This window comes from Amia ocellicauda, chromosome 5 (assembly GCF_036373705.1).
Source record: "Amia ocellicauda isolate fAmiCal2 chromosome 5, fAmiCal2.hap1, whole genome shotgun sequence".
Lineage (NCBI taxonomy): Eukaryota > Metazoa > Chordata > Actinopteri > Amiiformes > Amiidae > Amia > Amia ocellicauda.
Window position 1 is genome coordinate 22,759,656 of NC_089854.1, and position 144,179 is coordinate 22,903,834.

At 42.0% G+C, this 144,179-nt stretch overlaps 5 protein-coding genes and 1 non-coding gene across 11 annotated transcripts in view; 4 read left to right on the forward strand and 2 right to left on the reverse strand.

Moving 5' to 3' along the window:
• Positions 1-6,386, reverse strand: part of LOC136749809 (nuclear distribution protein nudE-like 1-B) — a 16,377-nt gene extending 9,991 nt beyond the window's left edge. Inside the window, exon 1 of one of the 2 annotated variants that reach the window (XM_066704370.1) lies at positions 6,244-6,386. The gene's annotated coding sequence lies outside the window, so the exon portion shown is untranslated. The remainder of the gene's footprint in view (positions 1-6,243) is intronic. The other variant, XM_066704369.1, reaches the window with a different exon arrangement.
• A 2,358-nt stretch (positions 6,387-8,744) lies between these two features.
• LOC136750627 (RING finger protein 222) lies at positions 8,745-9,341 on the forward strand. Its single transcript, XM_066705749.1, has one exon. It carries the CDS (start codon positions 8,745-8,747, stop codon positions 9,339-9,341), a length of 597 nt encoding a protein of 198 aa, XP_066561846.1.
• An 11,275-nt stretch (positions 9,342-20,616) lies between these two features.
• tex47 (testis expressed 47) lies at positions 20,617-26,278 on the forward strand. Of its 3 annotated transcripts, XM_066704373.1 has the most exons (8): positions 21,176-21,578; positions 22,562-22,634; positions 22,951-23,054; positions 23,471-23,535; positions 23,641-23,842; positions 23,946-24,102; positions 24,333-24,384; positions 24,928-26,278. In XM_066704373.1, exons 1-7 carry the CDS (start codon positions 21,462-21,464, stop codon positions 24,368-24,370), a joined length of 756 nt encoding a protein of 251 aa, XP_066560470.1. In that variant the 5' UTR covers positions 21,176-21,461; the 3' UTR covers positions 24,371-24,384; positions 24,928-26,278. The 3 variants fall into 3 exon arrangements, with proteins under 3 accessions (XP_066560469.1, XP_066560470.1, XP_066560468.1); XM_066704372.1 differs by lacking the exons at positions 21,176-21,578; positions 24,333-24,384 and adding an exon at positions 20,617-20,733; XM_066704371.1 differs by lacking the exon at positions 24,333-24,384 and having other exon boundaries at positions 21,188-21,578.
• Positions 26,279-29,554: 3,276 nt separating this feature from the next.
• Positions 29,555-90,239, reverse strand: LOC136749811 (rho GTPase-activating protein 44). Of its 3 annotated transcripts, XM_066704375.1 has the most exons (22): positions 89,953-90,239; positions 50,543-50,582; positions 50,220-50,339; positions 49,844-49,920; positions 49,243-49,354; positions 49,028-49,104; positions 48,044-48,158; positions 47,661-47,729; positions 47,325-47,406; positions 46,968-47,095; positions 46,434-46,545; positions 45,332-45,413; positions 44,653-44,733; positions 43,521-43,634; positions 43,142-43,233; positions 42,552-42,732; positions 38,421-38,636; positions 36,412-36,891; positions 33,703-33,848; positions 33,201-33,596; positions 31,556-31,607; positions 29,746-29,882 (listed from the first exon to the last, which is right to left on the reverse strand). In XM_066704375.1, the coding sequence occupies exons 1-21, from the start codon at positions 90,003-90,005 to the stop codon at positions 31,600-31,602; spliced, it is 2,781 nt and encodes a 926-aa protein (XP_066560472.1). In that variant the 5' UTR covers positions 90,006-90,239; the 3' UTR covers positions 29,746-29,882; positions 31,556-31,599. The 3 variants fall into 3 exon arrangements, with proteins under 3 accessions (XP_066560471.1, XP_066560473.1, XP_066560472.1); XM_066704374.1 differs by lacking the exon at positions 31,556-31,607 and having other exon boundaries at positions 29,555-29,882; XM_066704376.1 differs by lacking the exons at positions 31,556-31,607; positions 36,412-36,891; positions 38,421-38,636 and having other exon boundaries at positions 29,555-29,882.
• Positions 90,240-94,631: 4,392 nt separating this feature from the next.
• trnag-ccc (transfer RNA glycine (anticodon CCC)) lies at positions 94,632-94,702 on the forward strand. The gene has a single exon. It is a non-coding gene; the product is annotated as a tRNA-Gly (tRNA).
• A 734-nt stretch (positions 94,703-95,436) lies between these two features.
• fbxw10 (F-box and WD repeat domain containing 10) lies at positions 95,437-104,621 on the forward strand. The gene is made up of 14 exons (XM_066704377.1): positions 95,437-96,264; positions 97,047-97,244; positions 97,344-97,568; positions 98,719-98,846; positions 98,971-99,093; positions 99,243-99,349; positions 99,506-99,709; positions 100,046-100,167; positions 100,364-100,518; positions 100,838-100,980; positions 101,273-101,431; positions 101,728-102,017; positions 102,225-102,407; positions 103,195-104,621. Exons 1-14 carry the CDS (start codon positions 95,715-95,717, stop codon positions 104,085-104,087), a joined length of 3,480 nt encoding a protein of 1,159 aa, XP_066560474.1. The 5' UTR covers positions 95,437-95,714; the 3' UTR covers positions 104,088-104,621.
• Positions 104,622-144,179: the final 39,558 nt, after the last annotated feature.

Genomic DNA, 144,179 nt, shown 5'->3' on the forward strand with positions numbered 1-144,179 from the left:
ACACACTGTGACAGACACAAAAATATTTAGCACAGCACTAAAACTTCCCTGCACATCACAAACTGCTGAAGGCAGCAAATCTCGTTATTACAACCACCGCGCCACCGTCCTCTGCAGCTACAGTAATGATCAAAACCAGACCTCTTCAACCCTTAGCAAACACAGATGTGTAATTTATTAATGGGCTGTCGTTTCTTTCCTACTCAGATCAATACTGTCACTCGCCGGCTCCAGCCCAGCAGAACACTGTATATACCAGAAAGTAAAATTATATCAGCACAGGGACATACAAACCTGTGTTACTGTAAGCCTGAGCCTCAAGGTGAATTGTGTCTCCCTGCATTGTGACATCTGCTTCAATTTCCGTTTATTAATGTTTTTAATTTGATTTCCTGCGCTGTCCTTTGTTTTATTCAGACAGTGTGCACCATCACGCGACTGACAAATTAATGTCCCCTTTCCTTCCTTTTGAAAGATACAATCAGTTTTTCCTGGCCCTTCCCTTTCTAACAGAACACATCCTTCGAGCAAGCATCCATTTTCAATTCACCTTAGTGCTCTCATTATCTTTTACATTTTTGTGGAAAACCCTAATCATACTTGTCTTTTTACACATTGTGTGCATGTGTGTAATGTTCCTCTTAAATTATACACACATTTTCATTTTATTTCACTGAAAATCTGCGAATGCATTAGTGTTTATTTCAGTATTCAGTATTTACTCAGTCTCTGAGAACCATGATCTTTGTGCACATAGTGACTAGGTTAAGTCAGGCTTCCATTTACATACTGTGATGGAAGGAATCAATACCATTAAAAACTCGGCATGAAAGACTCCCACCTCTTGTTCTATCCACATTACAAAGGTACTATATTCACTGAAAACACGGAGGAGAACGGATAAGCTCAAATCTGTCCGTTTTTGCTGTGCTGCCAGTCGCATACTAATTAGTTGGTTCACTTAGGATTCACAGCAAGTACAGTACATGACAGTGTAAAGCTTAAAAATGTCTGTACCTCGGAAACACCTTAAACAATAAATCACCATTCTTGGAGTGACTTCCAGGAAGTAGCTCTGTAAGTAAGTATACTGATTATCCCATTCTACAAATCACTTTCTGTTTAACTAAATACCTGACAAGCCACATGTATAATAAAGCCAAAAGCATTGTGAATAAGCTCCTGTATATAGGTTAACCAATCCATCACATTTCATTTTAAGAAGGAAAAAAAAGCACACACGCTAACAGTAGGACCCTGCAACCGACAAACTTGACCATGACGATAATAAAAACAATATAGGGTGATAAAAATAAATACTGCAAGAGAGGGATAAAAGCAGTCTGCCTTGCTTAGTGGGTCATCTATCTTTCTGACCACAGTGGCTAATGGGGGAAGAGAATTCCTGTAGATTTTTTCTGGCAGTCAGGCCGGTGCCGAGACGAGAAGTCAAAGACACTTCAGGCAGTATACAAAGGAGAAGGTCAGACAGGGAAACTGAACACTTACATCAGCTTCAGGTGAAATAGATTTTTCCACCAATGATCACAACTTTACCAACTCCCCTTCATGCATTCCTCAGTGACAGAATGGAGACTCCGGGGAGGTAAGCTGCTTTCTGACTAGCAAGTCTGGTTGCTTCTCAGATAACAGAAATATGGTTATGAAAAGCAGGAACCAAGCTGCTGTTCAAACCTGTTATTTTGCTCTCCCCATTGAAAGTAATTAGGGATATCAGTTTCTTTAAAATCTAAAGCAGCTGCCATAGATTCATAAAGATTTACACAACGGAAAAATAAGATCAAATAAAAGCTTATATTTTTTTTTTACCTCTAGTTTTTGTATAAAACAAAATATTTTAACTTCACAACACAGAGAGCCAGCGTATCTCCAATATCCGAGTCTGGTGTAAATAAGTTCTAGTGCATGTCTTGGCACTCTAAGCCTGTAAGCATGATTTTTCTCCTTTTAATACTCAATGATTCAGATAAAGGCTTTCGACATTAAGTACACACATACACAATCAGAGGAATACCGTATTCTCTCTCTCTCTGCAGCTTAGGGGATTTCCAGCCCCTGTATCAGATTGCACTGAAATCGCATGAATCTGATGGTTTATTCTAAGGCCAGTGAGAGAACACCCCCTCTAGGTAAGGGTGTCAAGGGCACACACACAACTAGCACGCACCTTTGCTACTTTTACGTCAGCAAAAGCAAATACATCACTTTTAGATCTGAACGGTTAAGCCAAGACAGCATTCCGCAGTTATTATCTTGTATTGGTTGTCAGAATCGACTTGAAACTGCTAGAAAAACTAAGCCACTACATTTATTATGATCGAAGACAAAGGATTTAGCTACTAGGCTTCACTGTCCCAGGAACTATATGAAGGATCCTGCCAAATCTACACCTAACCCACCTACCCATCGTACAATTCAACTGTTGTTTGACAGAAGATTGTTCATTCTACCTAAAGCGAGTGTCAGGTGGGTGAAAGCTCGACTCTGAAACAGGCCCAAGTCAGCATAAGATAATCTACGCTATATGAGACAGTTAAAAGCCCTACTATACAGTATTACAGGAGCAGTACTAGTCAGTTAACATCAGCTGTACTGTAAAAATAATAAATAATACATGTAGGTCATTTGTTTCCACCCCACACTGCCACAGCATGATTCCTCTCGATACCCAGTTGACCTACTGTAACAGTTCAGCAGTGAGAAACTATTTACAGAGTTTCCATGGTAAACTACTGCCAGTTTGACTGACACATTTCTCTGGTTGATGCCTAATGCCTTGCTGTGACTTGACAGCTCCTGTTTGCCACATGGAGCAAAACAAAGCAGCTGTGAAATTTCAAAAATATTGCAGCTGTTTACTTCCTTCATGGCACCTTCACTATGCCCGGGGGTGTGTTAATCACAGTAAGACTGGCTGCTTCATGTCTCTGAATCACGGAGCCACATTTGCTTTTAATGAGGCAATGAATCTGCAGAACCCAGACAGACAGCACACTGGACCTTGCCCGTTCACTGCAGCATTACACAGACATTATACCTCCATGAATATTACTCAGAGTAATCTGTAACCTGTATGAACACAAGGCATCCTTAAAACACCCGTTATATGCAGCAGTAAAAGAAAACGAACGTATTCGCCACAAGGTGCATTGCAATACAAGGCCTCAAATTGGTATTACATATTAAATTAGGGGTCTGTATGTGTTTTAGACACATTTTGTAAGCTTTACATTCTTAGCGGTCAGCTAGTGTTTCAGGTTCAACACTTTTCAATCTTCAGAGAAACTTTGTGAAATCCCACAGGTTACATCTACACCGCAATAGCAGTGCTGAGCGTGTAGAATCAGGTAAATCCGAATCTTTCTACTTAAAATTCCTCTAAATGGGGTAATTTCTTCAATGAAAGCAGAATTTCTACTATATACTAGTAGACTGCATCTGAAAGCAACTGTATGGTTTCTTAAAACCATGAAATTAATATTTTGTTGGCAGAAGACTATATATGAATAAAACTACTGAGAGACAAAAATATAGACTCGTATTATTGTTGCAATTCTATAGTACTTCAAACTTACTTCAAGAAGATGCATTATATACAAAAATTTAAGGTGACATTGTTTACACCAGTCAATATCTCTGTGGTCTAGTGTTTAACATCCTCAAGCAGAGATAAAAAGTGATTGTCTTAAGGATTTTGTACACTCCTTTTGAATTGAGAAACTAAGCAAAAGTGTCCGTGACAAATGAGTCCTGTTTATAGAACAACACTCCTGCACTGCCAATTTGCCATACATGCATCATCATTTATTAAGATGAGCTTGCATCTCAATGTACAGCATACGTTAGATGTTTTAAATACCAATTAGGAATAAGTTTGCAGCAAACGGGGGAATGAGAATGGGGTTGCTGGCAGAACGATTCAAAATGGTTGGCACCCTGAAGCTCAATTATAATTAGAAATTGGCCAACATATATAAAAACATTATAATTAAACTAAGACATTAAATTGTTTTTAAATATATTGCACTCTAGATTAACTACGTTTCAGAAAATGTCCCTTTAAGGTGATTTGAATAAGAGGGGTCTTCAGACAGTGAGAGCAGCCTGACATTAAACTACTGTGAAGAATGAGTGGATTTGGACCTGTAACCATAGAGTTGTTGTATCCAAACACAGACTGAACTTTACAGTAGCTATTTCTGAATATCCCTTACTATGGCAGTTACACTAATCTCCTCTACAGCAAATTAGGCAATAAATAATTAAGTGTACCATCCATAAGTGAATCTGAATGACAGCTGGACACCTAGCAAAAAATGAATTAATCACAGACCATACATGAATTTCTAGACTAAGAAAATGATTAAGGAAATCTGTTAAATACCTCTTCATTTCAGATGCAAATGTACAGATTTTTCCTCATGATTTCATCATTGCATCACCCCCAGTAAAACCAGAGAAACATCGGCCAGCAGACCCAACCCACCCATTTCAGCCCATCTGGAGGTTATTAAAATGCTATAGTCTCCAAAGCTCAGGCAGTAGAAAACATTTTCCCTTTTTCTTGGAAGGTGGCAGTTTTACACAGACGTTGACTCACTGTGGTTAAACCACCAGGGACATATTTACCAGATGAGATCATTCTGCACAGAACCTCTCAGCCCCTTTGACAATTCTGACTGCACAACAGACACAGGATGTCCCGTGAGCTGCGGTGTGCTTCGGCAGCACATCCTGAGAGGTGAGGGTCATTAAACCCAGGGCAGAGCAACATCACTTTAGTGTCGAAGAACTGTCACAACCTAACACTTTAAAAACAAGAAAGTTTAAGAAAGGAGGAAAATGGGAAATCTGTGGTTATTTGGCATCTCTCTCTTTCTCTTTATCTCAGCCATTAGAGTGAACACCAATGTTGATAACTAGAGAGGAGCATCTTTGATTTCTACAGAGATGTTTTTACAATCAACAATGGCCAGGCTATATATAGCCTACTACCTGAATGCATCAGAATAAGAAACAGTATTTTCTAAAGCTTTAACTACTTAAAGGAGACCAGTAATTCATAAATAGGATTAAGTCCCGAAATAAGTAGTAACACTATTTCCAGTCCATTCACATTTGGCTGCCTCCCTCCCTTCACAAGCACTACAAACATGACCGTGATGGAGGTACACAATAACAAACAGACAATAGTTTCAATACTGAAGATGATGAACTATAACACTCCCCACAGAGTAATATCTTCCCTTGTGCCCAATTAGTTACTTATTCAGTGGGTCCCCACCCCTGGTCCTGGAGATCCCACCACCTGCTGGTTTTCATTCAAACCCAGCTCTCAATTATTTCATTGAACTAATAATTTGCTCACATTTCACTTTTTAAATTCTGCAGCAGGGTATGTGGTCCCCCGGGGGGTCCGGGTTGGGAACTCCTTACTTAAATATTGGGGGTCTTATAAAATCACAGCTACAAATCACAGTTGATGACAGCTGACCAGATCCAGCTGTTGATGCAAACGTGCTCATGCCTAAACATAAAGCATAAACGCGAGAAATGATCAAATATCCAGAGAAATCGCAACAGTTTCATGCAAAGGCTTTTTGAAGAAGGGAGTCAGTCGCACTGGCAACCGGGCGGCCCAATCCCAGCCATGGCCGCCCTTCAGCTCTGAATCTCGGCCTATGAGTGCGGGGAGAAGGCGGGGGAAGCCGGGGTGAACCGACCCTTGGGCTCAATTGTAGTTCAGCCTCGATAACCGACGCAAAATGGGGCAAAGCCGCGCCCGAATCGCCTGCCACCCCATCATGCCCGATCCGGTGCCCCGTGAGAGACACTGAAACACGGCAGACAGACACAGCATCGCCCTGCAACACGTCACACGTCCACACAGCGAGGCTTCCCGGCTCTGCTGTCCGTCAGCCTTATCGTACCGCGACCGGCTACCGGGACGCCAAGCCCTCCGAGATCCGTCCAGTTCCCGGACAGCACTGAGGGGCACTGCGGGGCACTGCGGGGCACTCCCGGCCACCTCCCCAGCATCACAGCAGTCCGAGGGAGCGGGCTTTGCGTCCCTGCCTGCAAACATGACACGTCAGACCGGAATCAGCTGTCAACGAGCCCCCACCAGCGCTTCGCCCTGTAGCAGCCTGTGAACACCGCCACACGGCCCGGACACCACTGCTAAACATCCGAGGCTGCGGGGAATCGGTGCCGGCCCCCTACCTGAGCATTGCCAGCCGCGGTCGCTGTGTATCCGTCCGGGTGTCGGTGCTGCCCCGCCGCTCGCCGCGCTGTTTGAGATCCGAAGCTCCAGCCCGACTCCGCGGTCACAGGCTTCCGCACGCACTCACGCACGCACGCGGGGGCGCGTCGTTACGTCTCTGACGCAGTGACGCAGTGACGCAGTGACTGTGGCGATGACGCAAGCGCAGAGTGGCTGGAATCACACGCTTCCTGGGCGTCGGGGTTGTGCGCCTCATGGTTTCCTATAGGCTAGTACAGGCGGCATTGCCGGGAATGTCTATGGTTACAGCACTAATGCATTCATTGTATTTAAAAATAATACCCCGCCCCCCCGTATACATTTGTCTGTTGACAGAAAATGAATAGGAAAGATGTAGGACCATAGCAATGATGATCTATACAACAATCTGTGTGTGGGTGTATTTATTGTATATAATTGTATTGTGTATGTACCTGGCAATGGGCTGGACACATTGCAAAAACAACAGATCAAAGGTGGACAAAGGAACAAATGAGCTCTATTGAATGCATCCCAAGAGATGAACAAATACCTATAGGAGACGAACACATAAAAGATGGGAAGATGAAATAATATAGTTTGCGCAGACGGGATATGGAATAGAGAAGCTGTAGAACGAAACGAGTGGAAATATCCAGGCAGGCCTTCATCCAGCAGATCGATAGAGACTGAGGATGATGATAACACTATAAAGTATCGTGTTTCTAGTTTGTTGGGTTGTTAGTGTATTGGCTGGTTTGCGCCCTCCTGTGCTTAGTAGGAGAATGTAAATGTGGACTAAGTGCACACAAATAGCGCAATGCAACCCATCTGCATAAACAATAATGATAGTATTTATGTTGTATTAAAGTCATTTAAAGAATGCAAGCTTTTCAAAACCTAAACATGTCAAATTCACATATTTGTCCAACTGCATAAGGGCTGGATAAGGGCGTCTGTGAAGAAATACATAAATAAATGAATAAATAAATACAAATAATAATAATAATAATAATAATAATAATAATAATAACTGGACATCATTTTGAAAGGCCTTCTCTAGAGTCTAGAGAAGACCTTTCAAAATTATATCCAGTTGGACAAACACACACATATGGCTGTTTATAGAGCGATGTAGACTTTACACTTGCTGTTATTAAAATGCTTTCTTAATCAGCTACGTGCTATTATCAATTATCTAAAACATTCAAGATGTAATCCATAGTAGTAGTTTATACAGTGTCCCGCTGTTCCCACTAGAGGGTAGACATGTCCTAATAGTTTGCAATACAGATTCAATCTGCCAAACACAAAGCCTCCATCAAGGTCTGGGGTTTTAATTTCCAGTTGGCTGGTGAATTTAAGTTTTGATTTCAGCTATGGCTTCCTTTAATGACCAACAGATTAGTTCAATGGGGGTAAGTACTGACTTATTTATTTAATCCGAAAGCAAGCAAAGAGGGACATATATGGTAATGTAGGTTTTGGAGAACTTTCTTCCTCATTAATAGAATGTAATGTATCACAGCCTCTTTCCTGCCTGATATTATAAATAATAATAGTAATGTTCTTACATTTCGAAGATCTAGATTGTATTAATTCAATTTGATTCAGATCTTACAAAAATATAAACAAAGCACTTCTTAATTAATGTGATCTTGGTAGGAGTTCATTTCAGTTGACATGTTTTCTTGTGGTTATGATCACTCTTTTTTAAATAGGCGCTATATTGGGCAGCTGGTTAATTCTGGTTTATGTCAATGATTCTATAATTAGGGCCCATGACCAAATCCACATTGATTTAAATTGTGATTTCAACTTCACGTTGAAAATGGACCGACTTGTATTCCCTCCAAATATCCAAATATTTAAATAACCCCAAAGTTTTGATAAATGAAGTGCTGGCACTTTTAATTTGAAATTGTATTGAGTGCTGTAGCCTATTTTTCTGAATAACGTACCAAACAAGCTTCTTCTTCTTCTTCTTCTTCTTCTTCTTCTTCTTCTTCTTCTTCTTCTTCTTCTTCTTCTTCTTCTTATCCTTCATCATATTATAATATTAAGGTAACTGAGTGTGCCCATGTAAATTGCCAGTACTTCCCATTTCTTGATTTACTATTTGAAAACAATGTGGGAAAATAAAGTCAGTCTGGTTTAGCAGGAATTTAAGGCGCACCTCACACGTGACTTTAAGCATGCATTTAAATAAATTCCCCAAACTGGTTGGACACAAATGATAATAAATCACTGCTCGTTACCATACATTTAAAACGCAGGGAAAATATTAGTTAGACGCTGACCCGCTACAAAGAGGTGTCACACCAGGGACATGTGACGAGAATAGTAATATTATTAGTACTTAGTAATAATATTAGTAACAATATTGAATGGATGCCAGTGGGTTTGACCATCTCAAAGTCAAACCACTGTTGCAACAGTCAACTCTGAGAAACACCATATGCTCTTGGACGGAGACGTCAGCATGTCTGCAGGCGAGAGCCAGTCTCCCCGAGAGGGGTTGAACTCTGATGAGTGTCCCGTGTGCTATGAGAGCCTCCAGACCTCCAAGAGGAAACTGAGCTGCGGACACGTCTTCTGCCACGACTGCCTGGCCAAGACACTGTCCAGCGCCAACAAAGATGGGACCATCACCCGAGAGAGCATCAACTGCCCCATGTGCAGGCACCTGACTTTTCTCATCAAACAGCCCTTGCACACCTGCACCCAGGACGAGCAGACTCTGCAGGTCCATGTCTGTCGTCCGTCCACATCAGATCCGTCCTGTGTCGTCCAACCACCAGCCTCGCATCACCTCGCCCAGTTTTTCGGACCGGCCTCTTTGGACAGCTCCGTCTCCAGACCTACCATCACAGCTGATTTTCAGATTTTTACCATTAGTGGCCAAGGTCGACCCATGGGGGCTGAGGACGTGTTCACAGTGGGCGGGCAGGCTGTCGTACTAGGACGCAGAAGAGGAGCGAGGTGCTGCCCGGTTGCCCGCTCTGTGGTTGGCGTGGTTATTTTGGCACTGGTGATGGCAGCAATAATTGTCGCAATACCTTGGATAGAACCGCGGTAGCTCTGCTGTATCGCCCTATATGTATTGTCCAGACTTTTTCCACTTTGTGACTTCCTTCGGATCATACTTTTCAAAAATAATACAATAAATCGGGTGTAATCCAAGATACATATGATTTTATTATTGATTAAGTATTGCAAATGAATCAGTAGCTCTGCAGTCATGTATTGACATTGAAGAGAAGTTGCATTCATGTCATACCAGGTTGTTTTTGTTAACCATGTAATTTATCAAAATGTTTTTTATTTAGTTTTATGAAGGAATTATGTTTTTTTTTTTTTTTTGGGGGGGGGGGGTGGTTGTTAAATTGTATATATACACACAAACAAACAAACAAACGAGAATAATAAATAAAAAATAACGCTCATATTTGTTTATCAAATTGGATTCAAATACTTCTTTAAATAAAAATGACACTACGTCAAAGCCTGATTTTAGTGGGCTTTTAAAAACAGTATTCCTTGTCAGGTAAGGATTTGTAGCATTTATAAAAGAGTAAAATTAGTTTCTGCTCAAATGTATACGGATCAGTGAGCTGATGTTGGTGAGGAATTTGAAATAAACGGAACCTTATCCTTTTTATGCAAAATAATTACATTAAAACAAATGTCATGCCATGTTACTTCCTATGCTCCAGAATAATTATTTCTCTAGTTTGTTTTTTGTCCTTCTGTGTCAATAAGGTTGTAAACTCTATATATCTCTGTAGATGTTCATCTTTCTGCTACTGTAAAACAAGTTACTTCACATTTCAAAACAAGGGACTTTGAGAACCTTCTTGTATGATGCAATTAAAAACAAATGTACCCAGAAGTTTTGTTTGTTACTCATTTTGTGTATATTACTCTGAGAAACTAATCTAATTGTCTGTGGCTGATATCAGGTTGTTATTTTCCTATTGTCACTGTTATAAATACATTTTTGCCAACACTAATAAAATAATACCAATGAAATGCACAATTCCATGGCACTGGACTTGATCAATACTGCTGTGTTTACAAGACATGCTACTTGTGTTAGGAAGAAACATAACATATCTGAGCTTGTGTGTTGCTCATCTCTGAGCTTCCTGTGTGCACCGTACACACAAACATTTGAATGTTCCTCCTGTTCACATTCAAAGCAGGTCTGCATCAAGCAGGTTCCCTTTAATTGGATTCAGGGCCGGCCCTAGCCTTTTGGGGGCCATAGGAGAGATTTGATTGTAGGGCCCCTCTGTCTTGCTGAAAAAAATGTAGTTAAACATTTTTGGGCACCATTAAAAAGAGAGAGATATTTAAAAAGGGCGCATCACAGAACATTTATTGCACTTTAACATACACTGTACATGTTGAAGAAATAGATTTAGTAATAAATACAAATGTAAATAGTGCACTAAAAAAACACTCAGTAATGACAATACTATATTGCACATGCATTATATCGCACAGTTCATATTAAGAAACTAAATTAAAAAATACTATACTATCAAAAATCATTAGCTGACAACTGTCAAACTGTAGTAGTGAACTACTAGCTAATCATTATCATCATTTGGATGGCAACTGGCAGTAGGATAGCTATCAAAATGATGTGACTGGTTTTGTGGTGTAGGGTCACATCACCAAAATGTTCAAGAAGGAGATTATTACTTCATCTGATTGAGCTGAATTATTGCTTTATATATAACTTGTGAAGATATGTTAATTTCTCCTCACAAAGTTATGACATGTTAAAGTCCCACTACCTGGAATATACAAAACAGAGAACATCGCTGTTAAAGATGAAATGCCCCTCTCCCTCTCGGGTTTACATGGGCTTAGTTCATTGCACTCGGGACAAGGATTGTCTTGTGCCTTGAGGCTTGTTGTTTAATACTTTATTTTAATGATCTTACTGAGTGTTTTTCACATCACTGATGAAGCTACAAATCCATGAATAGAAGTGTTTTATAAAGTTAGGATTACAACACGATGTACGGTACTGATCAGTTCACAATAGACCCACAACAATAAAGAGAGCATAATGAAATTAAAAAATAAAATAAAATAAAGAAATAATAATAATAAAAAATGATACAAAAGCATTCCGCATTGCCATTTACCATGAAGCGACTTTATCTTTATAAACGAACCAGTTATCTTGCACTTTTAAAATGTGGTCATATCAGGATATACAAGATTATCTCAGAAAGTAGCATTTGCACGTAAACTGGGTGTTTTCGTCATTTATAACCGTTTAAGTATATGGGATTGAACCTGTCCTTCTCTGTGGCTGCATACCTCGATTAAACGAGTTGGGTTACTCTTCTTGAGCAGCTGTGCTGAAAGGACACTGTGACAAGAGGAAAGCCTGAGCTTTGTTTGGATACTAAAAATCACGGCTTTAAGCTCCGGCTTGATTATGTTGAAATGACTGAACTTTACGTATTTTTATGAGAATGCATATATAATAATTTAAGCACTGTAATGTCTGTCCCTTTTACAGGTCAATCAAATACCCAAGTACAGGCAAGTTACCGGTTTACCGGGTGGAAGCTGCTACCACCTTTGTTAACCCAGAAAGGTCTGGGAGAGGAGAGAGTCTGGAATTATTCTGGGGAGATCCAACACAGATCAATTACCTACACAATAGAAGGGCTTCTACACAATAGGGGTGTAAGGGGGGAAAGAATAGCTTAGACATATAAATAACCTCAAATGAACTCAAACACAGTATCAAATTCCAATACATTCAGCTCAGAAATACACCTCAAAGTAAGAACAAACTAAATATTCAATATGACCCAAAGTGCACACATCTAAATATAGAATAATAAAATACACGTCAGATTTTAGCTTTAGTTTCTCAGTCTGCTTACATGTTATGCTCTCTTGATTTAAAAGCAAACTACTGATTCCCATTGAAAATTAGTTCGATAATACTGATTGAGGTGACACACAAGCATCACTCGACACAGTAGGTGATGTGAAATACATTATTCATAACGTCTGTAACACACCTCTACCCTGCGCCTTCTTGTCCTCATCCTATTTTCTGCAACCTACGGGTCTGCTCTTTAAAAGATGCAATCTCTGCCTCCAGCCCGTAGCCCTGTCACATTGACAGCACCGTTAACTAATTCAAGATTCAATTTCTTTGTATATTTGTAATATTTGATACACCATCAGTTATGAAACGGAAGTATGGTTGGCTTTCATATGTGGGTGAGTTACAGTCATAACTGACCAAGTAACTGTGACCAAAAGCAATGATACAGGTGCAAGAGTATGTGACTACATACCATAACATACTGCTGATAAACGAGAATACAGGCACCAGTCGTGCATCCATTGTGGGTCAGAAGAAGGAATGCAGGAAGTGATTTCTGCCATGATTAATGACGATATTTAAGTAAACAATTAGAACACTGTGCACAACAGATTTTATCTAAATCCAGTCCAGATTTCGTTATTAGTAGAAGTATGCATAACATGAACACATTCCTCAGTGCCGATATGCTGTGCAGAATGTATCTGACTCTTTTTGGTGAGTGTGTGTGACCTGGATTGTGTACGCAGTCCCTTACACCTTCCCCAAATTAGAGTAATAGGAAAATCTACAGATCAGTGTTCTCTTGATACACTTACATCAAAAGAACATAAGAAATTTTACAAACGAGAGGAGGCCGTTTCACCCATCGTGCTCGTTTGGTGTCCACTAATAACCAAGTGATCCAAGGATACTATCCAGTCAATTTTTGAATGTTCCCAAGTTTTCAGCTTCAACCACATCGCTGGGGAGTTTGTTCCAGATTGTGACGAAGAAGTGTCTCCTGTTTTCTGTCTTGAATGCCTTGAAGCCCAATTTCCATTTGTGTCCCTGGGTGCGCATGTCCCTGTTGATCTGGAAAAGCTCCTCTGGTTTGATGTGGTCGATGCCTTTCATGATTTTGAAGACTTGAATCAAGTCCCCACGTCGTCTCCTCTGTTCCAGGGTGAAAAGGTTCAGTTCCTCAGTCTCTCAGTAGGACTTTCCCTTCAGACCTGGAATAAGTCTGGTTGCTCTCCTCTGAACTGCCTCTAGGGCAGCGATATCTTTCTTGAAGTGTGGAGCCCAGAACTGCACACAGTATCCAGATGATCTCTAACCAGTGGTGGAACTAGAGTTTTATACTTGGGGTGGCCAGAGGGTGGCCAAAGCTACTTCAGGGGGTCCATAGACTATGACAGAAAATTAGTGTGTAACCCTAACCTGGCATCTAAGGAGCACGAATGAATCCTATGATTGCTGATTAGAGGTTGAAGTGATAATTCACTTCAATGTGGCCGATAGTGTGGTCCAAAACGGTTACTTCACTAGAATTCTTTAACATACTATGAATAGTCAATGTCTCTACCTTGGAACTGCAGCTCAATTTCTTAATTAATCTTAATTACAAATCCTCATTATCATAACTGTACCTTAAAATCAACTACCAGCCTAAGTTACTAGTTAGATCATGGCTAGCCCAACTCTGCAGTAAGTAACTTAGCTAGCTATAATTTCGTACACCTTTATGCCAACAGACTATCTGCAAATTGTGGTAATCTTTTGAGTAATGTTAACAGATTGATAATATCAATTGTTCGTTTTGAGTTAATGGATTTCAAATTGCTAAATGTTAACTTGCTGAACGCTGACAGCTGTAGCCTACAAGTTACCCCACATTAGCTAAACATTCATATACTGTAACTTACACACTGCACTGTATATGCATGTATTATTAGCACAGATGTAAACATAATGTTAGGCTAAATTGGGAACCGATCTCTCTTATCTGATTAACTGTCTGTTAATGGAGCCAAAGGTCTAACGTTAACTTACACAGGGACTCAACTTTCATAAAAGTTGTTCAGGAAACCTAAACCCGATGCTAAACCTTAAAACTTACTTCAAATATGATAAGGGCATCTGCCAAGAAATAAAAATAATAATAATATTAATAATGATGTTTTCGCCAATCGCCAAAAGAGCTTGTGGAGCAGTGGAAATTTTCTCTCTTCTTCTTCTGTATGCTCTTCTTATTCTTATTCTTCTGTATCTCACAACCAACATTAATATGCTTCTTCCTCATCCTTGAAAAATGCGCCGCTGAACTTCAAAATAAATGCTTCTTTCAACAAGTGGTAAGATGAGATGTCAATCAGCATCAAACTGCCAGTAGCGAACGCAATTTTGGGGTGGCACCCGGGGTGTCCAATCAGATGTCAAGGGTGTCCAGTGCCACCCCGGACACCCCTCTGGCTCCACCAGTGGGTCTAACTAGTGCATTTTACATTACTTCCCTTGTTCTAAATTCGACACTTTTGACAATATACCCTAGTATTTTGTTTGCCTTTTTAATTGCTTCCCCACATTGTTTGGATGGGGAGAGTGAGGAGTCCACATAGACTGTAGGTCTTTCTCATGTGTTACTTCTTACGGTTCTGTTCCTCTCACAGTGTAATTATATTGGACATTTTTGTCACCTGCATGTAACACCTTGCACTTGTCCACATTGAATTTCATCTGCCAGGTGTCGGCCCACAACTGAATATTATCGAAGTCCCTTTGAATAACCTGCATTTATAGTATTGAAAAGAAGCTGTTTGAATTAGTTTTAGCTACAAGAGCTATGTTTCTTTCTATTTCCCTCTTTGCTTTCCTGATCCCTTTCTTATCTCTTTGCTGTTCATTATATTCTTTTTTTTGTATTTTGTTTAGTCTCCATCCCTTTTGTATGCGCTATGCAACATTTTCTTTCTCTTTATATCTTTTTGCATACTTTTTTTGGTCCTTATACATACAAGGTTTGCTTTTGTAAAATTGTAGACCATTGTTTTAGACTTTGCCCTTGTTTTTTGAAAGTATGCCTCAAAGCTAACCATAGTGTGATCACAGTTTGCCATTGGTTCTCTAACTAGGGTCTCTATCTTGGTCATTTGAAAATATCAAGTCAATGCATGTGCTCTCTGTAGTTGGTTCCCTGACAAATTGAGTTAGAAAGTCATTTACCATCTCGACCATTTCTATGTCTGCTTCTGTAGTCCCAAGTGGGCTTTCCCAGTCTATGTTTGGGAAATTGAAATCCCCCATTATAACAGCCACATCCTTGCTACATGCAGTCCTGATTACGTTGTATAATGCAACATCTTTCTGAATATCTGAGTTGGGTAGCCTGTAACCAGTCTTGGGTCATTGAGGCTGGCTTTAGGACAGTTTTCTGGGTCTCATCCTGGCCTTGGCCTCGGGGGGCCTCACTCCGAGGACTTTGAGGACTTGGTTTTTAAAATTGCTCACATGTAATTTCTCATAATGGAAACTGATTGTGAATTTTAGTTTTTTAAATGAATGGGTTTTCCAAAGATGTTACTGTGTGGAGTTAAATTAGATGTAATTTATCAGTTTTGCTGCAAAAGGCACAAGCTTTATTTATTCTAGCTGGTCAGCGCATGAAAAAAACAGTTGTTTAACTTTCTATATTTGTGCTACAGTCAGTTATAACTGTTTGGAAATAACACACTATAGTCATGGACACAAATTATCTTACTTATTTGTATATGTATATATTTTTTTATGATGGCAACTGAACCAAAAATTTTTAAATATGAGTTTTCACATTGCTGCTTTGAAGCAAGCAAATGGAGTCTTAACTGCAAGGAGAAGATTGTGGAGACAAAAGGGACAATGTCTGGATTTAGTAAGCAATTAATTGCTGTTAATTACCCCTCTTTATGAAATGTATATTAAGGACTTCAATAAATACAAATCCAGATATTCCCTACAATCATACTTGAATGGAATAGTGCACTTTGCTAAACGATTCTGATGTGTGGTAATCCTAATATAACAGGGATGTTTTACAGTTTCTGGGCTTTGTAATAAAATTAGTTATTGTGAAAGTTATAATCGTGTTGATAGCCAAAACACATTATTCTTGTAGCGATCCTGGCAGGTGTCTGTGTGTGTATATGCCAGTAGGGCAGCCCAAGGCTGGGTTGGCGGTGTAAAAGTGTGTATCGTGGGTGGGCTGGTCAGTTCGGGGACCCTGTTTGTCTGTGTGTGTGTGCATGAGTGTGTATGTGTGTTACATGTGGGATGTTATTGTGTGGGGTTAGGGAGGGATGTTTGTGGGTTAATGGTATTTGTGTGGCTCCCCCTGTCTCCAGGTGGTATAGCCGGAGAGCGGTGACTAGGCGTGAGGTAGGGGGCTATATAAGGGCGTGGTGACGTGCTGCCCAGGGAGTTGAAGGAGAGCTGTACAATATCTGTGTGAAAACCCGCATTAGAATTGGGGAAAGTTGATGTACCTCTTGAGAAAGGTTACTAAAGCCTCAGTTTTTGTTTTGGAAAGCTCCTGTTTCAGTTGCATTTAATTCAACAGCGACCAGAAAAGTGAGGTCGATACAATATATTCATATACACCGATTAGTCATAACATTATCACCACCTGCTTAATATTGTGTAGGTCCCCCTTTTGCTGCCAAAACAGCCCTGACCCGTCGAGGCATGGACTCCACTAGACCTCTGAAGGTGTGCTGTGGTATCTGGCACCAAGACGTTAGCAGCAGATCCTTTAAGTCCTGTAAGTTGCGAGGTGGGGCCTCCATGCATAGGACTTGTTTGGCCAGCACATCCCACAGATGCTCGATTGGATTGAGATCTGGGGAATTTGGAGGCCAAGTCAACACCTTGAACTCGTGATTCATCAGACCAGGCCACCTTCTTCCATTGCTCCGTGGTCCAGTTCTGATGCTCACGTGCCCATTGTAGGCGCTTTCGGCAGTAGACAGGGCTACGCAGCCCCATACGCAACAAACTGCGATGCACTGTGTGTTCTGACACCTTTCTATCAGAACCAGCATTCACTTTTTCAGCAATTTGAGCTACAGTAGCTCGTCTGTTGGATCGGACCACACGGGCCAGCCTTCGCTCCCCACGTGCATCAGTGAGCCTTGGCTGCCCATGACCCTGTCACCGGTTCACCGCTTTTCCTTCCTTGGACCACTTTTGATAGGTACTGACCACTGTAGACCGGGAACACCCTACAAGAGCTGCAGTTTTGGAGATGGTCTGACCCAGTCGTCTAGCCATCACAATTTGGCCCTTGTCAAAGTCACTCAGATCCTTACGCTTGCCCATTTTTCCTGCTTCTAACACATCAACTTTGAGGACAAAATGTTCACTTGCTGCCTAATATATCCCACCCACTGACAGGTGCCATGATAACGAGATTATCAGTGTTATTCACTTCACCTGTCAGTGGTCATAATGTTATGGCTGATCGGTATATAAATAATTATTTAATTTACCTGTTTGATCATGAATGCCAATTCTTTTGTATTAGTGTAAGGCACTGTAGTGTTGATTTATGCACCAGTTTACACAGTTTATTGCGTGAATTATATTGTATTCGTTTTTTTTTCATGATTATGCACTGTAAAAATTGAAGGTTCTTTAGCGGTTCAATTTAGAGTTTATTTTCATTAAAGGGTTCATTTAAGAACTGCAAGGTCAATTGCAAACACAAGGGGTCATTTAAGAACCATTTTTCATCATGATCACAGTTGATTTAAGATTCATTTAAGGTTCCTTAAGGATCCTTGTTTGCAACTGAAATGTCGGTGGTTATAGAGTTAAAATGAATTAAACAGAATACATAGCCTATACTAAAATGTTTATAAATACATATAGTTGAAGCAAATTGAAAAAATCATAAAACGAGCCGTCTATAGTCTTCTGTTCATAATAATGTAAATCTGATTATTTTGTCTTCCCGATAATGTATATATCTAATCTGATAGTAGCAATATAGCCTAGCTGTTTGTTTCCTTTATAAAAAAATCATTAATCTAATAATGATTATTATTTATTTCTAAACAGATTACCTTGTCCTGGGTGACTTACAGTTAAATACCAAAATATACCTAAAGAATTACAATACAATAAGAGCAAGGTATGAAATACAATCAATTACAATATACAATAACTTTAATGCTAGTAAGAGCAAGTGTCAGAGACAAATACAATAACTACAGTACTACTAGTAATGAGTAATAAGATAAATGTTATATTCAAATGCAAGTACCGTTAATCTAGTAATACAAAGCCGATGTAATATATATATATATATATATATATATATATATATATATATATATATATATATATGTTTTTTTTTTTTTTTCTAAAGTAAAATATTAGAATATTGGACAAATAATGTTGCATTGATTAGCTATTTTAATTTTTTATTTTTCTATATCATATGCAAGTATTCTAACTATTGCTTAAATGTGAGCATCCAGGGCAAGAATGGGAGACAAGCTTTTCTCAGAGTGCAACTCTCAAATATGTAAAAGGCAAGTTTATCTTGTGAGCAGTGTTGTTCTAAATGAATGTCTATTTGTCAACATTTCATTTGCTGTGATTTCTACTCTTAAGGAGTAAAGTGTTTACATTTACTGTACTGTTCATTTTGGAAAATACCTCTTTTACAGTTATACAGATTTGATTAAAACAGTCTACATCTAACCCAATTGATAAAATGCATGACTGTGGCCTTGTCTTTTAAAATGGTAATCATTGACCTCGACTGGCCTTGCCCTAGAAGGTTCCCAGCCTTGGCCTCGTCTTGGCCTCGTTTCTCCTTGGTCTTTTGAGTCCCGGCCTTGACCGTGGCCTTGAATCCAAGACTGCCTATAACACACTCCTACCACTAATCCTCCAGATCTTTAATTCAAAAGTTGATTCAAAATTATTTAGTTTCGATAGCATGTTCAAATTTGAGTTCTTCTGCCTCAATGTACATATATATGTATTTCTGACATATAATACTACCCCATCACCTTTCAATTTGAATTCATCCCCATTATTTTCTGTAAGCCATGTTTCTGTCTCATAGTCACATGCCAGCACTGTGGCTTCTAGGTCTAACATCTTGTTACTCCTGGCATTGAGGTACAAACATTTCAGGACTTTCTTACTAGTAGTTTCTCTTTGTTTTCTTTCCTTAGTGGAACATCTCCCATTGTCAGAGCTCCCTGCCCCCCTGGTCCCTAGTTTAAAAGATTCTCAATTACTCTGCACATATGCTCTCCCAATGCCTTAGCCCCCTTCTGTTTAGATGCAGACCATCCAGTTTGTACAGGTCCCAACTATCCCAGAAGAAAGACCAATGCTCCATAAATCTAAAATCCTGTTCCCTACACTGTGATTTCAACCATGTGTTGAACTTTCTAATGTCTGCCTGTCTCCCTGGCCATGCACGTGGTACTGTTAGTATTTCTGAGAAAACTACAGTGGAGCTTCTACTCTTTAGTTTCTTTCCTAACTCTTAAAATGTGTCTTGCAGAACCTCTGCCCTACCTTTTCCTATGTCATTGGTTCCAATGTGGACCATGACCAGTGGATCCCCGCTGGCTTTGGCCAGTAGCCCATCTACTAGTTTAGGGAGATCTGCAACCTGAGCAAAAGGCAGGCGACTTACCATGTGGGTCTCCTTATCACTAGAACACACTGTGTGATCTACGCCTCTAAGAATTGAGTCGCCTGCTATAACTACTTCCTTGTTCCTTGCTTCCTCAACTGCCCTCCTATCACCCTGTGAGCCGTCACTGTCCAACTCCAGCAGTTCGAACCTGTTGGACATTTCTAGCTCTTGGGTTGTCTCTCATAAGGGGTGTACACGTCCTTGTCTGCGGTTACAACCTACTGTAACCCAGCAGTTCTCTACACTTTCCTGCTCTTATGGCTCAACCTTCCTAGGTTTTAGTGTGCACACCATCTCTCTCATGGGCTGGTTTACCAATTCTTCCATAACACTAATACAGTGCAGATCAGCAGGCTGAGCCTCAAGATCACGGACTTTGATCTCTAGGACTTCAACAGCTGTACTGAATTGACTTCAATTAAGGCAAACTACAGACAAGATTAACTTCAATTAAGGCAACGTTCAAACAAAATGAGGAATGCTAAGACTGGTCTGAAACTAGGAACACAACAAGATGGCTGCCTCTCACCTGTACTGCCCTGTATCTGTCTTTGGCTACTTGTAAATACTTCTGTCAGGATTTATGCAGTAGATAAAGACAAAATTGAACAAAAAGTAAAAATAAAGACATGCACACATTCATCAATATATATTGAATAATCAAAATGTCAACATGTATGACTATAAACAATACAAGGCAAAGCACTATACCTTTAAAAGACAATCCTCCTGCTGATCACACCTCCCTGCAGCCCCCCTCCCCCCGTTGTCGTTGCTAAGAAACAAGTCCAAACACCATTGTCAATCATGGCGTCCAAACCAAACAAGGGTGAGAATGCAATGCCTGAAGTCAGGGATTTTGCCTTTGATGACAGAGTCTCGCTCTATGCGCTGCTGGAAGACTCCCACAGGGCGGTCAGAAAGGTTTGTGTGGAGAACTTTGTTTATTCATGGCACTCTCAACCACTGCACACAGCCCTGTCAGCGACTACTGAGACACACAATGCACTCACTGCAACCTTCAATGCATGAGCATGTTGATACTTTTAAAATCTGTCGACTTGTCTATTGCTATGCAGTCTACATTTCAAACTATCCACAGAGTTCTTCAGTCTATACATAGCAAAGTGATGCAAACAGTCTGCATGCAGTGTGTTGATATATTTTGTATTAAAACAGCTACGGCACAACCACTCTCAAAATGTGATCTATGTAAATCCCTTTGCCCCCTCCCAAAACAAATGCTACCCTGCAGACCTGCAGGCGTTTTTAGGGAAAAGGAGAATGTGGTCTGTAGTCATAGAAACCCTGCCTCCCAGACAATCTACAGGGTAAACAAGATGCCAGAAAACATAAAGATGCAAACTGAGCACAGCAGACCCAACCCACTGGACCTCTGTCCTCCAACACAGATCAGCTGCCTAGACACCGTGGATGTACAGTAAACTGAAAACCTTTTGTTCGGCGCTTTCCTCTGGCAGACAAACTAAAAGTTAGTTGTGCTACCATTCTATCCTGTCTTACTGAGTGTTTTATTGCACCAGGGGACCTTTGAGTCTCTAGGATATGGTACGAATGCTGTAACCAGTGTTACAAAGCAAGCCCCGGCTATACACAAGCTAGTCCTTGCCTAGTAAACCCCAGGGCCACACATGGAGGCTGGTGAGAGAGGCAAGAAAGCCAGCAGCTCCCCCGTCGAAAAAATAGGAACTAGTTTGTTTCATCGCCTTCTGGACAGGAGAATGCTTCTGAATCCCAAGGAAGAGATGGTCAGTCTATTTCAGAATTCACATGAATAATTTTATTTCTTAAAATTGTAAATTTTGCATGACTGAATTATGTAACAATCTAAATGTTACTCTATAAGAAATGCTAACTTTTAAGGATGCTATAGACAATAAATAAAAAATTATCTGCAGCAGGTTTACTAATATTAGAATAACTCTAGTTGTAATGTGTTGTTTTGTTTTAACAGGTATGTATATAATTTCACAAGAGAAACTACTTTGAGAAAAAAAGAAAAAAATTTTTTAACAGAACAAAATATATAAACCTTGCCATACTTAAAGCTATTTTGATAAAGTTACTTGCTACTTTCAAGGCTACTTTTACAGTTATAAATCATATTTTATATAAGAAGATGAAATAGGATACCAATAACTTTGTTTTCCCAGCCGTCAGCTGTACAGGACTCTCAAGATTCAATACCTAGTAACAAAAGCTCTTGTTGAGGCATCATGGTATTTACATTTTCAAGCAGGACACTGATAAAGGATTGAGTTGTTTATAAGGTCCTTGTGCAATCTGGCAACCTGTGTTTAACCTGGTGACCACTCAGTACTGGCAAGGAGTTAACTCACTGCTGCAAGAAGAACAAAGCAGTTTATAAAGCAGCAGTAGTGAATGCTAATCTGGTGTTTGGAGAAATAGCTTTAGCAGTGTAAAAAGGTACACTTAAGTAGTTGTTAAGTAAGAGTGCTTAAAAAAGCAGCTTACGATAGTAGTGTTGCTATTATTAGCGGGCTACTCCACCCCACTGACAGCAGGGCAATGGGTTATTCTCCAGTGAAGAAAAACACAATTCAGGAGAAGGTCACGAACAGCAGTTACAGGGTTAAAATACACCAGAACACCAAGCCTGTAGAAGTTAAGTTAAATCATCTTCTCTGCTGACAGTATTTCACATACAAGACTCAATGCCAGTCGCCTTCCCTACACCCACCGTTAAGATGGTATGTGATTGTTTTTCCAGAAGTTCCTGTTACATCGGTTGATCTATGTGGCGTACATTTCAACTGAGTTGGCAGATAAGAGGGACCTGGGGGGTAAGGAAAGCGTTACTTTGGAAAACTTGCACCCAGAAATGAAGGGAATTGTGATCCAGGGAAAATGAAAAAATAAAAGACCCACTTATATTGACTTATAGTGACTTATATTGCATTTAATCAAACCAGTACAATGAAAGTATCAAGATAAAGCGTGGATAAGGGTGAAATAAATAATATCAAGTGTGCTGTAAATTAGCTTATATTGGCAAAAATCTGAAACTGTCCTTCCAGAAGACACCTTTGAGCTTGTCCATCAGTCCTGTGTGTGTCAATCCCAACTTTAAGAAGTACCGTGTTGCTGTTCTAAACCTAGGTTACTATGAGAGACTTTTTCAGAACCTCCAGCGGCGTTACCAAGGAGACGGAATCTCCGGACTCCTCCTCCTCTACCCCTCCTATGTTGTTCACATGATTGAGGTAAATGGACTCTACTTGCTTGGATGTGACCTGCTTTGCACCTGCAGAACGTGTGTGCCCTGTCTTTGTCTAGAGGTTTGCATGGATTGAAAGTGTGCTATACATTAAGAGAGAAAGAGAGAGAGAGAGAATTCAAAGCCTGCAGGAAAGATTAACCGTACAGTCCAGTGAATAGTTGCCCTTATTCAGGTATGGTATTTAGGACGCACTCAGGGTGCTGTCACACCCACCGTTCTCATGCAGAGAGGATCAGAAACTTGTGTTAATTACAAAATCCTTTTTGTGTAGCCATTAAACAGTTCAGGAATTTGGCAGCAGCTCCCATCTGAATAACTCGACGTGAAAAGACAATGCAGAACCAAATGGGGAAAGAAAGGCGTCCCTCTTTAAACCTAACCTATGTTGTGTGCTCTCAGTCCTCCAGCGACATTCTCTTCTCTGTCCTCCGAGACCTGAGGAGCATGCAGGAGCACGGACACAGGTGAGACACTGGCGAAGACTTGGTCACAAAAGGACAGCAGGCAGAAACAAACACGATGAGTTCTTATCCTTGTTGTGGATCTCTCCTCTTCTTTGTCCTTCACAGGGTCCTGCTGGTGGATCCCAGAATCTTAATTATGTCACATGACATCCCAAATAGGCTTTTCCAGCAGTGGAGCTATGAAGTCCTCAACCTGCCAGCCAACACCCTGACTGACAGATCCCACCGAGAGCCCACGCTCACACTGGTCAGCGAGTCCCTGACCCGGCTCCTCAAACTGGGAACCCACCTCCTCAAGTGTCCCAAGGTGTGGCATTCTGGACATGACCTCCTTCGTAGCAGAATGGGGCAAGAATGCTTTTGAATCCATTTTTTTCTTGGTTTCTTCCCCCACCCCTACACCCTCACAGAGCTCTAAAGCCTCCCAGGACAACCTTGTTGAGAAAGTTCCAGAGTTACTCCTTCCTCAGGACACCATCGGGGACCTCCTGGAGAGAGAGGAGCTTCTAACCCCACACAGATACCTGGAGGCTTACGACTCTCCCCTGAACATTGTCATGGATTCTGGTAAGAGGCGACAGATGCCTGTGTATGTTGCATATTTGGACAACTTAACAACTTCTCTGCTGTAAGGAATGAATGCATTTAGTGCTAGTGCCCCTTTTTTATCTGCTAAGAATGATCGAATGCTGAAAAAATAAAATATATATATATGTATTAATTGTCGAATATGGTCGGAATGGTGTATTAACGATATGTAAATGTTGTTACATGCCATCTGTTCTAATTGGTTGAAGGTCATGTGTTTGGAAGCGCCAACCCCACCACAGTGTAGGCTGTGGGCAGCAGGTACAGTACCACCCCACCTCACGTGGTGCATGAAGACCTCCATGGCATCGTCATCTCTCTGCATGCTCTTAATACAGTTCCTTATAGATCACACCCCCCGACCAGCTCCTCTCACAATTAACCACCTCTTGTCCTTGAGATGCACGACGGCTGCATGAATTCAAACTGCTGCACAAGCCAGGCTGTCGAACCCGTCACCCTGCACTCACTAATCGACAATAATGCCTGCACGTTTCACTTCCTTATAGATCACAATTCTCACAGCTCCTCACCTTTCCTGAAACTTTCGCAAGAGAGAAGTATACATTCGGTATTATAATCACCTTCAAAAATAGACTGATTGTCTTAAATTTCATATATGGACCCTGAACATTATGTGGTTTAAACAACTCAGACCTCTGTTGTCTCATACTGTCAGCATCACGCACTTACAAATGTCCAACGCTGTCATGTTATTATTTAGGGGACTGTAAGAAAATGCTTATGTTTGGGTTATTTCAGCATTATCCAGGATCATTAATAAAAATTTTCCTTCTATTTCAGAACTTGTCTGGCCTCCACCAGGACACTTCCAGCCCATATGAACTTGACACATGATACTCATGTGACAGTGCTTTTGATTGTCTTTCACCATGTACACACTCATAAACAGGCAAAAGCATCTGTAAATCATAAGAACATAAGAAAGTTTAAAAACAAGAGGAGGCCATTCGACCCATCGTGCTCGTTTGGTGTCCATTAATAACCGAGTGATCCAAGGATCCTATCCAGTCTGACTTTAAATGTTCCCAAATTTTCAGCTTCTACCACATCGTTGGGGAGTTTGTTCCAGATTGTGACGACTCTCTGTGTGAAATCCTCTCAATCTCACTCGTTACTGCTGTGTGTGGTCTGCCTGAGGCATCTGACTGTCCTACAGCAGCACCCTGTGGAGAAACGGGGCACCACCAGCTCTGTCAAATAAAAACACACTTTAAAAACAGTTCCACCCAAACAAACAGCCCAGAACACAAAAACGACCATTTGGATGACCCTACTCAAGCATACACCCAAGACTCACATTTTTGAGACTTAAACACCAGCCACTGGCAGCTAAAATCGTTAAAAACGTAGACTTTTAATTGGTTTTGACATTCTGTTGAGCAGGATTGTTGGAGAATCTCACAGTACAGACTGTTGGACCGGTGGGAAGCAGACAAGGAGTAGGGAAGCATGAACCGGGAGTGTGGGGGGTGAAGGGGACATGTCCATAGTGATTGACCAATTCTCATCTCAACGCTTCATAAACCCTCAGGCATCCTACTGCCCATGAAAGATGGTGACATTCTCTCTGTCTTTTTTGCCTCTGCTTGTTGTCAATAACCATATAATTTATTTCTGAAAATAATAATAATCATGATTAAAACATCCTAGACATTCTGAGTATGCTCCACAGGGTCACAGCATTTCTTGGTACACCAGGTGATCCGTGCTTCATTCACGAAGGATGAATTCGGTCAGGTTGGCACTCCTGTTTCCCAGCACAGAGAGATCTGTCCGTCCTGTAGGGCCAAATGACTGAGGAATTGTATTTGTCAGCGAAACAGGGTCCAGTTACCACCTACAGCATCGTGTGGGCTTCTGGACATAGTTTTATATAGTGTGTTTTGCCTGACAGAAATACTCAGTTGATAATCTTCCTGGCAGCAAATGAATAAAAATTGAAAATCAAATCAAATAAATCAACAGGTACCTGGGTGGCACATCAAATCAGGATTTGCCATGAATTGTCTAACTGCTTATGGATGTCAAAGGCTTGGGGCGGCCGTATAACTCCCAGGTGTGTTGAAATGTGTTTTTGTTCCTGATTCTTGGCACATGTTTGACCTTCTTATTAATAAAACATTGAATTACATGAATTACACTGAAATCATTTCCCTTTACTTTGATCACTTTGAACTTTGTTTTTATTTCCCACACTTGTGTTCATATTGTAATTTGTCAATGAAAGTAGGTGTTCACTTCTTTGTAGCCGAACAGAAATGAAGTAATGCATTTAGTTGATTACAGCGATGGCAGCAGCATTACTTCAAATGCCTACAATGATCTTAATTCTTAATTCAATATTGTCATCCAGCTGAAATTTCAAGCATGACAGGACGGTCCCCAAGTCTGATCATAAGCAACAGAGACACTTCCGTGGTACATTATGAATGAAATAATGCATTTGTCCCTGACCACATGGTACACCACAGCTTGGAGACACGTATATCCCACAGTGTGGTCATCAGATGTACATTTATATAATATTCAGCAATACCATGTCTGGCAAACGCAACTGCAGTGAAGATTTGCAAACAGTACAATGCATATGCAAGTTGAAAACTGAGATCTTAGCATCTTAAAGGTTGTGCTAAAAACAAAACAAAAAATAATAATTTAAATTTGAAATGCTCGAATTACAAATTGTTGCTCTCTTCTGGGAATACTCTTTTGTCAGTATATACAATGCCTCTTATAAAGGTCATGTCTTTTCATATAACAGGATAAACGTAACGATAATTACAGACAATGGAGGTACAGACACAACTGATCATTCACCTTGTTCACTTCCACGACCAAAAGAACTAAACAGAGACACGTTTCATCTTCATCATTATTACTTGTACAACATCCCTGTTGATTTTTTCAGATTTCCTTGTTATTGAGTGCCTTCGGTGGCGCCGCAAACCAGTCCTGCTCTTCGCAGTATTTGTACTCGAGTAGGAATGATCTACCACCTCAAACCTCGATTGAAGTTTGAATGCGATTTTCAAGACGGCTTTTATAGCTGCAGACTGGTGCGGTTTGTGGCCTAATTTCATAATTGCACTTTTATTCTGATATGTGACTTTTATTCAAATGAAACGCAAATGCTTTTAGTTCAGCACAGTCTGTTTGCTTGCATTGAACTTTATTGCTTATTTAAATGACAGAAAGTTTACATTGCTGGACGTGAATGACTTATTCCAGTAGTTCAGCTTCTGTGTTCTAATTATATATATATATATATATATATATATATAAAAAGAAAAGCCGATGACCAAAACTAGTGCTTGTAATGTGGACCTTCGCTTTCTCACCAATGGAAAAGTCAGGCTTCTACTGTATGTCTGTTTAGTCTATTTAAAAAATGGATTCATAAGCAACAATAATTTCTCTTAGGCAAACAACTAAAAGGCATCACTTAACATTTGTCATGATGTTAATGCTGAAGAAGGGCTACTGTCACCTTAAAACAATGCCAGATATTACTAATCAAAGCTACACAGACACATAATGCACTATCACTGTATTTCTCAGTCTCGACACTCATGAAATCCGAAGTGTCTGTTCGGCAAGTCCTACTTCGAGCTTTTATCAAGTGTCTTTTTCCTCATTCGTATTTTTGCTGTTGCTAACTGTGCAAAAGCTAGAGTATCATACTGCATCTGTCAATGTGTGAGTCTGGTGATATCTGTGGGGGGACAAAATGAACACCACCTTTTATATATATATCTTTTTTTTTCATGTATATATATACACATATCTATGTACAGCTTCTTGTATTTACAGTTGAATTGTGGTAACAGGTAAGTTGGATATTTAGCACTTGAAATTAAGAGTAAAGGAGCAGCATTATAACATCCAGGCAGTGCATATGGATCCACAACTTTCTTTTATGAAAATATCTCTGATAAATACGCATAAAACCACTATCTATACTACTGTAAGGAAAGCCCTGTCATGAGATGTGAGCGCTGCGGTGTTTTATTCCTGCTCCCCTGCAGCAATCCGGCTTCGTCTCAATGTCCGCCAGGTGAGAAACAGAGGAATTCACACGAGCCACCTCTGAACACAACGTGCATCGCTTCTCTTCAGTACACGGGCCTTTGTTTTGTTTTCTTCAAATTTAAAATCATGTGGTTTGTTTTTAATGGCCTTATACATCTCATGACATTCCCAAGAAATCTGACACCGTCATCTACTCGTACGTTTACTTCAGCTGGCCATCCAAGGAAGCAAGAGGCCGATTCTGATTCTGAACCACAGCAACTTTCACGTAAAAAAAAAAAAAGGACCCATATTTTTCCAGTGATACAAAACCACACAGCGTTAGCAGCTGTCGGGACTGAATAATACCGAAGGGTTAATATCTACAGAGTTCAGCACTGTCATGTACGCAGGATGAGAAAGTGCAGCATCTCTCCTTTCCCATGCAATTAAAACACACGTAGCAAAGATCCGCTGGTGGAGGTCGTCAAAATGTGAGACGGTTTCGTGGACAACGGTTCCCTCTTTTGATCCTAAGGAAAGGGTTGTATTTGTGCACAGAGAGGCAGAGACTAGAAGCCTAAAGTGCTTAAAAGCTCAAAGTACACTTCACCCCAAAGGGAGCGAATCCATCATTACATTCATCATCAGAAACCATTAACGGAAGTGCGGTGCAATTAAGAGGCAGCTTGTAAAGCCTGCTGGTCCAGTTTTTCCTGTCCATTTTTTTCAAATTTCTATTTGGTGTGAGCAAGAAACAAACCAAAACAATCACAAACTAAATTCTCGCTCTTAGGTCTCCGCTTGAACGGTTTTAATGACTCTGAGGGAAGAGGAGCCAATTGCAATCAGAAGAAGGAGACGAGGCCAGTGTCAAATCAGAAACAGGGCACCGTCAATGATCCGAGCACCGTGCCACTGGTATGATTCGCGCACAAGTGTTTAACGCACAACCCCGGAGAAGAGAAGAATGCTGCACTTTCGTATTCTGAGCATCACAGTGTGAGATATGCCCCGAGCTTTTCCCCAAATCATCGACGTCATTGTTGATGCCAGTCACTGATTCGCCCTTTCATTAGGCACCAGCAGTGGACAAGCACAGAAACAACCCCATCGAACAGGTTACGGACAAATATAAAGGCAGAAGTTGCAATTAATCGGATAAGGCAAAGAAAGACAAAAACAAAAAAATAAACAAAAACAACAACAACGTAAAAAATAATAAAATAACATGCCACGATTGAAAAAAGTGTTCATTTCCATATCTGAAGTGTCTTTTTAGATTGGAAATCCTCCAGGTAATTTATAGTACTCATATATATATATATATATATATATATATTCATAATTTATTTTATATATATATATATATATATATATATATATATATATAGAGAGAGAGAGAGATATATATATATATAGAGATATATATAAAATTTATATATGTGTCATGTTCTTTTTGCAGTCAGTAGAAGAAGCTCAAATCGAGGACTCGCTGTCTTGCCCGGGTCCCTGTGGCCCTTCCCGGGGGCTTCAGTAGTAGTGAGAGTATCTCTTATGTACAGCAATGGGGTCCCTATGTCATAGTGCAGTGCTCTCCGTCTCCTCCTCGGAGTCGGTCTTGCCAATGGATTCGCCCACAGAGTTCCTACAGGCTGGGTCCTCGGGGGCACCGTGGCGTGCGTCGAATTCTACGTGTATGGTGGGGATTTCGAGGCTTAGGGGATCTGAGGAGAAGAACAGAGGAGGGGAAAGAAGAGAAAGAGTCACTAGGCTGCAGGAAAATTGCCTTTTATAATTTTGAAGAAGATCTGGCAGCAAGATACATTGGTGTCAGCCGGTGCATTATTTAGGGGTGTCATAATACCGTTGGGTTAGTAAAGTCACTTTTGTTTTGCTGTGATTCAATGTATTTTTTGTGCGTTGTTTGCGGTGTTATTTGGACACACTCGTGCCTTGTTTTTATTTCACTAGGAAATAAAGACTTTCAAGCAGCAGCAGCAGCAGCAGGATAATTGAAAAAACAAAACAGATATTTAAAGAAGCATTGTATTGTCTGCAGTTTCCTATCGGTTAATATCTCAAGTAGTGCAAATCCGATCACATGTTCAGAGTGACTCCCTGCTCTTACTTCTGCCTGGAGAGTGCCGTACCGCCTACACTGTGGCTTTCAATATTCTCATGTGCGTTTAGCAGGGAGTGCCAAGGGCACAGACGAGGACGCAGTGGCACAGAGCTGGCAGTGGCACAGAGCGTTTCTCAGAAGCACCACGCAGTCTGGAACGTGAAACACTGTTTCACAGTTTTTTATCTCTGGCCAGCTTTAATGATCAATTCGGTCACTATTCTCCCCATGTGGCAAACGGTAGCCCGGACAGAAACGTCAGAGACTCAGTCAGAACACAGTATAATATACTATATTAACAAAAGGACTGGGACATCAGGCAAACCCCTGAAGGCATTAGTGGGGAAGCACATTGGCCTTCATGGCTGCTTCAGTGTTTTTGATGGGTGGATATACTGTGCCCTGCCCTCCTGTAAAGTAGTGTCTATACCAGCTGGTCTCTGTGGGCTGGTCCAGTTACTCCCCAGGGTGTTCTGTTCAGAGTGGGAATGAGGTCAGGACTCTGAGACCTGTTTGTCACACCTCGCTCTGTGAAAAGCACGTTTCACTCCTCACTTTATAGCACCTTGGTAGACGTGCAGGACCACGAATGCTACCAATGGTGTTGGCACACAGCTGGGGCCCAGTATTTTTGCTAATGTAATATATATATATATATATATATATATATATATATATATAAATAAGTAGTTCTGTTCTTTTTTGTATATGCAAAGGCAAGCCCAAATCGAACGTGATCTTCACTGACTCATCAGTGTGGCGATTAGGCCCTTATTGAAATACTATGCTAATTATGTCAATTGAAGTTACAAAGGTGACTTCTACACAACCGGTTTGCTTTTCGATTTCTTTTTTTTTCCCAGCTTGGAGTGTGTTACAAAATGCACAACTCCCACTAGCATGTGTATCATGACATCCCTTCAGTAACAATGAAATGGCAGGGGGGTAAGAGGTCTCATTCGGGGGCGTTCTCATAAAGCCATGGGAATGTGAGGAAGGCACGGACAGTCGGTGTGCAGGGGGTGTATTGAGGACGGAGACAGGGAGGGGGCAGCACCTCAGAAGCTAGAAATCGTTATTATTGTGTGGAACTCTTGTGATGCTATCAACAAGCCATGCATCTCTGTGGCAGCCCCCATGCACAGGCCGGGCTTACAGAATGGGTTAGTGGTGATCTGGACACAACAGATATATATATAAATATATATAGCGGCTGGAGGAAGCTCCAGAGTCAGCCAAAGGTGCCAGAGGGTTAGGCTTGTTGCTCCGGCTTACCCTAAAAGTCCCCCTCACATTTAGCCCATACTGAATCACTCGCTTCACACAGCTGTAAGTACACAATAATAGTAATCGACAAAAGAATAAAATAGTGTAACACAAACCAAGAGAACAGTAGGAATCAAAACAAAAGTTACATATACATATGTTCAGAGTCCAGACGTTAAAAACGGGGCCTTTTTTAATCCTTTCCTCCTGTATTTTGGGATCGTATTAGATCTTAAACATTAACAGTCTGTACTGTTGACCACTGTGGCCATCGCGGGTCGTCCACACAGCCGAAGACGGCCTGGAGTCTTTCGGCAGGAAAGAATTAAAAAACGACAGCAGTTGAAACAAGTTAAAAAGTCAGAGATCTCTTCGTTTTAAGGAGAGAGGGATTATAACGTAACAAGTATATATTTCTGAAGTATGGGTTAAACAAATACATGAAAATGAACCTCACAGACATTCATAATTTGGCAGTGTATTTAGTTTCCCCCTCAATATAACAGAAGCAGAACAACAATATCCCTGTTTCCTATTGTTTGGTTGTTAAAGTGAAATGTTTAGTTTTCAATACTATTTTTAAATTATAATAAAATAAACTAGTTTGCTATAAAGATATTTAATTGCTGACTAGATACCCAGGCCTATTCCTGTCTAGACTAGCATTGTATTCAGAACGGAAAACGACTGTTCAGACACAGACATCCTTATCAGGTAACACATGGTGTTTCAGAAAAGTACATTATCGTAATCGGTCCTGCTGAAGCTATTTACAGAGTGTGCCTTCCATCCTAGAGATCTCTTTACCTCAGAGAAACTGAGCTAAGATGCATCTCACTAATTGTGTGGGCTTTGACGCAGGAATACAGTTAAAAGATTACTGTTAAAAGATATGTTCTGGTTCTGTTTTCACTTCACTTAGTACATTATCTGCCCTTGATTATTCCTTCTAATTAAAATACTCTTCATTTTCTTTTGTGCCTTACCTGCTTTGCAGATTTTTACATAAACAAAATTAAACATATACGAACCACAAAAGAAGATAAGAAATCTGTTAAACAGGCTATTGAGTCTTTGTAAGTACATCATAGTACTGTTTAAAAAAAACATGGTACTCCAGTCATACGATGTGATTTTCAAACAGTGCCGGATTATATTTTTTTACATGTGGAACATAAAAGGGTTTATCAATTTTAATAAACAATATGGAAAACAATAAACTGAATCACAAACCATAACCAAACTGTTTTAAATGAGAGTGATATGTCTTCTTTTCCATGCAGACGTAAATCAGATGAAGGGAACAAAAAACAAACTTAAAGCACTACATTTTCCTAAAGTCATAAAGTCTTCGTGGCCTTTCAGTTGTGTTTTAAATTTCCAATAAGTATTCTTTAAATGTAACTCAACATATATCTGGAGAAGTAAAAAAATAATAATAAAAAAATCAAAACTAAAAACAAACCATAAAGTACCTGTATATAAAAAAAAGCCCTTAAAATTACACAGCCTCTATTTCAGAGTGACGAGTAACATTGCTTGTCGCTACATGGACTGAGATGGAACAGAGACACAATAAAAATCACGAACACGAGAAACCATGGCGGTGGAGGCCGGTGCGCGCCCGGCCTGGCTGTGGGAGAGACGTGTTTACCTGTAGACATGCTTTCCCCGGGAGACATGCCGTCGAGCATGGCGTGGTCCAGAGACTGTGGGCTGGAGCCCGACAGGCCGGGGGCGATGGGCGGCTGGGGTGGGGGCAGGCTGGGCCTCTGCCGGGGCTTGGGGGTGGGCCGGGACTTGGTGAGCGTGCCGGTCAGGGAGGGCGGGGAGGAGAGGGACGGGGGCGCCGCCGGAGAGATCTGTCCTGGAGACGACATGGTGGCATACCCCTGGGGGTAGCTGAGTCCGTACGGGGAAGGGGTGCTGGGAGGGGTGGGGGACAGGCTAACGGGAGACGGCTGACCTGTCGACTGATCTGACATCCCCCCCGATTGGCCGTAGGGCACCTTGGGTGGGATCGGGGCCAGCTTCTTGGACACTGCAGAGACTGAAGAGGGGGAAGGAGAATGTCAGCCCAGTCCTTTGTAGATAAAAGGAAATATGTGTTGCTGAAATAAAGCGCACTGAAAGTTCGAGACCCAGGCGGAGAGTACCTTTGCGCAGGGAGTGTGGGCTCTGGTCAGTCGTGAGTTGGCCCTGGCCGATGCTCTGCTGGACGCTGGCTGCGGTTACCATGGAACCCGAACCCTGAACTCCCTTCTGTCCAATCACAGGAGAGAGCTCTTTGCTCTTCAAGGTACTAGAGAGGACAAGACACAGAATTTCACTCACAGCATCGTCCGCCACAGGGGCCGCCCACATCACGACGCCCACATGACCCCAGGCCCTCCAGAACCAATCCTGTGAGCTGGCCTGCCTGTTTGCCCTCCCCTCTAGAGTTAGACTCAATTTCAGCTGCTTCCTTAACTTTCCCACCTGAGTGATGTATCATGCGTTCTGTCATTAACATGCAACTTTTATAAGCTACCAGCTTTACTGGCAAATTACTGAGGGATCTCATTCTGTGTGAATTCCTCAAGGTGTATTATAAGTGTTTGGAGAACTAAATTTCAATGGCAGAGGAAATGTCACAGAGCAATGAAGTCCAAAGCCCACCAATGGCGATGGAAGTGTGATGGGGCTTTTATTTCTGGAAGAAATGCATGCAGAGATCAAAGCTTGGATGAACGGCATCGATCTTTCCCATCGCTTCGGACAGCACTGATCTAATTGAAATATATCGGCACTGCCTTTTCTCCACGAATGCAATTCAGTCTCCAGGTGACCTCATCCGTTAGTCTGCATTAAAGCTTGTGCTTAATCAGCTTATCACAGGTCTGCATTAAAACTTTAAGGGAATCGAGGGGGGTGACTACACTACAATAAGGCAGCGCTGGATTAATCCCACCGTACTGCACACAGCTGGGCCATTTCAAATCAGTTTGCCGAGAGGTGCTATTGACGACGGGCAGCAGGGAGCTGTCTGAGCCAGCGGGCGGCTGACAAACCTCCTGCAGACGGCTCATAATAAGCCATCCTGCGTCAGTCAGAATGCCTCTCATCGATCCGAGGAGATCCATGAAGGTGGCTGGCCTTCAGCAGCCTGCAGGAGATTCATCACGGCCATGACAGCTCGGATCAATGGCACGGGACCTTTAAAGCACCGAGTCTCTAGAAAATGAAGTGAAATTGCACCACTGCACTCAGCACCATGTGGGTTTCGCAGCACTGGACCACAGTGACTCAGGGGATGGGTAATGTGCATCAAAACTGGCCAAGAATGGACTGTACTCACCGCTAGCACACTGGGCAAGACCATGGGTCCATCTTGGGGCCATCACAGATATACTGCAGCTTTATACTCTAGCTTTGTATTGCATTTGTGTGCGTGTGTGGATGTGAGTGTATGACGTTTTATTCTAATACAGAATCTGAGATACATTTCACCACTAATCAGCCTGACACAGTATGTGCTCCTCTTGAAATGTAATAAAGATACTGTATAATATTGCAATACTACACTTGATTGAATTCTTCCTTTTGAATTTACACACGTTAGCAAAACCTGCGTTGTTCGTAGTAATATGTGGACAGATCATTATGAGAGTGACCATTTATTCTGGGACTCATATATTGACCATAGAGCCTTACCAGAAATGAGAAGGTTTGGAAACATGGTTGTAACGCACTACATTGATATTCCTCAGCACAAACTGAGACGCACACCAAGATCTAGTAAAGGAATGGCCAACACAATTCCAGAACGTTGGAACAACATCCAAAAGAACATCAGATACTCACTGGGGATGAACTGGTTGTGCCTGCTCTGTCTTTACGAATGACTGCGTCACTCACAGTGCAACATGAGAACTAACCACTAGTCTGAGTCCTCAAAGTTCAAACCATCAAGGGGGTGGGACCCAGAGAGGTGTGCGTCTCAGGCTACAATAATCCAACTTCTCCCCCATTTCATTATAATTAAGATAAAGAAATGCATGGAGATCAAATGCAATGGAGGGCATGAAGGTCAGGAACATTATGATTTAGAGCAGCAGCTTCATGAACACAGCAAGCTCTTCCCCAAATCCCAGACATGTTCAAAGCAGATGGATGTGAGTGAGGATCAGACTTAATTGGGATTTGGGGCCCAGAGGTGAGCGCTAATGACATCCCTGATGTTTCCTGGTCCTCAGCACGTATCCCCCTCACATTGGGAAATGCAGTACTATCAGCTAAATATGACTGGACTTCACAAAGGCTAGATTCTGTATCTGGAGAGTAACTGAAACTAAAACTAAAATAGGGTGGATCCCAAAATAACTCAAAACAAAATAATAATAATTAAATGAAACTAACAACAATACAGAAACCTACACACACACACACATACAGATATACATCCCTATGAATCTAAAGAACAAGATGCAGGTGTTAAGATCAAGCTTGGCTGTTCCTGAAAGCGAATAACATCCCCAGTTGCCTGGCAACATCGCCAACTGGATTCCCAGCAGCCCGGAATGCTATTGCCTTCGAGACGCGGTTTAATAATATATATAAAAAAAAAAAAGCAAAGAATAATAACAGAAACCAAACATACATTTATATATATGTATATATATAAAACAATGTCAGCCAGAATCTGAGATGCAATTAAAAGAAGCAAACAAACAAACAAACAAACACAAAAAAAGGCAAACGAATAAACGACCAATAAGTTGACACTACTGAGGAAGCATATTTCTCTCAATGCCCACGTTGGTTCCCTGTGTTACTGTCGTACATGGTTTTGGGCTACGGGGCGGGTTTCGGTGGTGTGTATTTACCTAGTCAGCCTGGTTCCTCTCTCTCGGCTACAGGCACAGCTGCCCCACTGGGGAGAGGCTGACGGGGGCAGGTTAGGGGGGGTGCCGAAGGACGGGTCGTGTTTGGTTAGCACAAGGGGGGTTTTGATGTAGAGGGGTGACACGTTAGTTTCGGGGGTGGCATGCGGTGCGTCGGTGAGGGAGCTCTGCTTGGGGAGGTGGAGGAAGCTGGGCTTGGGGTTAGAGTTGATGTCAAGCTGCTGGGGGGAGGGAGAGGAGGAGGAGGAGGGCGGGGGGAGCGGGGGGCTGTAGCCTGTCCACCGGATAGGGGAGGATACAGACTCCGGTCCGGGAGCAACAGGCCGTGCGCAGGGCTGTGCCTTGGGGTAGTAATGGTGGGAGGTGGGGTAGCAGGAGGGGTAAGGTGGGGGGGGCCTGTCATCCTCAGGGGAAGGATAGGCGTAACAGGAGTCCGACCAATTGGACGACACGTCGTCGGCGCTGCAAATGTTGGAAAAACAACAAAACAAAAGAAAAAAACAAAAACAAAAAAAAAGCAACAATGATTGTATCGGGAGGACCAAAGAAGAGACGATCTGGTCAGTAGAAAATCGTTGGGTTGTGAGGCGGCTCAGGGCAACACATTTACACGTAACACAGTTTGCACAAAAACAAAAAATCTAGGAGGAAATGTATTGGTGTACGATGGGAGTTTTTTTTTGTTTTAATTCATTCTCATTTAATTGTATTCACGTCAATAAAGCGCAGATTCTTTCTTTGTCTCAGGAAAAGGTAAAACGTTTACATCTAAGCTTAGCACAGTAGTGTAGAGAAGGAAAGAGCTGTGTTAAAATAATGATAGAAAGAAAGAAAGAAAAATCAGATTCCTTAAAAAAAAAGAAAGAAGAAAACAAAAGACATGCATTCACCATATTCTGATGATATTAGTGATGCATCGGGTATGGAGCTGTGTCTGAATACACTGCATGAGGACACGGAGCCACTCTGATCATAGGAGACAGTGACATGATGGAGATAACCCAATCGACATCAGAGGGGACATCAATTTTCAAAAACATCAAGCCAGTAAAATACATGATTTTCTCTTCTTCACACAGAGAGTTGTCACAATCTGGAACAAACTCCCCAGTGATGTGGTGGAAGCTGAAAATTTGGAAACATTTAAAAACAGACTGGATAGTATCCTTGGATCACTTATAGTTATTATTGGACACCAAGCAAGCACAATGGGTTGAATGGCCTCCTCTCGTTTGTAAACTTTTTTATGTTCTTTTAAAAAGGTTTTGTTTTTATTATTACTACCCAAACAAAATAAAATCAATGTATGTTTAAAAGTGTGTAAGTGAAGTCTTTTCTGAAGCTAGTACTGTAAGTGTGAAAAGGTATTCATGCCATACAGTGTACCAGACACAGAGATCCATACCAGTTCCCCAAACAAGGAACAGAAATATAGCGCTGAGCGAAAAAAGGGGGTTCATTCAACTGCTTATGAGCTTTGATTTTGTCTATTCATCTTTTGCCAACATCTCACCAGCACATCCCTCACACGCTGAATTAGCAAAACCAGTTGTTTGCATTTACAGATTTACTGCGAGTGATATTCAATGCAAGCAGTGAAAACCTCTGAGGATTTAGCAAGTTAGTGGCACATATTTTAATAACATCAAGCTTCTGATGGATTTTCTGTCCCCCACCCTCTATCAGAGTTCACATGTCATGCTAACGTAGTCTCCTTGAACATTTGATGAGCTGAAAGCAGAAGAAAGCCAAATGAGCTAAAGAAATGAGTGTTTGCTCTGCTTCATAATTATAATATAATGTTCTGTTGTGGATCCCTATGTTCCTTTCTCTAAACACAAAACTATGACAAGAAAAAAATGTCAAAAAGACAGCTCAAGCAGTTGGAAATGCACCCTGTAAGCATCGAGATAAAACAAGAGAGAAAAGGGGTAGGGGCAGGGGGGGGTTGTGCAAGCCGCAGGAAGGAGGAAGCCACAATGCCGGCTTACCTGGCCCTGTCGCCACTGCCACCGCTAGCAGGAGGGGTGGGGGAGGGGGAGGCGGAGAGCTCGTTCGGCTGCTCTGGGATGAGCGACTGAGACAGAGACGCCAGCTCGGCTGGGGGCGCCGGGGGCTGCACGCTCGGAGGGGTGGAGGACGTCTTGCGCACTAAAGACGAGCCCCTGCGAGACACCCAAGATGTGTCCATCACCCGGACACCCATGCTGCAGCGAGATAAAGACACACGTCGAATAATAAAAGAAATGCGGGGGGGGTGGCGTGCCCTCCGTGCCCTTGTGTCTGCACCAGTTTTTGATCTTTGATTATTGTTGTTGTTGTTGATATTCAATAAAGAGTATTTAAGATTATTTTATGGAACTTTCTTCTCTAAGGCTCTATTGCACCGTTAATTGTTGTGTTATTATTAGTTCCTTGGAAATGATCCTTGTATGACAAAAATAAAAACTGGTGAGAACTTGACACTGGCCTTTGATTGTGGCCCTGTCTCTGGCAATAAGCTTTACCCTGGCTGTCCTCCTCAGATCTTCACTGCAGGAGACAGGAGGTGAAACCTTTATCAACAGGCTTATAACTTTCTTTTACTAATCTTCATTGAAACTGTAGTTACGGATGAAAGAAAGACACTTCTTTAAGACCAAGCACCAAACGGTGTGCAAGCCCCAGTCAAAGTGTGTGAAGCTAAAATAAATAAAATAATACAAATGATGTGTCTTTGGGTTACAATCTCAATACTGGGCCTCTTTTCCATTTTCTTTCATTTTATTTACTGCACACGCCTTTCTGTTTGTTCTTTATAAACTTTAACTACAGCTTATAGGGGTGAAAAGAACACAGAGCTGATAATCCTGTAGTAAAACACAAGCAGATGCCCTGCATTAGTTAGGTTTAAACATTCATTCTGTATATTCGTGTCTCCATTAAACATCTGAATGACTCATCTAAGGGGTTTGTAACAATTGCACAATTTTGCTGAATTCCTGTGGTGTTCAGTCATCATTGGCGGCCATCTTTAAACACTGCCACAAACGATGGGCTGAATTTAAAGGGAGGTTTCTGACTCATTCAAATATAAAACAGTAATTTCAGCATTTTTACTTCAGAGAAAATAAAGTTCCAGTCTGTACAAGTAAGATGTTTCCTATTCAGGTTTTGTAATAAATTGTCCTGTGGGTTAATTACGAAAGTTGTTCCATTATAAGGTGATATGAAAATGTCCTTTGTGTAACATCTGTCTCAGCGTAATTTGTAATCCTGGAGGCTGAAAGAGCGACCAGAGTAGCCAAAGTATTTTGTTTTTCATTTTTCCCTTTCAATTTCCTGATGAGTCAGGTTTGTGAGACACAGAGACACACATGTACAGAATGGGTCAGCCGTGTGCTTTTTGGACTCAAAGGTCTTCTCCAGTGCTTCACACTAATGGACACATCCGTTCTACAGTCTAACACAGATTGAGAGGCAGGAAAAGGATGAATACGGTACCTTTGGATTTTCCTAAGGCTGCATTGGTAGGATAAAAACATCAGAATCAAGGGTAAAGATCAGCAGACTGATTGCTCTTTCTTTCTATATCAACAGAATCTACATCATCATCACAAATCTGCAGATAGGCCAGTGACATTCAGAGAGAGATGTTAGAGAAGCTCAGGGATGGACAGGGGAGATGGGATGGGAGACATGCGTGCAATAATGGAGAAAGAGACACTGAAAATATGTGTGACCCCCCACAAGGTTATGAGCTGCTAAAAAAAATGCAAAATTGTTAAGAATGGTAAAGTGTAATTTGGATCCGTAGGTCCAGGCCAAATAAATACATAAAATGTGTTGGTCTAGATATGAAGAGAAGATGCCTTCAGATATGTTCCATGTGTCTGTGATCTATCACAATCATCTGTATTAGCACACTAGGCGCTTTTGCACTTTCTGATCTGAAACAAATGCATCCATACACTTGATCCAGATCAGTGGTTTCGCGGCTACAAATCTATGTAATCTGGATGAACTGTCAGCAGCTCGTGTGGTCCTTGCATGCGTACTATCATGTAAGTCCAAACTTAACTATATGTATATATTACATTAGTCCTTTAGAACACAGAGCTATATCAAAAATTGTCATTTTTATTCTAACAAGTAAAACCAACGCACAATATTTTTTGCAACTGGAACACTGAAAATAAAAATAAAAATATTATATATTTTTGCTAACATAAAATAACAAGCTTTGTAGTGTTAATTTTAACTATTTTATGTATAATAAGGGAAGTGTTCTGTTATCTGCTCCACTGAGGTGAAGGGTGTTTGTCTGCCACCTGCCTTTAAAACAAATGCCGCCGCAGTGCATGACGGGACTTGAGCCAGTCGCACGTCCGCACTGCCAGGATCAAATGCTACCGATGCATCGGATCCCGATCTGTACCATCTCCCTGAGAGGAACATTTGATCCAACTGCTGAGTGTTTACACTGCCATTTCTGAGCAGGATCAAATGCTACCGATGCATGTGATCCGGATCAGAAATGGCAGTGTAAACACACCTAATGCCTGGTCCCAATGCATAGAAAATGAAGGGCGGAGAAACTTGCACACACCTCCGCACACTGAAAAGAACAGGCAGTTTACAGACTATTCCCAAATGCCTTAGAAGCAGGAGATGATGCCGTGTATGGATTTAACTGGAGAACGCTGCATGTTGCCGACAGAAGAAAAACATACCGAGTGATTTCTAGGAGTTTTATCTACAAAGAAAAAATATAGGAATTACTGGCATAAACCTCCTGTTTGTCTGATGATTAATATATCCTGGCTAAACGCAAATACAGCAGCAGCCACATTCCCTTTGATACCCTCATTACTTGAATTTATACCAACATGCTGAGAGTTCAGTGAACATATCTCACTATTCTGGGACAGACAACACCGATGGTAATTTGCTGTGAAACGTTAGATGATCAACTGTGAATTAATCCTTGCTGTCTTCAAAACTGCTTAGTTTACTAATGTAAGCGGAATATTTTTTCACTGCACTCAAGCATGGCGAAAAAATAAAAAGTGTATTACTTTTCCTTCTCCATTTCTCCATCATGAGCACCAGACCCTTTATCAATGTCAGGAGTCTGTCCCAATCAAGAACAAGTCATCCTCAAGACATTTAACAGTACGATGACAAGGGGGGTGAGAAAAGTCCTCATGTTTCAAGCTAAAAATAAAATGCGTCCTGTTGTTCCCTCTGACGGGTCAAGCGTTTCAGGAACCTCGCGGCTCTGTGTCTCAGAGACAGGAGAGACAGAGACAGGAATGTCCACTGCCAGGATCCACAGACACAGTTTCATTGAGAAGGTCATGACCTCCTCAAAGGACAACAAGGAGCATTTACCAGCTCAGAGTGAAACCAGTTCTCACACAGCTGTGTTTCCAAAAATAGTGCCGCCAGTGAGTGTTGACATCGACAACAAGAAATGGATTTGAAACTTCAGGTCCTCTTTGAGTCCAAGAGATCTTGACTTTCAAGAGATCACGGTTTAGTTTTAATTTCCCAGAAGGCCTATTCCGATAACTGCAGCACAGAGAGAACAGTTAAGCCATGAAAACATGGCTGGGTGTCACGGGGACACACGCAATCCCTGACGATAAATGTGTGTCACAGAGGGAACTACCCTGCAGGCTGTTACAGCTGAGTGTCACCAGCGCTATTCTCTTCTGATGGACAAAAAGCTGAAATCGTAAATCTTAAAAAAATATATATAAACATAAAATGATAACATAAAGGAGTAAAGAATTTAACCGAAGACTATCAAATAAAACTTAAAACAACTACGTGGACCAATAACTATTTCAAATGACAGAGTTGACTGAATTCTGAGTGCATGTTAAAAATAAAATGGTTATTGTTTCATTGCAAGTCAATATACAGAAAGTGGATGTACTTTAATGCCTTACTGTGGCACCAGAAAGCCTGGGTTTTGTTGTTAGTAAGACTATAAAAATTACGCTGTGACATGGAGGTGGTGGTGGTGGCGAGGGTGTGGTGCTGATGTCAGGAGGAGACGATGAATTGAGCAAAGAAACAATAAAACACAAAGAAACACCCCTGGTTCTGAGGCGGTCAGTAGTGGCAGTTCCTACCCGTCCTTCTTGTAAAACTCCAGCATCATGTTGTCCGTGGCCACGCTGAGCGGCCGCCGGCCCTGGTCGTGCTGCTTGCGGTCAGAGTGGTCCATGTCCGGGGAGGGCATGGAGCTGTAGTTGGCATTGTGGTTGATGTGGACGGGGCTGCCGTAGTTCCCACTCACGTTGAACTCTATGTCTGAGGGAGAGAACCAGCAGCCGTGTTCACGCAACCACAATGACAAGGATGGACACAGAACGCCGACCGCGAGACAAGTCAACATAACAGAGCATCGTTTCAGTTTGGCACGGTTGGCGATTTAGTTTCTTACGTCCGTCTAAGGATACATATCGGACTATTCCAACCTGGCTTTACCATTTGTTTTAAATGTTAAAAGCATGTTCACGGATAATGTGATTGTCTGAATAGTATTCAGTAATCAACAAAAGGTTGATGTGTGAGACAATGTCAAGTTGAAAGGCACAATATATACAATAGTTGCTCGTGAGTTGGATGAACCAATAGCTGCTGTTTGCTTCTGGCCTGTCTGAAGTATAATTATGAGAAATGAAATTAATAAATACACTAGGGAAGTGTGTGTTCTTACCACCGGGGAAGAACCAATCAGCATGCTGGATTATTGGCTCGATAATGCCAACGATCTGGAGGGACACCGTGGTCATCATCTCAGTTATGTTCCTGAAACAGACATTGCACAGCCTTCATTCAAGACCCATCTTCACAAACTGTCAGATCTCCAATCAGCACAGGCTGAACTCTACTCTGTACTTATTAATAGGTATAAATACAGCTTTTTCAAATAATTAGTTAGAGCATTGTTAGAAATCCCAAATATGACATGACAACAGCGTATTCCAGAATGCATAGCTCTATGCAGCACATGTCCGAGGTCTTGGGACTTCATAGATGGCATTTTATTATCATCGGTTACTGGGGCTGCCAAGGAGTCAGGAGGAGCCACTTACCCCTCTGTGTGCGTCCACAGCAAGTTGGGTCCCAGGACTATTGCAATGTTTCCTGGCGTCATTTTATTTGCATCTTGGTACTCTGTTAACTTGGCTAAAAATTTGATTAAGTATCTGTAAAAAGAATACAAAAAAATCATAGATAAATCACTAAACCCAGAGCTCACAGTATTTAATTAAATTAGAACGGTTTTCTATATCTGACTCACAGGTAGGTGGACAGCAAGGACTCAAGGTTTAAACAGCGGATGTTATGTGATCCAAAAAAAGAGGTTGAACTTCTAAACACTCCCAGCAACCACGGTTAATTTCTGTCTCTACAAAATGGGCAGCTAATTTAGATTTAGAGTGTGTGTATGTGTGTGATTTCTCCAGTATTTCTTCTTATGCAAAAAGGAAAACAACAATGTGAAACTTTGACTACTTAGTTTCTCATTTCCCTCTTTTTGTTCGCCTTCAGTGCTGAGTGTCAGGTGACATTGGCTCCTAGGTTTAGGTGTGGTTTCAGTCAACCCCTGCAACAATACCATTGGCTTGCAGAGTCTGTTATCTGTCTCAATACATCAAGTATGATCTGGTTTTAAAAGGAGAAATCTGGTTCAAAATAGGACCAGTCTTATAGTGACTTAATTATAGAAGCAATGAAATTGACTGAAGTTAAACAGTGTAAGGGTGGTACACAGAGCCTGACTTAGCAGGATGTACAACACAGCTGGCAGATGGGGGACAGTGTCGCAGAGCAGGAATCACACCAAAACAAGACTTCCCTCATTAAAATGCCCTCCAAGTCATTCCAGAGGTAATAAGATTATCCACGTCTTGTGTGTATGTGTGTAGGGCTTCAAAAACAATTCAAATAATATACATGAACGATTTGTAATCTGAGACGTACTTCTGTAACACAGGAGGCACGAGAGCCGACAGCTGGCTGGGTCAATGCATTGCCGTTGTATCCCAATTTATTTATTTTTCTTTCTGAGAAGCAATATTTAATTGGGGAGATATTCCATGGTGCTGATTTTTGTTATTTTGTTTTATTTTTAACTGTACTTGAGGAAACGTTTCAAATGTGAATCGACACCAGCGAAGGGTTCGGGGGTGGGTGCTGCTCGCTGGAGTGAACTGGACAAACCTGAAGTTGTTGGCGTTGGCCTTGGGAAGTTTCTCGCAGGCGGTGAGCAGGGCCTGCAGTCTCTTGTCTTGATCCTGAATGCTGGCAGGAAGAGGAAGAGAAGAAAGCTCAGTATGACGACGGCAAATTTAAAAACCGATTGCTCTTCATTTGTGAGGGGAAGGAAAAGAAACACTGTGACATATTAATAAAACATTCACTGCCACACTGAGGGCTGCAGGCCTCATCATATCACATGACAAACACTTCTTGCATAGGGGTCTATGAAACCTTTTATTTTGTACACATTTAATTGCCCTTTTCTGATTTTGGAGTTTCAGAAAGTCCTAAGTTTTCTTTTGAAATGCCAGAACTGTAAATCGATACTGTGAATAATAGTTAAGTAGGACTAACAACTGAGTGATAATCCAAATCTTTATTCAGAACACGACTGCTGCACAGAAGCCGACCAGAGCCCAGTCAAACATCTGAGGCCAAAACCGAACAGGAATTCGTCTTTTCCTGGTGAAACCAATGGACACACAAGCCTAAGATTTGTAGAATTCAAAATTACTGTTTTTCTAATCCAAATCCAGCACAGAGTGTAAAAACTTATCTTAATTGATCAAATTGTAACTGTAAAATGACTTAACCTAAATAACTTAACCCAATTATTCCAGATGATTACCCCCACACTTACTTGGAAGCTTGAATCCACTCTTCATAAAGTTCAAAGGTCATCAGCGGCTCAGGGAGCTCCCGCAGGTAGGACTTCAGGGCCCCTGAGAGAGAGAGAGATCAGGCAGCCCAGCGGTCAGTGTCAGAGCCGGGCTGATGGCGGCTTCATGGTAACTAACCATCTGTATGACACCAACACTGAAAATGACTACAAATTACACCATTACAGTCCTGCAGGAAATGCCTTGTAAACGAGTGTCAAGGAGACACGATTCATGTAGAGACGTCAGGCGTTGTTCTGCATACAAATGAGTTGCACTACAGATAACCTTGGTTTCAGGCAAAGAAAATTCCTCTCAGTCCCAGTTTGCAGATTTCCTTTCTTTCACTCCGTTGATATGAAAAAATTGATGTGAGCGAGTACCAAAAAACATTTTTTTCATATATATATATGTATTCATATATACATACATTAAGACCATCATCACTTCAACATAAACCATTGCCTGTTATGCACCTTTTCTGAGAGTAACTAGCAATGCTTGTGGCATGTGTGTGTTTGTGTTCTTCAGAAAATGCTACAGCTGATTTGAAGTGTTTATTTAACAATTCTGTGAAGGCCTCCTCTTCGTTAACAAATTCAATTAGTTAGCATTTTGATACCTGGAGGGGCTGTTGCTTTAATTAGCAGGTTTATGGAACACAATTCATTGCGTTCGGTTTTATCCGTGCTGCACGATGCCGCGGCAGAGTGAAAATTAAAATGTTCTGACATTGCCTTGTGAAATTGAGCCTCAGGAGACGTACATAAATGAGCCCGATGGCTCGCCTCAGTGAGGTTTTATTATTAGCATGTTTAACTAGGTAATTGTTACAGATTGACTTAGTGTGGCGCAATGTACTCAGCGTAATTAGATTGCTGGAGGTTTTGAAAATGTTAAGAATGTAAAGCACTGTGTAGGTTGTCAGTGAAGTTGCTTACGGTTTCAGATTCAGGGTTTTAGGGTGTTATCAGCTGAGTGTGTCCCCTGTGTATCTAAACGCAATGGAGGGGGTTGAGATACATGGGGTGGTCGGTACAGATATTAGACTGTCCTTCAGATGATACACTTGTGTGTTCTTACCTGCGATGGCGTGGGGGTCCGCTGAGTACTCCTGCACATCCAACACCCCACAGTCCAGGGAGGCCTTCAGCTTTTTTAATTTGGAGGCCGAAGGTGCCACTCTGAACAGCCCCTACACAGACAGGAAGCAGGACGTCAGGAACAGGAAGTCGCTGCACACCACGGACGGCCCTGATCCCACCCCATGGCCCGGTATGAACAAGATGCATAACAAAAAAAGCTGTACAACATCCACAACACCCACTAACCATCGCAAGTGATACACATTCACAGGCAGGGTTGGTGGCAGCAGTCACGTAATCATCACATTATACGCAGACTGACAGGTAGATATCTCTTTTCATCCCAGGGTACACAAATGCTCTTTCCAGTCAGACGCTTCTGTGTCTGCATTGTTAGAAACTATTGACTATTCTCTTATTGACTGTCTGTCAGATATTATGAACGTAAACTATTATACCTTTTCCAAGAAAGTAGCGAGGCATTTGGCAGAGTGACTTGGCTTCACGACTTCCTGACTGACTGCATTCTTACCTCCTCCTGCATGCCGCACTCCAGCAGCATGGTCACACAGGCCTCAATAGGGAAGGCGATCTCCCGGTCGCTTATTGCCAGGTGTTCATCCAGTGACTTGCCGTAGGAGGGCTTCTCGACCCAGGCCTCTGTCGTACAACGGAAACCCACAACACGTTGTTAAGTAAAGGACGCACAACACACCTGAGCCATGGTAAACGGTGATGGTGGGGTTACTGAATAACATCTGGGACTCTTATCAACATGGAGGACACTGCACTGTTTAATCGGTGGATTCGGTGGGGGGCTGACCTGACAAGGATGACACGTGGAGGCAATAACACCCTGTCACAGTTCATTACAGTATGATGTACTCACCCTGATGCGCTTTGATTTGAGGAAGGACTCTCTGTAAAAGTGCTAAGGACTTCCTGTGGTAATCTGCCTGGACTTCTATTAACTGAGGAGAGAGCGGATAAGAGGATATCTTACTTTAATAGGTTAGGAAGAGCCCAAACTCATTGCCTGGCCAGAAAATGTCTTGTATGCTTTAATGAATGGACACTATTTTGATATATTATGAAGTTAGATCTGTCAGTGATGGACAGACAGCAAATAGATCTCTTCTTTGTGATCTATTAGAAGGTAGTCTCTGTTGTCCTACATTATATTCTTTACATCTCTACATTTCAAAACATCAAGAGACGTACTTACTGTCTGAAAGTAGTTTGCATAGTCTATTTCTTTGGCCACAAAACTGTACATATCAGCTGACAGTTGATCCTGGAGAGAAAAATAAAATAAAATAAGGGTTTTAAACTATTTTTCCACCCAATCATATCAAGTTTTAAGCAACTTTGGTATAATTCCTTGAATTTCATCGTATGCAGAATAAAAACATCTGCCATGCATGGTAGTACGTTCAGACTTCAATGTGGCAATTGTAAAGCTCTGACAAGGTTGGCCCAGTTCGTGAGCTCATTTTTAAACCCAACAGCATTTTCATATGTTATTTCTGTATGCCAATGGGGGGGGCCCAGTGCACTGTACTCGTTCATGGCCCCTGCTGGCCCAGAGGGAAGGCGAGACTCACGCACCCTGCAGATCTCCACCCGGTTGGCAGCCTCCTCCATTTCTTCCCTGAGAGCGTCAGCTTTGGCACCCGTGGGCTGCAGGGTACTGGACATGCCGGATTTGGATGACTGCTGCCACCTGCGGAGAGAGACACAGTTGGGGGACGGGGACACGTTGGAATGGGGGCTTCAGACACGTCCAACAGGTTATCAGAGAGAGAGAGCAAGGGGCTCAAGGCTGAAGGAGAATGCAGTGATCTTTTTAAGTACATTAGAAATGGGTAATGGTAGTAATAACTGTGATTCCCACACCACACACCTCCCCCCACACCACCTCGCTCTCTCTCTCCCTCTCTCTCTCTCTCACGCTAACGCACACGGTATTTACGAGCCAATTGCTGTGCTGTGCCGAAGAGCAGCGTCCCTATTAGCAGAACGACAGCAGAGGAATAATCAATGCTTTCAGCTCAGGGTTGAGCCGGGGTGGGAGGGAACGGGAAGGCTCTTCTGAGCTCATCCGTGGAAAAGGGACAATTACGAAATGCGTATAAAAAAAAGAGCGGAAGCCGAAGTGCGTCTAATAAGCCTGCGATGAGACGCAGATGTCTGATTATGCCTTCTCCCTCGTTTTTTATTTGCGTAGAGCCATGGATAATGGCGCTGGAGGGCACCTGAGAGAGATGATGCCCAACAGAGAGACAGTCGGGCAGGACAGATGCGTGGTGCGTGGAAAGAAAGTGTGATACAAGATGGCTGATGTTCCGAATGCTGCCTTTCCTATCAGAGTTGTCCTGGTCCAAGTGGGAGGTGGAGGTACTTACTGTAAGAAGAAAGAACTCCCATTTGGAGCATGATCCTTATATTTTTCAAATGCCAAAATTGTCCCTTTTTGGTATATCTAAACTATATGGGATCAGTCTGTAATCCATATATGTATTTTATAGGTTGAAAACGTTTGGTGCGGTTGATTTCTCTACATCTGTTGGTCAATAAAACCAAATCACCTACCGTGTTCTTGCAGAATCCATATCCAGCACAAGTTTCGCTAAATGTTTCCTTTGTTTCTGAATATTAGGGATCTCCACCTGAAAGAATAATACAAGGTTTCTTTGCATCCCATTTTGACCACAAACAAACAAACAGAAACAAAAATCAGCATTTCAGCACCATCTATATGGGAGCTTTTATTGTGTAGTTAAGAGCAATGATCTGGGCCTGTTTACCTCTGCTAATACATATAGGGGTTCGATGACATCTCTCTCGATCTGCAGCTCAAACAGGATGAGCTCCTGGGCTAGTCTGTCCTCCGTCTCTCCACACAACATCAGCATCTTCCTGCCAGGAGGAGAAGAACTGAACTGTACAAACAGACGCCTGGCAGATCTCACACTTGAACAGATGTGTGACTGAGACAGTGGGAGTGAAGAAGCAGGCTGGGAGGGGGCGGGGCATCCAGCCGACAGAAACACGTTTAAAAATACATCAAGGAAAATGTCATTAGAAATGTTCTTAACCATCACTGTATTGTTGTGCCAAAAACAACCGAAACACATGTTATGTAACGGATTAAAGAATAGGATGAAATTAGTCAAAACCTGAGGAAATCAAGTCTCCCTCTGTACTTATTTTCTTTTAACAGCATAACATTATTTCATTATGTATTATTTTCTTAGTGGAGGTCTAGCAATGAAGGTGGAGATGTTGTGAGCATTGCATGTATGTGTGTGTGTGTGTGCGTGTGCGTGTGTGTGTGTGCGTGTGTGGGTGTGTGTGCAGTGTTGGTGCTGAGCGCTGTGTGTGTAGTGTTGGATTGCGGTTTCCTACCCTAGCAGGGAGTCCTCCCCCAGCACGGCTGCGCCCTCCTCTAAGCACTGAGCCAGAGACGTCAGCGGCAGCTTTTTCTAAGACGAGAACAAAAACGATAATTTACTGGGGGGGGGAACATAAGTAACACAGTAACTCACACAAACCGCACTCGGCCAGTCAATTACAATGGGTCTAAATGGTAGGATAATAGAACATCGTCTCCTTTCACTCCATTTAAAAGTGAATGATGATCATTTTGATAATAATTTGGGGGGTTATATGACTGGATAGGCCTGATCTATCTTCAAGAGGTGGATGAGATTTGGAAGCATAGGAGATCGTTCCTCTCGGACCCCTGGGCTCGGAGTCGGAACTGAGCGCATATCCTACATACCGAGGGCGATCGCACCGATCTCTTGTCCACGTCCACGCCTTGCTGGCCCTGAAGACATGCTGTCAGCTTTTTGTGGGTGCTGTGAGACACCTGCTTGACCAGCTCCAGACGCTTCTCCACCTAAGAATGGAAATATGTGAAACACAGGCCTCTGGGAAATTAACAAAAGTCAGGAATAACTCAAGGCCTGGCAGATGCGAGTCTATACACATAATGTGCCAGAGAGTCACTCAGCTACTTAAAGTTTAAATTGCATCTTACATGTGTGTCTGTGACTGGTGTTTACACAAGACAAGGAGATGTTTAATTTAAAAGTAGTTTACCTGTAACAGGTCTTCACTTAATACTTCAGTCTTCTCTGCCCTGAAATACAACAGAAAACATATTTAACATATGTATTATGCTGCAAACATGCAAAGGTGGTCGGTTTTTAATTAATGTACGTTTGTAATGATTTAATGTGATGATATGATTTTGTTTGGTATACTTGTGTTGTTTTTATCAAGTGAATACCCATTTGTGTTTCAGCAATTTACTTGAAAAGATTGAAAACATTCTGTCTTCAATCGGCCGCGATGCTACTTGAATACCGTTTCATCCCTCAAAGGCAGCTACTGGAAGAAAGCCCCTCCAAGAAACGCACATGACCAAGGATCACACTTCCTTTGTGATCTAGAAAACTGCAGACTTCAGACCCCAACTGGTACAGATGTGTTTGCTTCTTGTCTGCTTTGATGTAAACAACAGCTCAACAGCTCAACAGCTGGTCAGGAAAGACATTCGCAAACAAACGGTGGGATCTCCGCTTCGCAATCAGATGTCCCCCGGTCGCCCCACACTTCTGCAAATTCGAGTCGAGGAAAGCAATCGGGCAGGAGAAGACATGAAGACATAAGAAAGTTTACAAACGAGAGGAGGCCATTCGACCCATCGTGCTTGTTTGGTGTTCATTAATATCTAAGTGATCCAAGGATTCTATCCAGTGTATTTTTAAATGTTCCCAAACTTTCAGCTTCTACCACATCGCTGGGTAGTTTATTCCAGATTGTGACGACTCTCTGTGTGAAGAAGTGTCTCCTGTTTTCCGTTTTGAATGCATTGAAGCCCAATTTCCATTTGTGTCCCCGGGTGCGCGTGTCCCTGCTGATCTGGAAAAGCTCCTCTGGTTTGATGTGGTCGATGCCTTTCATGATTTTGAAGACTTGAATCAAGTCCCCACGTAGTCTCCTCTGTTCCAGGGTGAAAAGGTTCAGTTCCTCAGTCTCTCAGTAGGACATTCCCTTCAGACCTGGAATAAGTCTGGTTGCTCTCCTCTGAACTGCCTCTAGAGCAGCGATATCTTTCTTGAAGTGTGGAGCCCAGAACTGTCCACAGTATCCAGATGAGCTCTAACTAGTGCATTGTACAGTCTGAACATCACTGCCCTTGTTCTCAATTCTACACTTTTGACAATATACCCTAACAATCTGTTTGCCTTTTTTATTGCTTCCCCACATTGCTTGGATGGAGAAAGTGAGGAGTCCACATAGACTCCTAGGTCTTTCTCATGTGTTACTTCATCTAGATCTGTACCTCCCATAGTGTAATTAGTGGACATTTTTGTTACCTGCATGTATTACCTTGCACTTGTCCACATTGAATTTCATCTGCCAGGTGTCTGAATATTATCTAAGTCCCTCTGAATAACCTGTGCTGCCAAGATTGTATCTGCTGAGCCACCTATTTTAGTATCATCTGCAAATTTGACAAGTTTGCCAACTATCCCAGAGTCCAGATCCCATAATGATTGTCTGTGGTGTGTGTAGATCTATCTCACGTGAAAGGGTTAACAGCCAGTATCAACAGTAACACACTACGGGACCCAAGGGTCGATTACATTCACAACTGATCCACACCTCGCCCCAAACCATGGCATCCATTTCACACGGCCACAGACTTCGCCAAACAAGCCACCGTCACTTTAAACTTTTCTCTTCCCTTACTCTCCCTTTCTTCCTTTCTTCATCCCTTTTTTTCAGCACCGCTGCGCTCTGTTAATTACAGTGTTTGTCAATGGCTCCGGCTCTGTCTCGTCCCCGAGCGCCCGGGCAGACTGACAGTAAGCCAAGACAGCGACGTGAATGTAAAGGTTAGTGACCCAAATAACTAATTCAGGACAATCTTGCTTCACTGCTGTACCAGGTTGAGGATTAGCACACGGAGATACACTGTTATTGTTTGTGTGTTTTGTTTCCTCTCGGACGAGCCCTGGAGCTGCAGCGCTTTACAGACATCAACTGATGAAGTGCTGATTAAAAATTGGTTCAGCTTTCACTCCTGACAGAGAAACAATCGCGTTACAGATTCCTTCCCATTTTATACAGATTTTTTCAACATAATGAGTACGTGTGTCTTCATTACTAATGTTATGTTATTACAAATCTTGTCTTTGAGACTGAATTTGCATATTAGCATTGCTTGCACTACAGCCTAATGCCAACCTGTGCCTTCATCAATAACCGATAGGAGTGTATTCTCAATTGAAGTGAAACGGACTTACACATGCTTCCTGCTGCTCCTTGATATGTGAAGTTTTCTCCTCCACATTGTCTCTCTCCTGATGTTGAGACTCTAATTAGCAGCTCAACTGGTTTTACTCCATGTAGACAAGTATCACGAGGATCTAACCTGATCGACAGGTAGATATTTTTAATGGTTTCACTTTGTCAGAGAACCATCATGCTCCCCTTCACAGGAAGATGTTTCGTGTGAATAAGCTGCAGTGACGAGACTACAGCTCTGGAAAAAATTAAGACCACTTAACATTGATTTCTGAACTTGGAGTGGTCTCTTAATTTTTTCCAGAGCTGTATATACTTTTATAACAGAGGCAGTGGCTCAAAGCTAGATGCTTCCTTGCATCAAAGGAAAGTGCAACACAAAGCGATGCACTGATGGTTGGGACTCATCTGAGAAGGTTTGAGGTAAGCCTAAGAAAAAACCTTCACACAAAATACATCATGTTCTTGTTTAACAGAAGAAAATGCCATGAATGGACAGAATAGACTGAAAAATCACCAAACGGGAGCGTCTTTTCTCCGCACCTCCACATATGTTTCTGAAAACAAGTCGTCCATGGTGTCAGACACTCACGCAACATAAATGCCAACCTTGTCACGGGCAAAGGAATCTGTACACTAAGCTGAATGTAACAGCTCCAGCAAGATGGAAGAACCTAAAGCAGACGAGGGACTGGTTTGGGCCCTCTGTGGTTGCTGATTAGCATGTACTCTGCAGCGAGAAAATCACATTTAAATTCAGCTGTGTGGAGCACAATGTTTTGGGATTTCAGTCACACTGACTTAAAAGGGAGCTCGATACCCCGAGCTCAAGTCAGAACCGCTGAGAAATTCACTCTTCTGGCACAGAGCAACCAACCACTTTGCAGGAAAAACTCGTGCGCTTCTTTCTTGGGGAATCGGTGAGTAAATATATCAGTATGTTTTGTGTGCATTTGTTTGCTGCAAACACAACAGGGACTTCAACAGACAACGGCGATGCACACGGAAATCTTTCCCTCCATAAACTTGGCTATTATGGTTTATAACTGTACTAGATCACATTTTAAGCATGGTGGAATTCGCAATGTTGTTCGGTGTCACATGATATGTCTACGTCATTTTTATGTTGATGAATGACAGAGAAGCTGCCGGCTGAGTGTGGATGGATTTAGGACCTGATTCATGAGGATCCGCAGCCTGGCAGGACCGAACTGCAGGCTCAGGGTCGAAGAATGAAAAACAACAAAATCAGACACTCTAAACAAAGGCCAGCCTGTCCCCTGTGCACCACTTTCAGTTTCAGTTTTCTCATCTCCCATAATACAGCAGCACAATACAATACACAGAAAAAAATAATACACAGACAAGATCAAGTCTTCCTGATGGCACCTCCCACAACACACTCAAGCCAGACGCACAACTCACTACCCAAATTAGATCCATTCAAGAAAACATTCTAGGTACGAAGGCTCTCGTGGCCGGTCCTGTCAGGACTGTTCCCCCGAGGGCATTGGTGTTGCTTCAGCAGCAGGGGGCAGACTTGTGCCTGCTCAATACCCTCACTGGAAAAGTCAACACCATTACATAGGGAGGGGGGGGAAGAAAAGTCACCCCAGTCTTGGATTTCAGTCTATTAGTGACCACGTCCCCACCCCACAGCTGCACGAGCAACTCCGAGAAGAGTACGGTCTCCGGGGAAATTGATTCATGCTCTGAGGAGAACGATCCGTTCAAAAAACATTCGGCGTTGACGTCCACGACACCTGGTCTTCTCACTGACACCACAAGAAGCCAGGATTGGATGCAGAGCCACAGAGAGTTTCTTGAATCCACTACTGCGTAAAGAAAGGCACCACTATTATTTTCCAGCTGCACTCATCTAAAGAAGGTGTGAAAATAAAGATACGCTTCTGTACTGGTCAGTCTCATGTTGGAGTGGGAACACAATTACTGGATCTCTATCCTTACACCCCATGAGTTTCACTCAAAACTAAAAACTAAAATACTCTACAATAGCATGTAGAGGATTTTTTAAAAGGATAGAAATGCATTAGAAGTTTTACAAGCCCAGGATGAGTCACTGTCGGTGGTCTGGAGACGACAGTTACAGCTCTTTGGCACCAGATGGCGTGCTTTCTGTGAAAAATAACCAGCACAGAGTTCACGACCTGCAGGAATGTAAAACGAATAAAAACACATTGAGGAGAGTTAACTAAGCCGTAGGAGATTTGCTAGGCTGCTTGTGCTTTGCAGGGATTGCATTGCTATAAAGCTACTGGGAATGCAAAAATAGTCTTCCCACTTGCTCATTTTTATTCTTCTCGTCATGAAATTGTATTAGATCTAGGCCACTGTGTGTGGGATTCCTCCATCGCGTGCCGCTGTGTTAGTACTGGCAAGTTGTGCGTAACGCAAAAGCCAGGTGCTTAAAAAAATATAAAAGGATCAATACATAAATACACAGTAATTGTAATGGATCATTTCCCCCCCAGGGCTTTTTGTCCCTCTTTAACTTTTAAACACCTTATGTTACACCGAGTGCAGACATCATGAAAAACTAAAACCAACCAACAACTATATTGACAGGGGCCTCCTGTGTACAACAAAATGGAGCGTTTTCTGTCCCCCATGCCAAAAAATGAAAAGCGCAGCAGCCCAGGGAAACCAGGCCTCTATCAGTGAACAGGGTAGTCATGCACAGCTTAACAGGCTGCCATTGTGGGGGAGGGTCTGTACAGGAGAACAGCCAGTGACAGAACAGGTGTTTGGCCACACTGGCATTAAGGGAAAGACCTACAGGCGCTTTCTCTCACTCAGACATAATAAGATTAAGCATCCAACGGGGCTGGAGAGGAGATGGGGGGACCTGCTGTAGCGCCCCCCGCCCCAGCACACTCCTAGCGCCGAGGGACTTCACACAGCTCCTGACGGCATCTGACTGCAGACGTCCTTGACGTGCAGATTTCTGTCTCCAAGGACATTCCTGCCCTGACAGTGGGCGGGATTATAGCAGGCCGTCCGAGGGTCCTCAGAACACGTGTGGGACACACTGCAAGAGTGACACGCATATTTAAAACAAAAAAAGGAGCAGATGCAGAGGAAAAGAAAAAGAGGAAAACTAAGTCATTTTCAAGACTAGTCACTTTATTTAACATCCCATTCTAAGAATCCCAATTTAGATTTAGATTCCAGATTCCAGTGGGTACAGGATTCTGTGCAGAGACATGACCCATACTGTGGCCCTCAGGGCTTGATTTCTGCCCAGTCTGGAGGTACTAATTCTAATGTAATCCCTAAACTATTTTGCTCCATGAATGCTGATGCCCCTCTTGTCTGTGATGTCTATCTAGTTTACCCCCCCCTCAGAAAATGAAATCTGATTGCTCCTGAGGATCAGTCAGGTTATCTAATGAAATCATACCAGGGTGTTTTTGGAGTGGCGGCAACGATAAAGTCCTGTTAACTGTATCATCACACCAAATCCTGGCCCAACCTTATCTGTCCCTCCTCGTCAAACGAGTGCTGCGGCACGAGGGCGGGGGGGGGGGGGGGGGTGCGGCGGACAATTATGTCATATGTTGGCTGCATTCACCACAACATTTAAATTAAATCTATCGAATACAGTCCGAGAAGGCGCCTGTTAATGAGATCTGCGTGATTTAAGTTAAGACGGGATCAAAGGCTTCCTCTCACAAAGCCCCAACCTGCGCCGGGAATCCCCTGTCCCCACGGGTGCCGAGGGCGAGATCTGGAATATTCTTCAGTGGAGTAGAATGCAGGTGTATTGGACTTCTGCTAATAAATCTTTCATCCTCACACTGGCACTTCAATTATTGATGACAGCTCTGCGGCGGCTCCATTGTAGAGTCATCCCTGGCAGAGATAGCCACGGCCTACGCTTAAACATTTTTGGACATCAGCTGCTGCCGGCCGACTCCAGACCCGGCCAGCGCCTCTGGCAATGAAGCAGGGGAGGAACTCGGTCTTGTCCTTGTGGACAAGGGTGACAGCGCTGTCAATTGAAAGTGTCCAATAAGGATCTGCGCTCACCAATCTCCTAAGAAAAAGACTCTGTATGACAGAATATCAATCTGTCTGCTCCTCAGACTCCATTGATCTGCAGTAATAGTTCTTTGTTACAGCGCAGTGGAAATGAGGAGCTGGGGGGTTAGAGAGCTGTGTGTCATGTTTCGGACAGTACAAAAAAACTACAACACACTCCCACCAATTCACTCTATTTCATTTGGAGCTTATAAACCATTCTCCCGGAGAGGCATTTCCGGATTGTTTGGGATGCAGGAATGCAAACAACGATTACACACTGTCACAGAGAGATGTATAAATATGGCAGTGATACACAATCGTGGGGGTTTGCCAAGTCTCGGTATGTGCAAAAGTTGCCTTCTACATTTCAATGTCCGTGGTCGGCCCTGACAGCAGGTCTCCGTTAATTGGATTAATCTGTTTAGTCCTTCGTCTCTGTTCGGCCCGTCAGTAGATGTAAGTGTAAAACAGCTGAAGCGTTTATCTGATGAAGAAACCTACCTGAGAAAAGACTTGTCAGCTATGAGGTCCTCATATCAACAGCACACTACAGCTGTGGCCAATCGTATACAGCCATTGATACCATTGGACCATGCTGCCCATAAGAATACAACAATCACCCTTGACCTTGACGACAGCTTAAATATAATATTAGATCTCTGTTTAATTAGGTAGATCCAGGAGCTCTTTATGTTTGACATTGTAAACCAAGAAGATAAAGTGTGTGTGTGTGTATGTGTGTGTATCTCAGATGTGCCTGCTGAGTGGAGACAGCAGGCTAATGAATGTGACAGATATGCGGCCCAATCCCCCTCTTTTCCCTGATACGGCACCATCTGCAAAGTCCCCCTCTCAGCCCCTCGGGGACGGCCAGGCTTCAAAGGGACTCTGAGGTGATCGGCATTAATCCCAATTAGAACATGGACCACGAACAGAAGGAAATCATCCCAGAGAGCCAAAAACGACCTCTGCTCCTCGTGTGAGTGGACGTCTCTCGTAGTGTTTCGGTTCTGCGGAGAGATGTGGTGCTTTGTTTATGAGATCACCCTGTGAGAGGCCGACAGGGGGGCCAGCAGAGATGCCACGCTGCTCTTGACCTATTCTTAACCAGACCCCGGCTCCCAAGACATCCGACTCAAATTTTTACATCTCCAGTCAGTCCTTGACTGTAGAAACAGCCGTCACCAGGGCCTTTTGCTGTACCTTAAAATAAACTATAAACATTGTTCATTGTATACAATCCTTGTATTTTTTTCTCTTGCTGCTTTAGCACACACACTACTTTCCAAGGACAATGGCCGGCATGAAAAAGTACTTGCCGGCGATGTAACACTCACACCTCTGTAGCGACCACAAAAAAAGAAGAAATGCATGCGATTCAAAACGTCTCTTGAATTTATTCTCAATAGAATTCAACCCAGAGCTAAATAAATAGCTCATATTCATTGGTCAACTTATTGATGAGAAACAAGGGTCCCTTTGCAACCCCAGGGCATTTCTGGAGTCATACACAAACAGTACGATATAGGAAACACAGGACTCCAAGACCAAGGTCTCCCTGCCCCCAGAGATTGTTCCAGGTGAGACAGAAATACCCAGCCTGCTCTACTCTCTCTCCTGAGGGGGTGGGTTGCCATAGCAGCCTGCTCTTTCCAGGAGCTGGATTCGAATCTTTAAAAAAAGATATATAAGGAAATTTAAATATATATATATATATATATTTCACTTCCTCCATGAAGTGAGAAATCACCCAGCACCGAGGGTTTGAAAAAGTATCTTCTTTTAGCAAATGCATTCATTAAACACTGCAAGTTTGCTTATCTAAGTAGCTTTCAAGGTCATTTGCTTTATACTGTTTGGAGAGTTTATTTATCCAGAAAATACATGTCAATATAAAGTCCCAGCACACAACACAGGTGATGTAATACCTCCCATGTTGATATATATTATTAACCCTCTTCTCGTTGAGACATCAAGCGTGTACAGCCATCGCATCGTCCGCAACGCCTTGGATATCTTACTTTCATTGCAGCTGGAAATAGATTTTAATTGGGTAGATTTCGGAGTGGCGTAGAGTCTCCAACCACAACCCGTGTTTGTGTTCAACCGAGACGAAGCTGCTTCAGAACAGATGATGGAAAGTCTGCCTCTTCTGTACGGGGCAAATGCACTACCCACTGCAAGACACGGCTCAGGAAGTACTGTTTAAACGGGTTCAATTACAGAATCCAACGGCTACAAAATCTACTTAAATCTACGGATCACTGTATTGGGTTAAGCGTTTCCTTATTAAAATAAGAGTCCATCTCGGTGCATTGCTTAACGCACGTGGTCCTCAGTTTATGCAATCACATGAATGTCACGCGAGCCTCTCGTCAGCCCTCTTCCAGCCGCAGAAAATATGCTTCAGTTCTCGAGGTAGGAATTAGAACAATATGTACGAAAGAAACACAAATATAAATTATTTAATTAACTGGGGATCGAGTTTACTGGAATGTTTCATGAAAATGCATAATTATAACCCTGAAGGCAACCGAGTGACATCATCACTCTCTGCTACCTCCCGGACCAAGAAATGGGACAATGGGGAAAAGTTATCCTTTTGATAGGGCCGCATTTCAAACGCAAACTACTCATCCCTTTTTGGTCCAGTCCCTGTGTGATTAGTGTGTCTTACATGTAAGAACACATTTACTGCATGCTGCAGAAACACCACAAAAAAAACTATCAATTCAAGCAAGATCTGCATTGTTCTTCAACAGTACACACTGTACAGTTTAAGACGTGAAGTGTACAAAGCAGCCAGAGGAGGTATCTTGCCCTTCAACTAAAACTTCAGGCCTGTAGTGCACTATATATATATATATATATATAAAATGTGCAGGCTATTGTTGGCAGATGTTGCAGAGGAGAAGAACAGCACTAAATAGCCCTTAAGAAAAGAGTGAGAAAGCATTAAGAACCAAATCATTTAAAGCAGACATCCCAGGAGAGAGACTGGGCCCAACTACAGCAAACCGTTGTGCTGAGACAGGGTATTACCTCATAGTGCACCACACACACACACACACACACACAACCGGAATACTAAACACAGTCTGGGATGCAGGGCAGGATTTAATTCATATCATTTTACATTTAGTAGCCTGAAGAGAAAAGAAAAAAGAGACGTGCAGATCCGACACTTTTCTACTCTGGTTGTGACTAGGCTGGTTTTACATAAGATGCACAATCACCCAAAACATGCCGCTCTCCCGCCTTTGAAATTGATTTTCCCAAACGTTCCCCCCGGTGCTCCAGACAGCGCTGCAAGCTGCTCGGGGAGAGCGCTGCCAGGAGGGGGAGAGCGTTTCGGTATTCAGAAACATACTGGATGCAACATTTATGTTTCATGCATTTGCAGCATGAATATTTCAGCGAAGCTAAAAATATGGAGGCGTCCGTCTCGTCTGAATGTGCGTTGAATGTGGGATGCTTGGAATTAAGAGACCCGTGGAGGCAACTCTGTCTCTGCACACGAGACCAGTGTGTGTGTTCTGGAATAAAGATAATAAGCATTTAAACCTGTCCTGTCTGTCTGTGCCCTAACTGACTGTTAAAACGCTTTTAAATTCATCCTGACAGTGTGGAAGCAAACTGGCTACTGCGATGGCTTTTCCTGCTGTCTACGCACACTGCAGTGATCTCTTTAAAGGCTGTGCTCTCTGCTTTTCAAATTGCAGGCCAGGATTTTGTATCAGCGAGGCTGTTTTTAATATATATATATTACACAGCTTAGAGGATGTCTAAGCCAGGCTACAGCTGTTCTTTTTTATTAGATAAACTCACACTGAAACTTACCAAATTCTTGTTACTTGTTAAAAATCGGTAATGGGAACAGGATACAGATATATTTTTTTTAATATGTGGTTCTGGGGTGGTCTACGTAAACTGCACTGTAAATAACTGCCCCATCTCCCATTTACTGAAAGCACAATGTGCAAAGGGGCAGAACAGTTATTCAGTCCACGGACAGAGGTGTGGATAGGTGTCTCAGTAAAGTGGATACCGGCTGCAAATGACTCAGGTTGGACTTGGCAGATGTCCACGAAATGCAGCACTAGGATTGCAGCTAATTGGAAACACATTCAGCGGTCTGGGCGGGGGGTCGGAGTCCCGAGGCTGCGGAGGAATTAACGACGGCCATGCAGGCAAGGGGTAAGGGGGGAGGCGAACATAGTGCCACACTGTGAGGAACATGCAAAGCGTCTCATTCAGCATAATGCCTTGCAGCCGAGGTCTGGGGGCCTGGTTTGATTTAAAGCACAAAACATCGATCCGCAAATATAGAGGGTGAATTGCAAATTATATTTCCTCCCCTGTGTAGGATAACAAACAAACCACATGGGGAAGAACCTTACAACCCTCCTGTTTTGTAGAAGGACTATCTGGAAGTACTGCTGATGCTTTCCAAGTTATCCTTGCAAGTTAGCCAGCTGAGTTTGTGTAAAATCTGAAACCTGGCACATCAATAAACGCGCTGTCATAGTACAGCAAAACTGGCACGCACCCCCAGGACTATTCGGATTGCCATGACTTCAATACCCAGAGTGTCTACGCTTTGCCAGACTGTCATGTGAACGAGATCCAGCCGTGACTAATGATGGAAGAGGGAAAACATCAAACAGGACTCGAGATCGCCAAGAGAACTCTTACCACCGAAAAAAAGGGAAGAGGCAAAGGAATGAGTCATTTCTTGAGGCGGAATATTATCTGACAATCAGATAGACCAATAAAGGTCTTGGGGCAGGTCTGTGGAAGCATGTATATTATATATGGGCTATGTCCACTGTTTCTGCATCGACATGTCTCACCTACTGCATTGTGGTACAGATAGGAGACTCAAATTCAATATGCCCCCCCGTACTACAGCCAAGAGGAAAGCTGTTGAGACACAAGGAGGGAGTCGATTCCTGGACGAGCTTCACCTGCAGCCGATCTCTCTATCTGTGGCAGACAATGCTTGCAAAACATCGGGCTGTGATGTCTCTATGGCCTCTGTAATGGGGATGCTACCTTACAGAACGTCTGCAGGAGACAGAAGGGTCTTAGATATCAGGCATGTCTCTCGGCCAGACATATAAATAGCTGCAGTAAATGTGTGTGTCTGGGGTGGGAGTTTAATTGATTAAGTTTAGTTGATTGTGATCCATACATTCATGACAGGTTTAATCAATCAAAATTTTGACATTCACAAAATGAGCAGAACACCCAGAGAGACGGGGTTAAATGGTTCTCCAATTCGAAAGCCAGGCTCACCAGTGCAAACATGACCCATACCAGCATCTGGCAGTGAAGACACAGTGACGAAATTGAAGGTTTCTATATTAACACCATACAGTTATTGCCTTTGCAAATTAAATTAGATGTGAGATGATTCACTGAAACTGCTGAGACAATCAAAGGAGTTGAAACCGAGCAGAAACACCATCAGTAACTAATGGAGAAATGTTCTCTCCGTTTCCAAACAGCTGTTGTTTCTAAGGGAGGTTCTGTATTTTCAGCAGACAGCTGCTCCCTGAGAAACACCAGCAAGTACTGCTCTTAGGTTTCCGTAGCCTGTGCCGTCTGCGAAGAGCTGCTACGACAGCAATAAAACGTCTGGACGCATGATCTATGGGTGTGCATTATGCAGTTATCTCTAGAGGTGCTGTAATTACGGCTCACACAGTGCTGCAGAAATCACACACACACAAAAACTGGCCAGCTTTCTCTCATTCGGTGAGAGCAACACACACCTACACACACTCCAACACGCACTGATCTGACACGGTTTCATGGAGAACATGTTCAGGCATTAATCGAGGGAAATGACAAGTTGTCTAGCATGAAAAGCAAACTGTGCTGATCAGATTGTCTTTGCTGTCGTTGCGGCTGGTGAAAAAAACATGGTGATTGCGTGGGACAGAACGTCAACCACCTGGCACTTGTCACCGAAATCACACAGGTTAAGCTAATTGCTACACAGACCCTTTCTGAATGAAGGATGAAACAGGGCGATAATGAGTGTCGATGGCACCTTTGAAAGATGTTTTAATGAAAAGCAACATCCATTATTCAATAGTCAGAATTATATTTTCTCTCTTGACACTGTCTTTTCTGATTAATATGGCACTTGAAAACACTTACACCCTAGACAAGAAAAACAGGTTCTTCTTCACAACAGAAACTAAAGTGTTTGGTGACTATCTCATTTGTATCAATATAGATAAAACCTAGCACGACTTCAGGCTGCTATCATCTTTCTAACGATATCTGATATAGTTATAATGCTGGTATTGTTCCCGTATTGTTCAGCTCACTCCGGCCTGACTGGATGCCTTTACAAGTAGACTACTCCGGTTCCTGTCTCAGAACTCTGTGGCTCTTCACGGGGCCCAATGGGAGAGCAGGACCGGTGGGACAATAGAGTTTTTCCTGTCAGAGAGGGTCGACTGGTTCGGTAAACAGTCCAACCACGCGCGCTCCTCCCAGCTTCCTCACAGAGCGAGAGGAGCCACTTCCAGGTATTGTGCCAAGGAAGGACCAAGGTGAAAAGAAAAGTATATGGAAGAGATATATGAAAACACTCACATTAATAAAACAAGAATACAAATGCATTCGTCAGGCCACAAAGCTAAAGGATAACCTTTTCCTGTCTTCCCCTTTCTACATTAAAATGTGCTGATTCACTGTGGTTGACCACCATTTTATTCTGCACTGCTTAAAAATAATAAAAACAAAAACACACCCAGGCCTAAGGGAGATAATATAATCGGAAGTAACAGCAAAGGATAATAAAGATAAAGCTTTTAAGGGCTAATCCCCCACACACCCCAATTCCGTTAAATGTTATTGACCATTTTCCTGTAGTTCGCAAACAGTAAGTGAGCTGAGGCACAAACTAGTGATGAAGTTTGACATCTCATCACATGTAATAATGAATCATATACATTATATATATATTAGCTGCCATATGATAATGGAACATATTAAAGACTACACTGCAGGGGTAATGGAGGGGGGGATATCTGTGTAAAGACAAGAATTAATCATTCTTGGATCACTGCTACTGTACAAGAATGACAAACATGACCAACTAAATGACTTCCCCACAACGATGAGAGATATTTACAGAATACCAAACTGCCACTGTTTTTTGGAGCGGCTTAAAAACACACAGAGGAGGGGTGTGAAGGAGATGGCAGATGACTGAGTACAATACAGCGCACCAGCGGTCTTCAAACTGGGTCACTGTCACTCCTGGGGGCCTTGCAACGGAGAATTCATGCATCGGCCATAAAACATTTTCTCCTGCTTCCTTCATTTACACAAAAGTGTTCACCTTAAATCAGCCTATAAAAATAGTGATGACATTCAAAGTCCATCTAGTAAAGCCTAATAGCAGTCCTTGCCAAATTTAATTCAGACTTGTCATTCAACCTAACACTGTTGTGCACTTCTTACCTCAATGAATTAGGATGGATAATTGTTGCTATTTTGTATTAATTGTACTACTGCACTTTTGTAGTGCTTAAATTGCTTATTGTCTAAGCTGTAAAGCGCCCTGTATAAAGGCACCTGCCAATAGATAAATAATAAGAAAAAAACACACAAAATCACAGGCATTTGCTTGTTTTATATAAACAAAAAACAAACAAAATACATATTAACTGACACCATGCACAATACAAAAGTATTTACAGAGAGTTTCAGTTGTCGTCAGTGCAGTTTTTGTTGCACCGCTGGGCCCCCGGGCACCTCAGTGTCAATGGCCCCCTGCAATGCCACCGAGCTCCATCCACAGCACAGATGGCCGCCGCACTGAGAGCACCCTGCCTCGCTTTCTTTCACTGGGCTTCCCTTGATCCTCCCCAGCATCGGGGTGAGCCTGGAAACCCGATAACATATGGTAAATAAATACAGGATACAACCCTCCCTAGCAGCCAGACTTCGGAGACCGATTCCTTAAAGCACAACAAGCCCAGAGAGGTGAACGCCGCATCTAAAAACTGAGGAAACGGCCTAGCTGCATCGAGGCAACCCCTCCTAGCAGGGTTAGTTGGAGTTTAAGTGCCTTTTCATGTGTGTATTGTGTCTGTGAAAACCTCATGAGATGCCGTTAATGATGCCCTGTTGCCCAAGGCCCTGTCCTGGGGATCACGGGGGGCTGGGGGATTTAGTTCTGATAGCAGCCTCCGTCTCGGCCTGCGTCTAATATTCAGACTGCAATAAAGGATTATTGCATCACTATTATACCAGAAACCCACAGGGGGGATGTGTTTCAAGTTGTGATGGACTGATACTCTCGTTCTAATCCGTTTCAGCTTATAAGGCTAACGGGGCAGAACTTGTGTCAGACGGCATCCTCTCATAATGATTTTAACATATTAGCAGGGTAACAGAGTATGAAAGAGGAAGAAATATGGCTGGCCAATATCTCCGTCAACAGGTTAAAAGACAAAAAATTAACTGATATGTGGTAATTCATATTTTTTTAATTTGGAGGTATATGACTGCAGAGTGATTCTTTTAGGCCAGTAATCATATCCAGCTGGCTTTGGGTTTATTGACGTAACTGTCAGAGTTTACTGTCCACAGGCATTTGTTTACAGGGCCAGAAATCTGGAGTTCACGTTATTAGGTCCTTGAGGTTTGGATCCGCTGTCTGAGGTGAAAACGTGAATATAAGGGACAAAAATGCTGAGAAACGTACTGGCTTCTGGTAGGACATGCCAGGGTTTTCTCAACATCTGCAGGTCTTTACTCAGTATAGGGGAGATCTGATGCCCACAACTCACATGGAAAAACGGTACTGCTGTCCAAGTTGTGAGCTCAATGAATGCAGGGCAAAAGGAGTAATGGTTATTGTTATTGTTATTATTACTGACAAAAGATAACTTCGAACTCAATCTCCTGCTGCCCCAAATTTAATTCACACTCATCCACTAGCACTACAGAAACATTTTATTCCTTGAACTCCCCAACTAAAAGCACATCTATTGAGTCATCAGATTGAGTTTCGAGACTTGCTTCAGCGCAAACAGATCTGATTTGCCGTTACGCCACGAGTGTGGGGGTGCTCAGAAGGTACGGCGCTTGGCTGTGGATTTATGCCTCCTGTGCTTCAAAGCCGCAGGCAGAGGAAGATGCACGACACTTTGTGAGATTACAACCTTTCACCTAAACCAAGGGCAGCTCAATAAACCGAGTAAACAGCGGTGGGAAAGCCACAGCGACTCTCCTGGGTCTTCATGACACAGGGAGAGGGGGAAGACACCATGCCGAGGCAGGGAAACGAGTCCTGCTCCAGTCTGCAGCAAACGAAAAGCTGAGTCGCCTGACTGCTCTTACAGGTGTGTCCGGTGACAAACTTTTCTGTTGCCCATGGCAAGCTAAAGAGATTGTGACAACTTGAAGCATGAGTCAGTTTTAAACAAGTAGCACTGGGATGATGTCACCGCACCAATTACACAAAACAGGCCAGGTAACTCTCTAATGTTTGTATGTTGACACAGGTAGCTGTCAATTTCTTTACCTATACAGCAATGTATTTATAGTTTGAATGAGCTTGGGGAGGAAGTGTATTTCTTCACAGTCTGCTTACACTTTGCATGACAAAACATATTTTCACGCAGGCGCAACTGAGAATCTTTGTTCTTGAAAGTATTTTGATCAAAGGATTATTTGTATCTGCTAGGAAGTTTACAAAGAGAAACCCTTAGAAGGGCTTTTCATACCATGGAATTTCCTGTCACAATAACAGGATTTTGCTTTATCTATATTTATCAGGCCAGGAGCTGTATCTGAAGAAAGATACTGGTCTGCAAATGGGGGAGGGGGTTGCACTTTTTTTTCCTCCAGTTAACGTTTCCACCGACTGTAGAAAAGCATCATCGTTTGCAAAGCACACAGGTAGGATTTGCAAGGTGAGCTAGAAGGTGAAAAACATCTCGCTCAGCTATGGCAGTATTGAAAACCGTTCTGCTGAATAAAATGCACTCATACGACTGCTCTCCAGCTCACATGAAACCGCTTTCGAAAACTGCAACGATGGAGAGAAATTAAAACAGGGGGATCGATAACATGTCAGGATTCTGCCTCATGTGTCACTTTTCTTCTCTTTTTGTTTTGCCAACTGCAGAGAAGGACTTCTCACAGTGCTTCCCCAGAGCAATGTAGAAATACACTAGGCCGCAATCACCTCTGTGAGACCCGACACCTTCCACCCGAAGAGCTGGTGGGCTTCATCTGTCACACACAAGGGGTATGTACGCCTAGATTCCACAAACTGATTCCAAGACCTCAATAGCATACTTTGGCAGAAGGGATACATAAATAAAAGATCCCAATATATAAAATGATGTTATTTCAGGGCAAGGCACTTCCTTCATTTTGAATTCCAGTCGCTGAATTTGAACCCACTTGAATTAAAAAGGGATTGACATTTTTAAATGCACTATCGCAGCAATAACCCATCAGAAAAAGATGATAACAATCATTAACAAAAGATCATGTATCCACCCCTCCCTGCACTGTGCGCCCAAGAGTGCTGATACAGTGAGTCACAGGCAGGCCTGTCAGGAGAGATCGCTTCAGTATCATTCACATCTGTCATTCGCTGTGTGCTTCCCACCTACAATTTCACTGGCACGTCACTGGGGGACGCTTCTAAAAATGGAACAGTCGCCGCCCGATCCTCATTGTTCGACATCACACAGAAAGATCCTCAAACTCCCGTCTCAACCCTGGTTATGGAAGCACATTGGTAGGGATTGACACACTGGGGTGTAAAAATCACCCTGCAATTCTGTCTCCAGTCCTGTTGTCTTCCTCATCCAGGCATGTGGAAAGGGAGACGTCCCGAGGGCAATCCGGTCCCAACTGACACGCGATTAGCATAACCAACACCGAAATCCAATCGGGACATTACAGAATTATGTAATTCACCCACCAGCTTCAATTTCCTGTCAGATACGGTGCACAAATATTGTTATACTGTAAGTTCAATCGCAATGTCTCTCTGGAATTTCTTACAGTGCTAGATTTCCCAAGTGACATAAAAAGTGAGTTAATCATAAATAAATAAACAAATCGGCATCTAAACCGGACCACAACAGACAGCGGCCTCTCAGACATCCGCATTGTTTCTGTCTCGGGCTCCTGAGTGTCTCACGGCATCCCAGGCCGAATAACGGCAGCAGCTGACCGTGGATCGGTGGTCAGACAGCATTCCCGGCCTCACATCCAGCATTCCTCTTCTGATGCGGTTTTAATAAAGATGGAGTTAAGGAAGCTTATTTATGGGTTTTTCTGAGCGAGTTCAAAGGCCGGCGTTATTACAGGACTGGCTGTTTCTGCTGGCTTAGCTCCCTCGGCTCGCAGTGACTGAATGTATCTGCATTTCCTGCTGAATCATTTTCATTTTAAGACACAGAGGCCCGGACCAAATATATATAACAATCCGATACTAGACTGCAGTCTTTGCTGTTAGTAAAAGGCTGAAGCCCCTGGCAGGAAGAAAGCCATCGTGCAAGTGACATGTTTGGAATATTTTTTTAATTTAATCAGGGCCGTAGTTTAATTTGATATTCTTTGTTTCATATAGGCCTGTGCCATACGCCATGTAACACAAAACATAGACAAACCAGTCCAGTATAGTTTTCATGAGACCTAAAAATTGAGCACGCACAATGTATAAGGGTGAAGTTTTGCAGTTTACCAGCGGTTCACAGGCTCCTGGGAGGGGTGTGTGTGTTTGTGAGTGTGTTTGTGTACATGTGCCTGTGTTTGTTACCTTAATAATATTGCTATCTATGCTTTTAAACACACTTTCGTTTCTCAATATGTATAAACACTGTTCTGTGCAGATGAATGCATCTTTGCTGTAGCCAAGCAGTACAAGATTGTTGATTAGGTAAAAATAAGAAATTACAAAGGTATAACCTGATGCCAAAAAAAACGACTGTGAAAGATGGGTTGCCTCCCAGGACCTGATGTCTGGACCAAAGTTAGTTAAAAATGAGCACTGAGACTCAATTACAAGTCAGTCTTGCTGGTAATAGAAGCAGAGTCCTCTCTCTCAAAGCAATGATGTGGCAAATTAAAGGATGCTGCTTGCATTATAATGTGGCGTTCACAAGTCTATCTGGAGGGCTACACCTTGCTGGCTCTTTCGCTTGTCAATGTGCCGTTGACCCGGTATAAATTTCAACGGCCTCAGCCTCGGCAAATCTCACACAGCCAGAGAGACAGGACTGACTCGAGAGCAGGAGGCTAGATGGGTTTTCAATCAGATTAACACTGCTCCCAAACAATATAGCATAACATGACTCCTGTAATCTAGTCAATCAGAAATACATATTCTATGCAGCATAATCTACTCAGGATTTCCACGGGAATCATTTCAGTCAAATCCCAAAAGCTACTCCTTCTGAGCAATAACCGACCCCTCCCCCATCACTTTAACATAATTCCCTACATAAGTACATAATACAGTCAAGCTACACTGCTCAACACATGGGTATATTGTTTAAAATGTATATATGTGGGGCTGGTGTGTTGGATGAAGTCATTAAAAGCATGGAACGCTAACTTGAACCTGTTTTATTTCTGTCTATGACTGCTATGCATAACTGTGTCAAATCTATTCCAGAATTAATCAGAATTGGGGCAGAAAATCAGTAGGTTATTCCTCCATCTCCTGCCAACATAATTTTGCCAAATTAAATATACCATGGTGGCACATGCAAGAAGAATAGCTAATAACACCGTTTAGAGCAAAGCGCCGGTTCCTAAGAACCAAAAATGTAAAGCAAATCTTGGAATTTGAAGGAGAGGTGGCTCAGATATAACAGCTCAGATTTCGAGGAGTATCAAGAGAATAAACGTACCACTCTGGGAGATATTTGTTTTTAACAGAAAGGTACTTGACTTATTACCAAAGACCATATGTTGGACCTTATTGCATGTTATCCCCAGGCAGCTCATGAAAATAATCATCAGGGGGTGTTGTAAAACCCAGAAATACTCCTGGTTCGCCTCATATTTATGCTATTGTCCCCATCACGATATCTTGAGAAGCAAATATTAAAAAACAAAACAACGTGGGTGTTTTGCCTCATTTGTCTACAGTATGTGCTCCTCCACACGAATAAGCAATGCTGCGGCTGCACTCGTATCAGCTCCAATCCATCATAAGCGCGCTGCAGATTAAGCTAAGGAGCTGGAGGAAAAAGCAAAAGCTACAATTTAAGCTGAAGATTACCTTTTTAAAGTGGCACAGAAATGGCAAACACAATCTGCCGTGTTTCGCTCGGGCGGTTTATGGATTCTCGTCCTGGCGAGGTTCTTTGTATTGACAGAGCCTGCCTTTCTGCTGGCATCATGTGTGACTGACAATCTCTCACATCGTCATTGGCTGTCAAAGATGACTCCATCGGTGTGAGGATCTTCCACTTTGTGGCGATGCAGCAGATTTGTTAGACATACTACTGATATAAACATAGTTTGGGGTTGACCATATTCCAAAAAAACAAAGACAACGGATACAACTTAAATTCTTAATTTCTAAAAACACGAACACAACACGTGTATTTGAGTAAGAAACAAAGAAGTGCAGATTCATCACACAGACATTTCCACACGGGGATGGTACCTCTGAGCTTATGTTATCCAGGACAATTAAACACCCATCAGTCAAAAATGACATAACTAAAAGTTTTCCAATTGTAACATGAAAACAAGGGAGGAGTGAGGGGTGGGGAGGGGGAAATCAGGTTACAGAAACAGACAAACTCACTTTGATGGCCAGTAAACTAGGTCACAGCTTTGTTAAGTATGCCAGAATAGCTGCAAATAACACACACAGACATCCAGAGAGACGGCGCAGGCTTGCCGAAAAAAGACGGGGAGAAAATTGCACTGGAAAGACAGGCGTTCAAAAGAATGACCTTAAATGACTGTATTCGTGTAAGGAAAATATTTTTAAAGACATAATGCATGACTTTATGAAGAGCTTACCAGGAAACCAGGAAGAGTTCTACCGAAGATATTACTAAAGGTATGGGTCTCATGGCCCAGCTGTTAATATTATAGTTGCAGGATGGGGTTGCTCAGTGAAGTGGTACCGTTAGTCAAGGTGCCAAGAGAGGGATAAACTAAGGGGGTGCAAACACATAAAGTATTTGTGCCGAGTGTACTGTTTCATATTAACAGACAGGGAAACCATTACTCTCAAATCCCTGATAGTCATATTATGTCCCAGACACTTAAAAGAAAATCCGTGTCATAAATTCAAAGAGGAAAAGAGGGACAGGGGAGGGGGGGATGTTGCGCAATGGTATAAAGAGCCCATATTTTGTGCTCAGAAACAGTTTCATGTACCATAACTCACTTTCAGCAGCTTCTCCTGCCTTGCGTTGGCCATTCCGGGGAGAAATGAACGAGACATTAGAAACCCATCTCTCCCAGGGTAAACAAATGAATGACCTGAGGCTTTAACAGCGATATAGCACCATCCACACTAGTTTTTAAATCATCAAACCTTTACACAGCCCTTACTCTGTCTCTGGAGACTCACTGCCATTTCTCCCTGGACACTCGTGAAGACCGCAGGCCTCACCTTCACACTGTGCACACTTCAAGACAGAGGCACTGTAGCGGAAACGAGCTGCTGATCAAATTCTCCCAGAGCAATTGCAACAGTGTTGTTTTGGTGTTTTGCCGAAGACTGTGGTCCAAAACTGCACACTGCTCTGCTTATACTTTTGATGCATTCATCAAAGAGTCAAATACTGTAATCGCTCATCGAAAGAGAGAGCAGGGAATCGGTTGTGCTTGGCTTCACCGTGGATGTAGTTTTTTACAAACCATCGATGTTTTGAGCAGCTCGACATCACTGGCAGGCGGTCTGGGAGAGAGAATTTGCTTCGGCAAGACTTTTTCTGAGGCCTGTGAAGCTAACGGAAGGAGCAGGCGGTGTTGCCGTGATGGCTGGATGTCAGGAGCGATAAGGTTTGAAGCCCACTGGAGGCACGAGCATGAAGCCCCACACCACACATCCATCTGCTCAAATTACATAAAATTATCTCAGTTTATTTTCATTCACTGTGGAAAAGGCTTCAAAGGAAACACATGAAAGAATAAACAAACACCCAGGGTTCGAGTGGAGGATATGTTATGATTACATCCAGTACATGACAGGGGCTGATAGTGAACATGCACTACAAACAGGCTACTCAGTCCACATGCCTGAAGGAGGGCGGTGAGTATCCTTGTGAACACAGGGAGGAGACGCGAGAGTATCTGGGTTCATCCTGTGACAGATCACCCGAACAGCTCTGCGTTTTTGCAGAACATGACTTATACAGGAGCGCAATGAAAAAAAAAAAAAAAAAAACAAGAACAAAAACAAAAATTGCATCCTAGATACTATAAATACATTTTTGGCAAATTTTGTTTGTTATAAAACTGCCTTCTGAGTCACATTTTATTAAAGTTAAACGTGTTGGCTCTAAAACACTTCCGTATTATTAATTTCAACCCACATGATTACTTTGTCCAATGTTAAATATTCAACGGACTTGCAAAGAGGAATTGATTTATGAGGAAGAGATTTGCCTATTATTATTATTATTATTATTATTATTATTATTATTATTATTATTATTATTACCGTTTTACTGATCATTATCATTATTCTCATTCACAGATGATAGATTTTATGAAAATATTATTATTATTATTTCCCTCTCAGTTTTGTATCGTTGTGTTGTGAGGGTTTTTTCCCAGCGGACTAGTCCTCCGCAAAATGGCCTATACATCACACTATAGACTGATATTGCTTCCAGTTTAAAGCTACTACACAATATACACCACAATCACTACTTAATTACAACTAAAGATGGTACATTACAGACCAATATCCTTACTTAATTGTAACTACAATATCACTGAGTACAATACACAGCCAAGTATCACTAGTTAATGAAAATGATAGAGCGGTCTAACAGGACGAAACATAACCCATCTGATTACTACTAGTATCTATTACTGAATTAACGCTTTTTTTGTTCAAACCTGCATGAAGCAACCACAAGACCCCCCCCCCGACACACACACACAGACAAAACTAAGAGGTTGTAAGGCACACTGCAGTGCAAATGACATTGACACTGAAACAACTGTGACTGAACAACAGGAAGTAGGAAGACGGGAGTATCCTGCCTTGAAGGTCAATTTTAAGAGCTGTTCCTTCTAGGATTATTTTAAAAGCAATCAGGCAGCTTTATGGTTGTTAATTTGAAATTATTCAACGCTGATCTTTCCAATTTTCTTCTGGCACTGCTCAGGCATCCATTTAAACCCACATGAGCAATCTGTTTGTGACAGGTAGCCTTCTATGAGTGGTAGTAAAAGCGCATGAACTTGTTAAATGCCAATAGTGGGTTATCTGTCGAATCGAGAATACTACCCAAAGGGGGAGGAGACGTTGCACGTTACCATTGGAACTCAGTAATGTGTTTTCAGCAGATATACGAGCGAGAGAGGAAAAATGTGTTGTAGGATGCTCTGATGGTGGTGGAGACCCTCAAACTTGACCCTTGGGGTGGCTCTAGGGACTGTTAGTCACCGAATCTTCACCGTTACATCTTTTCCTTTTCCCAAGTGTGAAGGTTTACAGATAAGATTCACCAATAACAAATATTTTGAAAACACTCCACTAGGGATCCACTGGTGATTAATGGACTGCTGCTGTCATTTGCAGCTGTGAAAAAGAGCAGCCAATCAAAATGAACCATATAATTGATATTCTCTGACTGTACACTTGATTCACACAAAGCTCTTAATGCTAAACAATTCATAATGGCAGTGAAACAAGCTCATACTCAACAAGAATATGGAATACAATGTGGCCTAGTTTGCAGTTTCTCCTTATATGAATACTGTAGAGTAGGCGTTACACTAACATTGATCCCTCACAGATACTTAACAATAGGACATTAATAGACTTTTTTATCAATTCAATATACTGCTTGTTGAACATAGCTGCACAGGAACAGTTTCAGAATACCACTGATGGGTTCTCTTTTATTTTTATGTACACAGTGTGCCAGCTGACAGAAAAAAAAAACTGTTTTTCTTAATCATGATACATTTATGAAACAAGACAGCTATAACAACAGTTGATGCCAAATATTTAGTGGCTGATTAGTTACAACCTTGCTGGGCCCCAACCTCATTGATATGCACATTATTTTAAAAACACAACACACGGGAAGTTGGAAGTGGTCCAGAGCTGACAGAAACAGAAAGAAATTGAACGCCAAAGCATGTCATGAAGCCATCAGAGACCAACTGTCATCAATTCATTCTTCTTTCATCAGCAACATTCTAAACAAAGCAAGAAGGTTTAAAGGGCAGAGCTGGAAATTTGACATGCATGTGGAGTGACAGGGTTTTTAGCAGTGGCGTTTCTGGACTCCAGAAAACCATGAAACTGCCTATCAGGGACCCCGGCACAGTCGAACCGTTTCATCCGATTCCCTTTCTCTAAATCAACAATCGGATTGGCAGCGCCGGCACGACAGCCTCTGCACAGCAACAGCCAGTTGACATTCATACTGCGGTATAGTAACGACAAGACACTGTAGCTCCTTCACTTATTAATTCATGTCTGCATGTATGAAAGAGTCCAGTCATGCAACGCAAGGCAGGAAAACGAAAGTACGTACTTCCTTTACACGGCCATTCTGCTTGTAATTGCCCGATGCAGGGTTCCGTGCGCCCACAGAGGGGTTTATTAGGGTGGCCACGCTTAAGAAAGACGGGGAAACCCAGATCGGGAGTCTGGCTTTAAGCGGAGAGCTGTTTTCATGCTGTGATGTTACGTGCAGCACTGGGATCTTTCTGTAGGCATGAATAATGTATTCAGATAAGCATTTAACCCCGCGTTGGTGGAATGGGGCTGCACAAACCCTAGGCACAGATTTTTGTATTCACTGTTCACCACCTCACCCACGCTGTGCCTCCCTCCCCCCTACATTATTATTTTCTGCAAGATATACATATGTATGTATTTATTTTTAAAATAAAACTTGTGTTTCTCGCATATTTATTTCTGCTGGAGGTTGTAGTTGCTGCAGAAGAAACTGCAAACCTTTAAATTGAGCTGTAACATTCTCCTGAGCTGAGAGAAGACCCAAATCAGGGGGCTGGAGAGAAAAAAGGAAATGAAGGGCACTTTATATCCCTTGTGTTGCATTCCCAGCTGGATCTTTTTCTGAAACTGTGAGCGAGACACTTAATTCCATCTTGACATTGCTTTGTAGTTATGGACCAGCATCCCCTGTATCCTAAGTATTCGTGTCCCAGTATTAAACAGAATTACCCCGGCCACCAGGGATCTCTAACGGCCCCTCTCCGAAAGGATACTTTGATGTTTATGGGGGTCACGGTAATTTCACAACCATCCAGTGTTTGTGCAGAGGTATGCCGAGACACCCGTTGAAAAATAATGTACAAATGCTAAGGCTGCTGACATCAAAGCTTTCTATTTGTAGGAATCATTCATATTCTGTCTGATTATATTCTAGCCGTACCTTTTGTTATTCACAGAGAAGAGAGCTGAAAATGAGGATGAGTCACAAAGGAATAGGTTTCTCACTTCGTACGCGCCATTACCAAAATCCAAAATCTATCATTACCTGGTTTGTAATCTGTGTATCGCTTTTGGGGTTGTTATAAAACCAAACCAAAAACATAATAAACAACAACAATTATCTTTGTCTTCCCATGCTCTCCTCTACTCAGAGGAACGCCAACTTAATTATGGTAATCGTACGTGTCCTCGAGCTCACATGCACTTGACGAAAACAGAGCCTCACGGTTTACCTCTCATTAAAAATTAACATGCAGGTATTACAGCAGAGATAACAGAGAGACCCTGGCCAATCCCAAAACAAGACAGTAGATGCTGAAAGGTATCACCTGGTGGTTTCCAGCGCACGTCTTTCTAAATTAAAATAGATCAGATATCTTTTCTCATGACAGAGTTCACTCTACCTAACCTGCAGGCACGCTTTCTTTGAGTAACTTGAGCTTTATTTGCTTAGAAGAATAGAGGAGGGGTTTTGTTTTTCAGGTTTTATCTCTGCATATATCATAGCAGCTAACCAATTTATCCTAAGAAAGCATGCAATCCAATTGTGCAACAGAGGGAACAGGAATATGCCGATCTATCGAAATGACGTGATTTCCAAACACGTATCTGCGAAAGTCACAAAACTGTTTTTTAATTGAACACAGTTAAAGCGCTCTCAGTCCTCTCTCACTGGGTGTGAGTCATTGTGTTCTCAAACTGCACCTCAGAAATGATCAATTTCAGAGTCTGTGAAGCAATCTTTTAACAATATGTGTATGTATCACAGGAACCAATGCATATCATCACAAACTGCTAGGCAACTTGATATTTCAGATGCAGGGAGATTACATTATATTGATGCTGCAAGGCAATGCGTGTCATGTGAGATACTAGGGTCAATATTAGCTAAAACAATTTCCATCCAGACTGAACAACTGAGATATAAACAGGAGCAGGAAGATTCCCCTTCTCTTGAAGGAGAGAATAATGTGATATAATGTGAATAATGTAATTTCCAGAGTGGTAGTTTGATGAGTAGGATTTAGTACTGAGTCCTCCTGTGAATCTATGTAAATATTCAGGTTATTCATTCAAATTTTGTCAGTATTTGAATGAGTCTTCAGAGCAACTGCACCAGCTAATGATGAGCTTTAAACTTAAACTACAGCTTGTATGGGATTGATGCTAAATCAAAGGACCACAACAGTAAAAAAACTTACCTTACTTGCAGTGAATGGCAATGTTGACTTTATTGAGCTCTTTTTAGAGAATAACAGTATTAATAAATTGCAGTTTGTACTACAGTAATAGGCGTTCAGTGTGCGATGGGGAATTCTGCTGCAATGCACCAATACAATGCAAAGCCCTGCCAAAAACCATTAGAGATTCGAAGGCTCTGTTTTTAATTAAACCTCCAAACCTGTGTCAAAGCAGTGGTTGTTTCTCATGTGTACATTTCTACTGTGTGTAGGAATGGCTTTCATGTGCATCTTTCTTGTGTGATAACAGTGTTTGGTCTTGTTTGTTTTTCTGTGTGTTTATCTTCATTCCACCGTGTGTGGGGTTTCTTTTAGAAGGAACTATATCAAACAAAGTCTTCCTCTGGCCAGGCACTGCATTATCAACAAACAACACACACAAGAACTAGATCAGAGCGGCTGAAAGAGTTGCGATGTGTTAATAAAAACAAACACATTAGAACAAAAAAGATTATCCATCGAGCCATACTGGAAAGTATGGTGTCAACCACTGACCTCATCTCCGGCCGCCCTGAAGTCATGTTGTTTCTGCTCTAGGTGGTGTGTCAGTGGAATGGCTTAGTGACATCTTGGCAACGGTTTTGAAAATGGCAGTGTTTTCATCGGCATTTAACTGAAACCATTACCAATAAAGCACTCCTCCCCTGACCATGCCAAACGCCTTGCAATGTCGGATTTAATGCAGCTGCTGTTTCCCTGATGATTGCTCTCCTCTGACCTCAAAGACGAATAATGCAACAATGAAATATTAAGAACAGACATTCAAGACCTTTTATGCTGTTAATAAATGAACGCTTGCTTCATCCTTCTATTCTCCGCCACACTGTTTCCATCAGTATACTGCCGAGAGGTAAATATCCATCGTCGTTCTGATACAAGGCAGCCTCGGTAAGTAACCCTTGCCACAAATGATAAACTTTTTCTCCAACTGACTATCGCTTTTCAAAACCTGACCCAAACAAGGCAGGGAGACGTTTATCAAGCACTACCCTCCCCCCAACCCAATCCTCACAGATGATGCATTTAGCAAGGCTCTGAGTCTGCTTGAGTAGGGCACCGTATATCGGGAGGAAAAAAGCACTTTAAGATACTGCTCAGAGCTTTCTGTTACATCTGCTGTTGTTGTATTGGTTTACTCTGATATCGATTGCAGGTAATTCAATGTAAAAGAGGTTCAGAAAATCTGCAGGGAGGAGAAAAGTCACACACTAACGAGGAGAGAAGTCGTCTTCAGCAACTCTTGCGCTCCAGTTCTTCGTAACAATCTTAATCATTTTTCAACCTAGTGAAGGGCAGGAGGAGACATATATACACTCACCTAAAGGATTATTAGGAACACCATACTAATACTGTGTTTGACCCCCTTTCGCCTTCAGAACTGCCTTAATTCTACGTGGCATTGATTCAACAAGGTGCTGAAAGCATTCTTTAGAAATGTTGGCCCATATTGATAGGATAGCATCTTGCAGTTGATGGAGATTTGTGGGATGCACATCCAGGGCACGAAGCTCCCGTTCCACCACATCCCAAAGATGCTCTATTGGGTTGAGATCTGGTGACTGTGGGGGCCAGTTTAGTACAGTGAACTCATTGTCATGTTCAAGAAACCAATTTGAAATGATTCGACCTTTGTGACATGGTGCATTATCCTGCTGGAAGTAGCCATCAGAGGATGGGTACATGGTGGTCATAAAGGGATGGACATGGTCAGAAACAATGCTCAGGTAGGCCGTGGCATTTAAACGATGCCCAATTGGCACTAAGGGGCCTAAAGTGTGCCAAGAAAACATCCCCCACACCATTACACCACCACCACCAGCCTGCACAGTGGTAACAAGGTATGATGGATCCATGTTCTCATTCTGTTTACGCCAAATTCTGATGCTACCATCTGAATGTCTCAACAGAAATCGAGACTCATCAGACCAGGCAACATTTTTCCAGTCTTCAACTGTCCAATTTTGGTGAGCTTGTGCAAATTGTAGCCTCTTTTTCCTATTTGTAGTGGAGATGAGTGGTACCCGGTGGGGTCTTCTGCTGTTGTAGCCCATCCGCCTCAAGGTTGTACGTGTTGTGGCTTCACAAATGCTTTGCTGCATACCTCGGTTGTAACGAGTGGTTATTTCAGTCAAAGTTGCTCTTCTATCAGCTTGAATCAGTCGGCCCATTCTCCTCTGACCTCTAGCATCAACAAGGCATTTTCGCCCACAGGACTGCCGCATACTGGATGTTTTTCCCTTTTCACACCATTCTTTGTAAACCCTAGAAATGGTTGTGCGTGAAAATCCCAGTAACTGAGTAGATTGTGAAATACTCAGACCGGCCCGTCTGGCACCAACAACCATGCCACGCTCAAAATTGCTTAAATCACCTTTCTTTCCCATTCAGACATTCATTTTGGAGTTCAGGAGATTGTCTTGACCAGGACCACACCCCTAAATGCATTGAAGCAACTGCCATGTGATTGGTTGGTTAGATAATTGCATTAATGAGAAATTGAACAGGTGTTCCTAATAATCCTTTAGGTGAGTGTATATATATATATATATATATATATACAGTGAGGGAAAAAAGTATTTGATCCCCTGCTGATTTTGTACGTTTGCCCACTGACAAAGAAATGATCAGTCTAAAATTTTAATGGTAGGTGTATTTTAACAGTGAGAGACAGAATAACAACAACAAAATCCAGAAAAACACATTTCAAAAAAGTTATAAATTGATTTGCATGTTAATGAGGGAAATAAGTATTTGACCCCTTCGACTTAGTACTTGGTGGCAAAACCCTTGTTGGCAATCACAGAGGTCAGACGTTTCTTGTAGTTGGCCACCAGGTTTGCACACATCTCAGGAGGGATTTTGTCCCACTCCTCTTTGCAGATCCTCTCCAAGTCATTAAGGTTTCGAGGCTGACGTTTGGCAACTCGAACCTTCAGCTCCCTCCACAGATTTTCTATGGGATTAAGGTCTGGAGACTGGCTAGGCCACTCCAGGACCTTAATGTGCTTCTTCTTGAGCCACTCCTTTGTTGCCTTCGCTGTGTGTTTTGGGTCATTGTCATGCTGGAATACCCATCCACGACCCATTTTCAATGCCCTGGCTGAGGGAAGGAGGTTCTCACCCAAGATTTGATGGTACATGGCCCCGTCCATCGTCCCTTTGATGCTGTGCAGTTGTCCTGTCCCCTTAGCAGAAAAACAGTTGAGTTGATGCCAAAGAGCTCAATTTTGGTCTCATCTGACCACAGCACTTTCACCCAGTTCTCCTCTGAATCATTCAGATGTTCAACTTCAGATGGGCCTGTACATGTGCTTTCTTGAGCAGGGGGACCTTGCGGGCGCTGCAGGATTTCAGTCCTTCACGGCGTAGTGTGTTACCAATTGTTTTCTTGGTGACTATGGTCCCAGCTGCCTTGAGATCATTAACAAGATCCTCCCGTGTAGTTCTGGGCTGATTCCTCACCGTTCTCATGATCATTGAAACTCCACGAGGTGAGATCTTGCATGGAGCCCCAGACCGAGGGAGACTGACAGTTATTTTGTGTTTCTTTCATTTGCAAATAATTGCACCAACTGTTGTCACCTTCTCACCAAGCTGCTTGGCGATGGTCTTGTAGCCCATTCCAGCCTTGTGTAGGTCTACAATCTTGTCCCTGACATCCTTGGACAGCTCTTTGGTCTTGGCCATGGTGGAGAGTTTGGAATCTGATTGATTGATTGCTTCTGTGGACAGGTGTCTTTTATACAGGTAACAAACTGAGATTAGGAGCTCTCCCTTTAAGAGAGTGCTCCTAATCTCAGCTCGTTACCTGTATAAAAGACACTTGGGAGCCAGAAATCTTGCTGATTGATAGGGGATCAAATACTTATTTCCCTCATTAACATGCAAATCAATTTATAACTGTTTTGAAAAGTGTTTTTCTGGATTTGTTTGTTGTTATTCTGTCTCTCACTGTTAAAATACACCTACCATTAAAATTTTAGACTGATCATTTCTTTGTCAGTGGGCAAACGTACAAAATCAGAAGGGGATCAAATACTTTTTTCCCTCACTGTATATATATCTTTCGTGTCAAACAAGGATATTCCTTTGTCTCACAAACCCAGGATTTAACGAGACTCCTCCACAGACGGACATCAACAACAGCCAGCTTGCACAGAACCTCATGCTTTTTAGGATGATGTTGTTCTTCTGATTCTTATGTCTGCACCTGTGGCTCCTGCCTCCTGCGCCTTTTTCCCTTCAATCACTGTGATTGGTGTTATATTTGGCCGTGACAACAAAGAAACACTGCATGTTGTCACTTAGAAATAAGGGCTATGCTATCAGAGAGACTGAGAGCAGGCTTCGCTGTAAAATATTCAAGCGAGAGATGACTCATCTGAGATGAATGTTACTCAACAGCTTCCCCGGCCCCTGTAGCTGCCTGGAAAAGTGCTTTTTTCATCATTAGGCCAAAAAAGAGGGACATAGTCTAGGTTTAATTGCAGATAACAGATCCATCGTTATGACACAATGGTGATGATTAGCCGCGTACCGGAGGGTCTCTGATTATAGCTTTCACTTGGTTATTTTTGTGCTACCTCACACAATCAAGCACAGGTGTGCATTTTCCATCAGGAGCTTTTGTACACGTACTGTCCTATAATTGGAAACACCGTTACACCAAACATCAGCAGCATTATCTTCCTGATTTGATTTAAAAACAAAACCGCATAATCAAAGAGAAGTTACTATAATTTAAACAAAATGCCAAGAAGTATCACAGGGCAAGGATCGTCTGGGTACAATGCAAGGATTAGGTAAGGACATAAAAGGAGGAAATAAATAATCAAACAAACATATAAACAAATTAAAGACGACTGTTGTTCCGAATGGCAAGCAAACAGAAACCAAAACTAAAACTAAACTCTGAAGCGAACAAACTCTTCTAGAGACACTCCTAAGTCAAAGCACTGTATATTTTTCCAACCCCTGTTAACACACATACAATGAGTGATGTACTGAAATAACCCCATACGAGCGCTGCAATGAAGCACTAAACCTCTTCAGCCAGGAATCTACAGAGTAAAACCCAGAGCCCACTGGGGCACAGCTATCTGTGGCTCTCCATCTACTCTTAGAGGAAGGTAAGTGACTGTAAATGAGATTAATGTGGGGCACACAGTGTCATTGTAGGCTGTGGAAACAGGCAGAGGAAATGGCTACAAGCAAATCAATATCGAGGTAGGAGGATAAAAGAGTGAAGAGGGAGTATATGTCTTCGGCTAAACATGTTTAACTCCATTCTACGCAGTATGAGGGTTCTGGCACCCAATAACACGTCTAGAAAAAGAGCTCCAACATCTCTTTCCATACGGTTGGCTCTTCCTCACACACATGAGCAGATGACCCATGAGGCCGGGTCTGTTTTGTGGCCAGGGCACTTCTGAGGGCCGCCATTCCAGGTACCGCGATGTTGTGACAATGAACAACCCTGCTTCACTCTGCTTTCCATCACCATGTTATTTATAGCCACATACAGCATGTTAATTATAATCCAAGTGTGTCTATGTACAGTGAAAACAGAGACAGGTGTGCTCTTCTGCATCAACGTTGGACCTCATGAGAAGTACAGTGGAAAGCCATGTATTTACTATAGCTCTCATGATGCCAGTGTGACACAGACACCTCCATCCACGTTTCCTCACAACGCCAGAGCTGAAGGACTACGAGTGGCAGCAGGACCGGGCCTACCGGGCCTCTACAACGTGACAGAGGAGATCCGTGGGGCCAGGGGAGTTCATAGTGGATCCAGATTTCTGATCCCACTGGAGCACCTTGACTGACTGCAAAAACACTCCAAGTCCTGTTTGAGATAAGATTTTGAATTGGCTGATTTCGATATTGATTATTTTTCTCTCTCCACAGGCAAATCTATAAATAAGCACTGGGTTTATAGAGCAGAGCAATAAAGAGCAGTTAACCCTGTCTGTGCCAGAGTGGTAACAGGTTAACAGATGCGATTCTGCGCATGGTCCGGTTGGGCACAGAAGAGGCTGGAGTGTTATTTTGTGCTGGAGCTGTGCCAATATCACAAGAGCAGTTATTTCAGTTGCTCTTGCTCAGGTAAAAGCTTCTGAAGAGTAACATAACTTGGCTCTCACTTGTCTGGTGCAGGGCAGGGTTCATGCATCTCATACATATAGATTTAGATTATATAGATAAACCAATAGGACGTCAAAGTTTTTAATTTGGAGGAAGTTGTTGATGCAGTAAAAACTAGCAGCCAGCAAAACAGGCAAGTGGGTCTGTGTGTGTGTGTGTGTGTGTGTGTGTTTGTGTGTGGTGCGGAGAAGGAGGGGGTATTTAATTCCTGTGCAGAGAAATGAGATCACCCCACCAGGTAATAATAATAATAATAAAAACTGGACAGGCTAAATCCATTTTAAAATGAGAACAGCTTCATTGGCATAATTTATTCCTACACCTCTCTCTTTCCACACTTGGCTTGAATAATAATAACAGCAAATCCCCACGAAAAGGTTTCATGGACACTAGGTATGGCTAAAACTGATACGGACCAGCAGGCTGGGTTTACTGGAGCCCAGAGGAATGTCACGCTGGAGCCCAAGTTGACCAAATAGAGTCAGTCAGTTCAACAGGTCAGAACAACTGGACCCCAAGCCTCCACACTGACAAGTGAGAGATGAGTTTTTCTACAGGCAATAAATGGGCTGGGAGGGTCTCGGACAGCAGGCCCTGATTTAGAGTCCTGGCAGAGGTAACTCTATCCCTGACAGACACCACCATGTGTCAGCCATGATGACACCGTTATACCAGGGTGTAGGTTCTACAGGAAGTAAATATATGGTGAAACTATTAAATAGATAAATTAAATAAATTAAAGCTCAGATTTACCACGATACACGAGATAAATAACTAATGAATCAATACCTAAATAAAAATGTTCCCATAGTCTCAATTGTCCACAATGGTCAGAAACTGTCCTATGCTGACTGGTACAACATATCAATCTAATGCCAGCTTGCAGTCAGATAAGGTTAAAACACCAGGCATAGGAAGAGAAATGTCAACCTCCCTGTATCTGTTTCTTAAGGCAATACAGCTCCTTCCTTGTAAGCTTTATTACACAAAGTATTCTGCCCGTTTCCAACTGTTTGATTCTTAATGCCTGATTACAATAGCAAATAACTGAGCATAAAACAACTATAGCAGAAGCCATTATGCACAAATGGGTCTGTTTCGCCGTGTTTGTAAGCAGCCCCTGATCCACGGCACCCATGGTGCAAAACCAAACACAATAAAATAAATATCAGCTGCACGAAGCATTTTTCATTAAACACTCCCGTTGACTTTGAAGTGGCACTTCAAAATAAACACGAGGAAAACACACAGGGTTTCCGTTTGAAACCTTCCACACCGATCGTATGAGATCGGGGGGCTTGTACTGCGCTTAAAGCAAACAATGGAAAGATCCTTGAGTTTTGGTTCCAATCTATTTGGGATCTTTGCTGTTCATACATTCAAAGCCTGGCCCATATCAGTGAACACATTTGCCTACTTCCTATGCTGATACAGCAGTCTGGTGAAAACAAAAATCTTCCCCCTTTTTCCTGGGAAAAAAAGAGCACGTCCTGTCTTAAAGAGGCAATATCCTACCAAAGCAAACATTCAGCTGTTTCAGAGATGGGCGAGAGAAAGTGACAAAATATGAATCACAGTACCGTATAACACATATATACATATATATACACAACATTTCTGCCAATGTAACCTAACTAAAAGGATTACACCCCCTCTTCTCAATTTACCACATACATACATTGAGACAGATATTAATTTGGTGACATTAGTGAACTGCTACCCTTGTCTCAGCAGGAAGAGTGGATTAAGAGAGTGAAAACAGGGTTTATCCTATAATGTCTGTGTAAATGTCTAAATTGGGAAAAAAGTACTTCGTACGTCTCCGTGTAATTACATTGCAAAAGAAAATTGTCATTCGAGGTGCCTCAATAGACGGATACAACAGAGTGGAACCGTTTAAGATTGAGCATCTCCAACTGCCAGTTTTGTGGATTACAAAACATCACAGGAAAATGTTAATCCTCCTTTTGAACGTCAGTCCATCAACTCCATAAGAACGACATAGTCAATGAAGTTCATTATTAGAACGTGAACAATGGGGATCGTTAAACACAGATTTTTGTACCCCTCTTAGCTTTTCCAGTGGAGGTAAATAAGTAGAACAAGCATGAGGACAAATAAGATGAAAATGGCAAAGAATTGCTTTGTCCACAGCCGACACCCCAACCTTCAAACTAGCGGTTTTAAACATGGATCTGAAAGTGAGAATAAGGCCATTCAGAGCAAATCCTGGCTTTGGCAAACATAGAATTGTACAGTTAGTAATACAGTAATTACAGGTTAGGCTTCCCGGCCTTGTGAATTTTACTAATCATCAGTACCAGTGTGCCATTTAGGAAATAGGTTATTACTCATGACTGCTGCCATGGCTCAGTAACTTAATGCCCCAGGTCCCAGAGCTCCCAGACTATATGGGAAGAAGGTGAACGCAACAATCCTGCCACGACGGAGACGGGAATTAACCAATACACTCAGATTATTCTTTCTTACTGATCTTTTTTAATGAGTTTTAATGAGTTTAATGAGCTTCCTACAGCAGCATACAGTTACCTGAACAGTTTACAAAATGTGCCTGCGATTCTCCTTTCAAGGCAGGCATCCCGACACAGATTGAAAAGGATCTATTGCGAGTTGAATGCAGGCACTTTCGAGATGTCAGCCCATCCGGGACATGTGTCCTTTTGATAGACACCTATCTGTAAACTGTGATGTGAATGTGATGGAAGTGCCGAGAGATGTTGTTTCTGTGAGACTCCAGATAGACAGCAGGACCAAGGCCACGGCCCCTGCACTGATAGGAGCTGACATCTTGAAACTGACTGCACTGGAATGCATACGTCAATGTTTAAAAAGACAGCGCAGTGTGAAGACAAAAGAAAATGACAGTGTTACTACTTCAACAACTGAAGCAACCTTTTCTCATCTCCAGCTCCCAGGGGGATGAGCGGATAATGCAGTCTGCTTGGGTTTGATCAACAATAACGCTCACGTTTCACCCCCTCGCGTCCTAACACCACCCCGCCTCCCGCCCGCACAAACCCAGCCGAAAGACTACATCCATCCTGCGAGACACACAAAGACAAATCGAGCACCTCGGTCACGAGGTTGCATTCTTTATCTGAGATGGTGTCCAGCCCGCATGATAAAAACACACTGGCCCTGAAATCAAGGAATGGCCACAGTCATCAGCGGGGGGTAGTGAGGCAGTCAGTTTGAACTATAGCCTGTAGAAAATGTCACTCAGGAAAATAAAACAAGCTGCACTGCAGAGCACAGCTGATCCACTGCGTCTGAACAGTGCAAAATCATTGGCAACTCAGTCGTCAAGCAGTTTCTGTTTAAAATAAAGGTTTCCATGTATTTTCATGTTACTCCCCGACTGATTTCACAGGAAATCAATGCTTTAAAGACCCTCCTAAAGTCTAAGTTGCCAGGGTCACAAAAAAAAAACGTAATTACTGAAAGGAATGAAGATATAGCAATGATGTCATTAGCAGTGTAAGACATTGCGCTATTCTTTTGCAGGACCCTATGCTGAAACAAATGCTTCCTGGCACTGATCCGATTTAAAGTACTTAATCTGTTGATGAGTATAATCTAATTGTATCTGAAGAGAATGGCTTCCAGTGGAATTCCTGGACGTGGTAATAAAACCCAACCTTATTTATGTGTGTTTCTTTACCCCCGTATAGACAGCAAGGATTTCGTATAACACACTCACTTCTTATTGGTTTCATTATCCTAATATATTCAGAAATGTATTTGACCACAGCAATCAGTATTATTATGTTTTATCACCAACAATGTGTGTATACACTGTAATCCTTGTTTAAATTGCTTAAATCTGTAAACTGAGGTTTTGAAGTATGTTTCAATTAATGGCTAGGCACTACTCTTTACTAATTCTGTACAATATTGAGATCCCAGGAAACATCACCACAGTTTTTTGAGACTCTGTTTGACTTTCATCCAATGTGATGTTAAAGATCTAAAGTTTTTTTAAAGGGAGGGGTTTGAAATTAAATGAAAACCAAAAGCCCATGTTTTAGAGAACAGTGCGACGGGAGTTTGAAAACTCCTGCCCTTTGCGCTTCATCTCAAGGCATCGTAATTACAAGCCTATTTGTTTACATCCCCCAAAGGTACAGCCACCCCCTCTGACACCATCCCCTCCCCATAGACCTGATATTATGTCCACTGCTGTTATTTTAGAAACCAAGACACTCTTCTTGGATTTCAGCGTCTTCTGTTGAGGGTAATCAGAAGCAGCACTTAGATCTTCCAGCTTTCAAGATGGAACAGAACAATTAATAAAGAAATACGGCAGGCTAACTTTGCCATTTCCCCGTGTTGTTTATAGTGTGACCATTGCAAAGGTGACACACAACACACTCCCAGTTGTTACGTCATGTTAATAGAATCCACAAAAAAATGTACTTCCACAGATCAGATCCTGGGACATAAACGTGGTGTTTTCCCCACAATGTGCTATAATAAGCTCGGTTAACCACAATGTACACAGAGCAGGTAAAGTCTGTTTTCTTGTTTTATTCGCCTGTGTGACTGTTTTGGGCTGGGCTGTCCTGAGTCTGTCGAGCCCCTCCCAGCGCAAGCCTTTCTTCAATCCTAAACCAATATTTATTTTTCATCTGAATGGCTTCTGCCTTAAACACGAGATTCAGAGCAAGTATGAGTATGATACACCTGAGGTATTTCACTCTGAAAGTGTTCAGATAAACTCAAAAAGGCATCTACGTCTACAGCGCTCAGGATAAATTACCCGTAATCAGTTTATAAAATAACAGAAAAGCTATTATATGGTACAGTAATCACATGCTTGTAATCTTCTGTATCTTCTAATAGACCTCAACCAATTCAGAAATCCTGAAGAAATGTTCTTGTTAGTAGCAACAGCAGGGTAATGGTTTATTCCCTGGGAGGTTCATATATCCAGCTAATGCGGAGACAACAGTCTGCTCAAAATAGCCCAGAGGAAATCGAAAGGGTGTTGGGCAACAACATGCCCTTCTTTTCTTTTCTTTTTAAGTTTTCAAATATGCAGTCCTTTATATTCTAAGTGGTTCTTCCTGATAATCAATATCCCCTTGTAACATAAGCGGGTTAAGGTTTCCAAATACACTGAAAGGGGAGGAGGCCTGATGAATTTGGTCAAGATGTCAGAGGTTAACGTATACATCTTCCTTTAGAAAGGGGAGTCAGGGCTCTTCATGTGACTACAACCACAGAAGAACTAAAGATACCACTTTCCACTATTAGGTCAATAATTAAGAGGTTACAAAATGCAGGAACAGAGGTAAACCTGGTAGAGGACGCAAGTGCAACAGTGAGGCAGATGGTTTTGGAGGCAAAGAAGAATCCAAACTCCACAGTTGGAGATCTACAAAACTTGTTTGCATCTTGGTGACACAACGTCTCTACATCTACTATCAAAGGTTGCTGGGCTAAAGCCTTTATCGAGGGCAATCAACGGGCCTGGAGTTTGCCAAACGGCTTTGGATCTTTGAATGTAACTGGGTGTTATGGTCAGATGAGACCACAATTGAGCTTTATGGCCATGCAAACCAGTGCTGAATTTGGCGTTGGCAGAAGGATGCTTATGTTGAATAGAAAGTCATACCTACTATGAAGTATGGTGTTGGATCTTTGATGCTATGGGGTTGTTTTACATCTATTGGTCCTGGGACTCTTGTTAAGGTCAATGGAATCATGAACCCAGACATTTTGGCCAAAAAGCTGTTTTTTGTCAGCCAGGAAGCTGAAACTTGGCCACAAATGGATCGTGACCCCAAGGATACCTCATAATCAACCAAGAAATGGTTCACTGACCACAAAATTAATGGTTTGCAATGGCCATCTTGGTCTGAAGACCTGAACCCTATCAAAAATGTGTGCTGTGAATTGAAGAGGGCCTTCAGCAAGCACAAGACCCCCCCCCCCCGCCTAATATGTTCACTAATCTCATAAAACACTAAAGAAGACGACTGTCCTTGTGGGGGGAGGGTGCACAAAGTACTGACAACAGGGGTGTGCATATTTGTGACAATTACTTAAAAGTATAATTTGAGAAAGGTGCTAATTTGGTTGATTCAATTGAATCATTATTCAACTAATATACATATCATGTTTGAGGATTCAAATATTGCTCATGTATTATTCATTATTAAAATGTATTTATTATTATATTATTTATAGTCCTTTTGGTTAATCGCTATCAAGGGTGTGAATAATTTAGCAGGGCGCTATATATCAAGAGCTTTCATATTCTAAAGCAACACAGAAACAAATATTGCATTTTATCCCTAAGCCAACCAGGTATTGAAACGCGTCAACTGTATGCTGAGCGAATCCGGTTTCGCACGTCAGTGTGTGGCTCCATCTCTGTATCATTTTGGACTCAGAATAAATTATCTGCAAAATGCGGCAAATGACCCAGAACAAATATATTTGAAAAGCCCTTCCATCAGTCCAGCGCTGCAGTCGCTGCGTGAATAAAACGCTGTACTTTTTTATCTTCTTCATAAAAAAAAAAAAAAAAACATTTTTTCGACGCATAGGCTGTATCAGTTTGCATCAGCTGACTCTGCCGCTTTTAACATCACTAGTAATACATGCATCCCCCCCCCACTGCAAATATTATGCGGAAAGATGACTCTAGTTGCATTGGAGCTATTCTACACAATGACCAACTTTTATTCTGCAAAGGTTTCATTTATTTGTATTCCTGTGCATTTCAATTCCCACCCGCATCATAAGGGCACTGCGCTTCAACACTCACTATGCAGCATTACCGGATCACGCCAATTACAGTCACCGGTTACCCACAGCAGCCCTGCGCTGACAGCACATTGTGTTTTACAGATGCAAAACAGGCAAACATCTCTCTAAATGAACGATGCTTAGTCAAGCACTTTTTCAATCTTGAGGGATCACGGGCTGTCATGCACATGCACACATATGTATTCCCCGTTTCTTGCAGATTTAAGCCCTTTCCACCCCCGATAGCAGGCACGGCACGAATGCACGACATGCAGTAAGTTTCCTGGTGTGTTTTGATGCCCTACCTGCCCACTGTTTGGTTGGCGAGCTGTCGCATGCGATTGAATTGCTTCTTCATCTTGTATTTTTCTGCGTTAAGACCAAGAGCGAAACCGACTCGGCATTTCTCACGGGCGAGCAGCAGCAGCGACTCCGCGGCGACTGGCGATACAATCCTCGCTGTAACAATCCCGATTCTTCATGGCAATGGCAAACACAGGGCGAAGGGAAAGGGAATAGATCATTTCATTGCTATTTTTCTGTCCCCGTCTCCGACTCCCCCGTCCAGAGATGCTGGACCAGTTTCTCCTCTCCGGGCAGAATGACAGCTCTCGACACGCAGAGGCGCGGTGCATCATGGGACGTGTAGTTGTCTGCAACAAGCTAGCAGAAATCTGTGCGTTAGATGATAACAATAATAATTAAAATGATAATAATAATAGTAATAATAATAATAATAATAATTATTATTATTATTATTATTATTATGCATTTCATATATCCAAAGCATGTGAATATTTTCTGTAGGTTTGATCAACCAAGATAAAATATATTACATTTTAGTTTTGACACATTTTATATAGGCCTACACAATTTCCCTTTTAACTTTACTAGAGCAACAATGTTTGCAAACAATTCCCCCAGCTTGTGCTTATTATTAAAAGCCATATTTTATTAAAATTATTAAAAGCCTAATTTGCTTGTTTGCCGTTTACAAGACTTGGAACTGAATGTTTAGAGCAAAACGAAAGCATGGGTCTGCAGAACAATTCATATACATTAAGTGCATGAAGACAGATTATTGTACCCTTTTTGGTACAGGATATTTCCTTTGATGTACATGGATTCTGTAGACTGGTGACAAATGTATATCAGGAGAGGGAAGCGATGCCAAGTCAGTGTAATGTGTCTATTGTGTTACACTGAATCCAAATATTTGTAATTGTTCTAAAAATATGAACTCCACCTTTTTTTTTCAGATATATGACGTACCCTGACAATAGTGCTCTGGAATAACACTGCGGCAGCTATATGATCATCAGCTTTAAGGAATAGCAGCTGGAAGAGTTTCAGAAATACATTTGCTACCCTAATTGTTCCTGTGAGAGAGAGAAAGAAAAAGATTTCCCTTTACAGATGAAGTCATTACCCTGCTTCAGGCGTGCTTAATGGTGGCTCCTCCCTTTGGCAGAGAGAGAAGTTTAAATATCCTTTCCACCTTAGCAACTGCATCAGACAAATACAAGCTGACTTGCTTTTGCTACACAAAGAAAAGTAATTCAGAAGGATGTGAGTGAGGAGCTGTAAAGAGGCTACACTATTCACAGAGCTAGTTACCCTCACAGGCAAGATGTGCTATAAATAACCCTACTTGCAATTCTAAGGTGAAATACATTTAAAAAAAAAAAAGAAAAAAGAAAAGAAAAAGCCGTTTCACCTGCTAGCCTTATTGGATACAAATAATAAAAAATAAAGTACTCTATTCTGTGACTTAAATGTATATGTAAATGAACGTCTCTTCTACATGAGTTCTAGAACAGGCACAATTCTTCATTAAGTAATAATAATCAACATCTTACAGTAGAACATATTCCACAGTGGAAGCAGAGGGAAATTTTATTTTTTATTTGGGATTTAACACAGCAAACAGCACCACCCTGTGGCTAAGTGATGATATTATAATCTGTCCTTTAATATTCTTCAAGTCTTAAAGGAGAATTTGAAACACTAATTTGCTGAAAAATAACTCTGTGCATAAACAAAGTATATACATGTAAAAGTTGGTATTCATGAATTTCACTACCCCGGCTTACAACATCTCCATTGATGACATGCTACCTGAATAACATGACTGGCAAAAAATATATCAGTTTATTTTAAATGTGTTAATTTGTTCCAGATTAATCATCCAGTCAAGGCTGTACATCCCTTTTTAATATAAATCATCAAACAAATAAATACTGATCACACATTTAATTAGGTGGACTGAAAAAAAAGCCTAGTTTGAGCTATTATTCAGAAACTTTATGTATGTTGTTAAGAAACAAAAATGTGCAAAGTAGACGGATTTAATTTGAAAGCTTCAATCTGGCCAAAAATCCCCTGTTTCAACATTTCAGTGGGGAACTAAGCTTTATGAGAACATTGGGCAAAATACCAGCAAACAAAAGGTCTTTAACTGTTCTTAAAAGCTTTCTGCTTCCCTGTGGATATGGTGGTTCTGACATTTAATCGACACACACACACAAAAGTGCAATCCCAGGGAGGAAGGATTTGTAGCAGAGTCTGGAATGTTTTTACTGGACTGCTTTCAAAATACATTATTTTTTGGACTGCTTTTTCCAGGATAAATCCCCTACCAGCAAACACGGCCTCCCATTCCATTAGTAGTTGTGACAGATTTCAATTGAATAAAGTAACAGCAAAGTCCCTGCAAGATCAAAGCTAAAAAGAACACAAAGCAATTGTCCAACAACAAGACTGCACACTTCTCTTTATAGTTCAGTTTTTACAATACACCCCAGAGCTAATGTGAATTCAGCAGGCCTATCTGTCACATGGAAGATGAATTGCAAGATCTATAAAAACAAAGGGATTATAAACTAATAGGGGAAAAAATCCAAGTGCTCCACACCAAAGATCTGCAGCAACTTGTTTTCAAGTCTGTGAGGTCAGCCTCAGTCAGTTCCTTCACCCCAATCTGAATTGGTTAAAGTAAACAAGCTTCACTCGCACACACTCGGAGCAAGATACACAAGCAGCCCAGCTGGGACCTACAGATGGATTTTTCCGAGGACAGCCGAGTCTGTGTGTCGCCGATTGAATGTGCTGACACAAGCTTTCAGGCTGGCTGGCTCTCCTTGGCTTTCTCAGCTCTCTGGGCTTTTCACCCTGAGGACAATCACCCAGCAACACAGGGAGGACAGCCGCACTGTCCCTGCCAGAGGATCATCCCTGCATCCTCTAAAGGGAGTGGGGTTTCCTTTCATTTTATTTCCTCCCGGGATTGGGAAGGGTGCGTGCTGTTGTCCCACGTGGAGAATTATGCTGTTACTAGGCAACTATGGGCAGCAGTGCAATCTCCCTAATGATAAGTGACAGAAAGCAAGACATAAACCTGAGAGGAATACGCCATTGCACAGTTAATGTGCCGTGCATGGAGATGGCATGCCGACGGCTGCAGATTATGGTGTCCAGGCATTTTAAATATATGGGATTAGATGAGTAACTGTCTGCTCCTGCTCTGTGTGTGACATGTCGATTGTGTTGTGGACGTGTTGCACAGTATTTACCTCTATGAACCTTCCCTCAAGTAAATTGAGACACCTCTCATTTTAGTTCTGATTTGACTGTATTTCCATACATTCATAGCTGGATAAGAGAGGACTGAAGTGATAAAACAACAACAAACCCGAAAAGTAGGACCGCTGTCATCCCTCAGGCTGTTATTATATACCGTTGCCTAAAAAACAGGCAAAATCAGACAGGTAGAATAATTCAGTGTCCACCCTGACAAATGAAATGCGATGGGCCTGGTAAACTCCCCTTTAAGAGACATTTTCACCCCTGTGAGCCACTGCATTTTAATTCCTATGCAGACACAGACAATTACAAATACATAGCACTTCATTAACCCTGATACAAGTTAAACATTGCAATGGTATTCAAAGTATTTAAAAATGTCATTTGAAAGCATAAACACAGTGTTGCAAAACAGAACCTTAATAATCCATATATTTGCAACTGAAAAACAGTTGCTCTACAACAGCACTCCCTGGCGTGTGTAAATGGTGAGGATATTATGTTCCTTTACAGAAAACAAATCCCACCAGACTGCACAGATTTTAAAGACACACATCATCAGTTATATATACACAAATACCTTCTGCAACTTGATATGCTGTGCAGCCTATATGTGGGACATATATGCATGTCAGTGTTTGTAAAGCTATGAATGGTGGCTCGAATAACCGCATCTGTCAATGATTTCAGTTATATGACATTATTAGCACATCGCAGCCAGCCCAGCCCGTGGAAATGCGCGCAAGTGGTGTTGATGTTTTTTTCCTGTGAATGAATGAATGAATGAATGCGGGAATGGGTGAATGGCTGAGCAGCTCCCCCTCTTGGGATATTGATCTCTTGCTATATGGTTACAGTATCGTTTCCCAAACAGGAGAAACTGATTTCTGCGTGGGTGGGGGGCAATATTAAGCACCTCTAATTTGAAGTAATTGGTCCATTTTGACTGTTGGCCTGTGCGTGACTTTTTATATTTTAGCTGAGATAAATGTATGAACATCAACGGCGTTACGCTTCACAATATGTAAACCACAATAATAAAAATGAAATACATAAACAACAGTCTACTATAATCGTGCCATGCTAAATGCTACGTTCACAGGGCACATACACACTGCTTCCCAGCACTTCGTCTTAAATGTATATTTGCATAAGCATTAGTCTCGTTGAAAGCACACTACGCTAGTTTTAGCAAACACGTTTACGACATAATTGCAGTCACTGTTAAAAAACTGTGCTTTGTCGAAACGTATTTGCTAAAGCAAGACATTTTGGAATTGCACAGTATTGCATTTTGCATGATCTATAAACAGATTTTGGAAATGCATAGTACTGCACAAGACATAAACCGGATGTTATAATAGACTACACTTATGCAGAAGGTGCGACGGTGTTGGCATCTGCGCCGCTGGTGTAGTGGTATCATGCAAGATTCCCATTCTTGCGACCCGGGTTCGATTCCCGGGCGGCGCACTTCTTTTTATTCACTTATTTTACTTTGACATTATTGTATACGTATTGTTATGCACGTTTTGCTAACACGTTTTAATTAGGAAACAAATTGACTTTTTGTCACCGTGCTAATGTTTTGCAACCAGGCTTGTCTATGACACTTTTAAACTGCCTGCAGCCACACCTCGTCTTTTCTTTTTTGAGCTCGTATTTGCATATTATAAAGGCGTAATTATGTCAAAACAGCTTAATTACTCCCTGAGGCTATTGCCACTGTGTTACTGCAAGTACTGTGATTACACACTGATGTATTAGCACTACTTCTGAGATGCATACACAGGCAGACACATACATTAATTCATAAGCTAATTTCTACCATACACTAACCTACAAACTATCACTCACAGTAACTTGCATACTACCACACACAATAATACGGATTCAACATAGAAGACCCTTATTTTACTTAGTGGTAGTAGCAGAAAAATCTCAATTCCAGTTTCTTAAGACACATACTAGGATAGTCTATCAATGCCACTGGGATTTTCATACGATCATCCTCAGCTCATCCCTCCAGTGCCGGATGAAAACTCTATTGGTCTAGGTTTTGATGACTGATAATGAAAGTCCATGTGCAGGAAACTGTATGAACTCTGATCAAGCTGCTTTGCTTAATAACAGCAGAGCAAACATGCCGACGGGTTGCCTGGCTACTCAGCAACAGCCCCACACAGCGCTTTGCAAACTGGGGACAGAAGAGGCGAGCGCAGCCGCAGCACCGTGTTATTTCTGCACAAGAGCAGGGCATATTAGTTGTATTATTATTACAAGAACAACTTTGTAAATACGTTTTGTTTAAATCGTATAGCTATACATGGATTGAACCGTACTCTTCAGTCCGCTGCCTATGTCTTAAAACATCCCGTTTAGATAGCGATGCCTACGTATGAAACACGTTTGCACTGATAAATGATCATTAAACAAAGAAAGCAGGGAAACGTGCATTATTCTACTGTATTGGCAGCCCGAGCGGATGAAGCCCAGTGAGCAGAGGCAGACGTGTGAGTTCAGGCTGGACCGGGCGCAGGATCTGACGTGCGGCGGCGGCGGCGGCGGGGATGCTGCCGCGGTGAGCATCTGCGGACGCTGCCAGTCGTGCCACTGCCGTGCCAGGCTGGCCGCCTCCTCCCGCTGGTTCCTCCGCGCCGGGGACGCCTGCAAGAGGAGATTCGTGACCGGCCTCATCATGCGCTGCCACAGCCCGGACCTGCTGGAGAAAACCCGGCACGTCCTGCGGGCCACCCTGGCCAAGGACTTCACCTACTCGCGCTCCCGGCCGCAGCCCAGCCTGCCGGGGGACTCGGGTACCTGGGGCGGCGACCGGGCGCTGGACCCGGGGCTGCTGCGGAGGGAGATGCTGGACACCTGGGACTGGTTCGGCCGCAGTCCATACTGGACCAAAGCCAACTACCTGCTGGGGCTGCTGGCTCTGTGCAGTGCGCAGCTGCTCCATGTAGTCGGCAATCTGGTGCGAGTCCTGATCATCAGACACAAAAGGCATTCCCTGCGCAGCCAAACTACCGGTGAGTCAACTGCACTGGATTGTTTAAGAGTTTGTCTTTTGATTTATTATGATTCTTACTTATTTTATTTATTTTGCATTCTCAAGTTACACTCAAAGTCAGAGACAAGTGCCTTTCAAATACCTGTGCGTGAAATTATGGTGAAGCGAATAAAAGCCTACATCTAAATCCCGATTCGGTCCAGATTCGTCTAGATGTCTGCCCTCCATGATGCTTCTTCGCCTGGTGTATTTTGAAGGCCTGACCAAAGCTTTTGCCATCTGATGACAATCCAGCTGCAAAGCCTTGTCTTTGTGGAATCTGTGGACATTGCATTTGATTCTGATTGCAATACAGAGCCTTGGAATCCCATTCCAGACAGATCTTTATTATACCCGTGTACAAGGCTTTGGTGTGCTTGTTATGCAAGGTAAGGGGTATACTGAACAAAATACATTAGAGGCGTTAGGGCTTTGAGGTAATGTGCATTATCATTTACAAAATTCAAAAAGTGCTGCTACTACAAGTATGGTCTGGGGCAGACTGAGAAATAGCCGCTTTGCTTCTGGTTAGTTGAGTCCTTTTCGAATTTTAGCGTCTTGAATGTGTCTTCCTGCAACCAAGTGTGTAACAGTGTTACTGTATATGCTTGAGCTTTGTGTAACACTGTATTTAAGCCCTATTTCACAGCTCCTGGTTCCACGTAGGTTACCATCTCATCCTCTGTTGCTGCATATTTTCCCACTCATGAAAAGATTTCAATCTGCTGCACTAAATAACCCATCTTGTCCTTTTGGGTCTAGTCCTGGACGACGTGGAAGACGATTCCTCCTCTATCCCAGAATCCCATTATTCCTTCAGGTCGGAGGACCGTCCGGGGCTGGAGCTGCTGATGCAGGCCAGTTCCAGCTATGGGCACATTACCATGGAGATGGGTCCCAGTGGCTGGGGCCTGGAATCCATCGATGTCCTTGGGGAAACGGACCTGATCGCAGAATCCAGTGGGTACCACGAAACGAAACCTGTCCTAGGGCATTGAATCACTGATCACACACAGACAGTCCCAGGAACGTCTCTTCTTGTTTCCCTGTAATGCTCAGCTGAGGACCGGCCGGCACAGGAGGGCCCCTGGGCCACAGAGGAGCCTGAGGCGCTCAGTGACAGCGTTGCTGCGGGGGCCGGTTGGGAAAGCGAGAGCGAGTCTGTGTCCTCCGAAGACCCGGCGCTCTCGGTCATCCCCAGCTCCTCCCGGTCCCTGTCTGGGGTCAGCCGCTACAGGGACTTCGTTCGCCGGCTCCCTGTTCACCTGGCCAAGTGCATCCTGGGTAAGAGCTGGACTCACAGGCAGCCAAAGGTGTGGAGTGACCGACAGGGAGAAATGCCACACTGCCACTTACTGCCTCACTCCAAACTGTTATCGCTCGTCTTATCTTGTTTCCCAGCAGTGGAGGAAGTTTTAAATGCAATTAACTATTTATCAGTGGAGATAACTTTTATATAGTTGTAAAACTGAACAATCAAACAGTAATTCTGTGACAATAACACAGCCAATGTTATCATCATTGAGAATTTAAAGGGCAATACAATTGGCAATTACTATCATTATAAAGAGAAAAGTGTATTCATTATTTCTCTCAACTTTAAATTCTCTTCTCTGTGCTTACATACACCAGCACATTTGGATATTAAACATCTGCTGAAGAGCGCTGCGATGCCTCCTGTGTGAACCCAATTACCTGCCGTGACTGGCATTGTCACCTGACACAGGCAATCCGAACATGCTGAGAGATTCCCTGTGCACCGAGGGCGCCTTTGTCAGAGTCAGAATATGTGTTGACATTAACCTCAGCCCCGTAGAACGAGATCTCTGGCCAAACACAGATAAGACCCTCGATGTCATGACGATGACTTATTTTCTTGAAGAGAAACTAATTAGCCAGCCAGACCACCCCTTTCCCCGCCTGTTCACCGCCAGCTCCTGCGAGGGATTAGTGAGCGGGTTGCACTTTCACCGTGCTGCCAAACACCAGCACCTAGCAACCAGACAAAGCGTGGCCAGGGCGCTACATCCATTAGCTTCTGGGCTGCCGAACAATGTTATCCTCTGCAACAGATGACTGACGTTGGAAAGCAAAACAGTGACAGGAAGACGGCACACACACACACACACACACATACACACACACAGGGAGGAGATATCGCCGGGGTTCTTCAAAACAGGAAAATCTGGTCTTGTAGGAGATTGGCAGTGCAAACCTAATAGCTTCATATGATACCATCTCTATTAACCTTTCAATTCAGTCCTCTCCAGGTTATAGGGCAGGTATAGGGCCTTGTCCTCCTATTGAATACATCTAAAGAGAGGAACATAATGTTTCTCTTGAACCCGTTGCAAACATAGGACTGCAATTCCTGTATGGGTTCTGGGAGTGTTTTACAGTGTGGGTTGATGGGCTCGATGGGCACCTCTTTCAGGGCTCCTGGATAAGACCTCCCTGGTGAACTGTCTCTGCGTGTCTCGGCACTGGCGCTATCTAGCAGAGGAGATACAGAAGGAAGCACTGGTCCGTAGGAATGTGGAGAATCAAGCCATGATCCTCCAGGTATGACGGACAGACGCATTTCCCCTGCTTTGTTATTATGAATGATGCATTGTCACTGTATTAGCAAATCTCCATCTACACTTCAGTTTACATTTATTACTTACTTTGTGGTCTTCTTTTGCAGGGCACTTCATCATCAGGAGTGAATCCTGTTTATGCCAAAATCCGGGATGTCCTTGTACCACTGACACAAGAGGAAAAACAAAACATACCTTTTGAAAACCTTGGTAACCAAATGAAATCAAAGGTATAGTCCTGCACTGCGCATTTGCTTTTTCTTTCTAACGCACATCAATGTGCTTGCTTGGAAATTCATTCTGTGCAACTGTTTACATGCAATATTTACACAAAACTGTTTAAATTTTCCTCACAGTCCTTTATCTTTTGTTCTTGCAGGACAAGGGCTTGGAGGCAGCATATTCTGGCACTAAAACCAAGTGCATCCAAATGGAAGAAAGAAATGTTTACTGTGGAACGTACAACATCCTGGTACTGAACGAACAGTAGGTGTCAGATTCGAGTTTCACTTCACACACTCACAGGCGATTTAAAACACTAGGATGATGTATAGTACAATTACAATATGCCTGTTGGTGGCGACATGACTAATAATACATCACACAGCTGTTTTTTCTTCCTTAATTTACTCATGTTGACAGTGAGGATCCAAGCAGGGTGGTGCATTTCAATGGTGGCAAACTAGTGGCCATCGGCTCCAAGGACCGACATGTACGCTTACTGGACATGGCGAACGTGAGGGAAGTTCCTCCGCTGATTCACGGCCACGCCGGCAGCATCAGGGCGGTGCTGTTGTGCGAGGAAAGAGGTTTTGTGATCAGCGCGAGCTATGATCTGAGCATCAGGTGAGCTCTCCTGTTGCAGCTCTGAGAAGGAGGAGCATGTTGAGTGTGTGAGTGCAGTGTGTAAGCAAGCAAGAAAACCCACAGTGCTCTTGGCTTAACCCAAAGTGTCCTCAATAGAAATGTGGGATTTCTACTCTATTTCCTGCTATTCCTAGTGGAAACATTATCGTTCGCACTCCATATATCATTGCTGCAAGGAAAAACATGGTTTATCTAGAAATAAATATATAAATACATTCAAACAAATGTATAATGGCAGTTGTGTTCGAAAACAGGAAGATATGATTCTTAGTTTCCTATTTGCAACTTGAGTTTTCAATGGTTGTTTTCACTCAGATGCTGGAATCTGAAAACAGGGGTGTGTATGAAGATATTTCGGGGCCACTTGGGGACAATAAATTGCCTCGACTTACATGGGAACAGACTGGTTTCAGGGGCCAAGGACTGCAAAGTGAAAGGTTAGATAAAAAGCATTTTAAATTTTGCAGATCTTGTTGCTCTGCATTTTTTTTTTTTTTATGCTAACAAAACAGTGCCCTGAATCTTTCCATCCTACACTGTGATACTTTGCAGTGCCAACCTGCAAGACTGCATTTCAGGCTTTAATGCCCCTCCCCGCCGATGTGACATGTTATGGGCCCTTTTTTGGAACAGTGTGGAACGTACTGACGGGGAAGAGTTTCTCGAAGCTGAAGTTCAAGCACCAGGACCCCGTCATGTGTGTGAAGATTGACAAGAGCTGTGTGGTCAGCAGCTGCCGGAGGGGCCTCATCAAAGTCTGGCACATCGAGAGCGGCTCGCTCCTGAAGGTAGCAGGTTTGGGGGGACAACACTTTGAAGGGGAAGCCGTAGTCTCACATATCAGACACATTTTACTGTTATCTGGTCTTTTTGAACTATTGCCTGTTCCCTTCTGTGGCACAGTCCCAAGCATGGCTATAGCAGCTAATCCACTAGAAATGTTTACATGGCACGTTCCCCCACGGTTTACAATACCCTAATTCTTCCGTCACTGTGCATTTCCTATGGCCTGACACCTCCTGGCGCTTTATTATACTGGACATACTGTTTGGACCTAATTAAAGAGGATCTCAGTACTCAAACACAATGAGCCTGTTCTTGTTCCAGATGGTGGAGGGGCACCGGGGCGCGGTCAAGTGCCTGTTCTTTGATCAGTGGCACATCCTGTCAGGAGGGGCAGACGGCTACGTCATGGCCTGGAGCACAAGCAGAGACTTCCAGAGGTGCCTGATGGCGTTCAGGCACCCAAAGTGAGTACACTGAAGGGGCCAGGTTATATCTCATTAAACAGGAAAAAAAAAACTTTCGGGATTCTTCAAGTACCGTACAAAACCTCCTGTGTATGTAGTTAAAAAAATAGCAGGCCTAACACTCTTTGTAATAATATTTAGTACAAAACTGTAGACAGGTGGGTTTTTTATTTTAAAAGCTAGTATATTTGGAAGTTTTTAAACGTTTTGTGTTGTTCCACTAGTTGACCCATATTCCCCCCTCTCTTCTCAAAGGTGGGATGCGTGTGGTGACCATGTATCTGTCTTTCAGGGAGGTGCACTGCTTGGCCTTCCTGTACCTGCGGGTGGTGAGCGGCTGTGCGGACGGCAAGATACGCATCTTCGACTTCCTGACTGGCGACTGCCTAAGAGTGATCAAGGCCAACAGCAAGCAAAACCCTGTTCTCTCTCTGCACATCCACAAAAACAGGTACCACCCCCCTTTAACCAGATTGTTCCCACAGTTCGCCAGAGATGTAAAGAGATAATAACCATATCCTGTTAGTTTCGGTGCACTTTTAGATAGACTTTTCCATTTGTATATTAGTAAAGCAACTCCTAACCTGTTTGAACAAGTACTCAGCTATTTTGATTGTTGTTTTTTCCCCTCATACCAACCTCTTGCCTCGTCACATTGCCATGCAGTAGCACTGTACCTTCACACAGCTCATGTCTCTGTCGCTCTGATGGCTGACGGGGGTCTCTCTGCTCTCCCCCTACCCGCAGCATTGTGATGAACACCAAGGCCAGCATCCTGCTCTTCCAGTTCTCGGAGGTGAAGTGGGACTACTCGATACCTGCTGAGAGAGAGGCTGAGGCAGGCGGGGAGAGATGGTCCCGGGGTCCGGCGCTCAGTAAGCACCCCTACCCCTATGTGCGAGCCCAACGAATGAGGCGAGTCGGCTCCAGCAACAGGAAAATCTTCCACCCCCAGGGCCCGGACGGCGAGGGCCATGGGGAGGGCCTCTCCCACCACGCAGGAAGCCTGTCGGCACAGAATATGCACCGAGCACAGAGTGAGACACTCACCTCGCCGCCCCGGTCACACAGATGTATCTTGTGGTTGATGACTGTGTTACCTTTCCTTCCTTCCTTTCCTCCTTACATATATGAAAAAAAAATAATGACAACAAGTATATAACAACATATATCAGACCAGTTGATTTTGTTTTAATAAGTTACCATAGATGTCCACATTATGAGCCTGGCTGCTGTCTGCGCAGGTGCCCAGCAGGCGTCTCTGAGACCGGCCACGTGGGGCGAGTTTGTGAGCTACCGACGCAGCACGGCCTACATTGACCTGCAGCCGGAGTTCATGGCCAAGCCCCCCTCCGCTCTGGAGCCAGGGAGGCCAGTCAGCGGTCGAAGCCCTGAGACTCCCCGGACACACGGTACTGCGAGCTCAGGTACGCAACGTCACTTCCCGTGATAAAAAACAACCAAATTCTCCACAAAAAAATTGAAAATCTGTTTTCCCATGATTAAAATGTAATATACAATATAGTGAATGAAACAAAACATCTCTTATTTGAAAGTTAATAATTTTATTTAAGGTCGCAGTCCATTTTTTGAAAAGAGTTAGCGTTGAGCACTGACGAGTTAATTAAAGTACCGATCTCAAGAGGACGATGTGGCCTACAATGCAGAAATTACACTTGCATTCAAAATACATTTTTCAGCGTAGTTCATGTATAAGAAAAATACAAAAAAAATCTGAAATTCTATGCCAAATTGAAAATTCTGTGTTTTTCAGAGGCAAACGGATTTCTAGGGACCTCGATCGTAAGACACATGTATTGTCTTCATTTTGAAGTCTTTCTTCTTGGGTACAAACAAAAGATGTACACACCCAACCCCCCACCGCCCCCTACAGTTTTGTCACGGTCCTATAGTGTTGTTCCTGCCAGCTTCCAGGAATGTGGCATTTTTCCATCCACAGGATACCGTTCAATAAAACATCAGAATGTGAATAAATAAATCAAAAGCTTGAATGCTTGAAAGTTCCCTGGGAGTGTGTGTGTTCGGGATGGGGGGGAGGATACGCGCAAGTGGAAGTGATGACATTATTATCGGTTGACCTCTTTTCAAAGCAGGAGAAAGCAGTAAAAGTGATTTCAGTATTTTCGTTGAAAGAATCAGTTGCAGGTAATAAAATCTTTCAGCTCCTTCATGCCTGTTTCTCTGCTGCCCTAGTGAAGGACTCGGGACGGGGGAGTCCCAGCACTCGGGTGTCTCTAGCCAGGAGTGAGCTCTTGGTCCTGGAGCGAGTGAGGAAGAGGGGCCCACACCACCCTGTGAGTCCTGAGCACCTCCTGCTGACTGTCAACATGGCTCACCTGTCCCACCATTCGGACGAGACCAGCAAAAACCTGGGCCGCAACGCCCACGTCAGAGATGCCTGGGCCTCCCCGGCGTCCCCTGAGCCGGCAGAGAAGAACACGGAGGCCAAGATGGTTTCGAAGCCCTCGCAGCCACAACCCCAAGACCGCCTGACTTCACCGGTGGGCCTCCAGGAAGTGGCGAAGATCTACAGTCCACTGGTTACCAGGACGCTCCAGCTGAACCTCCGGCACTCTCTCCACCGGCACAGTGTCAGGTCCAGCATTCCCACACCGGTGCTGGTGCGACCCCGGACGGGCTCCATGGATCCCCAGGAACCCAAGCCCCGCACGAAGAGGCCGCAGACCTGGTGCGGCACTGGTCATCGCAAGGTGGGCAACTTCACCACCACGGCCGAGGTGGACATCCCAGTGCCACAGCGGATGCTCATGAACGTCCCATGCCGAAGCCCCAAGAGACACGTCAGGTTCGAACAGCCGCTCTCGGTGCCCGGGTCCAACACGTACCACCCTGTGGACCCCTACAGGGAGTACAGCGCATTCAGGCTGCTCACCATCACGCAGACGAAGGAGCTGGAGCAGAGCCAAGACCGGCGGTACGACGCCACTCAGTCGAAGAGGCTCCAAGACCGAGACAAGCAGGGCAAGAGGGTCTGGCTCATGAAGGTCAAGGGGTTACCCATCACGGACTTCATCAAGGAGGGCCAAGTGTACGCACCCGAGCTGGGCCACGATGCCTATATCTGAGAGCTGCAGGTTTAGATACGGGATCTCCTAAAATATAAAACGATACCTCTCAGCATTGCCAAGTGAGGATGGAGAACGTGGAAGACACCAACACCAAACGGACAAATCAGCTCTTTTTCAAAGCACTGAGTTTCTTAAGTGACAGTTCAAGCACACTATAATTGTACACAAGGGTAAAAAACTAATCTTGAAATGGACTTGTACATAATCTAATATTTACTATGTCAATATGTATATATTTGTTGTGAGACTTTTATAGGTCCAACTTCCAGGAAGTATAAATGAAGCCATGACTCAATACAATTATTTTCCTAATTTATTCAGTCAGGACAATATCTCTCGCTCTCTCTCTCTCTCCCCCGCTCTCCCTCTACCCTAGGAAAGAGCAAATATAAATTTGGATCATTCCATGCACTTTACTGTGAGGCTACATTGCTGTAGTGTTGTCTAGCTTACATGTCAAATTGTTTAATGTACTATGAGAAGAACATTTTCTAGAAAACTTGTATTTCCCCAAATATACATTTAACTCAATCTACTTTTCCTTTTCATTGAATTATAATGTGAGTTCCATCACAGATGTCTTCTTGTTCTAAAGGAGCTCCACTCACACAGCCCGACGCTCCATAAAACACATTCCGATCTGTGTATAATAAATGCACAGAGGACTGTAATTCACCCACGTACCACAGCAGGGCGACAGAGTCTAGGTAAAGGTTGGCCTGCTTAATCCCTCAAAAGGATACTTCTGTAGTAGAGTTGGGATCATATTTGAATACACACACACACACACACACACACACACACGCCAAGAAAATATGTCTTTTGCTAGATGTGTCTTCAGGGTAAAGCTCCCAATTTTTGTGATGCTAATGCTGGAAAATGTACGAGGTTCTCACTCAGAAATATTTCACCGGCCTGTCAACACTTTCACTGTCTTTCTGTTTACAAGAGCGAGTAGCAGGTTCTCTTATTTATTTTTCATATCGAATCACAGGTGAAGGAACTGCATGTGAGCACCGGCTGCCTTATTGAGCCATCCACGTCATATAATAATCACTTTTTTTTCATCACAGTGCTAGTTTTGGAGGTGCTTCAAAAGTATTTATGAGCTCAACAGACACTTCTCAGAGTCTCACACTTCTGAGGTAAAGTTATGTGGTTTATGCTGGCTCGTCTCTTCCCCAGATAAGCTGCAATTATACCAACTGGACTGGATCTACAAAGACAGCTTGATAATGGCTTTATCTTCCTCGCCAGGCCCCCCACAGGCCTGCTAATTAGAGTGAAAGAGCGCCAAGACCGCTCCATGCAACACCTTTCTTTATTATCTTCTTCACTCCTTATTTTAGACATATTCTCGGACGTGAATGACCTTCAAAGTGCACATTTTTTAAAGTTAACGAAATCCCCCCGTGTGATGATAATGGATGTCTGGCCAGCCGCAGACCTTGCACTTTTTGATTTATTCCCAACTCAAGAAGAGTCGTTGATGTCTGATTCATGTGCTCTTGTAATTATTACTTTTCCTTTTAAGATGCTAATAAAAAAGGAAAATATTAAATGTGGATTGAAGATGCCAGTAAAAGTGTATTGTTGATTTACTAGAAGTCTGTAGAACTGTCCAATTAACTAAAATTGCTTTTGGTCCATTAGTGCTTCTGGGATATAATTAATGTCCTTCTCAGACCTGGTTTGGACACTCTCTCGGTGTAAAATAGGGTTACAAAGTTTTCTTTTTAGAGATTTCCTGGAGTGAGATTGTAGCAAAAAACAAATGAACATGTTTTTAACCAAATGGGAAATAAAGAACAAGCTTTCTACTGTAAAGATCTCAGATAGTCTCTGTGTTTCTCCCTGTTTTTTTCACATTTTAAAACAAATCAATTTTAAAATCAATCAATCTGTAACAATTTTCTTGCCGATTGTATCACATAATGTGAGAAAGTTAAACCTTCAGGCTCTTTAAGATGAGCAACACTACCACAGGCCTGTTCTGTGGCCTAGTGATCTCAAACACTATTATATCCAATTATATATCTTTAAACTAATGTTACAGTTGCTTTAAGCATAATCCATTTATTCTTTAGTTAAGAGGGAACTTAATAGTGTCAAGATAGTGATTGATGATTCTTGAAAATAATGGAAGGTAGCAAGATCAAAAAATATAACCTGTCTGACCCCAACAAAGATACAAATCAAATTATTTTTTTCCACACGACAAGATACAGACAACAACAGGATTAAATAAAATCAAAACTGTGAGATGAGCTATAGAATTGGTGATCCCCTCCTCATTTCCCCATTGTTTGTGTGACTAATGGTTTATAGCGGAGTACAAAATACTCAACAAATTCCACTCCCTAACAACTCCAGGGGGTTTCAGCGCTCGGTCCCAAGTGGGCTAATGTGATTAGGTTCCTGTAATGGGGGATGATCTTTTAAGAACTTCGAAGGGTGGCAGCAGATTTCTCCCCCTTGAAAATCCTCTGTTTTACGGCTGATAAAACTGCCGTTGTTGCTTCCTAGATTGCCAAGGAGAGAAAAGTCTTCCCAGGGCAAATTAACAAAATCACACTCCTAGGCCCTGTATTCAGTGGGGAAGGCACTGCCCAGTTCATTGTACCGTTCCAAGATGTATTCACTCTGGGATTTATTAGCCATATGGATTTAGTTTTATAATAAAACACTCAATTTAGCAAAGCAATGATTTGTTTAGTCACCCATTTGGATAAAAAAAGCTCTTTTGAAAATGGAATTATATGGATTTAGAGAGAAAGAAAACGCTGGTGCTGCCAGCAAAATTGGCGTTTGTAAATAGATGTGGATTTCTTGCCGAATTTGGTGGATCGTGCGGCGAAATTTCAGTGCTTTTATTGTTTTTAGTTTCGATGTTCAGGGTTTCAGGAAACGGAAGTGTCTCGTTCGAAAGATGGGTGTCAGTGGACCTCCGAGCAAGTGGAGTGTAACTGTCGAGGGGCAATAGCTTGTCCAGGTGCAGGAAGGTCCGCTCTGCTGTGAAGAATTTCCACGTTATGGATATCTTTAAGTGCAGCAAATCCAGAGGAGGATCTAACTTACTGCTCTGCTGAAGAAACAATGAGAGGGACAGTCCAGGGCAGTTAAAAGGCCGTTGTCCGGGCTCAACGGCCTGAACGCTTCGCCCTCCATACCAGCAACCCAGCAGGACCACGGAGGTTATCAGCGAATTTGGCGGTTTGAGCTTTCTCCACTCCAGTGATACTATTCAGCCCGCCACCTGCCACAAAACCTCCTTGCCTAGGGCCATCATTAAGGCCGAGGGGATTTGAAGACCCTCAGAAACAACAGCTGTGGACGGGGAGGTGGAGGGGGTCTGGGGCAGAAGACATCCCCCCAAAGAGATTCTCTTTTCAGGGGCAGTCGTGTGCTAATTTGATTTAATCTGCAGAAAATTGAGGTTTACAGCTTCCCTTTCTTCCTGGGCACTGGCTGTGTCTGAAAGGGATTACAATGCCTCCCGCAGCCCCCTGAGGACAGACCCCCCCCTCATTGTCTCCCCAGGTAGTGGGACGCCTGGGCAGTGGCGTGTTATGAGAGCCACAGTGACATAATGACCATGAAATCAGAGCAAAGGTAAAGGGAAAGTTTAAAAAGAGGAATGCTAGGCCCTTCTGCCATCTTTATGGCTGTACGGGGGTTAGGGTTAGGAGCATGGGTTGGGGTATGAAAGCGTGAGATGGACCAGTGGTTCAGCCAAGACTCAAAAAGGTCACCAAAGAAAAAGACAAAACAGAAAGGAGAGGAGGGGTTAAAAAAGATGTTACGAAAGTAGTTTAAAAACAGTCCAGAGACAGGATCCTAAGCTTTTATTGATGCTAATATCGCACCATGGACCTCAATCATTAATATTGTAGATTTCGCCTGTGAACTATAATCTTGTGATGCATACATTTTTTTTATTCATGTGTGTGTTTGGGTCAAAAACCAATCAAAGCAATCAAAAAACAAATCTGCATTGCGTGCAAGCAGTTTAATACTAATCAAAGCATTACAGGAAGAAAGAAAGAAACAGATTTCAATTCTATTTTTCTTTTGTAAACAAAAATGTGAATCTCCCAAAAGGACACACAAAAGAAAGAGATCAACGTCAGCACCAGTGAAACCCCAGTGGATGTCCACCAGTGGGAATACACAAGAACGTTTAAACACCCCTTTTCTATGGTCATCTTTTCAAGCCATTTAGAAATGAAAAATAAATCAACAAATCAAATAATTAGCTCTTCGCTCTGCACTGCATCACTGCTCTGAATAACAGTGAGGGGGACAGAAACATCCAAATAAACATCCCCGACAAATTAAAATATAAAAATGAGGCTTTGACTGACAACAAAGCAGTCCCAATACACAGGAGCTCTCGAGGCTTAAAACGGCAGCTAATCCACTCACCTTAATGCCTTCCCTGCCAAGGTTTGTCAGAGTGTTTATTTATAAGCTTCACTGAGAGAGCCGTTAGCTGAAATCTGGAGAGGTTTCGAGAGCCGTTTATTTATTTATTCGCGAGCGAGAGCCCGGAGAGACGGCCAAGGAGCAAGCCAAGCACTTTCTAAAACAAACGCCACCAAGCCCAGAGCCTGGAGCCTGAAATGTGTCCGACCGCTGGCGTGATCAAAGACACTGCCGTGGTGTGTCTCTCTCGGTTTATCCTGGATAATTTCTATTTCTTTTTATTTGCATTTTGTCTTTGTTCAACAAGGAACTCTGCAGTTATTTCTGAAGGCCCTCCTGTTGCAGATATTTCAAAAAAAGCCAGGAGAACTGATTGCTGGCCACCTTTGTTAGAAACCATGGAGGTCTGGAAGACTGAGTTCTCTGTGAACGGTCACTATGTTAAGATAAGAATGATGTCAACAATAAAATAAATTGAGTATAAAATAAATTGAGATGCCTCTGTCCCTCAAGACCAACACAATGTTCTTCCTATACTAAATTAGGTCAGGGCTGGAGCAGGAAATCAGAAGACACCATCTCTGTGAAGTGAAGCTTTTTCTGTGCGTAGAGAAGGCATAATAATTAATGAGTTGTGTGAGTGCCAAGGTTTGCTGAAGATCCACCACCAGCACCATGCTTGTACATTCCCCAGTACGTCTACGGCTGCAGTCGGGGAGTGTCAGCGTGTCAGCCTGTCTGTTCAAGGACCTTTAATGTCTCCAGCACTAGCACTAGTCCCTTTTGAGTCCCCTGGTCTCTGGCTCTGGTCCTCTCTCTTGCCTTCCCAGGTGAAGGTTTTCCTGGATGTATGGAAAGGGACACTTCATCATATGAAACAAATCAAATGGTGGAGAAAAAACATGATCATCTTGAATGTGATTTTTTGGTCTGGACACCAAAGTGTCACCTTTTTATTATTGGTGTCCACTGCCGGGAAGGATCTTTCACAGTCCGGAACACGGAGAAGAGAATGGTGTGTGTGTGCGTGTGTGTGTGAGTGTGAGAGAGATATGTAGATTATGGCATATAAGTCAGAGCTTTTAATTACATTTCTAATGAGAAACAGCAGAGTCTGAGAAACATAACCTGGTCCGACCTGGCCGACCTGGAAACTGGGAGAATAACCCCGAAGACACTGAAGTACACTGTCCGGAGCTTGGAGACGTAGAGGGAGCGAGACTGGGCGTATACTGATATCACTTCCTGTAGATACGATCAGGTTCGTAAGAGGATATCAGAAAAAAAATACATAAACAAACAAATAATCAACCATACTGAACCTCTGAAGAGGAACCAGCGGAGCCAGATGTATACGTCAGAAATTTGTTTTATTCTGTTCGATTTATATAATCATCGCCCGATTGAAGAAATCAAAACAAATATGGAGGTCGAGCTGCTACTGTCCAGCGTAATTCACTCTGAAATGCTTGATTGTGAACTAGCAGTGGCCTTGGTTCGCCCCGAGGGCTGCCGAGCTTTCCTCTCTGCGGTGCGTCCGGCTTTGAGAGGCTGAAGTGATTGTGAAAGGAGCAGGAGGCCTGGCTTACGGTCGGGTCGGCCAGTCAGGCTCTGGACCCCTTCCTCGGTGGAGCCCACTGGCCTGTGAATAAGGCCCCGGGTCTGAGCCTTGATTAAAGAGAACAAAGCGTGAATGGGGGGCGCCCTGACCGGACTCAGATCCTGTGCTGCCTCTACAATGGGGTTCCCCCCGAGGAGTCACAGGGCCCGGTCCACGTGCTGCACGGCCAAGATCAAAAGAGTGCTTTGCCCTGGGGGGCTCCTGGGGGCTGTAGGAGGATGTAGGAGGTGTAGGGGGAAGGGGTTGATTGGTGACATGGTTTGTAAACTGTCAGGTTTCTTTACTCCCACTCAGTTTGTTTAGCAGTGACAGCACATCCGCAAAACAGATGTCCGACATGGAAGAGGTCTGCAAACAAATCTCTCTGTGTGGAGGAAGGCTTCCCACCGCTGTTGTTGTGTTTCGATCATGAAAAAGACACAGAGGCCAAAGCACGGCACCCGGAGGGATAGACCTGTCCTTTCTTCTCAGTCTTTAATGAGAGGGGTTGAAGCACCCCAATAAAAATAGGTTAACCTGCCTACTCCTACCTTTTTCACCTACTCCTACTTAGCCCAGACTTTAACACCGTCCATCTCTCTTCCCGGCTGGAGGCTGGAGAAATTTACAGCCACGCTTTGAGAGAACCAGCTAAAGCTTTGTGGACCCAGCCTGACTTCTCTAAAGACACATTTCTGCAGAACAGCTCAGGCAGAGCAGTATTCCTCTAGGGGGAGGCATTGCTTCACAAAATGACCCTCCTCTCGGGCGTGCTAAATTATGGAGCTGGCTTACAGCTCATGCCAGTTATAAATGATTTACCGGCATGTCGTTATTTCCACATAAACCCTGTATTTTTCTCTGTCAACTGACTGTCTGCTTAGTACCTTTACTTAGCTGCAGTGAATTCATGGTCTGGCTTCCAGTTTAAACAATATGGAAACAGGACAGTGTCTTTTCATTATTTTCTTTAACTACAGCAAACAGTGTGCTTCGACAAAAACACGCCTGTTTTTCAGAACAGGATTAAACTTGGTGATGACATTTGGCACAGTAAAAGAGGCGTTAAGAGTAGATATTTTTAATGGATCCTGAAATAATATGTCATGTTTTTTTGGGGGTGGGAAGTTTGTTTGTTTATTTTGTTTGCTGTTAATTTTAGTCTATTTCTGTGTGGCTAATGCATCTGCCAGAAGAAACCTGTTTTAACCTTTAATTGGGATTTCTGTGTGGCATGTCAGTTGACTATAATGTCTTTAAATATCTCCTCCCTTGCAAAATAGCCTGTGTATTTTTTGAAACAGGTGAGACAACACTCAAACAAACAATAGTAATTTATAGAGTAAAAATGTGCTGCTCAGAATAGCACCCTCGTGTTACTTTTAATAAAGGATATTTAAGTCCTTGGCATGTTGGTGGTAAAACTGAAAGTGTACACTGGTTTCAAACATGACTGGTTGTAGCTGTAGTAGTCCTTTGCGATAGTCTCAGTTTCACTATTTTCAGAAGCATAAATAGAGAAGGTTAAAGGTCGCCTGCATTAAACTTCCCCCGTTTCAGTCGGGAAGGAAGGCTAAAAGGCAACCCGAAACAAGCGGCCAATTCACACAGGAAGGTTAAGGTAAGCAACCTTTGACTTCTTTTCCTGTAATTTCAGTACAGAAAATTAATTGAAACCCAACACTCGACTAGTTTTTGAATGACAAGACGCCTTTTACAGGAAAGAAAAACCCTCATGCTATTTTAATTTATGTTTCAGCTACAGGTTGACAGCACCCAACAGCCGGAGCTGTACCCAAACATTGCCTGCAATCACTTCAAATCAAAAAGACTGACCAGACACGCAATAAAAGACGGAGCACAAAAACGAGATTCAGTTATGTGTTCTAAAATACGCAGACACATTTTGGCACAGATATTTTTCCAAGTACCGAACAAAAGAAAGTACATTTGAAGGTCAGGTAAATTTAAGGCAGCACAGTTTACTGAATTGCTGTTTTGGTTGCCTGCACAATATGCAACATTATATAATATACAAATACCCTTGCAAGGCCAGACAATGCGGTGTACTTCTCTGTGAACTCATCTGACCTATCGAAATTAAGTCACAAAGAAACAGAACCCCATGCTCTAATGATTGTCCTTTGCTCTCTCCGTTTTATGGAACTTGAAGAGATTCAGTTAAAGAATTTTAACATAAGCCATTTATGTATACGAACGATAATAGGTATTGTATACAACAGGCTCATTTGACATGAAATGCACTTAACCCAAACATTGCTTTAAACCTGCAGTTCCAGTAAGGTTACTGATCGTTCAGGCACTGTCTGTGAGGGCTGTCACCAGTCGGGCCCCTATTATCAGTAATTAACTGACTGAAGAAAAAAGAAACCCCCTAATGGACAGCTTTATCACAGGACTCCTTAGCGTCTGATGCATGTAGTTAATAGAAGTTTAACAAGCAATTAACTGTGAGCGAATGTCAAATACAGATGTTTGCTCTCCGGCAACCCCTGATACGCGGTCCTCAGATGGCATGAAAACGCGGCACCTGATAAGGACTCACTCAGACTCGTCTCTCATATTCAAACGGACGACACCGCCTCTAATCTTCTGAATTAATTCCAGAGTCAGAACCCTTAGAAACAAAAGTGCTGTTTTATAGTCGAGGTAAACACTGTTGCCCAAGCCACGTCTTTCGAGAATAGAGAAATGCAACTTCTGGACATCGGATTGAGATGTACTGAACTGTTTGTGACCCCTGGTTGGGTTTTATGGCTGTATGACATTGCCTGGGCCCAACAGAACCATACGCATCACATTTTGAAACACGGGGCACCTTGGGGGGATGTAAGGCTAGTGCAAAAACATTTGTGTGAAAAATGTTGACACTCTTAGGGGTGTAAACATGTTTAATACGGTCAAAGGCTCCTATCTTAACATACCAAAACTAAAATACCTTTGAACAGAGTTTGTACTACAGAAACAAAATGGGAAATTGAAAATATAAATGGAAGAGAAATAGATGGTTTTCAGACTACTTCAGCTTATCTAGGTAAAGTGTAAAGGGAAGAAATCAACACATTACCCAAGACATCTGAATTTTTCAATTAGTGTGTGTTAATGAGTGTGTGTGTGTGTGTGTATAGACGCCTTAAAAACAAACAAAGAAACCCCAAAACAAACACAATCCCCTCTCTGGCAGATATTACCACCCTGGTTGAAGTGCATCAGACTCTGCATGCCGAGAATGAGAGGAATTACATTCGTCAGCTCTTGAGAGCAAAATCAACAGGTTTCATTTTCTATTTCTGATCGATTCGAGCTGTAAAAACACACAATGGTGTGCCATTAATCCTGATCAAGGGGCACTTTCCTTCACTCTCCAGCGGCCTCACTGCTGGGCTATTGTTTACGTCCTGTTATCATTTGTTTGCTCAGTTGTCCGGCCACAGGGGGATTTTCCAATGAACACTGTCGGGCTGGAGTACCTCTTGTAAGATGCCTACACTTATTCACTCAGAGTAATATTTACCAGCAGTGATTGTGCATTGGGGAACCCCATTACATGGGTTAATGTTTCATACGATATCAGTCATTTATATACCGTCCCCACAGTTAGTGCCAGCCGTTATTTATTGACCCCCACACTCTATTTTCTGTGTACGATTTTTCTTCCCAGCATAATAGCAACTGTGAAAGAATGCAAACACATATGAAAGAAAGCAGCCGTACACAGAATCCATAAAACACAGAGTCTGAGCTGTCAGTGTGTTTACTTTAACTTCCATTGGGGTTTCGACCCTTGAGGGAAGAAAGAAATGCCCCTTACTAGAGATTAAAGGTATACGAAGAGGAGAAGAAGAGAAGGCACATTTCTCCCAGGCACAGAGCGGAGTGCTGTTTTTTCTTTTTCTGTTCAAACAAAATTAACATAATTTTTCCAGATGGTAAATGAACTACACTGACAATAATAAATAAACACAATATACAGCCCACTGTGTCCCACTCCATCAAATAGGGGCTGCAAAGTTTTTGAATGGGTTAGAAAGAGGTTTTTGGTAGGCTGAAATAAATAACAGAATGTAAAAAGGAGGAGAACCAAATGGAAGAACTCAACGTGTTTATAAACTATTTAGGAAGTAAATTCCAATTAGACAGAGCAATTAAGAACCACTGATTTTCCCTCTGTTATGAAATCAAGCATTGTTTGTAGGTGCAAAAACTAAAAATACAAGGAAACCCCAGAATATGATGGTATAAAACACTCTACAACTTTCTTTCAATTCCCTTTCAAACAGAAAAATCTCGAGAGCCACAACGGGGGTCTTCTAGCAAAGCAAGTCTTCCTGGGTGTCTGTGCAGGTTTGAGTCATGCTTTGCTGGAATATTTTGATGGGTGCCAGACTTTCCTTGTTGCTTATATAACCACTGGCATCAATGAAAGACATGCAGTCATTATGTAAAACCCCAATTCATTACTGACAAAGTGTGGGTGTGTGGGAACTGCTGTAAAATGAAGTTAGGACTCCAACCATTCGAACGGTTACTGTGGAAAGTGTGCAAGGTAATTTTGCCATTGTACCATGCTTATGCCAAGAATTAACCATTTTCCCATTATTTCTATGAATATATATCTTGTCTCTATTCCTATTCTGCCCCAGAAAGACAAAACATTAATTTCAACAACTTAGACCAAACACAGATACAAGAGGACTGAGATTAGTCTGTAGCATGAAACTGCAGAATTAAGTGATAGCGTGAATGTCTCTTCTGTCTGCCCTAGTCCTATAGAGTGATTTATTACAGTCTTACCCATTGCTCTCTATTGAGGCCAAAATCAAAATCCTCACCCCCTCTAAGTAGTAACAGCTGTTTTGGTCCTTACAAAAATGGCACAAGATTTCAGATTTACAGCTGCGCTCATTTTCCAAGAGGGACTTCCTGTATTTTTTTATACCTTAAGTAAGGTAGAGTGTGATGTTATGAAAGGACACCTAAATAAACATTTAAATAACATTTAAATAAATGTTAAATCCCAGTTTGTCCTAAAATCCCCTTAAACTTCTTACTCCTGTCTGCTCTACATTGGAACTACAAGCATATCCCTTCGCCAACTATATTTTTAGGGGAAATTAAAATTTAGCTATCCTCCGTTAAGAGCATGTTATGGTTGAACCTAAAAGGGAAATTATATATATCGTGCTCTGTCTGTAACCAGAAAGTTTTGTGACTGTATTGCGAACTGACAGCTCATTTACGATGCCTCTACGTGTGCAGAAACCGAATACGAAAGGAAAATAATAGAGCACTACTTTCATATGAGTCGGTGTGTTAAGCATATTTTTTTAATGTAAAAAGACCCCCTGTTTAAGGTAAAGACTGTGGTTAGCCTGCTGACATGCTTTACATGAGAACATCTAAAGCCATTTTGGAGAATTTTTAATTATCGTCTGGGTAATCCTGGCCATGTGTTTCCTATACGACCGAGTCATTTCCAATCTAGTCACTCCTTGTGGAAAGGAAGAGTAATGCAAGCAAATGCTCAGAGTAACCAGTGCGAACTTACATCTCAACCTTATTATAAAGATTATAGATTTTTTGTGTTATAATGAGGAGGGGACCTCACTAATCAACCTGCTAAGATTTCAATGCACTTAATATCCACATATAGTTAATTAAACCTCAGATAATGCCACTATGGCATTCACTCATATAGGATTAGAGCTGGATTTCTTATTTTATCTTGAGATCTATGTAAACTAGGGTACATGTGACCATGTTTTTAGGGCCAATGTTAGGATGTTGGGCCAACATCATTAGTTCAACTTCGGCTAATGCCATTGCTCCAGTGTTGGCTAAAGGCATAAACCATATTTAAGTCTGCAGTCTAAATTTATTTTCAAATATCACTTTCTGCAAGTTACATTTAATTAATTAATTGAAATAATATTTACTTTCAATTTTACTTAAATTATTTTCAAATAAGTTACTTTTCATAAACTGAGTCTGTAGCAATGATTTGGACTTGAAACTCTTAAAACCAAGAAGGAATAAATAAAAATGAATAAATCAGTTCAGGATCTGTTTGTGTTGAAGAGGAAACACTTACAAGAGCTCCCATGCCACACACATTCCCAGATCACGTATGTAAGAGACATCTTAAAGCACTGTGAGTACGAAGCCCATCTTTATCGCTAATCACCACTGTCATTAATTCCATGAGGAGGACAGCCTGTGGCCATGGAAACGTCAACGCGGCATTTAAATCCCATTTCAGGGCTGAATCCCTGCAATGGGACATCATTAAAACCCATCTGTGGATCTTGAAGTCTGGTGGGAGACAGCAAATGCCAACTTACAGTACAACAGCTCCAAGCAGCCGAGTACAGTTGTGTTGCATCTGAACTGAGGAGCGCCACCGGATTTCGAACACGATAAAAGACTCACCTCGGTGTGTGGAAATTAAAGAAGAATAGTTTATCACTTTTCCAAATGGGTGTTGAAACATTATTTCGTCAGTCCTTTCTCTTAAATTAATGCGGAAGTCATTACAATTAATTCAACGCATGACGCCACTTTGGATGCAAGTATGACGCCAATCTCAGCAATGCCGCGACTTTAGTTTTTCCTGTTCTGCTTTAAATCAAGCCATACCATCTCTGTGGTTTAGAAGCAACAGCATGTGTCAAGCAGTGAGAAGACTGGAGCTGCCAGACCATGCCTTCTCATCTGGTGCTTTCACAGATGAAAACTTCTCAGCCGTGGAGCAAGGGGATCAATTAATTTTTAATTTCAGCATAAAACTTGATCCATAATCAGATTTATGTTGGATAGTGCAAACTTTTAACCTTATGGAAATAAAAAAGAAAAAGTCTTTGGCTTCTTTCTTGGCTTTTAATTAATTTTCTTGCAGCTGTTACCAGATGTTAAATAGAAAAAAAGATGCAATCTGTTTCATTAAAATATAACGAGTGACGGGGGAAGCCTAATAAAAATTGAAATAAAATGAAATAACGGCCTTGTTGATGGGCCTGTGAAAACATTAACAAGGAGAGAAAGAAATCAATGTAGATTTGGCAGAGAGGGAGTCTTTTCCTCTTGAAGAGTTTCAACCAAGAGCAACAGAAGGATTTGGTTCTGAGAACAAGTGTTTAAAATCATCAGCATCAGGACTGACTGCATAAAAACGAACTCCAATGGCAATATTACTTCCACACGGTTACAGAATGGACATTATACAACAACCCTAAAAATCTCTCTCATCCCATCATCAGAATGAACATGAAAGTGTCTGAGTTTCATCTGACCTCAGACTGAAACTCAAGAGGTTCCTTTATGGCTAAATCTCTTTTAATCCTTCACTTTGAGGAAATGGTCAGTGTGTGTTGTATTGTACAGTTCTGTATTGTTGTATTGTACTCCATATAAAATACCCCAAAGTGATCATCTTGGGTGACATTTTTTGTCAATCCAAATACCGTACACTACATGTGGTAAGAATATACTTGAGAAGCTAGAACAACAAACAAACAAGAAAAAACGACTATGAAATAACTTTAATTGCAGATTTAGGAAAGCTACATGCATTCTGTGTCATAAAATCCTATCGTTATTGGCACTGCTTTGTAAACACAAAACTTTGAAACCCTCCGTGGCAGGGAATGCTTCGGTTGACAAGTGTGCAGGCGGAGAGCAGGCTGCCAGATTTCTAACTACTTTATGGCGCTTTGCGTTCTTCAATGGGCTGCAGAGATGTAAATATTTGATAGGCAAAACTTCTCTTAAAGTGTAACCAACTCATAACAGCTTTCTGTCTTGGATTTGAGGAAAACACACAAAAAAACATAACACTGAGGTTACAGTGGAATCTCGAATTACACTCACAATGTTGTTTCAGTGGAGCTACACCACATTGAATGTACTCTTATCTTCCTCTGGTGCTGCAGGTAGCCTTCAGAAATGTACAGGGAGAATGTATGAGTTTTTTTTTTCCTCCTCGGAGTCGAACGTGTGAAAGACAAGCCACAGAAATGTTTCCACACAAGTATGTCTGGCCTACCCCTCCTCACCACAGGCTTGCAATACTCCTGCTTCTTGGGCCTTGTGTTTTACAGGCCTCCTGTGTAAAAAGCCTTCCTTTCTGTCCACTAATAATCAAAGCCTTGGGATCAGATCAACATTTCTCATCCGCGGCCAAGAGTGCACTGAAGGCGTCTGTGATAGTGTAGCCCTGAAACGTTTAAAAACTAATTACAGCACAAAATTAAAGACCACAGATGGAGGCACAGCACAGCAGAAGAGCCACTACCACATATATATCCACCCTGCCCCTGTGAATGTGTGCATTCCTGGCTTGGGCTCTTAATTTCAATAAACTGTCTCTAGATTTAAATGAAATCTCTCTCTCCCTGTCCCTCTTCGTATTTGTTTTGTTTTGTTTTAATGGCACAGCCTTTAATTAGTTTCCTGTGATGTCCACATCAGTGCCGAATAAACATGCTCTCCAATACAATGTCCGAGCCAATCCACTCCTTCGGCAAAATGGGCTCTTTCATTGGCGAGGTGTCAATAAGGGACACACAGAGAGAGCTGGGGGAACACGGGGCCGGATTTGAATTACTTTCCCCCTCAATAAAAACATCACTAGTCTTCGGGATGGTAAACACTGCAATTACTGAGGGTGTTCTCACTGTCACAGTAAAAACCACTGGTTGGATTTTACAAGCAGCTAAAGATGGAATGAAAAAAAAGGAAAAACCAGGCTGGAATTTACTAGAAGTCATTCGGACAGAACAATATTATAAAGACCTGGCAGCTGTGAAAGACTCCCTTACTTGACAAGAACAAGAAGTGTCTCTCTCGGTGCCTGTCTCGTAACCTCTCCATAAAACACGGTTTAAGAGCCAGATGCAAAACAGAATGGACCATATAGCATGCTGTATGTCCATAACGCTGTTTATTTTCTCCCACAGGCGAAACTGACACTTTTTTTTCCATCCCAGAGCAAGTTCATATTCCATATTTCAACACTTTACTGCAAAGGTCAATGTATAAAAGCGGAGTCTCTCTCGTCTCCCGTTTGTCAGTAATCAATACATTTGTTCACACAGAAGTGGGGGGAAGGCTGTATTATCATACTTAAATAAATAAAATAAAATAAAATAAAATACCATTCCACCAAAAACATTATAAACTCAGTAGTCAGAAAACGCTTGCCATTGACCACAATGGTCCTGATTTCTGAGTCATCCAACTTGGAGCACCAAAAACAACACGCACCACACTGAAACAATTAGGAGTTTAATTTCAGTGTTTTAACAGCTGGAAATTAGTAGATCATGCTGGATTTAAGGTTAGGGGGCATCTCTGATTTTAGACAATGGCTTATCTTATACTTATATATTTACATTATTATCAGAGGTTCTGTTCTGTCTACCTGCACACAGACCCACTGTTTGGAAGCAATGTCAGATCTCCTACAGAAGATTTTGGTTCTGCATTACAGAGGAATAACTGTTTATTCACTAAACCACAGAACGAGAAACAATATGTTCTTTCCCCCTGGAGACAAACAACGTTTTGACCATTGTGGCAAAAAACATTCTGAAAATGTTGTTTGTTTGTTTGTTTGTTTTAATCTCTGTAAAAGTTCTGTATAGTTCTGAAGGGTTTGGGTCCATATCCTCATGGCAATAGTACTGTTTACAACTAAAAGTACTTCTATTTCCTAACAAAGCCAATATGGAACAGGCCATGTTTTATTTAAACAAGAAGCACCAAAGCCCCCTATAATGCAACTTAACAGGCTGGAAAAAATGCAGAAGCAAGAATATTTGTTCACCAGTTTGAATCATTAAAATGCTCAAGTAACACAAGGCCAGATTTCCATGGCAACTAGGAACTGCATATGTTTCTTACTTAAATAACTAATGGTCTGCAATGTAGCGGCTCTGAATTATTGAAGCGGGACCTAACATTCATTTTTTTATATAAATTGCCAGTCACTGGAAGCCGGGCGCCACAGCAGCGCCCCTGGTGGCCGTAGTATTAAGTGCGGCTGTGATACTATCCAAAGCATGGAGACTACACTGCCACTTTGCCACATCTGCAACTAATATGCTGTTTTTTCCCACTCCTGACAATCCTCCCTATGATAACTTAATGAAAAACACAAATCATGTAATTTATAGGCTTCATAGTTTAACACCTCTTGTGTCAACATGATGCAAATCAGATGCTGCTGTGTGCGTTGTCCGTCGCCCTCCTAAACCCCTCTAAGCAGCTTGTTGAGCCGGCTAGCAGCCCCTCTGTATCGGGTGTTTGCTCTGAAAACAGAAGCCAAAAAACAGTCAGCAAAACGTCAAAGGTCTGTGTGCAGTAGCCGCCATTTTGCCCTCTGTGTAAATATGCCATCTTTCAATAAATCTGACTTGTGTACAACTGCTTTTGGCCTTTGTATGAAAGATGCAGTTATACTTCCCATATTTTTACATTTAAAAATCCAGGTTAGACAGAATTAAGTCTGTTTAGTTTATGAATGATAAATGCACATGAAGGTTTTTTCTAGGCGATATGTTTGTTCTTAGATGTCCATAAATATCACACATTTCAACGAAGTCCACAGCAAGTTAAAGATTATCCGTCAGGGGGGAATTACGCTAAGTATATTAACAATACAAACACGGGGAAACTGTGAAGCGTGCAACAACTGGAGTTTATAAGGTAGAAAGGACTGAGGGTCTCTCCCACCGATTAATAAAATTAGAAACTTGAAGTAGGTACCTTATAAAAAGCCGTCCTCTCGTGCCTCTCAGAGTCTCTTAGATCGTATTCCAGGATCTGCAGAAACTCAATACCCCAGTTTATACCACATGGGATATATGTATCTTTCTGTCATCAGAATATATTGAGGGGATTAGGGGTAGGGAGTAGAGAATGTGTGACCTAATTTTACGAAGATGTAATTATAGGATTATTATTTTTTTATGTGACTTACTTCTACTGCACTGTGTTAATAAAATTGTACGACCGTAGAACGTAAAATTCAACATTGTAAATAAGTATTTATGGGAGAGCACTCACAGTAAAATGTACCAGTAGCAGTATTAAAGGACATGTTTTGTAAACAAAAGTTAACAAAGGAAAATATAGGGTAATGTGAAGGTAATTCTCATGGAAAGGATTGTTGGAATGAGATCCATTTCCCCTGATTACTTATAATGTGACCAAACTGAGTCTAAACTACCATATAGATCAACAAAATATTATTTAAAACAACAACTTTAGGGAATTTCCTTGATTTTAGAGGCCAGTAACTGAAAATTGTGTGCTCACACCCAACGGATGGAAAACCATAGGCACTTAAATTCAGTGTCTTTATTTGCTTATTTTCTCCACCTAGATTTTTTTGTTTGTTTTGTTTTCTGCAAGTGATTTTATACCAATAAGTGGTTAAGTGTAGACTTGATGCCCTGCATTTGCAAATGAAAAAGGAGATGTTTACACAGAGTTTGTCACTGCCTAGCAAATCTGTGGTCGTCCAATAAAAGCATCAGAGACTGAAGTACGCCATGGCGGGGGAACGGCTGTGGCCATGCAATTAAGATCTTGTTAAATCTTGACCTGTTTCCAGAGACACTGATTGGATTGTCCTTCTCCCAGCTGGATACTTTCATGTTTTCCTATAATTCAATCTTGACGAAACCCTACCACCAAAAAAAATCAGTAGCAGCGATACTCTTGAACACAATATTTTAGGTCTGAAATTAACCTGATTAGAATTGGCCTCCATGACTAATCAACACAAACTGGGGCCTTGCAATCATTTATTCCTGGCACACAAGGCATAAACGGTAAACTTTATACTGAACAGTGCCATGTTTTTAATTTCCATAATGCCACTCTCCTATATTCTTAATTTCTGGATCCCAAAACCATTACAGCTCGAGGCATGGGATTTGCCAGGTATGCACCCTCTAAACGAAACATCTGGACCGTCCACGACTGTGCTAGACGAGAGTTATAAGAAACATTGTGCTGCTGAAATGTACACTGTTGTCCCCACACTTGTCTGGGCCTGCCTTTCGCTCCCTTTCCCTCACTCTCTTGGCGTCTTTTATTTGTAAATTGTGAATGAATGTGAAGTATGTGCTGGCTTCAATAGAAGTGACATGTAACATGAACGGCTTTCCACAAATTGGTCCCAGCATGCCAGCCTCTTATGGAAAATATGTAAAAACGAATTAAAATCCCAAGAGAAAAGGAAACCTCGCCACATATGGACCTGGGACTGGTAACCAGCCACTAAAGAGAGATGTTTCCATAACTTGCCGTGCCACAGGGGGAGAGAGCAGCGATAGATTTGGGTTTCTGACATTGGCACTGAAAGATTTGATAAAAGCAGATTGTGGAGTCTGAGAACTGGAATTATTTCCCATTAAACTGAAAGGAAAATCTCCTCTGACTGTGGCAGAGTGTTCTACATTAAAATGCCAATAAAATATGTAGGCCTTATAGTTTCTTTTTTCCCTTTTTCTTTTTGTACTCTAGTTCAGTGTTTTTTCAATTCCCATCCCTGGTGGCGAAAGAAAGTCCAGGATTGTAATTTACCAAGAAGGTCTAAAACATTTGTGAAATACATAAATAAATAATAATCTCTGCTTTAACTCGAGCTCGACAGAATACCTACCTCAGACAGAAGTCTAAAAGTATGTACGTCCTACATGAAAGCCTGGTTTAAAGTGAAAATAAATAAACAAACTTGGGTAGAGCAGCAAATCTGGAGCGTCTGAAAAACAACCTGCTCCAATTAAACAAACTTGTGAATTTATTTTAAAAAATGTGCATTTATGGGCCACTTGTTCAACTCTATACACCCTTCTCTGGCGAAACTGTAACCTAATGTGATTTCACAGGATTGTACTCAGTGTCCTTTATGATGTTTATATCTTGTGTAGAATGAGAAACGCTGCTCGTACTATTTTCTTGCCAATAGATACAAAATTGAGACCTCTGTTTATTTCTATACTTTTCTTGGGCTGGGAGAGAAGAATATAGGGAAGCAATAGTTCTCTCGATCTCACCAATTGCACATCTATATAAAAAGGAGGCCCCTTCATGAGACCAATTCATGCATCCTTCCCGTCATTACGAAAAAAAAAATCCCTCGTATCTGCTCAGTCAGTAAAATGTGCATGCATGTGAATGTGCCTTAAACTAAACTTACCAAAATATGAAGCTACACCCAGTTCAGAACACTATCTGTTTGAGTTGGCTGAAGAGAAACCTAACTTTGACCCTATTGGTATTCAAAGTTTATTGGGAAATGCAACCCAATCATCAGCTCAATTGAAAAGCTAAACCTAGCCTGCACCCTAAAATGTATTCTAGCTCTCAACTAAAAAATATGAGTCTACAATATGTGACGATTGAACCATTTCTGCCATTACCTTAGTCCCCAACTCCTTAATTCATACATTTTGATGAATTCGTGCTGTAACAAATCCGTGCAAAGCGGGGGTATATCTACAATGGTTCATTAATCTTCTCACGGTCTACATAGTATTCCTCAAATATGATGCAATTCATCCAGCACATTTACACAACAGAAAAGTTTCTTTCAGATAACAATGATGGTACCTGTACTTTCTAAACAGACCACAGCAAACGCAACCCTGCGGATTTCATGAATAATTAGCCGTAAAGTCAGTGTTTATTTACTGTAGATTTGGTACAGAGTGAGGACTTATCCCACTGCTGTGGTGAAAAACTAAGAGTTTGCGAACTACTGGGTTGGTGGTAAAAACTAATCAAATGCATTTCTTGTTTTAAATAAACATATATATATATATATATATATATATATATATATATATATTGTAAATTGAATACACAATGTTTTCTGGCAAGGGAAAAGAATGTCTTTTAAATTGATCAAATTAGGCTGGTGCATAATTAACGTCTGCACGATACAAGAAATGCACGGGGCTTAAACTAGGCCATTTTGTGAATCAAAGACCCCCCTCTCTTCAGACTGAATGTGGTTCTTTGGTTTAAAGCCTGGCTACATCAAAACAAAACAGTCCCAGGCGTCAATGGAAATGCTTCATTTCATACCGTCTCGTGACAGTATTATGCAGTAAATAAAAGTTTAATGCTGTTCTTAGTAGGCTGGGCAAAATGTTTGTCTTCTGAATTACGGGGGTAATCTCTACCCTCCTACTGAATCTACGTTCGTTGAGCATCGACGGCCACTGAAGTGGTGTTGTTGCATATTTGATGAAAAAAAGAATGACCTATCTATATTTACTACTACTTTTTATTTTTTAAATTGCAAGCATGGGGGATTTCCACTGCTTAAGCCCATACTTCACGATGGCACAGTGCCGCGGATTATGCTAATGTAGTTTGGATTTCATGACACCGGATTTGCTTCGTCCTTCTGACGGTTCACACATCCAAATCCTTTTTGATTAAACAGAAAAGAAAAACCTTTTCATTGCTCTTAATTATTTGTCATACTGTTTCAAAAACCTTTTGCTCACTTTACCTCAATTCTCCCAGAATAGGCAGAACCTCATTTTTCCCCTTATTTGGTGCTTATTAATTAAAACACTTAATTAATGCTCTACCTGTTTTAAAACTGTGATATCTGAGCTCCTTCTTGTCAATCAGATAATTCATAAAGAGACCCAGAAACCACGACTACAGCTTTTAGGCGTCTGTGCGTCTTTGCCAGTCTTGAACCTATGATGCAGTTCTGCATGCTATATGTGGTCTTGAGTGTGAAAGAATTTTATGATTATTTATTTTATATGATCAGAGATTTTTTTTTTATATAAATAAAACAAATGCCAGATAATTAAACTCAAAGAAAAAGATGAAAAATGTCTCTTGATATTAAACACTATTCCAAACACCATTTTAAATGTACCAAACAAATTGTGAAGCTAAATACTTTCTTTGTGTAATGTATATACAACTTATATTAATAATAATAGTGTTATTACTATTGTTATTACTATGATGTCAAGTCCTTTAGCCAGGGCGTGACTAGTTTCCATCTCTTAGTAACTGGTTGTTCAGTTGTTCTGCTGGCTGGCAAATATGTTCTCTGAAAATCATCCGGAATATCTCTGCATATATGAAAGAAACAGACACCGTACATCATGTTATTTATGTCTCATGAGAATCACAGATCTTTTGTTTCAATAAATATTTTACTTTCTGCTTTAAATACTCTCCCCCACCCTTTAGATCCATCGAGAGAGAGAAAGACAGAGAGAGAAACGGAAGAGTGTCCCTCCTCTTTCTATCAGCGTCCTCGAGTTAAGACGATTTTGAGGCAAAGTAAGAAGTTTTCGCTTTGAACTGCACTTATGAATGCTGCAAAGCCCATGGAGGAGTCATACTTAATATGCTGAAATGTGATTAGTGTCGGAGTGTGAAATATCACTTCCTTATCTCCGGGTACCAGCTGACAAGGAAATTTCAAGGGATCCATTTTTGGCCAGACTCAGTACCAGCAGTGACAGAGATGATGTCTAAAATTGCACGGCTGTCTGGGAGCTTTGTTCTATTCTTTTGAGTTATGCATTTTATATTAACAATATGTGTGTGTGTGTGTGTAGCAGTGTGCAATTTATAGTAATGTATTTAGTTTTGCATTGAACAACTCAGGTTTTGCAAATATGTTATTCTGGAAACTTATTCAGTGAGTATTTGGGATCATTTCCTTAATTAGAAATGGCATTAACTCAATCAAGTCTTCCTAGATGGAATAGTAAACTGATCTACAAAACAGTTGTACCTGTGTTCAATTTGTGATACCTTGTTCGTAACATGCTTGTCCTGCACTGATTGAATCATTAATGATAGTGGGGGGATTGATAAATGTTTACATAAGTCAATGCAATTATCTCTAACTGCTTGGAAGGAAATTAATCATGTTGGGGAGATGAATACTGTAGAGATGGTTTGTTCCCAGTCGATTGCAGGATAAAGAAAACTATGTTTTGTCAAATTAACTTTACAATTGGTATCAATGTTTTCGCATGTTTTTTTAATGATAATGACATATAAGAAAAGTCCACATTGTGATTAGGGATGCTTCGGTTATAGTTTCTAATTATGCTATTTTACAATTAAATATTTTCCCTATACAGTTCTAGGTTACAATTTTATTTGACTGTAAAACATATCACATGTGCACAAGCCCTTTTTTTCTCCCCCCCACCCCCACATCACAGACAGATTTCCACCAAACCAGCCTTGCATCATTTCACAAGAAAAACAGAAAGTGGAAATCACATTAAAGTTGTCCGTTCCAGTTGAAGAGAGTTTAGGTTGCCGATTTGAGGTCACTGGTAGCCGTGCTTTCGTAAAAGCTGCGATATCCTGTAAATCCTCCACAGAGATGACAGATTTAAAACTCCGGACAAAGCTGTGAATTTAAAGCAAACTTTTTAAAATGTGCTGAAAATGTGAATCACGCTGATGGAGTAAACACTACAATGCCATAATTGTTTCTCATAAGTGATGGGTAGGACTGACTTGTGAATGACAGACATTTGCTTTGGGCTAAATAGTTCTTTTATAATAATAGTGCTTTTCTGGATTGAGGTCTGTTTGCTATAGAGCTCATATCTTTTGATCACCTCCTATTATCCTAATGGGATCGGCCATTTTGCATAGATTGCTAAACAATGAATAGCTTTAATGTCCAAAGGAGAGAGGAATCCTGTATAGGATTTGTGTCATAATTAAACAAACTGTACTCCACAAGCAGGCAGTGTGAAACACATGACTAACTATGCCACCTCAAATGTTGAGTGACAGAGGAGCTCGGAACCCCCTTCGAATTCTTTCCCTGGGCAGGCTCGATCGGACCAAGACACAACAGCAGGAGGTAAGTAATAACAATATTTTATTTAAGCAGGTTTGATGTAACATGCTCAGGGCACAAAGGCTGTGCAAGACAAATGGCAATTACGCACAATCAGGGAAGATAACAGGCAATAAATACACTAAAACCCACCTTTAATATTCAGGGCACATAAGACTAAAATACCCTAACCTAAAGAACATAAAGAAATAATAAAAGGACCTAATAAAACATGCTATCTATTGATATAAAACTAATCTTCCTGCACTGTAAACATTCACACTAAGCACAACAGATTTAGAGGCGTATCTCTCCTAGAGATGCTCAAATACAGCGAAAGGAGTTCACAACCAGGGATACTGTTAATTTACTTCGGTCTTGTCAGGTAGCAGCCACCCCATGAACCACCTACAGGTAAGTGAGATGCCTGCTCTGGGATGCAATTTCTCTTCAGTGCCTCCAGGGCTGGTAGCCGTTTTGGGCCAGGCAGAGGCTCAGACTCGGCACCGATTCCCTGGATTCTAGGAGAGATACAGGTCAGTTGTATTCGGAAAACAGTCTGTGCAAAATAAGCAAATGTGAATGCCTCTTTCCTTTGCTATTATATGTTGTAAATCCCGGGACAAACACCAGAGGAGGGTGAGGGAGGACAGCAACAGTTCCAAAAGGACTCCTACCATCCTTTACCACTTTCTGTGCACTAAGTGCCATGTTTAAATCTATTATTGTCTCAATCTCTTTTCCATCTACAGGGAAAAAAAGTACTTATCCACGCTGGGCAGGTCCCTCTTTCACCCACGGCCTCCGAACGTCACGTCTCTGGTCCACTGTTGTCAGGTTCTATGGCTCTTCCTTCAATACAGTGTTGCTTCACTGTGCAATCCCACACTCCTTCTTCCAGCACATGCTTGCATCTCAAAGTGCAGTGCACTTACTGGCTCTGCTGCTGGTGTGTCTCTGGCTCTCTAGTGAGCAGAGCACAATAGGGTTAGGGATGCAGGTGATGGTAATCAAGGAGGTGATGCGGGGAAGTCCATGTGGGAACGCTGTGGTTGGCTGTTAACTTAAATAACACAAGTGAAGCAATAAACCAATTCAAAAACAATTAAGCAATAAAGAATAAAGGAAACCAAAACAAGGTTATTAATAAGTGGAAATAACAATAATAATTAGTGAAGAAGGAACCAACAAACAATAATTAAATAATAAGTGAATAAGGACAGTCACACCACGCTCATGACACTCAGGTGATTGAAGTCTTTCAAAACACTATTCATCTCCAAGGGCAGTCCTTGGGCATGTTTAGGCCAAAAAAGAAAACAAATCTCAGCAACACATCACAAATATCTATTTTTTAAAGTCTAGTTTTGAAATTGAACCCTTCCGATACCCTTGAAGTGGAGAGTCCCCTGGTAGGATTGCATCCTGGTGAAAGCTCGGTTTGAGGCGTGCCTGAGTGACACACCTATTTGCCTGACACACAATGGCCAATATCAGCTCTTATCTGCAGCGGATCATCAGCCAGCCAAAAGCGGAAGAAACGAGAACGCTTTCTGTTGATACAATAGATGTTCAAAGCGATGACACCAAGCGCCCCTCTGACAGATTGCGGGGGGCAAACCCTCAGGGCATGAGATTGTGTTACTCCAAGGCCCAGAACATGCTCTTCACACAGTCCAGGGCTGGGGGACACTCTCTAAGGCACGTTTTTCATATTGGGGGGGGGGTGGGCAGGGCTGGCTGGCTTGAAACCCTACATTAGTCAAGAGTGAGGTGAGGTATTATAAATATTTAAGATTCGCAAGACTGCGGGGTCAAGTTATTCTTGGCGTTTGGCTCGGCCCAGCACTTCCCCTGCTTGTAAGGCCACAACTTTTAACACAACTGAGATGCCCCCTCCGACTAGACTCAGCAGAGCGGGGTCTTTTCCCATCGCCTCACACCCCACAAGTGGAGGATTTATTTATAAAGGAAAAGAAGAGGACAAAAAAATAAAATAAATGTGCCACATGGGGGTACAAACCTGGCCCACATGAACGGCCGAAGCTTTGCCAAGAGTAATATTTACCTCAATTGCTCGCTCATGTGTGGATAGCAAAGTGATAATAGTGTTGAGGCAGCGAGCCCGGCATTGGTTTAAAGGAGATAACAACATTTCACAGTTGCTTTTTTGAAGGCCCAAATGAAAGTGGAGTCTTTCATGCAGTGTCTGAGCCTCTGGAATTGTTCCAAGGGCCGCTGTGAACATAAAACAGCCTCGCTCAAGAAAAGGATTGATAACCCTGCCTCTTTCAGCATGAGAGAGTCTTACAGAGCATTAGACAAAACTCGAGAGGGAAAGGAAGAAGTTGTTGGGGGAAGATGAGGGGGAGAAGGGGGCTAGGTGTCCGGGGGTGCATGTGGAGAGCCAGATCCAAGACAACTGAGAGAAGGAGAATAAAGCAGGGTCTGAAAAAGATAGGACTCCTTGACATGCAACAGTGGGTTTTTACCATGGCGGTTGACATGTTTACTTTCTGGAGGAATTCTGCACAAAGGAAGCAACACAATAATCGACACATAAAATATTTACTGGTGAGATAAGACACGGCAGCTCTTACTTGCAGAGGAGGATTTCTGTTCAATAGTCTTTCCAGGCAAATTGTAATTTGAACTTTTCTACCAGAATGAGGGTGACATTAGTGACTGATTCACAGCGATTCATTCTGGAAGCAACAACACAACACCCAGTAGGCAGTTGAAAAGCAAAGAAGTCATTCAGTCTTGTCTTTTTGTTTTTCCCATTCTTTTTATTGTTGCAGTTTGATGTCAATGGATAGTTTTATAGTTGGTGGTGAAGTATTACCATTTCTATTTATGCGTAAAACAGAAATAGTGACGATTCTGTGAGAGACAAAGGGACAAAATCTGGAACAGTGGAAGCAAAATGCTTATTCGACATTTATTTAAAAGGTCATCATTAAAAAAACATTTTTCATTATGAAAATGTAATGAATACCAGAGGCCACAGACTGCCGAGGCAGTTTACGCCGGATGATTTTTCATTAGGTTTGTCAGATATTTGTTTGCGGTAAATTATTTATTTGCAAATAGCTGAAGGCTGTGCATTAGCAATACAAAGGAGGCGAGATTATGAAGTCAAATTAGGGTGTGATAGCCCCCCGATACGGAAAATCCGCCAGTCAGTTTCTCTGGCTGGGGTGAAAAGTCTCTCATCACAACTCGTCCGCAGCTGGTCCAGATTACACAGTTCAGCCGCGCGGTGATGTCACTCACCTCCAACACGATGAGGTAACAATGATTAATGGGGACTGTGGAGTGATTGAACGTCTTCCTCCGCGATTCAGACGAAAGATGAATGGGAAATGAGCTAATGATGCAAATGAGGAAGCAGACTCCAATTGGGAGGACAAGATATCAAGCGATCAAATGCGTCTGTGTAATTAATTTAATATTAATTCACCCATGCACACACCCACACACAGATACGCATCTCACTGCCTGGATACAGATGGTACAAGTTGTGTCAAAGAGCAAGATTAATCCCCAAAATCCGTGAATCATATAGTATCAATTCAATGAGGTCATGCGACGTGTTCGAGAACCTGGCAAAATACGGAGCACACGGTGTGGGAGGATTCAGTCATGGAAAGATTTAGCCAAACCCTGGATCAGGTACCTGAAACCTGCCTCTTTAAAACCGAACACTTTGAGGCGAATGAGAAATTAACAGCTTGCCAATTACTCTCTGTGTTTTCCTGAGCTGTAGTAATAGAGCTTTCCGATATACTGCTATAACTAATCAGAGGCTTAGAAAATAATAAAGGATTGTACACCACAATTCAAAATTGATTGCCAAGAAAAGTCTACATTTAGTAAATTAGAGCTAAAGGCAAATTAATCTCCCAGCACCTGATATATTGCTAAAGACATTTGCGAAGTCCTTTAATGGATCAGACCTCACTAAGGATTCTGTGCTTCTCAGCCAAGTGATCGCTTGCAACATACATATTTTATACTGTACTCTCAGTTATGACAGTATCTAGCCCTAGTACACCCTTGGCAGGGAGTTATAATTTCAAGTCTCTGGATGTTTGTCTTGTTACAGAAGAATAACACAATTTATACCTGTTTTCATGTTGAGAATGAGAACTGAAAGTGAATGCATCAGTTTGACTCATGGTGTATGTAACACTGGTTTAAAGAACAGTTTTAGAGCATGACTCCTAACTACTACAGTACAGTGTAAGTTATATTTTAAGAGTTATAAACTGACACATTATGCAAGTTCCAAAGGTTCTGGAATTAAATTAGACAGTCATAATGATAAAGTACGGTGTGTGGTCCTATTGGATAGTAGTCCTTGCCTTAAATGACTTAATTTGGGGTTTAATTGATGCTTCAGAGTGACACTTTCAATCCTTATAGATAACCATGCAAACTTTCCTGTGGTACTGGTATGAAAATGCTATACAGAATCTCTTCGTATGAACAACATCTTTGCCTTTGGGTTTTGAGCATGAGTTATCCAGGTCTTGCTACTGGTTGAAATCTTGTCAAGTCAAGCAAGGCAATTCAACAGGAACAGGAAGGGTCTCCTAATATTTGTGGTATTTCCTCAATGGCTAAGCCTTTGTTAAAATAACATTTGAGAACAGAGCTGTGTTTTTCCACTCAGTAGCACAATTGCTATTGATGCCAAAACCAGGATTAAAGATTGTTTTCGTCATCTTTCACTTCAGATGGCAACAACACATTTCTGCAAACCTGATAACAAAGTCTCCTGAATGAACTGGGGGAGAGAGAGAGAGAGATAGAAAAAAAAGAATGCCAGCAATTTAAGGTAATCCGATTAGCACTTAATTCTGCGAGTCCCAGTTCAGCGAGTAGGGACTCGGAGACAAATGTTTACTCCTCAACCGTGCTAACATAACTCTCTCCGGGGACTCCAAGAATTTGTGTAGCTGCTCCTCCAGAATAAAGCCTGTCAGAGGATCTCCAGAGGCCGCCAGGAAGCCCCTCGCCGGCTCCGTCAACCCTCCTCACAGCCTCTGCGGGAGACTCCTCTTTGTCAGCTGCAGCTTTGTTCATTTGTCAGCCCCTGCTTCTCCTGACGAGCAAATTTAAGAGGCCTGGCTTTTCCTCTCATTTTGCAGTTCACTGAATCGCACTTTATTGTAACCAAGGTCCGCAGCTAATGAGACCCCTGCCTCCCACTGCCGCCAACAAGTTGCAAGGTCTGTCACGGAAAAGTCTGTGGCTTTCATCGCGGATGAGCAGAATGGATCTCTTTTGCGTACATTTTTGTTCAAGATATGTTAAGAAGGAATATGAAAAGGGGGCACTAGGAATAAAGATCAGTCATTTTGCTGCTTTAATTTCAGTTGATTTGCTCGTTTGTGTCGAAGGTCATCCCGATTCATAACCGGACACTGACACTAACCTGCTGCCGAGCCCTTCGGTAGCACTCAGTTGACAACAGGTGGAGAAGATAATTATTTATAGGATGGACTTCGGCTTTGCAATGGCACTCCCACAAGTAAATGATACTGAGAAATGGGCACTTTGGCCTTATTGTAGCTGCCTCATAAATCTCCACAGCACAAAGACAGAGTCCCTCTCCCTCCCCTCCCCTCCCCTTTGTGCTGATAATGCACATCAATGCCTGCCGAGCTGCTCACTTTTAACTCCTACTCCCTCAGATGACGTCTACAAAGAGGCAGCCTTTCTCCATGGAGAGAGAGAAGTTGTAGAGATGGACGACTCTGTGTTTAAGTTCCACTCTTATTTGCGAATGTATTTAAAAAGGAAAAGGCCCAAAGAAGGAATCCACTTCCCTGACAGTTCAGTCTTGCTATTCCATGTTAGCTTTAGGAGAATCCAGGTTCTCCATATCTCCCTTAATCGATCCACCAATTGCTCTAATTTAGGAACTGAGAATTGGACCCCATGCCCATGAGTTTTTCACACTATCCCAGTTGGTTTTATGTCAGAGACTGTCTCATTGTGTAATTTAACTGCCTGAGGAGCAATGCATGGAATTAAATTGAGATTTCAGTGATCTAAACAGGATTGAAAAAAACAGGATATAGCCTTATTTGGATACAAGCCAAGCCACTATGACACTCTAGCGATAATCATTCTAGACACCTAAGTAATTGTAATTATACCCTGAACATCTTAACAGAAGATGGAGTTTACAGTCTATAGCATACAGCAAGTTTTTTTTATTGTTGTTGTTCTTGTTCTTTCTTGCCACCCTACCAGACTGTAAGGCTACAATTCAAATAAACGACCTTGAATTCCAAATTTAAAGCATATTGTTTTTCAATTCAGTGATAAAAGAAATTACTTTTTGTTGTCGCAGCAGTACATGGGATGTATTCAACCTGCCAGTAGCTGTGGAGCTGGGGGCATTCATATTGAAAACTGCAAACATGGTCACTGAAGCCTTCACTTTCAATACCCATTAAGATATATGAATCTGACTGGTCCATTGAAAACATAACTAATGTAAATAATCTAATGTAAAAGCAGACCAGAGAGAAAACATGTTATCAGGCATTAGATCATATTTATATCATGACCTCATATAGTGATTTTAATTAATGCAAAAATTAAAGGGACCGTATAAGCACTCCGCATATGTAATCAATGCTCTCAGGAAACTCATATCACTTCCCTTTCTAAAAAAGACATTTCAATTTATCAGGACTTTAGTCTGACTTTTACGAGTCACCACCTACGTCTTTCTCGGTTTTCACTACCATCTTAATGAAGAACATCAACCCTCCTGTCGGTTAAACTCTCCCTTACCCTAGGGCCGGAGGAATGCTTTGTTACATTTGTAATTCCCCGAGTATCCTCCCTCTCCAAATCAAAGGCCGTCTGGACTCGGCATGCTAATGCGCCTTGACTTTTATTGGCCTGCTGTCCTGCAGCCCGGGAACCGCGAGATTGATTCTGCAGCTCGGATCATAAATCGGAATTTGCCGAAATCGGAAATACATTCTCCGCTTCTGAATCCAGCCCGTCCGCCTGAGTCTCTAATTCACACCATATTGATGTGGACGAACAGCATCAGTTGCTGCTTTGTTTCGCGCTCAGCTGGGGGGAGAACAATAGCAGAAACAAACACTTGAACTAACATGCTTAAGTAAACCGTATGTCAGAACCATGACTTTCATTGCTGCGCAGATAGTGATGGATTGGGCTTGTGCACTCCTAGTAGACGCTTCAGCAAATCAAACTATTTCTCATCTGGTGTCTCTCTCCTAATAAATGCTTTGGCTCTGTCCAACCTGTTTTTATTCCCCTCTGTTTCTTCCATGAATCATGCCTTTGTAGTCTCAGATTTCCACTCTTTCACCGTTTAATGTGTGCCAAGTGACAAGCCAAAGAAGTAGCCAAGAATGTTACACTCCTGTTACGGGCCCAGGGAACTTATATACATGTCAGCCAATCTGTGATTTTCCAAAATTAAGCCCAATACAAGTGAAAAATTATATATTCATTGGGACACAATAATCTTAAAAATGCAATTATGTAATACACAAACAGCCCGTAATCTAAAGCACAGGTCTGAGCTCTTCCCAAAAGAGCCGTATTGGGCCGGCTCTGCTCAGGGGCAGTACAGTGGAGGGAAGTGATCGTTCCTAGCCAACACAGGCAAAACATTACTCCATACCAGGTGTCACTCATGGTTAGACTAAAGTGATGCTTGCATGTAGGGATTGTTTGGGACAAGGGATTACTGGGTCTTTTATAATCCCCTTTAACTTCTGACTGATCCAGTTGACCCAAGACCAATGACCAATAAGGATGCTGTTCTCATGTTTATGTTTACTGATAATGGTGCTTGCTGCAAATTACCTTGCCTAACAAAAACCTCTCACAGGGATACACACCTTGGACATGGACTGATTTTAAAGTTTTGAAGACCAAAGTAAGAATTGAAAAAGAACTATGATCAAAAACAATTTCAAAAGAGATTGTGGAGATGAGACCTAAACCAAGCGAGCTGATGCAGCTCCTTTTATTGAGAGTTGGTATCTGGGGACATCAGTTATACAACGTAGTGACTGGAAATCCTGTGTGGACCACCACTGTCTTCCCATGGTCCTCATGGGTGACTCGATCGCTTCTCCAGTCCTCCTTTGCTTAGTCTCATCTGTGTGTTGTCAAAGTGTAAATGTAAACTGGTCTGCAAATTCCAGATATCCATCAGTATTTTTTTTTTGTGCAGGTTACAGTACATTTAGCATACTCTATCCATTAGACTCTGGTGTGATGGCTACCATTTACCATGCAACGTGTATCACTGACAGGGGAAATGAGACCACACACACACACACACACATGCACATGCAGACACATACACACACACACACACACACACACACATGCACATGCAGACACATACACACACACACACACACACAAACATGTACACGCAGACACACAAACACAGTTAATATATATATTAACTGACCACTATCACACAATAGAAAGATTAAAATGTTTCTGATTTGATCGGAGAACAGAGACAACCAAGATAAATAGCCTTTATTGTAATTACCTTACAGATGCTGTGCTTGAAGTATTTTGAAAAGGAAACGGCATTTGAATAATTACACCTGTGTTTAGAAGTAATTTCCAAATACAGTACCCTCAGGAAAGAGCTCACATTTTACCACAAGGTTTAGATTATTTCTACTCATTTTTCTTTCCAAAAGCACAAATTTGGTATTTTAGAGTTTCCGATTCAATGCTTTTTTTCCTGTCAGTTGTAGTATTAATATTTTGTTGTAAAACGTATTTGTTCCCATACCAGAACTGTAGTCTTTGGCGGCATCGGGAACTGCTTTAGACAGATCAAGCCATTGCAAGAGCTTCCTGCAGTGAAGATCCAATTTGAACATCTGGAAAATCTTTACAGCAATACTGCAATACTTTGGTGTAGCCGGGCAGCCTGTTGGCAGACTACGCCGCGGACCGAGGGTGCCAAGCAAAGACAGACAGCAACATTAGTCAACACAGAAATGTTTCACTGCAGCTACAGAAAGCTTTTAGGGAGTACAAAATGGTTCTGCAGCGTTCGCATTCACGGGGCCTTGCGAAACACACACAGTGCAATCACTTCATTTAGGTCAGTCTTGCTTGAATTATGTATGTCCCAGAGAGATTCGGAAGGTATTTTATAGACTTTACCACAGAAAACTTTGAGTCGCTCATGATTTATTTACAAATGAATGTCATACATGAACAAAGCATTCAAATTAACTCTTAGAGTACAGAAACTGTGTTCAGCAAGGGAGGACAACTTCACAAAGTCTCCAGCCTCCAGCTCTGAACCTAACCTCACTCAGGGCTTTTAGTTGCTCGGGAAAGTTAGTGCTTTTACATTATGGCCGTTTATATAAGGTTTGTGTCAACACAAAGTCGTTCCTTGTTCAGCTTTGTACAATTACAAAAAAGAATGGTCAACATGGATCATAAGAGAATAATTTTTGGCTCAAAACTAAATTTAATTGCCTTAACACTCTTACTTTGGTAGTTATACAAAAGGTGATTCCCAAGGGCAGGTTCGGTTGAAGCTGCTGAATTGAAACACTATTAGAAGAACAGAAATCTGGAAAAAACGGCATTCGTTCAGTGAGCGCCTTCCAACTGTACCACAGCACTGATGCTTTCAATTACACCACCCTCTCAAACTCGCCCTTTCCCCGGGATGGCAGCACAAACACAGCACGAAGCATGTGCCCACCTCGCCGCGCTTTTATTGGTTTTATTAGCTGTATATATTTGAAATCACAACATCGGGGTAGCTGGGCAACTAGGAGTTGGCAGGCCAGCTGGGACGCAGTAACAGCAGTGCAGTGGGCCAATACCTGAGACGAATAGAGAGGAAGTGGTCCCCGGTTGCTGAGTTTGTTCCTTGTGGGAGATAATCTAAACCGTGCCATGTCACAGACGTGCTCAGGGGCATGTTGCACACGCCCTTCCTGCAGCTCGGCAGTCTGGACCGGAAGAGATCCCTTCTCTCAGTTCCTCGTGCGACTTGCCAAGCAGGGTCCTGTCGGCAAACGAAGGCAAGCAGCTGCAGCCCATCGGGGTTTATAGCTATTGACTCGGCTCCAATGTGCCGTGTGTGTGTGTGTGTGAGTGTGTGTTACAAGGAGTAGTCTATTGTAGAACAAAACAAAACAGCCAAACAGGCGAGGGACTGGCAACGTCTCTTCCCAGAGTGCACTGCACCGTTCGTGGGCTGATCGGTCCTACATGAAGACATATCTGCGGTCCGTGGGGACCTTGTTTTCATTAACTTCAGCGGTGCAGTGTAAAAACAAAGACAGGTGGTGCTAATTACAAATTTCTATTAAAGATAGGATATGGAGGATGAAAGATATTTTAATTATTGCTCAGGGTGCTTTTGTCTGTGTGTCTGTGGGCGTGTTTGCTTGTGTCTAGGATTTCTTTATAGTCTCTTTTTTTTTTTCCAGTTAGTGTAATTGTAGCTTTGCAGTTCTGCACTGGCAGTTCCCTTAGAAAAAACATAACAAAAATACAAAGAGAAATTAAAGTTTTCAATTAATTATTCCTTCTCTTGTTTTGTGATGTTCTTTGCATTAAGGTCAGGTGGAAATTAATTTAAGAATAACCCCCTCCCCATTTCTTAATTTAGATTGTAGACTTATATACAACTTGTATACAACATAAGCAATCATTTTATTTTATTCATACATTAAAACAATAAATATTGTAAACATGCTTCTGTTCTACATTAGTAAATACATTGGGTTTTACTTATTTGATTTAACTCCAGCTAAAAATAACTGACCTGTCAATTAAAAGTAAATTGCACAGCACTAAAAGCGACTTTAGATTTTTTTTGGCTTTTATTCCTGATTCAAATATCTGGATTAAAAAAAAGGAAAAACATAAATAAAACAATCAGTGCCTTTGTAACTTAATTTGTTGAGAGTAATTTTCCATTTGCCTTATGTGCCAGACTACCTTGTAAATATAATAACAGGGAACATTTAAAGTAGTGCATATTCATATACCATTGCTATTGGAATAAAAAAAAACTGCATTTATGATTTTACCAATGTGCTAATGGTATATAATTACAGCCAGGGGTTGTTTTTATATTATCCATCAAAGCTGTTCGTTGAAAGTCATTAGGGCCACATTTAATTTCAAACGTGTTTAGCACTTCTAGTTTATTGTGGCAAAAGTGTTAAAACCTAGGTCTCTTTGTAATCTGGCAAGTATATTTTTTAAATGAACAGTGTATATTTATTTATTCATACATTAAACATATTCCATTTGTAAGCTCCTGCAAACCCCCATAGCATAATTGGAAAGATATTTGTATGCTTTCAGGAATTTAGCAAAATATTGTACAGGATTGTACAGTGCGTTCACTAAGACCCAACTCGATAGACCAGCTCCAAGCAGATTAGCACATTTTACAGATCTTAATTTACATAACAATTTACACAAATCAATAATGTCAGCATTTATCATAATTTAGCAAGCCAAAGAACTCATACTTTTGAATGCCAACTAAGACAAAAATATTATTTTTGTGAAGCACTTTTAATTACAAGTCATTTCCTTTTTTATTTAATACTCAACTGATATGAATAAGGCCTGGGAACAAAGATCATGTCAAGAATGGCAAAGTAAGAAAGACCCAATTGACAGCCTTAAGGGCAGACTATTTTAACAAAAGATAACGATGCAAATCTGCGCAAACACCCTGAGACAGCGTATTTCACTGAAGTAAATTTCAGAAGGAACTGTGGACACAACCTTTGATTCGTGTTATTGACAGCTTTATCTCACCTACTGGAGAAACAGTTACTACTAAAATAATAAAATAAAATAATGGGAGAGAAATCTTACATTTTAATTAGTACCCCTGGGCCTTCACATTATAATCAGAGTGCCCTAAATGGCTGAAAACGATATTCCGAAATTCATGAAGTCAAGCGTTTTTCCAGCCACTGGCTGAATAAAAATAGGTTATGCATCGAGGTCAAATGTCTACCTGGCCCGGGTCCATCCCCCTAGTACTCTATGGAGTCTAGACAGCTGTGTTTTATACAGCTGTTTGCTTTTTCCTGCTAGTTAAACGGCAGGACATGGAGCCAACAAGGAAACATCATTGTTATTCAGTGTTGCATTTACAGTTCTTAATCCAACACCTTTATTGGAAGGCATAGAATATTTTTTTTCTGAAAAGCATCTTATTACACCCGATTCTGCAGAATAATGGAGGATGCACACATTTTAATGCAAGAAAAGGATGGGAAATCTGCTATGGAAACTGTCAAGAAAAGTAAAATTGTTGAAGAGTTGCAGACAACAAAAAGGTTAAATCTAAATGGCTGCTTGTTATCTTAAACAAATAGAACTATTGCATCACAAATAACCACAAACAATTCAATAGTGCATGTTGCTGATGTCTCATTAATGGTTTATTTTTTTTTCCTCTTTGAAGGACCTTTGACAGGATAGAGACAGAAACAGCTTCTCTACATATTCTTAGACCTTCCCTTGGGTATCTGTACATTAAAAGTTGAGAGGGGTTTTTGGGGACTGATATTTATGAGGACATAGAGAGGACAGCCAGGGGACATCCACGCTACAGATAGATTTTCACACTAACACAGCATCGACATCATAGACGGCTAATGCAGTGTGGCGATTATAAAAACTGCCTCATTTTATCTTGCTGCCAAGTCTTTCAACAGTTGCAACAAATTAACCACGTTCGCTCACAACATCAAACCCGAGGAGGACGGAGAGCACCTTTGAAGATGAAGCATTTAGGTAGATACCTGTCATCGGGGGTTTGTCAAAGTGCCGTTTACAACATGTCCCAAAGACACCGCTCGCTCGAGATGTTGGAGAGATGTCTGTTTCTCTGGGTGGCGTTTCAAAACAACATCCATCTTGCTTTCCTTTTCTGACAGAGTCTTAATTGCGTGCCGACTGCCTATCCCACACAGGGGCTCGTTGGAGACCCTATTAGTGCAGCTTGTAATTATTCGGCTGACAGTGTGGAGTGTGGCTAATGAGGCCATTTACTTCAGGGGTCAGAACCTTTGACCTTTGACATCTTCTGGTATTGATACCTGAGGTGAACTTTGACCCCACCCGGCCCAGACCTTCTCTCAGGACACACGGGGACTTCATCTCCCTGGACTTGACCGTGAAAGAAGCCAAAGTACAGCTGGGAGGGAGGCACTAATCCCGAGAGGCACCAACACTTGACGATGTATTACCATTGTATTAAACCATTATTTTAAACCAAATGGCAACCAACTCATGAAACCTGCATTTTGTTTTTATTTCAAAAGAGAGAGAGGTTATGCTTCACAACTGTGCCATTACAACCAAATTATTATATATTTATTACATTGTTCTACTTCATTTAAAGACCCTAAAGAGATTAATATGTCTCTAGGAGGAAATCTATACCTGTACAACAATAAACCTCGAACACACAGAAAACAAAGCATACGCCTATTCTAAAACAGTGCAACAACCACATACTAAAGTGCAATTGGAATCAATATCCTTTACATTTTCCCAAGCCTAGTTTCTGAGGTTTCCCGTGACCCTGGTGATTGGCTTTGCAACCTGAACTGAATTGCTTTATCTGGGTTACAGGGAGACCTTAAACTGATCTTATTAACATGATAAAATTAGGGGGCTAAATAGCACGCATAGCCTTATCAGTCTGGGAGTGTGGCAACTGTAATGTAATTGGCAACTGGAGTGGAGGAACCACAAACGAGGGTGTCCCACCTTCATAATGATTGTTTAATTTTTGTTCTGGTGAAAACAACCACATATTTTCCTTTTTTAACATACAAAACAGACAACTTAGTTAATAATGGATCACTAAATACAATTTTGAGCTTATTTGGTTTATTGCAGTGATGATAATCAATACCCCTGAAGTTAGTGATCAGCACATATTTTAATTATGAAACTGGAGTTAAAATAAATAAAGCTTGAATTAAATCAGAGAAAAGTCTATTAATTGTGCAGTAATCTTTGGTAAAATACTACCACTTCGATTATCGCAATACCGAATGTGCAATCTCCTCAATTACATCGCACAATGGGAAAGTTATTGAAACCTTCCAACGGTTCATTTATTGATAGAATTAAAATTTGTATCAAACGTCGATGGAAAGAAGATATTGTGGAGCATTGCAGTGATATTCGATTTATTTGTTGCAGGTTCTACCACCAACTAATGGCAGGTGCCAATAATGAGAGTCTACCGTTCCTAACTAGAACCAAAAGGCCCCAAGCACAATGCATTATACTCCTCCAAAGACCATGTTGCGACCCCTTGATTAGCAGTGAAATAAGCGAGCTTGCTCAGGAATGTGCTTGCGTGCTCGGCACACATCGGGTCGAATCTGCAGACACGTCCCAGCATCGTGGTGCTCCATTAGCAAGGTCGGGTAGTGCACCTCCATAATCTGAGCATTTCGGTCACTTCGAACACAAAACGGCCTCTAATTAGAGCACTAGGGGCAGGCAAGATAAGGCGGTTGTCCAAGGTCACTTGCCTGCCAGGCTTGTTATTAGGGCGACTGTGAGTCCCGCATGCAAAACTGCAGGGGTGTGAGAGGCTGCCCGGGTGAGCGGTTAAGGTGTTTAACCTCCATTCAAACAAGGAGACATGAAACCAAGCATCTCATGAGGCAGGGCAAACCTACCTTCATACCAGCAGGCAAAGTGGTAGCATCAGTATTTCTTATTATTATTTAGATGTATTGTATTCAGGTGATGTCTTGGTCCAATAGGGATGTAAAATGGTTTAACTGAAAATTAATATTGCCCGTAAAGCCGTGCGGACAATAAAGACAGTGTACTTTTGGTGGATGTCAGAGAAAACTAGCTACCCTCGCCACAGCATTGATCTGTGTCACGTCTCTGATGGGGGAAGAGTCCAATCACGCTCCCGTTGCCCAATGAACGGGCCGAATGGAAAAATGATACCAATTTGGCAAAACACTGTCAGCATCCATCAGACGAAATGCTCCACACCGCTGACAATATCTGTGTTCACAACACTTACAGGTAATGTGAGAGGTGCTTCCGTTCCTGTCGACAGTGTTTCTAGAAACTAAAAACATACAAATAAACGAGCACAATACGATACATCGCAGTCTTCAAACATGCTTCTCGTCTTTCAAAATCAAAGTAGGGTGTTGAGTTAACGGCAAGATTATGTGCCCATCCTTTAACAATGAACTACGTGTCCATGTAACACAGATTAGTATGGTCTCAAAATAGATCAATTCAGCTTTAGTGTAACTTTATTACCTTCTTCTTTATAAATGTTTCTAGCTTTTGTGGTCCTTGAATAAGAAGCAAGCCACCTGAATAGTATAGTATTTAATGGCGGACCAATACAATCATATTTGTTGAAACCGATAATGTAGCAATTCAATATACAAAAAACAGCTGCAAATTAAGGAATTTTTTGGCTGCTGTAGCCACACAGTTAAAACCTATGCATTTCCTTTGCTCGTGGAATTCCTGTCAAACAGCTACATTGGCTTCAGAAAATTGCCCTCGTTAATTGGTCTGTTATTCTCCATCCAAATCCTGTTTAAGGGAAGTGCTTGGAAACCTCGGTCTGTTTTAAGCATCCTAGTAGACCATAGACATTTCTAAAAAGAAAGAAGAAATCACCAGCTGTAGGACACAAAAGAGGACCTGTAGCTAATTAATAGCAATTTCACAAAGCTAATATTAAATTTCTAATGGATCCCCTGTGGCACTCTCTCTAAATGCTCCTCATATCCCACAAACATGTGTTCTGGCTGTGGGAAGTGCCAGGAATCCTCAACTCACAGTCTCCTGAATAAACTCGAGACACAGCAACAAGTCTCAGGTTATTTTGTAATAGAAACACATGCACATTGCTGGCCTCTCTCCAGTTTCACCAATGAAATCTCTCGATACTGAGCCTTAACAATCACTGGCCCGCCGCCAGCCAATGAGATCACTCGTTTCCACCTGTTCCCCAAGCCTGGATGGGCCATTCACAGCTGTTTTGCAGGAATGCTATCTGGTCATGTGAGAAGCGTGTCTTATGAAAAGAAATCAAAGAATGGACTTGGTGCTCCTCAGTTATAATGCAAGAATTAGCCTGAGACATCTTGCTTGCGTGTGGAACGGAAATCCACTTGGAAGACCGAAGAATTTATGTGCTGGCTTTGTTTGTTTTATTTTGTCCAGCAGCATTATAGGAAATGCCAGTTTGTTGACTTTAGTTTGATGTGTGGTGATGTATGATCATATCTTTTACATAGGCAACCACACCCTCTTTAAGAGGATGCATCTCACTCCGACATAAAGAAAATACTTAAAAGTAAATTGACAGAAAGATGGTTTCACGGTCACGGTACATTCTTGTAACTTCTGATGTACTAAGTGGCTGCCTTCACAACAATACGAACAGCTCTCCTCAGAGCAGCTGAATTTGAGTAATGTCCAATGTGCCTGAAGGTTTGAATTTTATTAATCTCTTTTCTGGTGCGTGCCTTTTAACAACAGCAGGAATGGCAGTTATGAGGGTGGGAAATTTGCCTGCAGTTTATGGAAGCCTGAGTGATTGCCCCTTTGCAAAAAGCCATTTGAAAAGTATGTGCAAGTTTTATACAATAAAGTTATTGATGGTCTAGCAAGTTTGGGAAGCAAATGTTATTTCAGAAGCCTTGTAGTGCGTTGTGCGGTCAAACATTTGATACAATTTGATCACATGAGGCAGGCTGGGATTCAATTATGAATTATGTTCTTTGTTTCTGGGTAAGGGGTAGCACATACATCTTTTGAAATACAAGTTTTGGAGTACCTTGCCTTTGTGAAATTATGAGTGTGGTTAAATAATTGCCATAGGACACTTTTGAAGATGCTGGCAACAGCGGCTGCAGATTCCCTCTGTTCCAAGATATATATATATATATATATATATATATATATATATATATTTTTTTTTTTTTTATAGACCTTGGCCTTCATCTGCAAGGTTGAAATGCTCTCATTTTGTGACATATAGCCACCCAAAGTCACATCATAAATGAGGATTAATGTTAACATTGGTAGAGCTAGGAGGCTTGACCTTTAAATCACT

Coding starts and splice junctions, on each gene's coding strand:
- tex47 (XM_066704372.1), top strand. CDS start 20,617: ATGGCGTCCAAACCAAACAAGGGTGAGAATGCAATGCCTGAAGTCAGG. Junction 23,536..23,640: donor ATGCAGGAGCACGGACACAG/GTGAGACACTGG, acceptor TGTCCTTCACAG/GGTCCTGCTGGTGGATCCCA. Junction 24,103..24,927: donor GAACATTGTCATGGATTCTG/GTAAGAGGCGAC, acceptor CTTCTATTTCAG/AACTTGTCTGGCCTCCACCA.
- LOC136750627 (XM_066705749.1), top strand. CDS start 8,745: ATGTCTGCAGGCGAGAGCCAGTCTCCCCGAGAGGGGTTGAACTCTGAT.
- LOC136749811 (XM_066704374.1), bottom strand. CDS start 90,005: ATGAAGAAGCAATTCAATCGCATGCGACAGCTCGCCAACCAAACAGTG. Junction 47,730..48,043: donor ACCGGGTGGAGATCTGCAGG/GTGCGTGAGTCT, acceptor TTTTCTCTCCAG/GATCAACTGTCAGCTGATAT. Junction 36,892..38,420: donor GGCAGTGGCGACAGGGCCAG/GTAAGCCGGCAT, acceptor CAACATTTGCAG/CGCCGACGACGTGTCGTCCA.
- fbxw10 (XM_066704377.1), top strand. CDS start 95,715: ATGAAGCCCAGTGAGCAGAGGCAGACGTGTGAGTTCAGGCTGGACCGG. Junction 97,245..97,343: donor GGACCTGATCGCAGAATCCA/GTGGGTACCACG, acceptor TGTAATGCTCAG/CTGAGGACCGGCCGGCACAG. Junction 100,519..100,837: donor AGAGCGGCTCGCTCCTGAAG/GTAGCAGGTTTG, acceptor TTCTTGTTCCAG/ATGGTGGAGGGGCACCGGGG.